The following is a 144,179-nucleotide window of genomic DNA, read 5'->3' on the forward strand; positions in this document are numbered from 1 at the left end:
AGCATGGTGACATGCTCCTGGAATCCCAACACCAGGGGAGCCAGTGAAGGAGGATTTTGAATTGCAGTCACCTTGGGCTACATAGTGAAAGCCTGCCTCTCTAAAAGAACCAAAAACGAAGTTGAAGAAATCTGTAGTGGGAGGCTTCTTGTTGGTTCCCGGCCACAACTGTATTATTTAAATCACGACTTGGCCTATTAGCTCTAGCTTCTTATTGGCTAATTCTTACATATTAATTTAACCCATTGGTCTGTGTATTGCCACGTGGCAGTGGCTTACTGGCAACGTTTCGGCATGTCTGACTCTGGCAACGGCTCCATGGCATCTCTCTGCCTCCACCCTTCTTTCTCCTAGAATACAGCCTAGCATTCCCTGCCTAGTTCTGTTCTTCCCTGCCATAGGCTCAAAGCAGTTCTTTATTCATTAACCAATAAAAGCAACACATAGACAGAAGGACCGCCCACACCAGAAATCACCATCAGCAATGAAATATCCATACTTTGTAGGAGTCAAGACCAACTCACAAGGAAGCCACTTCATCTCTAGGAGAAAACGGCAGAGACTCTGTGCTCCTGGGGGATGGGTCCTCTTCCTGAAGCATGGGTGTGTATATAGCACACATAACTTTTAATAAGTTGCATCTATTTTTACAAAATGAAATGATTATCCTTTTCTATAAAGCATAAACGTTGTACTTAGGATAGTTATGAGGGATCAGTTAAATATCTTGGACTTACCACTGACCATGGTTCAGAGTTTGGTTCACTTTTAAGGCCACTGTTGTTGACATCTAGCTTTGGTTTTCAGTTGAAGAAGCAACATGTGGAACGCCTGAGTGATTGGCCTTCCTACGAATCACTTTATTGCATGTTGTGAAGCCTCAATTTTTTTCACTTTTCTTAATTCATCATAGGCTTGTTAATGAGGAGAGAACAAGTAATGAGTCCCATTAGAAGCATTCCTTTGGGAGAAGCCTCCTTCCTTGAAGGTAGCTCATCACAGCAGTGCCGGAGCTGGAGACTCTCTTCCGAGTCTTTGTCTCTTCACCCAGATGCGTTCCCAACTATCCCAGCTACTATAGACCCAGCCAGTCACTCTGCCACTCAGACTACCTGATCCTACAGCTGGAAGTGGAGGGGGGGCCATAATCTCTCAGTCTACCACCAACTTCACAGAAAAGGAGAGCCTAACCTTACCCAGCCAACAGAATTTGTGTGACAAGCTTGGCATTTATTTCTGTTTATTCTGTTTGTCCCAGAACCCAGTTTTAGATATAGAAACAGGCGTGACATGTTTTAGTATTCAGGCACCTGTACTGGCCTGCCCTTGGGGTTCTGACAGGCAATGTCCTCAGCTGTAGCCATTAAGAGCACCTCCTGTGCACATTCACTATGTTCCCCTTTAAAAGGGCCCTGCCCACCTCCCATCTCTCTCTCTTTCTTTCTCTCCTCTCCTCTCCTCTCCTCTCCTCTCCTCTCCTCTCCTCTCCTCTCCTCTCCTCTTCTCTCCTCTCTTCTTCTGCTACTTCTGTCCCCAGAGGTCGGTTTCCCCTCTCCCATCCCCATTTTCCGTCCCCCCCCAATAAAAAGCCTTCTCACATGAGTTCTGTCGCATGGCGACTTTCTCACGCGTGCTGCTTTTTTTTTTAAATTGCAATAACATGGCTGTTGGCTAGTCTGGGAAAGGATCTAATATATAATTACCCTTCACTGGTGGGGTGTCTTAGAATGGACCCAAAAGCACGGATGTGGGAGAACAATAGGAAGTAACAGGCATAGTGGAGGCTTAAAGGGAAAGGCAAGAGTTTCATTAAGAGGGACCACTTAACGTGTAATAGTAAGAAAAAGAGAGCTAATGAGAGGAACGACAGGGTGAGGGGTGGAGGACAGAAGGGAGAGAGAAGCCCAGAGGACCCTCCAATGAAATTCCACAACGGAAAATATCCAACTTTTATGTCCTTTTAGGGGATGTGTGAGACATTTCATGTCAAGCTAGTTTGTCAAACATAGCATACATAACGAAGAACATGGAGGAACCAGGTTCCAAAATTAGTCACTTTTAGACCACAGCAAAGATGGATTCTTAACTCTCTGTCCCAGAGAGAGCTATAGGGTAGTGAGGCCTAGTTTCTTCAGGCTATCAGATCTGTTCCCTCAGAGTGACTAGCATCTTGAGGGCAGACCATGATCTAATACCCACTATATCTATGTTTACCAAATCCCCCCCCTTTCTTTTGAGACAAAATCTGTAGCCCTGACTGTCCTTGAACTTTGTCATGTAGACAAGGCCTCTGACTCTCAAGAGATCTGTCTCCCTCTACCTACCTCCTGAGTGGCGGGATTGAGGGTGTGGGCTACCATGCCCTACTGAACTTGCCCACTTTCTTAAGTTTCAGGTTCTGACACACTTCTGCCTCTTTAACTCCCTTTCACTTACTGAGAAAATGTGTAGCAAGCACCTGGTATAGTTTGACCCTAGAAGAATTCAAATTTCAAAGTGCAAAGCACAGGGCAGTGAGCCTCTCTCTCTCTCTCTCTCTCTCTCTCTCTCTCTCTCTCTCTCTCTCTGTGTGTGTGTGTGTGTGCATGTGTGCACACGCACGTGTATGCATGTGTGCATGCACATGTATGTATTGTGTATAGATACAAGTTAGTGCTGCAATTATGCCACCTAGTTTTCTGTGCCTGTTGGGTCTTGAGTGTGACTCTGCCAATTGGCCCAGGGTGTCATTGCCTGAAGACGAGCTAGTTGCAACCAGTCACACGCAGCTGTCTTCAGCTGTCACAGCATAGCGATCCTTGCAAACACTCCCTAGCAGAGGTCTGAGTCTCTCCTCACCTTCTTTCTCAACAAATAGCGTGTGAGTGAGGTAGGTGAACTCCAGAACCGTAGCAGAACCTGTGCCAGGAGGAAGTCCTGCGCACCGACTCCCGCTCCAACCTTTCCTGTCCTTCAGTTGAACTTTTGAGATGGTGAGTGATACGGCTATAGCGATATGCTGATCAATGAGACAATACAGAACCAGCCAGGAAAACCTTTTCACATTAGAAATGTGAAGTTGAACCAAAGTCAGTAAGATCATACCTATGTGTGCATTTCATATGTGTGTATGTGCATAAACACACAAGATATGTAGATATTTTATATTCTATTATACCTTTCAAATATTATGATCTTCCATTCGGGGAGTGCATGGAAAAGATACTCTATTCTAGCTTCCTTCTCTGTTACTGTGTTGAAACATGAACCAAGAGCAACTTGGAGGAAGAAAGGGTTTCTTTGGCTTATAGGTTGCAGTCCATCACCAAGGGAAGCCAAGGCAGGAACTCAAGACAGGATCACGGAGGTGGGAACTGAAGCAGAGATGTGGCCATAGAGGAACACTGCTTACTGGCTTTCTCTCAGGCTCACACTTAACTACATTTCCTATGTAGCCCAGGCCCACCTTCCTAGGGATGACACTGCCCGTCATGGTCTGGACTCTCCCGCATCATTTAACATTTAAGAAAATGCTTGACAGACGTGCTCACATGGCAATCTGATGGAAGTCAGTTCCTCTGTTGAGGTTCAGTCTTCCCAGGTCACTCTAGATTGTACTGAGTTGACAAAAATTAACCAACACATAAATATGTAACACATATACATTAAATAGGAGTGATGCACCAATACTCCCAAAGCCTTCTAACAGCAACATATGTCCCGTCCGAGTTTAATTCTTAAGTATTCTAGATAATACCCATGTATATTTAACATTTATAGCAGTACTTAAGAATACTTAATATACATAAAGAACTAAGATACACAATATACATAAATTACATATTAGACAAACTAATACACATAAAGTTCTTTATTATGTACACAAAGAATTTATATTTCATATATAATGCTTACATATGTTATAATTCCCCAATCCTGGTTAAATAATTTCAAAACCCAAACTGTGCATACTATAGTTCAACCTTTCAAATTCCACCAACACCCACACACATCAATGCAAAGGCATCACTGGCTGTCATTCTGCGATATTAGAATTGTCTGATAATCCTTAAAATGCGTCTGCACTTTCTATTTAACTATATGAAAGAGCTGCCAGTATGTACCATAGCAAGGGATGTATTTTTAGTATATGAAGATCAGATGGGATATGATATTTAAGAAAAATTTATTTACTCAGTCAAACATGAGCCTTCCCCCGCCTGCAGTTGCCCCCACCCCAATCCCTCCGGGTCTGCCTTACGGCATGGATACTGTGTGGTGTCTTTCCTTTCTCCCTACAGATGCTCACTGCCCAAAGAAAACCTATGCTGACCGAAGCTGGAGACTTGATCTTTTCTGCAACAATATAATGTCCGAGAACGGTGATATTCCGGCACCGGGTCAGTTTTGTGTAAAGAAAGAACCTCTTGTGCCTTTTGGAGGCAGACTGACAGCTGCCTGTGCGGCCTCATCGGACGTGGATAAGAGGAGCCACCAGGGGGCGCGCTCCCACGCGCCTCTCCCTAAGCGACTCAGCGAAGGCACGGTTTCCTTTCGCTTTCAGCTTCGATGACGTCACTGGAGTGGGGCTTTCCTCCCGCGCCCAAAATATTGCTCCCGAGGCACAGAAGCACAAAGAAGCACAAACCTGCTCGCCGCGGCTCCGTGAAGCCTTTGCTTTCTTCCTGTGTCTTGTCACTCTTCATAGAAACTCGAAGTCAGAATCTCAAGGGAAGCCAACCTCCTGCGCGGATGGGCTGGACGCGGAGGCGGGGAAACACTGCGGCAGCGGAATAAGTGGATTCGGTCGGGAGGAGAGCTGGTAGAGAGGAGAGGCTCGTGTATGGCGCCAGGACCAGCGGTGTGGATTTCTCCGCACGTGGGAGAGCCCCCACGCCGAGACGTGCGCACCACATAGATCGCTCTGGCAGAGGATGGCGTGCTGTCCTCTTCCCAGGTCTGTGCCACACTTCCACGCAGTTCCAGATCGAGATGAGCATTTTCTAATAAGCGGAGCCGCCTGTGACACTCAGCAGACATTTCAATTTGCTGAAACGTCTCAGCTTGTAGACGACTCACTACAGAGCGCATATAGGAAAGGCAGAAAAATAACATGCAGGAGACATTAATGCACTTTTTCCTCTAGGAGCCCCACCCTTCATTCTTAATTTTTGTTACGTTTCTTTGTTTATGTATGTAAGTGTGTGAACTCATGTATCGTGGCACACGTATGGCAGTTGGAAGGCAATATGCAGGAGTTCCTTCCTTCCACCATAGAACTTCTGAACCTAGCTGTCACTCACTGTTTGAGGGATCGGAAGTCCTTTTTTTTCAGACACTAGAAACGGGAGATTCTTATTTAGCCCAGCACGCACAAATGTCTTCTGACTCAGCATACTTGAGTTCTGAGGCAGGCCACAGCTAACAGCGCATAGCTGCACATCACCAGAGCGGCCAGGAGAGGGAGCAGGAGGGCTCTGGGGAAATGTTGCTGCTGGCCTGGTTGACTGGCAGTAGGTAGGTGTATGTCTGTGTGTGTTGGGAGGGGAGTAAACTTTGGGTTCTGTTCTGTGAAGACAGCCAATGCATAACAACTCTTAAACAGGAAGCACAAAACTTACATTTTCTGATCATTTTCTAAATTTTGCTTTCATTTGTGTTTTTTTTTCCCTATGGCTGACAATGACATCTACTCAGGATTGTATGATTAAAGTTAATATTCCCAGTAAATTTCTGTTATGTCAATTCAAATGAATAACCATCAATGAGAAGTATACTGAGCTTGAGGCCAGTGTGTGTGATCTCAAGTACACTTTCACACACCACATGTGTCTTGTGCTATGAAAAGTTTTGGATCCTTATTCTCACCTTCATTTTTACCTAGAAATTCCACAACTTAGGGGTTTCTGTATTTGTTTGGAGATTTATACTGTTGTTATTGTTGAGTGGGTTCTTTTTGTTGTTGCTGCTGCTGCTGTTGTTTTTAAATCAAGATCTCACTCAGTGTCTCCAGTTGGCCTAGAACATGCAGGAAGCCTCTCACCTCAGCCTCCCAAATGTGTAGGAATTTAACATACCATCCATGTCAAGAAAACGCCTTAGAATGGAAATTCTGTTCACTGTTTCATTCACAACAGAGCCTGCTGGCTACTGGAGAAGGGACGTCTCTGTTGGTTCTCACCTTAAACTCTTTCATTCGAGGTGATGTGGCTGCGGTTCAAGGGGGCCACAAGGCTGGGATTAATATTGCCCTCTGGCTACCATTTTCTTACTGAGGTTTACAATGCTAGTCCTCCTGTCCCAATAATCCTAGAACCAACCCACTTCCTTTTCAGATGCTTGTGGCTGTTGAGAGTCCGCAGTCATCCTGGCTCTCCAGTAAAGTCCCTTCACCAAGGCGCTTATCACATCTAGCAATTCTCTCCGCTTTACTAAAAGGGACTTGTTTCTCTGTTGGAAAAAAAGAGCACTCTCCAGAGCTTTATCTCTAACCCTATAGTGCTTGCCTGGAGGAGTATGGCCCTTCTGGTAACCTTCTCCTCATCTTTGACATCTGGCTGTCAAAGATGTCAACAGCCTTCAGATGGTGACAATGAACCTTTCTTTTATCTGAGTAGGTAAAGGGACCACCCCTTTACGATCTCCACATTCAATAGCCAGTTTTTGCTTTGCCAGGCAAAGCTTTTGTGGTTGAATTCTTTTAGTAAATGACTGAATAATCTCATCACTTTCGTTTGTGAGCTGGGCAAGTAGGTGACAGTGTCTCACATTAGAAGTTTATATAAGAAACGTGTATTGGTGTAGGATAAGGTGTAGCAGGCTTTACACACACAACGGATTTTAAAGTGTCTTGTCCTCATATAATCAGTTCTTGGGCTTAGTAAGCTTGGGATTTATTTGATTGGAAAATCACTGGATTTAGACTCTGGCTAGTTTGTGTCTGACTGAGACTGGTAAGTAAATTAAAATGCTGGAAACACAAGTTCCCAGAAGTTTCAAAACATCCCTTTTTAAGACTTAGTTTCTGTTAGAGAAACTAGGGGACTTTAGTTGTTCATCAGTTCCAGATGATTGGTTCTCTTCCCTTTGTTTGTCTATCTGTAACTCATTGTAACTATAAAAAGCACCCAGACTAAAGGCGGGTGGGGGAGACAAGCATGAATGAATGATCGAATAGATGAAAGCAAGAATGACTTTTTCCTTCATTCGTGTCTCTTTTTTGTTTTAAATTTAAATAACAGTAACGAAATAGCCTATGTGGGTTATTTTCCCACAGTGGTCCTTCGGTAAGGCGTATCTTGCTGCTCTTAATAGTTCCTGTATCATCCTGAAGTTAATGCAGGCTAAAGGGAATGAACGCGAATCAAAGGGTTGGCCATTTTTCTTTATAATTTTCAAGGCAATTTTTTTCAGCTTTCATAGAAAGAAAACCTCTAGTGGATTGTGGGCAAGGAGAAAACAAATTTAAGTCCAAATATCAAGAAAATGAAACAGGGACGTGACCTTCCCCTGAAGAAAACGGCAGAGCATTATAAACAATCATTGCTGTGGGGGTGGAGAGAGCACTGTGAAATTCACAAAGGGGGTGGGGGGGAGAATGTGAAATACAAAGGTGCCAAGGTGGCTGTTTCTGGGAGGGCCACCTAGAGCCGCCTCTGACTCAGTGACCAGCCCTCAGCCTGGAAGACCTTTAATTTGAACCAGATGTGATCGGTTTTGCTGAGGAAGAAGCCAAACCAACTGACACGCAGGAGCCTGGTCATCTGACCCAGGTCAGTAGAACACTAACCCAGTTAGGGTAATGCCTCCCCTGAGGACTCCACCCAGTGACTAACTCAGGCAGCAAAAACACCGCCTTGCCAAGAAGCCTAAAATTTGGAGAAAGGGATTTAGAAGATCCCATGATAATCTACTCCTAACCTGGAAAACAATGCTAGTGTTTTTAAAAATAAAAGTGGAGGAAATGAGTTTAAGCTAAATATGTCCATCCACTAGTCTAAATAATTTGAAGTATTAGCTCGATCATCTCAGGAGCCCCTTGAGACTCTTTGAACAGAGATAAAAGGGTCAGATATACAAAGTCAATGCTTTAGAGAGAGTTGAGATGAGATATAGGCTTATCATAAAAGAAGTGAGACCTGAAACAGCTATGGGGTTTACCACGAGAGAGAGGATGTGATGTGGGGTTGGTAGAACAGCAGCTGAGATGACAAAGGCCCGGGTCAACTCAACTTCATTGTTTGTCTCTTTTGCTTGGTTTGATTTTCGAGACTCCATCAGGTCTGGCTGTGGTGTTCAAGGGGGCCTCTGAGATGAATTGTGGGGGTCAGAAGTTTATTAGAAGAGCTTTTAATGCCACACATGTACAACAAACAATAGCTTGTCCTAGGCTCTGAGAAGAATGCAAGCCCCAGCACCAGAGACAGAAAGCACGGGAAAGGGTGTGGTCTGAGTGGAAGCTGGCCCATGTGACAGAGTCTGTGTCCTTATTGCTCTCTGAGGAGGAGGGGTTGGGGTGGGGGTGGGGGTTCACAGCAGAGCGAACAGCTAAGCTCTCTGCCTCTCCCACCATGGCAGCCGGCAAGTGGGTCATTAGCAGGATGTGTGGCTACCAGTATCACTTTGCCTACACATTCATGCCCCCCCCCCAGGGAGACATCTGGGCACTTGGAAATCTGTTAGCTAGAAATTCACAGACAGTACTGTCAGCCGGGTCCTAACAGGGCTGGGAAGAGGAGAGGAGCTGCAGGTACTGTGGCCTGAGCAGAATGTGGTCTGGATGCTACAAAGAGTCTTAGTTTATTTGGTTATTCATTTTAAAGTTACTCATTTACCCATTTCTTTTAAACCGCTTTAATTCTCTCAGAATCGAGTGCTCACTCTAGGCTGTTGTGGGGAGACGGCGTTGTCTTCTTCCACACAAGTTGCTTGTGTTAGGTTTGGGTGTGAGATTGGTAGTTCAGGAGGACACTGAGGCTGCTGGGGTCTGAAGAGTTTGTTGGAAGACACAGATGGACAGACAGGCAGGCAGCAGTATGCCAGAAGCTCCAAGAAGATTTTCGGTCTGTGCTGCTTAAGTTTTTGTCAACTTGGCACAAACTCGAGTCACCTGGAAAGAGAGACCCTCAGCTGAGGAATTGCCAGCCTCCATCAGATTGGTGAGTGGTTGAGGCTACAGAGAATTTTCTTGCTGTGGGAGGGCCCAGCTCATAGTGGGTCGTGCCTAGGTTGTATTAAAAGAGGAAGCTGAGCAAACCAATAACCATTGTTCCTCCGTGGATTCTGGCTCGGTTTTCTGTCTCCAGATTCCCTCCCTGAGCCCTGTCCTGACTTCCCTATGTGATGAAATAGCTCCTCCCACCATCATCCCCCAAGTTGCTTTGGCTAAAGTTGGATCACAGCAACACAGAACTAGGCCAAGGCCCCACACCAACGATAGCATAATGGGATCTCTGAAGGGAATCGGGGCCCAATGGGCAAAGCTAGGAGCCTCTTCTCATGTCTTTTTAGGGTTTGGAGAGAGTCATGGCAGGAGCTGAGCTCTCTGATTTCCACATGGGAGGCAACGAAGGGAGTGGGAACAGAATGCAGTGCTCTTGTCCACTCACTCCCCATGTGAGATGTGGCTTGGGCAAGTCTGCTAGCAGCATCCCAGAGATGGCTGTGAGAGGAATTCCTGAGAACCTTCAGTTATATCCTAGTGGTACGTTCTTACGGGTGGGACCCAGGGGCAGATCCCTAGTATGCTCTGCAACCAGAATATTGTCTGGAAAAAAAAACAACCAATATCAAAGGGTAAGCCCCCAGCAAGAAAAATAAATCAATAGTAAAATCAAAGTGTAACCACCTGTTAAGCGCTGGCAGCTGAAGGAGGCAAAGGGGCACTGATAATAGTGTGCACATAGACCAGTTACGTTAGACAGGAGTGGGAGGGAAATGAGAGCAACAACAGTAAACAATGAGAAACACAAAGTAATACTACTGACTAGTACGGCGTTGGCAGAATAAAGGTGAAGAAAATACATAGAGAATAGGGAACCATAGAGTGGGGGAAATGTATACATATGTGTATGTGTGTATGTGTATATCACACATTCCTTATATGTACATGTAACAAAAATCATATTTCTGCTCTGTAGCAATCCTTGCCTACAAACTGTAGGATTAAGTAAAAGACAGAATAAGTTAAAGTTAAACCCGCGCCCCTTATCTCCAGAGGACAAAGCCAGAAACTGCCTTGAGGAATGATTATCACAGTTATGTGGCCGAAAGTCCCACTCCAGATCCTGTTTGCTAAGAAAAGAATGTTTTTCATTGCTATCTCCAAATGGTTGTAAGTTTTCATTACTGCCTGCAGCTGCTTGTTCCTGCAAACATCTTTCTAACTGTGGGTTAAAAGGAAACAATTCTTTTGGTGGGCATGAGAGTACGTTGAGATGGTCCCACTATTGCCTAACCTGTCAAAGCTGTGGGAAACTGTTGGGGACGGCTGGACCTTTACAAAGCACGACTGGACCTTTACAAAGCATGACTGGGTTCCTCCCTGAGTTTCCCCCTTTCTCCAAGTGCCAGCTTGAGTCTTCCTGGTTGGAATTTCCATAACAGTGGTAGCAAAGGTGAAGATGAGGTGATCTTGATGAAGCCCTACTGCAAAAGGAGAGGGGAAGATATGTATTCTTACGAAGCAGCCTAGCTCTGAAGAGGCTAAACGTCCTGTAGCAAACCAAGCCAGCTTGCCTTCTTCTAGAGAAGAAAATAAAACAGGAAAAGTAGGGAGGGGAGGGGAGAGAAGAAAAAAAGAGAGGACAGAGAGGTGGTATGCAGACTATGTAAGCAATCTAGTATGTTGGTTGGCTGGCTACTCAAACTGAGACTGGCCCCTTGTGTGGTTGCTTTCTCTTCAGAGCTCAACATGGTGCCATCTTGGGCTTTGCTCCTGGCACCCCAGCACTAGGGCAGAGTAATACAGAGGTGGCCAGCTGTGGTAATGAAGCTATTAATACTCCCTAGTAGATGGAGTAAAGGAGAGCTAGAAGATCCTTACATGAGAGTCCAGGCATTCTTTCTCTGTCTCCTCCCTCAAAGGCAAATCATCTTGGGAGATGCTAGAATGCCTGGAAAGAAGAAGTGTTGCCATCAGGGGGCTACCATCTTGATCTGGTTCAATAGCACTTAAAGAATGAAAAGGCAGCAGTTAAAGAATTAAAAGATGGGTAGCATCAGGGGATCATGTGCAGTTTATATGTGTGCATGTGAAGGTTGATATCAGACATCTTCCTTAATCACATCCCCCATCCCCACCCCTTTTTTTTTCAACTTAAGGGCCTTGCCAGCTTGGCTAGACAGCCTGGTTAGAAAATCACCAGGAGCTGAAGGGACCAGGTGCTGGGATGACCATCAGCGACCTCTAGTGCCCAACCTTCATAATATCCAATGTCAGACATGGGTATTCCCGGTTGTGTGGCAAACACTTCCCCAGCTGACCCACCTCTGGAGCACGAGGTTTTTAATTCATCCACTCAACTCTATACTTCTACTTGGAGGATTCAACACACTTGTTTTGAAGGTTGTTATTCACAAGTGAGGATTAACACCTACATGGGCCAAGGGTCTTAGTAACAGATGAGATGAGGAAGAATTTCTAACCTGAAGAGATAAGGGAGATCATTACCTGAAGAAATACTCAAATTGTGTATTCCAGAAGACCAAGAGGAAAGACAGAAAGGGAAGCCAATGAAAGGATATTTTCTTCATGATTGAAACAATAGGGACATCTAAGTTCATGTGTGATTTCTCAAACCCCTGAATAAGTTTGAACAAAGGGAATTGAAAATAAACGGTCAAGAGAAGAGGCATTGAGGCATTTGAGGGAAACCCAGTAGGCAGATGGCAGACTTCTCAACAACATAATCTTCGTTTCTTCAACAAATACTTTGCTCACCCTGGGTATTACTGCCTAGCTTTGTCTCCCACGTTTGTGTATCCTCCTATGTTTTACGGTGGTGCATTTGAATAGTTTTTTACAGTTAGTTCCCAGGAATTTTATTGGGTATGTATTTTTAATTTTTGGAAGTACAGTTTATTTTCTCCAAAGCAACTTAGAAAGGAAATCTAGTTGGCTCTTTAACTCAGTCTCAGCATCATCATCACCTAGGCCATCTGCTGGGAGACCACTGGCCTCCTTTACTTCTCTCTTTATCATTTAACATAGCTGAAAGAAGATGAATACATTTTTGTTTCTTTCCCTTAACACTGAGACATCCAAACAGCAAGAACAGTTTGCTGCCCCAATTTATTTTATGAAGTCAACCCCACAAACGGTTATATACTTAATTCACAAAAGAAACAGTAGTAAATCTCAACATTCTTTGCTATTTTGGTTCACAGAATAAGTTTTGATTTTGCTTTCACTAAAACATAATATATGAAGTTTTAACTACCTGAATTAAATAAACAAAATTCTAGGTATATAGCATAAAAAGTAAGTTCTTATACATATTGATAAATGTGACAATACGTTTGCTATTACATGGAAATGTTTAAATCTTAAAACACGACACATGAAAAAAGTTGTGGAAATAAATTAATTTTTGATAGATGAATAAACAGATAATCAGTAAATAATTTCTGAGGAATTGCTGTCCCTGGATATGAATCTATGTCTCATATGTGTGTGTTTAACATTATTAAAGTATTTCCTAAATTCATAAAAATCAAATATGACCAAAGTATAAATAGTAGTTACTAAAAATAATACAGGTGGATGTCCAAGTCTGAGGTGTCAGGGTGCCCCCAAAAAGACCCCAGGTCAATCTTTGCAATACTCTTCTGTCAGAGAAGGAAACCAGCAGAGTGATTTCCACCCTGACAATCTCCTAGGCACGGTAACTGTATTTCTTCTGCTTCAGGTAAAGATGGATTCCCCTGACGTCCCTCAAGGGCGTTTGTAGGTCAGACCTTCCCCTTCCCATCACTTCCACCAAACACACTGCAGGTTCTCCAGTTGCCCAAAGAGTTCAGCATGGAGTTTATCAAGGGGGGCTACAGTCCAGGAATCAAAGGAGCTGCCTGTGAGGAAGAGTTGGAGCCTCAGCTGGAGGAAAGACATGGCCTGGACTCTCTGGAACTGGATGCCACCCACCACCCTCCTCTGGAACTGGAAGTCACTTCTATCTCTCCTGCAAGAGGAAGAGGAGGCTTCTCATTTGGCCCAGGAGCACAGGTGTCTTCCTGCTGAGCTTGGGAGAGCTCTGAGGCAGCTCACAGCCCAGACCCAGCAGGGCATAGCTGCACATCACCAGGGAGGCCAGGAGGGGGAGCAGGAGGGCTCTGGGGAAATGAGGGGGCTCCTGGCCTGGCTGAGCTGAGTCTGGCTGAACCTTGGACTCTGGTTCCTGTGAAGACAGCCTGTTTATGCATGGATTTATGGAGCAGACACATTCTCACTTCTGAACTTTTCTCTACAGTTTACTTCCTTATTTCTACCGGCATGTTCTCCGTGTGATCTGAGATCACAAGCCTAAAATCATCATTTTGCAATGAAGATGAAGGTTCCCAGTAAACCAGCTATTCCACTCCAGATGGAAATTATCATTCCGATGATAATTTAGTCTGCACCTCCTCTCCCTATCCTCCCTTTACATGCAGAGTGATGCCCCTTCGGCTCTCTGGGCTTCTGCAGGTGTTCAGTGACTTGCTGAGCCATTCATGGCAAAGAGCTTTCAGCATCAGGAACGGAGTTGTATGTAATTGGTCTCTGAAGGTCACGATTAATTCAGACATTGCCCTCTCTGGCTACATTTTTCATACTGAGATCTAATATTCTCCCAGATGTAACCACCCTGCGTGTAGGTTCTTTCTAGTTGTGTCTGAGTGTGACGATTCTAATCCTAAGGTGATGCTGGTTCCCCCTCACCACGTGGCTCACAGAGTCTCTCCCATCTACTAACACCTTCCGATGTACAGTGAAAAAGGTCCTCAGCATCCCTCCTCCCACCTCCCACCCAGGGAGCAAAAACACTGTCCCATGGCTTCAAAACTCTTGGGCTAGAGGTAGAGGTACTGTTCTCTTAGGTTTCCAGTATACTGAATCATAGAGGGTTTTAGCTGTGTGAAAGACCTTTGTCTTCAACAGTGATCCACGAATCTCAGATGATAACAGCAAATTAACTTGTTTGGTTTTTACTATATAGATAAGAAAATTTTCCAAAATGTCATAATTGTATTTTCATTGGAAAAAAATACCTCTGGACTGTCTAATTATTATTTTTATCACAATAATTTTACTTAAAAATTGAACACTTGTTATGCTTGAAAATTCTGTGATGTCAGTACAGAATGTATTGATGATGGTGAACTTCATTTACAGCTGACTCTTCATCAACTAGTACTCTAGGTGTTTTTAATCTAGCAGCTTGAAATTATTGGCATCCCATCTGCCTCCACTCACACACACACACACCACTATCTATGTCTCTATACACACATGCGCAGTTAAAACAAACAGGCTTGTCTATCAGGAAGATGTAGTCTTTCATACTTCCATTGTGCCATCTTTTTAATTTTAATTTTTCTACCCTGTAAAAATGCTGTGGTAGCTTAATGATGGAAGTTATCTTTTGCTACATCCTGCTTCGTGATGAAGCAGGAATGAAAATAAAGACTAAGAAATAGAATATTTTCCTTTATGATTCTCATTTGCTTTTTATTTCTTTTTTTCTATTTCTCTAGAAAGCAGTATCCCATAGTACTGTGGGACAATGGTCCTTTATCCTGACACTTGTATTTTAGTAAAACACTGATTGGCCAGTAGTCAAACAGGAAGTATAAACAGGGTGACCAGGTAGGATGTCGAGGCAGGGCAATGAGAACAGGAGAATTCTGGGAAGAGGAAAGAGTCAGTCTGCAGTCATCACAGAGGAAGCCAGACACAGAGGAAGCAAGATGAGAATGCCTCACTAATGAAGGGTACCAAGCCACGTGGCTAACACAGACAATAATTATGGGCTAATAAAAGTTATGAGTTAATAAGAAGCTTGAGCTAATAGAACAACCAGTTTATAATTAATGCAGGCCTCTGTGTGTTTCTTTGGGACTGAACAGCTGTGGGACCAGGTGGGACAGAAACCTCCGTCAACACACATAGGGGTTGTGTGGCCTAAAATGTACATGTTGAAACTTTAGTTTCCATAAAGCTAAAGGAAGAGATCTTTGCATCCCAAAGAGGAAAGACTAAATGACTAAAATCCAATGGAGCAAACTTGGGTACCAAGGAACACAGTGAGGTGAAAATTGGACACTATTGTGGAAGTGCACAGAGGCAGGTGAATGGATGTGAAATAATCCATGCATGAAAATTACAGATTAAACACAGTTAAATGGTCATGCTTATCAAGCCAATTAAGAGTATAATTATGAAACATAATATTCTTTGAGAATATTCACTCAATCCTTTCTGTCAAACTATTTCAATGATACCTATTAGGACTACTGATTGGAGAGAAAAACCAATATGTAGGTTAGAACAACACCATGAGGTTGAATCTTAGTGTTGAGATAAGGCTTGTCTGGAAGAGTCCTTAAATGAAACAAAGAATAGCAACACACATGAGAAGTCTGAACCTAGAGAGACCCATGGTGTGAAGTCAGCAGAGCAGAGATGCGGATAACAGCAGAGCCAAGTGCTGTTTTCAATGCTGGGTCATTGCTGTTTGAGGTTTTCTAGGGCACCAGGAGATAAGGTGTAAGTGGTTTAAACTTGCCTGCTTTCTGTTTGGAAGGAACGAGACAAAATACTTTTTAAAAGGTCATTAGGGAACAGATTATCTTCATATTTTAAAATGATTCTAGAATTCAGTTCTATCTTCCACCAATATATGTGAAATCAAGTATCAACACATCTGACTTCTGGAAGCCTACTTAATTTAAACTTAATTTTTGAATTTTCCTGTGAGTTCACCAGATCTAAAGAATTTCAGGAGGACTCCAGAGTCAGGTGCATGCTGACTATTCTCCTTCAGGGCTTGTTGAGTTCATAGCAAACCTTCTGAAGGGCAACTTGCTCACTCTTCTTGTTGCTGGGGATGACCACTCATTTTCTGTTCTTCCAAAAACCTGTAATTCTTGTTGTGTGCAGACAGAAACACATGAAGGATCTTGTTTCCTTTTTCTCGTTTCACCCAGTCAAAGTGTCATCAATGCCTAAAACCTTTGTAAGACTAAGATGGATATCTCAGTCAATGTTCTATTGCTGTGAAGAGACACCATGACCACAGCAACTCCTATAGAAAGTATTTAATTAGGGCTGGCTTGCAGTTTCAGAGGTTTAGGTCATTATCATGGCGGGAAGCATGGTGACACATAGGCACGCATGGTGCTGGAGAGGAGCTAAGAATTAAATATCTGGATGCAAAGGTGTAGAAAGAGAGAGACACTGGGCCTGGCTTTTACCTTTGAAACTTCAAAGTCAGCTCCCAGTGACACACTGCTTCCAACAAGGCCACACCTCCTAATCCTTTCATATGGTACCAATTGAGATGCATTTAAGTTTATGGACCTATGGTGTCCATTCGTATTCAAACCACCACAGTGGAAGACACTCTGCATGTTCTATGGAGGCAGTGAGGTTCATCGAGGAGACTCTGGCTTTAGGTCTGCTCTCAGCCACAGTACTGGGTGGTTGCACTTGTTGATCTTTGCTTACAAATGGCATCAGCACAATTGTTTTACCCAACATTTTTGTCTCTGTGTTGTTTCTCCACTTTTATAGGCAGTCTCTTGGTTTTACAGACATTTAGCAAATCTGTAACAAGACTGTCATATGTAAAGTGCTGCCCTCTCATCTTTCTGACAAATAAAAATGGTACAGGGAGACTGTGTCACACGGAGCTATTCTCATGGTCTCAGATGACATGATCAAAGCTATGTAACAAGCGGAGCCACACGTTGTTGTCACTGGGATGTGATGGATGCCTGAGGAGCTGGGATGGTGCCTTGGGTCTCTCAGTGAGGAGTCTGTTTGCTTCATAGGGAATTACAGAGAGTGGAACTCACGATGACTCTTTGGTGGGTTCCACGGGAACGAAGCTTCCTTTCTCTAAAGAGAAGACAGGCTGGACCTGATTAGCAGCCCACAAGGGTTGGGCAGAAAGATTGCAACTTCATATCTGGCTCAGGCAACTTTGCAAGACCCTGCCCTTACATATTAAAAAATGACAAATAGCGTGGGGATATAGCTCGACGGGAGAGCATTTGGCTAGCATGTGTGAGATCCTCATTGGAGTCCTTAGTACTGGAAGCAAATAATGAAGGAAAGAAGAGTGGAGGTTTGGACTGGGAGGTTTGGCTCAGTGGAAGAGTAATTCCTCGCTTTGCATGAGGTCCTGGCCTCCATCCTCAGTATTAGTGCAGAGGATAAGAAAGAATAGGGTGCTACTTACTTGGTAGAGTCTTCCCCTACATACATGAACCCATGGGTCCAGTCACTGACAGCAAGTAAAACTGAGTGTAGTGGCAAAAGCCTATAAAAGCAATGCTCTGAAGGGCAAGGTTTGAGAAGCAGAAGTTCAAGGCCATCCTCCGCTACATAAAGATTTTGAGTTCAGCATGGTCAGCATAGGACCATGATTAAAACAAGTGAATGAATGAGTGAATCAATGTACAGAAAGACATTTTTCATTCATATTCTTAGAGAGTCTAGCATCACCAGTTTCGTAATTAACTGTCATGCTCACCATAACTATTTTTATGCCACTTACGTGAATGACTGATGAATCTAATTTGTTTATAAAGGTTTCGTGTTCTTTTTTGCACTGAGTCTGATACTTGGCAGAGATGCCACATTTACATATGCTGATTCAGAACATAATTCACCAGCAGCAGGAAGAAGTGAGAATTGATCAAGCCAACTGATCTTTCCAACTAAGTAAGTTCAGTAAATGAACATCCCAAGTCTTTTCTGCCAATAACAGTTGTTACAACTGTGACTTTGCAGTCTGTGCACAGTGTTTATTCTGCTGGGGAAGTCCCCGAGCCACTTCTTGCTAGAACTGTGAGCCTAGATGTAAGCACACGGTTTTTAGAGCATTTGTATTTTAAAGAAGCTGAACTGTGGATAGAACCTAAGAGTTTCCCTGGGCTGCCTAGGCTTCATGAATAAACTTCTCTACACTGTGATGACCTGCTGTGTTTTAGAAAGAAAACATGTGTTGCAAAGGGTGCTAGAATAAGTTAAATTGCTCCTTTCAAATAGTCCATAGGCTGCTGTGGTCTGAGTTACCCCTACTGGGGACACTGGCTTGATGTGGGATTTTCCTCTGTATGCTGTGAATACCATTGTTAATAAAGAAGCCGCTTTGGGCCTGTTGCAGTGCAGAATAGGGCAAGGCAGGAATTCCGAGCAGATAGAAGAGGAGAGAGTAGGTGAAGTCCTTGAGAAGCCATGTAGCCACCACAGCAGACAGATGCCAGAAATATGAATAAGCTAATAGGCCAAAAAGTGTTGTAAATAATACAGTTTCTGTGTGATTATCATGGGTCTGGGTAGCCAGGGAACTCCATAATCTTATGACTACATAATGAGTCAATAACTTTGCCTTATGAAACACAATATGATACAGCTACAGAGATTCCCAGGGAACAATGACAGTAAGAAAACATTCATAGAACTTTTGAATGCAATGTATTTGAACTGAAAAAATTGAAAATAAAGGCAGAAGCTAGAAATAGTACAGGTCATAAAGAAAAGATGTTATATAACTGCAAAAGTGGTAGTTTTACTACAAATTTGTTATCAATGGTTGAGGATCGTGGGAGGCAGAGACTGATAGGGAATGTTACAGATGGAACAGGGGAGAAAGATAATGTGTGCTATCTAGTGCATGTTATTTACCTACAGATGACCAACATGGACTGCCCATTTTTAAAACTCCAAGAAAGAGTTTTCAATGTTTCCCTATTAAGAAATATCATTTGAGGAGAGTCATATATCTAAACCGAATAAAACTTCACAGCGTGTGCACATGTGTGAATGTCACACAGCACTGCATACAGATGGACAAGTTTCCTCCTTTAAGGCATCAACTAAAATGAAATTCAGTTAAAAACACATCCATCTATGTCACCATGAGCCTCGACTAGCCTATTTACAAGTGGTGGAAAGAGAGAAAGCCAAAGACAAAGTCCTTCCCGTGTAAACCACAGCACTGATCCAGTAGCAGGGCTGGAGCAATCCACAGGTTGTTCTCTGACCACAGGCAGACACCAGGCTGATCCCAAGGGAAGTGAAAGTCCCCGTCCTCCTCAGCAGTCACATCAGCTCCTTAGTTACAATGTGCAGCAGAACACCGTGGTGCCTGTGAGTTCTATAAAGTCTACAGATGTCCGAAGGCTGTCCTAATAATCTCTAATACTGCCTTACCCGTGTCTGTGTTTTCTCTAAGGACCCAGTGAGATTGGCACTGATACAAGCTCATTCCTTCAAAGTGATAGGATGCTCCGGGGTTATAAGGTCAAGGGAAGAGAGCTTCTAGAAGAAAGGAATGCAAACAACCTCTGCTTAGTACCCTGCAATGCAAATGCACAGCAAACAGGAGGCTCCCCTTGCAATGTCACACCCAGATGGGCAGGTCCTCCCTCCCCACCTGAGACCTGCAGAGCCCAGAGGAATTAATATGTCAAATTCTCCTCTTGCTCTCTGAGCACACTGGAAACAAAGGACACTTTTGTCTACACAAAGCTAGGATGACTTGAATTACTGAACATTTTCTCTTTCCAAACTGTGAAGACAAAAGAAAGGGGATCACCCCTATCCTGGTATAAGTTTCTTCCAGGACTTTTTTTTTCACCTGAGACATGGCAAAGTCTAAGCAAACAGAATAAAGCCTGTCTTCAGATTTGCCTAACTTCCTCTCTGCTGAACAGGAGGCACATAGAAATCATTATAACACTGCTTTCTATAGTGGCATTTTATTTGTATTTTAATAAATAAAACTTGCCTGAAGATCAGAAAAGTAAAACAGCCACACTGGCCAGATTTACAGACCAGGGAGGAATGACACATACCTTTAGTCCCAGTAGTCACACTAGCTTGCCATAGAAACCAGGTGGTGGTGGTGCATGCCTTTAATTCCAGGACTGGAGGAAGATTCTAAAACAGGAGGAGACAGCTCCCAGACTCAATCTCATTCTGAGGTTTCCTTGAGGCAGGATCACCATTTTTACAAAGATTAACTAAGTACAAGTAGGAATAACAGATCTAGAAGCTAGATGCGTACTTATTGAATCTCTGGCTTCTGAAAATGCCAGATTAGAATGCAAAAAGATACTGGGGCCTTTAAAGGTTATATCAGTGGCAATGGATGAATAGATCCTGAGTACAATGAACATTGAGACATTTGACTATAATACTAAGGCTTGGGAAAAAGAAGCAATTTCCAAAGGTGTGAGGAGACATTAAAATGCCAAAGGTTTTAATGGTAGAATAGGACATCTGTAAAGAATTTGTAAACAATGAATTTCTAGGAATAATGTCTCCTCTGGCAATGGCAAGAATACGCAGTCTCAGCCTTCTGGAATATGTAGGAGGTGGAAAAGGCCATTACTGGACCAATGAATGTAGATTGACAAAAGACAGACAAGGCAACCCAATGTCATTGGTAAACACCAATGGCGGGGGCGGGGGGAGCTCTTGCAGGCCTGCATGTCAAACGTGGTCCAGTCATTCCCAGTAACTGTAGAGAACATGTCTCACCAGGAAAATTAAAAAATCAGTACCTATTGTAAGAAACCATACTGTTCTGAATGAAGGAATAGAAATGGAGCATGACGCAAAAACTCCAGTAGGAAATAGGAAATGTATATTTTGGTGGACTTCTATAAATAATCAAAGATCAAAGTTAGGAGTATGTATAAATAACATTGTAATTAAGAGATTACTAGAAGCAAGTATGAACGTGAGTATCATTACTCCAGAATCTTGGCATCCAAATTGGCCTCTTCAAGAGGCAGATGTTCAATTCCTAGGAACTGGAACCTTATCACAAGTGAAACAAAGCATGAGATGGGTTGAATGCATAAGGCCAGAAGGACAGAAGGGAAGGCTGAGGCCATAGGTAGCTAATATTGCAGTGAATTTATGGGATTATGACCTGTTACAGCAATGGAATACCCAAATTAGCTTTCCTGCATTCCCCCAAACTCATGTTTCTGGGAAGGATGTTATTAGGTATTATAAACAAATGTCACCAGTCTTTCAGGCTGTACAAGAACACAAAGCAACTAGCAAACCTTCAGGGGTACTAATGTCCCTGCCCTTAAAATGGTCAACTGAGAAACCAATATGGGTTAAACATATTGGTCTTTAACAGAATACAAACTGCAGGCTTTAGAACAAAAGCTCCTGGTACAGGAGCAAGCAGATGCTTACCATACTGAAGAATCACCCAGTCTTTGGAATTCTCCAGTATTTGTTGTTAAAAAGAAATCTGGCAAATGGAGAATGGTGACAGATCTAAACGCTGTCAATAAGGTAATTCAACCTATGGGCCATCTACAATCTGGAATTCCTGTGTCTCCTCTGTTACCAAAAGGATGGCCTCTTATAGTTATTGATTTAAAGGATTGTTTCTTCACTACACCTTTATAAGAAAAGGACAGAGAAAAAATTGCCTTCACAGTATCTACTTACAATAATTTTCAGCCTAGTAGGAGATATCACTGGACCGTCCTCCCACAGGCAATGCTCAATAGCCCCAACCTGTTCCAATACTTTGTCAGTCAGTCATTGGAAATAATATGTTAGCAATTTCCTAAGCCTATAATCTACCATTACATGGAAAATTTTGTTATCTGATTCAAATGCAGATACTTTAGAAAGAATTTTTGAAGAGGTAAACAAAGTTTTGCCTAAATGGGGATTACAAATACTCCTGAAAAAATACAGAGAGAAGATTTGGTCAATTATATAGGTTATAAAATAAGTTTACAGAAAATTAGAACACCAAAGGCACAAATTAGGAGAAACTGATTGCAGACTCTTAATGACTTTCAAAGATCATTAGGAGACATTTCCAGTCAATGACTAGTTGTTGGGATAACACCTATAATAATTCATCTAAACACAATCTTAGATGGTGACAAATACTTAAGTAGTCCCAGGAAATTAACAGCTGAAGCTGAGAAAGAATTAACTGTGAATAAAAAGAAATTACAGGAGACACATGTGGATTGGGTGAATCCAAATCTTGATTGCATTCTTATCATATTGCCTTGCAGAATTTCACCTACAGGAATTTTAAAGCAGAGTGAACATATTATCCTAGAATGGATCATTTTACCACATAAAGCAAGTAAAAAAAAATTAAAAACTTACGTGGAAAAGGTCTCTGAATAAATTACAAAAGGAAAATTGAGACTTCATCAACTAGCAGGTATAGATCCAACAGAAATTACAGTGCCTTTTACTACTGATGAAATTAAAAAATTATGTGAAGACAATGAACCATGACAAAGAGCTTGTGCTATTTTTTAGGAGATATTAATAGTAATTATCCCAAAAGTGATAAAATTAATCTTATAAAGAAAAATTCTTGGGTCCTTCCCCAAATTGTATATGATACACCAATAACTAGAGTTCATACATTTTATACTGATGAAAATAAATCAGGAAAGGCAGGTTACAAATCAGAAGACAAAGTGAAACAAAGCCCTTATAATTCTGTCCAAAAGACAGAGCTTTATGCTATATTCATGGCACTAAGGGATTTTAAGAACCTCTCAATTTAGTTACTGATTCTCAATAAGCAGAAAGAGTTGTCTTGCATATTGAAAGCACAAAATTTGAAGATGGACACTAAAAGAAATCCCACACTAGCTCAGAATTGAGTATAAGAAATTGGAAGAGAGAGTGGAGGCACGATTTACTTAGGCATTTATAGTGTAAGAGACTACACTCAAGTGGGCAGGTAACTTAAAGGCTACTGGCTGAAGGATTCCCTACAGCACCTCCCTTTTGTTTAAATAAGAGAGTTCTAAGCCTAATACAAAATTATATACAATAAGAATAAATTTCAAGTATTAAAAATTTAATTACAACCAGCATGAACAACATCTACCAAGAAACATGTGATAAATGTTTCAATAATTATCCTATCCTAGGGATTCTAGTCTTGTATTATAAATTACTTGGCTAAGTCCTGAGAGGAAATTAACTATGACTATCTAGTCTTCAAACTCATTGAAGATCAGAGAAGGGAAATAATATTACTAGAATAAGCAGAGAGTGCAGTCAAGCATCTTCTAAACTGTGCAAAAACTGACAGAGATGACTGGCTACCTGCACAATCACCCAAAGTCTCATTTGCAACATTGGAGTAAACAACTTTGGCGAAGGCCTAGAGTAACTAACAGACCATTTTCCAGGGCAGAAAAAATTTCGGAACTGTCTTATCCTGTCTTGGCAGGATTTAACAGTCTTTTTTCTTGTATCCTGCTTGTACTGTCCAGATATGCATTTTGTCAGTGGTTGAGGCATGGGTAGTTCCTTGCCCAAAGGCCAGTTTGATCAAGAAGAAAACAAGCTCCAAATAGAGTGTCTTTGGTGCTCAACTTTCTCTCAGAAATAGATCGGGGCTTCCAGGAGCAATTGTGACTCAGGTCAACAGAACCCTAACTTATTTAAATGCCATATTCTACAGCTCTTTGAAGTGGTGAAGATTACCTGTCTATGCAGAATACAATTTCTATGTATACAAAGAATCTGATTAGTCTAACTATAAGTATGACAAACAAGGATCACTATTGACCTATAATTCTTAATACCTATATAACTTAAAGACTAAGACTTCATATTAGAATATCAAACAATCTTTAAACAACTGTGCAGCAATTGAGGACAATGACCTCAAAATGTAAACAATGTATAAGTATATTGATCAGAGGTAGAAATGTATAATTCAATATGATAAATATATCCTAAAATTGTATCAATATGCAAAATGTCTTAAACAGAGGTAGAAACATACATGCATACAATATAACACAATGACTTTGCCTAGGTATACAAATATTGTAGACAAAAGTAGGAACATATTCAATATAATTTAAGTTTGTACCAATATACAAGAATCTATACCAGTGTAAATTGCCTATAAATAATAGCTCACAAGTATTCACTGTATTACTCACTATTATTTTTAGGGTGAGCAAACTCACACTAATCTACCTATTATTCCATTCAATTTTCCTCTTTTTTTTCAAAGAGATTCCTGAACCTAAACAATTTCTACCTCAATCCCCAATCCGATACCAGTTATAATCAACCACTAATTGATGTCCCTGACCCTGAAGACAAACTTTGTAGGGAGAGGGGACATCATCTTTGAGAATTACTTCCAGCAGTCATGGGGGCAATGTTCTTTCTATGGAGTCCTATGAGAGTAACATCATGGTTAAGTTTCAAGATTACTTTCTGGTATAATTACAAATAGTCTCTGAGTATTCAGTAGGGTTTTTCTGAAGTTCCTACTTGAAGTTCCGGCTAGAACGTTGTAAAAAGTGCACCATTTCAACTAACCATGTAGGAACCATCTTGAGCAGTTGGTTCCCCCAAAAAGTGTTAAAGTAGCACTACTAACATCAAGATGTCATAGCACAAGATGTCATAGCAATCAGGTGGAGTTGTTGTTGTGGGGTCCCATCTTCTTCCTGGAAACTTCAAAGTTTACTGCAGGAAAATTCACTGTTCATTGTGGAAAACCTAAACATTATTTATACAGACATATATTCACCAAAAGATATGATAGAGATAAACATAGGTATTAAGAAAAGTAATCATTTTCTAAATTCTTTCTTCTTTCTGTCCCATACCAGATGGCTCCTGACATGAGACAGAAGCTCTGATTTTTTCCTTTAACAACATACTTGGACTTAGAAAAGGACAGAGCCATTGTCCAACTCCAAAGCCATTTTTGATTTTTAAGTGAGTCATTGCTATTATTCTAGTTTATGTTCAGAGATTCTTACCCTCAGATAGCCTGTCCTCATAAATCATAATCCTCTTTGCTTGGTGATCCTATCTGGATAATTATCTTTTCCTCTTTAAGCATCTAGATGTCCAAAGTCCCTTGACTTTTTGAAAATGAGTAGTGTTTTTCTGCAAAGACAAAAGGAGAATTCTGCAACAATCCTTTTGAGGTTTCCATACCACCTGTATGGTTGTCACCTCTGTGGATGAGCTGTCGTTCCTATTTCTAAAGAAATTTCTCTTTTTCAAATGAAACCTTTTTTAATTTTGATGGTATTCATAACTTTTCTTCTCCTGTGCAAACAAGGGCGAAATCCTTTTCCCAACATAGCACATATCCTGATTTCCATTCTGACATCAACATATCCTTGAAATGCACCAGCTGACATAATTCAGAAGACTTTTCTACTATACAATGTCTCTCTGATGCTGTTGTTTCTTTCTCATTAGTATTAAGAACATTCAAGGTTAATAAAGCAACATGTAATCTATTTCTGGGGATATTAGTAATCCCTTTCTGTCATTTTTAACATATCCTTTCTAGCTTGATTCAATCTTTCTATAACTGCTTGTAAGATTGTCTGGTATACCTGTAATATGCTTTATATTATAATAAGGAAAAACTGTTTCATTTTTTTAGAGAAATATGCTGTACTGTTATCTATCTTTAGTTGTGCAGGTATACCCATGATGTCCATAACTTCTAATAAATGTATGATTACTGATTCAGCCTTTCTGAGATTGGTGCAGGAGAATTGTCTGTGTTCTGTCAATCATGTTTTAAATATATGCTGATTGACCAAGCAGGAAATATAGACGGGAAAACAAGACAGGAAGTAGAAATGATGCAATGAGAACAGGAGAGTTCTGGGAAGGAGGAAGTTGATTCCTCCCACTCCTGCCCAGACCAAAAAAGCAGCAGAATGTGACTACCCCACTGAAAAAGGTACTGAGCCACATGGCTAACATAGATCAGAATAATAGGTTAATATAAGCTACAAGAGCTAATAAGTAGCCTGATCTAATGGGTCAATCAGCTTTATAACTTATAGAGATTTTTGTGTGATTTTATTTGGGTCTTGCCAGCTGTGCGGTACCAGGCAGGACAGAAAACCCCAACAACCCGGGCCCCCTCATGTTACATGAGATCAAAGCAGATATCCATTGAAAACCTGAATAAGTATCAATGATTTGGTGTACATATTTTAATTTTTAAAAATTGGCAGAGTGGAAGACATCCATCTGCCAGGTTTCATTCCTTTGAGTACCCTTTGGGTTAATCTCTGCAGCTAGTGGTGTTTGATTATAGAAAGAACAAGTAGGACATCTCTTTATAGTCCATTAGCTTGTTGCCATGTAATAGAAAATTATTTCTTTTAATCTTTGCAATTGACATGTTTCTTATGAGATTCTAAGGCATTCATGTGTTACTTAGAAGGCATCGGCAGCAGACCCAAGTAAGTAGTATGTAGAGGAGGGCCCGGGGAATATGGCACAAACTGTCGCCATGCACTGTCCTGTCTCTGGGGATTACAGCCCTGGTCGTGAGGAGAGGGGTTCAGTGAAGATGGCAAGGATTCATGGTGGGCAAGTGTGGTGTCCAAGTCACTCTGGCTCCCAACAGGGACTTGAATGGTCAGGCATTCTGTCAATTCCTCGACTATTGTGTCATCTTGTCTGGGTTCTCTTCCATTTCCTCCACCACACACACATACGCACACCACCACCACCACCACCACCACCACCACCACCTCTCTCTCTCTCTCTCTCTCTCTCTCATTGGTCCTCTCTACACGGTGAACCTTCCTGGGTCTCTCCACCACACTGTTTCTTAAACAAGAGGCTGTGAACATGAATAGGGGACATGTTGTGCAACTTTCAATGTTCAAAGTACACCCAGGTGGTTGTTTCTCATACTCTGAGGGGGTCCACAAAATAAACAGAATGGAAAGCACAAGAAGCATGACTGACTACCCAGCAAAGTAGCAGGGCCACAGTGAGGGTGACCAGAGAGGGTCTTACTGCTCACACACTTGACTCTTCCTCCCATCACCCAGTGGCTTGCTTTGGGCTGATAAGTGCAAGCAACTGCCCTTTGTGAATAGGTGCAGGCTGTCTGAGCAGAGGAGAGTTGATGATGGTCTTCTGTGGTCTTGGGAAAGTCCAGTCACCTTGTCACAGTACACCATCCCAGGTGAATCACTGGACGCTTGATCATCTGCAACAGATGGCTACCCATCTTGCCCACAGCAGTGACCTAGTTGATGTCATGTATGCGAAGGCACAGAGACAAGGAAGATCCGGGACTGGCAGGAGGGCCCTGCCAGCATTCATCCAGGGCCTTGGCCATCTATTACTAGGGCCCTTTCCATGTGCAAGGATGACGTAGCCTTCTGACTCCAGACTGAGAGTCTTGAGTTCCTAATTAACGGAAGAAAGCTAGAACCCACTGCCCTGCCTTGTAATGGCTTCAATTCCTGCCCCCTTGGAAAAAACTGTCCACACAAGGGTCCATCTTACAACACCAGTGGCCCTTGCCTAACTCCTAGAAGGAATTGAAACCTGTACAGAGCATTTGGAATTATCATTTTATTAGTAATCAGATAGGATACAGCACACAAACCCTTCCATTCTCCCAGTCTTAGAGCGTGATGTAGGAGACCCTTTTCAAAACGAGGATGATGGCCCCCACTCCTTTGACTCAGACTTCTTTCATCTCATGTTGCATTTGGACTCTCTCTCTCTGTCTCCCTCGCTCTCTGTCTCTCTGTCTCTGTCTCTGTCTCTGTCTCTGTTTCTGTCTCTCTCTCTCTCTCTCTCGGTGTGTGTGTGTGTGTGTGTGTGTGTGTGTGTGTGTGTGTGTGTGTGTGCGCGCGCGCGCGCACGCTATGACCTGAGGACCTGAACATGCTGTCACCTCAGTGGAGATTCCTGCATGGAGCTTCTTCTCTTCCTGGAGATTCTCTCTGCAGGCACTGGGAATGTGGAAAGAGCCACTTGCATTTCTGCTATGATGATCTCCCAAGAGCAATTGCTGTATCCCTTTCCCTCCAGATAGCGGGAGATTCGTAAGAAGTAGGAGCGGAGGGCCATGGCAAACGTAGGCAGACAGGGAGGTGTTTGCTCTGCTGTCCCCTCCAGAGCCTCCAGGCCACTCAACAGACTAGTGAGAAGCTGCCCGAGTGTTCTCTCTTGGTCTGTGGCCTAAAGAGATGGAGAAGCTGCCTGAGCATCTCAGTGTAGCAACAGGTGGCTTCTTCTCTCTGCTTTCCCTGGGTGATATGGCCTTTCTTCCAGGGACATCTGAAATCGGTTCTGTCTCGCAGGCAGGAGAGAACAGGCATGATTTTCATCTCTTTTAATAACTGTAGAGTGTCAGTGCGCTGGGAATCGATTCTCCAAGACGCACTCCAGTCAAGTGTACAAGCTGTGCTGCAGCCCAGCTTTATGCTCATCAAGAGCAGAAGCACAGGCACCATGCTGGAATGTAACAATTCCAGAGACCTCCCAAGAGGAGGCATGTGTAAAGCAAGGCTTTAGACTCATTGAGCTAGGAGATTTGCTGCTGCTTTAATAGTGAGTGAACTTCCAAAAGAAACTAATAAGTTTTTAAAATGCTAGAACTTTCCAAGAATAAACTAGTAATTCCTCCACAAACAAGTAATTCCAAAAGAGCTAGTAATTCCCCTCAAAATCTAGTAATTCCCCCAAAAGCAAGTACTAATGCAGTAGAGACAAATCCCAGGGTGCTCCTGGGGAATGGAGGGGAAGGAAGGGAGGGCAAGTGGGGCATCCAGAGGGAAATGGGAGGAGGGGAGGAAGTGAAAATTTGAAATGGTATTATTTCTAAAGCAATAAAAAAATAAGTAAAAAAAAGTAGTGCTCTTCTCGGCATGCTCAGGGAGCTGGTTGGCTATACTCGGGCCTGGGCTCACTCTGAGTCCTTTCGCTGAGAGTGCACGCCACCCAGGAAGGAGCAAGATTCCCAGCCTGGTTCTCTCTGTGCTCTGCTGATTCGGACAGCGGCCACCTGGAACCTAGGTCTAGACAGACTTGATTGGACAGAGGACCCATGGCAGGGAGAATGTGGGGGCTCCAAATGCCAGAGAGCCATACTTTGGTATGGTTTCCTCTATCCGACTCTGATGGTGTGTGGGAGGCACTGTAGCCTTCTAGCTCCCCTTGGGCGGGCAGGAATGGGAAAGGGGAAGTAGAAGCTGGAAAGACCAGAGCTGCTGGCCCCAGAGAGCAAGTGGGTCACAGAGGACAGATGTAGAGGCTTGGCCCCTGTGCTCAGGAACTCTGCTGAGTCACACCAAGTGGGACTTCAACCAGAAAGATGGCAGTCCTGTCTTTCTTGGCTTCAACTCCACACTCATGGCAATGGCATTTCCTGTCGGAAATCCCCTTGCTCTGGTTCTGTCTCGCAGGCACGAGAGAACCGGCACGATTTTCATCTCTCGTAGCGACTGTAGAGTGTCGATTCTTCAAGGTGCACCCCAGTCAAGTGAGCAAGCTGTGCTGCAGCACAGCATTGTCCACATCAAGAGCAGAAGCCCAGGCACCATGCCGAAACGTAACTATTGAGGAGCTGGCCGGGAGAGGGCGCGCGCGTGAAGCAAGGCTTCAGACCCTTTGAGCCAGGTGATTTTGCCACCTGAATAGCGCACTTCTCAGCAGGCTCAGGGAGCTGGTTGACTGCACTGAGTCCTTTCGCTGAGAGTGGGCGCCACCCAGGAAGGAGCCAGATTGCCGGCCTGATTCCGCCTGTGCTCTGCCGATTTGGACGACCGCCGCCTGGAACCTAGGTCTAGACAGACTTGATTGGACAGAGAACCCATGGCAGGGAGAATGTCGGGGCTCCAAACGCCAGAGAACCATACTTTGGTATGGTTTCCTCTGGTCCGAATCTCATGGTTGTGTGTGGGGGGCGCTGTAGCTTTCTAGCTCGCCTTGGGCGGGCAGGAATGGGAAAGGGAAAGTAGAAGCTGGAAAGACCAGAGCTGCTGGCCCCAGAGAGCAAGTGGGGCACAGAGAGGACAGACCTAGAGGCTCGACCCCTGCTCATGGGAACTCTGCTGAACTGCACCAAGTGGGACTTCAGCCAGGAGGATGACGATCCTGTCTTTCTTTGCTTCAACCCCACACCCATGGCAATGGCATTTCCTGTCAGAAATCCCCTTGCTCTGCTTCAGAGTGCTTCACTGTGGTGCCCCCTTCTCTGGGACTTGTTGGATCCTCTGAGCCTCTGGAACTAAAGGCAAGTTTCTCCGACTCCAAGGATTATTATGCTTCCAATGACTATTTCTTTCACCGCGAATCTATGCTTTTCACGGTTTTGGTTTATTTTTTTTTCTCGCTCTATGCTACATGTATTTCTACTATCATTGTATTTTGAAACCTTTAGTCGGCTGTCTAATGTCTTTAGCTGTTTGGTTTCCAAATCGGAGCGTTTAGCTCCTCATACTGGTGTTTCTATGCTCTTTCACTTTCTGGAGCCTGCTGAGATGGATGGATGTTTTCTGTGAAGCCCTCAAGAAAAACCGGAACTCAGTTCTTTCCCACCAGCCTGTCAGGAGTACCCAGGTCCTCTTTTATCCTCCCTTACCCTCCCTGCTGTATTTCTGGAGGGCTCTTTCCCTCCCCTGACGCTTCAGTGCGAAGGACACTGGACACTGGCTGCATCAACACACAGGTTGACGGGACCCAGGGTTGATGATGGAAGCCAGAGTAGAACATCTCCACTCACTCCCATTCCAAGAAAAATCGCTGGTCACCTCAGGGTCACAATTCCAATGAGTCCCTTCTCTGAAGAGAGGGACTGCCCAAGAGGTCTCCACCTGTGCCAGTCATCGGCTTCCTCCTGGAGACTCCCAGAGTCATTCCTACCTTTGTGTAGCAGACAGCACACAGCAGACAAAGCTTCGCTGCTTCCCGGGGAGTCTCCTCCCATTTTTCCAGGTGGTAGCTTCCAGCAGGTGTCCACTACTGGACAGGTCAGATCAGGATGGCCTGCACTTTGGCAGCAGCTGAGCCACTAGGAGGCTCAAGGTTCAGGCTGTAAGGAGAGGGGTTCAGTGACAACCGCAAGGATCCCTGGTGGTGGGCAAATATAGTGTCCTGGTCACTCTGGCACCCAAAAATGACTTGAATGGTTGGGCATTCTGTCACATCCTGGTCTCCCGTGTCATGTTTTCTGGATACGATTGCATTCCTTCCAACACACACACACACACACACACACACACACACACACACACACACCACACCACCACCACCACCACCTCTCTCTCTCTCTCTCTCTCTCTCTCTCTCTCTCTCTCTCTCTCATTGGTCCTCTCAACACTGTGAACCGTCCTGGGTCTCTCCACCACACTGCTTCTTAAAAGTCAACAAGAGGCTGTGAACATGAATAGGTGACATGTTGTGTAACTTTCAGTGTTCAAAGTAGGCCCAGGTTGGTGTTTCTCGTATTCTGAGGGTGCACACAAGATCAACGGAATGGAACGCTCAAGAGCCATGGCTGATCAGCCTTGAAAGTAGCAGGGCCACAGTGAGGGTGACCAGAGAGGGTCTTTCTGGTCACACACTTGACTCCTCCTGCCTCACGTCACCCAGTGGCTTGTTTGGGGCTGGTTGGAGGAAGGTACTGTCCTGTGAGAACAGGTGCAGGTTGCCTGGACAGAGCAGAGTCGATGTTGGTCTCCTGTCATTATGGGAGAGTCCGGTCACCTGCTCCTGGTGCACCATCCCTGGCGAATCGCTGAACACTCGATCCTCTGCAGCAGATGGCCAACCATCTTGCCAAGAGCGGGGACACAGTGGATGTTATGTGTGCGAATGAAGAGAGACAAGAGAGTCCCAGGACTTGCAGCAAGGCCCTGGCAGCATTCATTCAGGGCCTCGGCCATCCCTTCCTAGGGCCCATTCAATGAGCAAGGATGAGGTAGCCTTCTGACTCCAGACTGAGAGTCCTGAGTTCCTAGTAAACAGAAGGAAGCTAGAACCCTCTGACCTGCCATGTAATGGCTTCAATTCCTGCCATGAGGGAAAATATTTCCTACACAAGGGTCCATCTTACGACACCTGTGGCCCCTGTCTAACTTCTCTCAGGAATTGAAAGCCAAAGAGACAATTTGGAATCATCAATTTATTAGTAATCAGATAGGATGTGGCACACAAACCCTTCCATTCTCCCAGTCTTAGAGTGTGATGTATGAGACCCTTTTTAAAACGTGGATGATGGTGCCCGCTCCTTCCATTCATCGATTCAGACTTCTTTCATCTCATGTTGCATTTGGACTCTGTGTGTGTGTGTGTGTGTGTGTGTGTGTGTGTGTGTGTGTGTGTGTACTGTGCTCTGACCTGAGGACCTGAACATGCTGTCACCTCAGTGGAGATTCCTGCATGGAGCTTCTTCTCTTCCTGGAGATTCTCTCTGCAGGCACCGGGAATGTGGAAATGGCCACTTGCATTTCTGCTATGACGATCTTCTTGGAGCAATTGTTGTATCTCTTTCCCTCCAGAAAGCTGGAGATTCGTAAGAAGTAGGAGCGGATGGCCATGACAAAAGTAGGCAGACAGGGAGGTGTTTGCTCTGCTGTCCCCTCCAGAGCCTCCAGGCCACTCAACAGACTAGTGAGAAGCGGCCCAAGTGTCGTCTCTGGCCAGGCATTTCTTGTATCCTGTGGCCTGAAGAGATGGAGAAGCTGCCTGAGCATCTCAGTGTAGCAACAGGTGGCTTCTTCTCTCTGCTTTCCCTGGGTGATATGGCCTTTCTTCCAGGGACATCTGAAATCGGTTCTGTCTTGCAGGCAGGAGAGAACAGGCATGATTTTGATTTTCATCTCTTTTAATAACTGTAGAGTGTCAGTGCGCTGGGAATCGATTCTCCAAGACGCACTCCAGTCAAGTGTACAAGCTGTGCTGCAGCCCAGTGTTATGCTCATCAAGAGCAGAGGCACAGTCACCATGCTGGAATGTAACGATTCCGGAGATGGACAAAGAGGGCGGGCGCGTTAAAGCAAGGCTTTTGACTCATTTGAGCTAGGAGATTTGCGGCTGCTTTAATAGTGCACTTCTCAGCCGGCTCAAGAAGTTTGTTCACTGAGTCCTTAAAATGAGAGTGGGAGCCAGATTGCTTGCCTGGCCCGCCTGTGCTCTGCTCTGCGGATTCGGCCAAACGCTGCTTGGAACCTAGGTCTAGAGGGACTTGATTGGACCGAGGACACATGGTGGGGCGAATGTGGGGGCTCCAAATGCCAGAGAGCCTTAGTTTGATATGGTTTCCTCTGGTCCGATTCTCAAGAGTGGTGTGTCCTGGGTGCAGTAACTTCTAGCTCGCTTTGGGCGGGAATGGGAAACTGGTAAGTAGGGGCTGGGTAGACCAGAGCTGGCTGTCCCCGGAGAGGAGAGGAAGAGGGTCCCAGAGAGGGGAGGTGTGGAAGCTCGACAAGCTCCCCTGGGAGTTGTACTGAACCGAGCCATGTTGGACTCTATCAGGTGGATGGCGATCCTGCTGGACCTCCCTGCCTTTCCTTGCTTGAACCCCACACTCATGGGAATGGCATTTCCTGTCTGAAATCCCCTTGCTCTGCTTCAGAGTGCTTCATGGAGGTAGCTACTCCCGTCTGTGGGTCTGTGAGACCCTCTGCTCTTCTGAACTAAACGCTAGGTTCTCCCTTTTGTATTATTTTGCTATCCTCTTTTTTTCAGCTTTTTTTTTTTTTGAGTAATTTTCACTATGTATCTATGGTTGTTCGGGTTTTATTGTTTTTTGTTTGTTTGTTTTGCTTCTTCTTTAGCTGTTTGTGTTTGTACTGTCATTATATTTTTAGACCTTTAGTCGGATCTCTAATATCTTTAGTTGCAACGTCTCAAAAGTTTCGCGTTGGGTTCCTCGTCTTTGTGTTAAGTTCTAGTTGTTTCTCAGCTGTTCAAGTTGGTGGCACCTGCTGTCTCTGATGGAAGTTGGCTTTCTAGCTGTCCAGAAATACTCATTTCTTGTCTGTTACTTATTTCGGTTTCCCTTTTTATTTTCATCCTTGTCTTATTAATTCCTTCATGGTTATATCTATTTTGGGAAGTTTTTTTTTTCTTCCTATTTTTTCAAGTAAAAGTTTGGATCTTCATTTTCCACATGAGGTATCTGTGCCTATTATGTTTTTAATCTACATATAATTTGAATTGTCTCCTTGTTTCATCTCAATTTCTCTGACTATTGGCTCTCTTGTTTTTCCTTCAGGAATGTCCAATTTTCTCTGTTGAAAGCCTTGCTCTTCGGATTAATCTGCAAGATTCTTGCTGTGCTTTCCTTCTCTGTGCTGTTTTCTTGTGGTTCCCAAGAATGAGTTGGCTACTTATTGCCTTAGGTAGTAGAATCTCTAAGATTTTAGGAGCGCAGTCCACATTGTCATTTCTATTCCTAAATTTATTTTCAATTTCTCCATCTCACTGCACGGTTTCTTCTCACACCACCGCTCATGGTGTGCTCTGAGCTCACATGTGCTGACTTAGGCAATACGCATACAGCCCCCAGTTCCATCGCATTTTGTCTCTCTCTATAAGCCTGGGTGTGTGTTGCTTTTCTCTTTAAGACTTATCCTCATTGAATGGCTTCAAGGATTCCCCAAATTATCCTCGATCTTTGTCTCTATTGCCTGAACACTTTCCAAAATTGTTATGTGTGAGTGTTGCTTATAAAGCAAGGAGACTTGAACCTGTGTCCTCTCTACTCGGGCATAAAGTGGATTGTCAGCCTACATGCGTTAGCGCAAATAAAATGCACTACTTCCTGTCATCATTGCCGTGTGTGAATTTTTATCTCTACCCATGTCCTTAATTATAGAACTATATGTCCTATTGCCAAACATACTTCTGTAATTTCATGATTAATTTCAAGCACCTTATGATATTTAGTAATTTTTCTTCTTCTGTATCTCTTATGACTAATATTTTGGGAGTTTTGTATCCTTAATAAGAATTCAAAAAGAAGGCAAAAGAGCACAGTGCTACACACAGCATGGACGTGAACCTCACTGGGTGTTCGTATCTGGGACAGTGAATGTTCTTGGTACTAGTTACCATTTTTACAAATTCAGTCACTTTGGTTCAGTGTTCCTACAACAAACTTATGGCATACACATTTTTTGACATCACACCTTTTGTCTACACTATTTCTAACAGGTTTATTTCCAGTTTTAGAGGAAAAATAGCTCTCTGCATATGGTCAAGTCCATCACCAAGTCCCTCGCTCTTCTTCCAGTCTCTCGCGGTTTTCCTGAGAAAATGTCTCAGCTGAAGAGCACATTCGAAGGACCAGCCATTTGTTTACATTTTCAGAAAATTTCAAAGATTGTTCCAAAGTCCAGAACAACTCATTTTCTCTTCATCAAAGTAGTTTTAGAAAACCAGTTTATTCCAGACACTTTCCTCAAAACAAAATAAGCAAAACCCCAAAGAACCTTACCACGTGGGTGAACCCAGACCCAGATGCACACAGACACCAAGCTACTGTCCTGCCTGGGAACCAGCTTCTGCTTCATCAAGTCAGTTCCACGGAATTTAAAACAAACCAAAAGCACTTACACTGCGGAATACAAAAAGGTAAAATTGTAAGCAAAAATGACTAAACTCACAGAACTGGAGTGTGTCAGAGGATTAGGGTGCAGTGGAGGGTGTGCTGAGAGATGGCACAGCTCGTACAAGTACGGTCGAGCTTGCTGTAAATGGTTCTGAAATGGCTCAAGAACCCTTCTCTGGAACAGCTCATGCAGTAAAACAAACAAACAAACAAATAATATTTAAGAGAATAGAAGGCTCAGATTGGTTTTCAATCTGCACTTATAGTTGAAGACCCCAATACTTGGAAATTAGGTCCCACATGTTTTACACCACATGTTTTATGTATGTGTCAATACATGCAGGACACTGCGTATTCAATGCAGTGACGTGCACACTCCACTTTTACAAGCTGATCACAGATTGCCTGCTCCAAAGTCCTCTCCACTCTGGCGCGACAGAGACAATTTCGGCTTATGACAAACGAAGCAGCACAGAGAGCTGCTCACCCATAGACGGTCCTGATCATAGACAAAACTTCATTCAAATTGAGGAGAAAAGTCCAGCACCGCTGTGCAGAGGTGTGACATTGCATTGCCCTTGATTCTCAGTAAAATTGTTTACAAACCCCTGGCCATGAAAAGCGTAGTTCCCACACTGGTGAGACACACATGTGAGCACCTGCCTGAGAGTGATCTGGAGTTGTGGCTGCCCTGGGATCTATGGGAAACATGACCTTCCTTCAGCTCACTGCTGCCCCCTCCCCTTTACACAACCCTGTGTTTTGATTTTTGGTAAGTACTCTTATTACTTTCTCCTTTGAGCACTGACACAAAACTGCAGATTGGTAATTCATTTTGATTCAAAGCTTTCAAATACGGCGACTTGCTTTGATTGATTAATGAAATATCACACTTGGGAAACTGTCCCTCCCCACTCAACTCTTCCATAAACCCTGGGATGGAATGTTCCAGTGCAGACAGATGTGAGGGGCAGTGAGCCAGGTAAGATGTTTGTGGAAGTGGTCCTTGCCTCCTTCTGCTAGTCGAGACCAAGAGAATACTTCTTCAGGAGTCATTTATCATCAGCAGCACAGTCTAAACGGAACGTGGAGGAAAAAGATCATTTTCATCACACCCAGGACCAGTGTCTTTGTACCCTGCTTCTGCTCTGAACCATGCTCTGAAGCGCAGTCACTGTGAGACTTTTTCAGAACACCCATAGCTAACGGTCATCCTATGTTCTCCACTGTGATGGCTCCTGAGAAAAACATACACGGGAGTCAAGGACAAATATAGAGGAAATCTGGAGATGTGTACTGGTAGACACCATTATACACAAGAAGCTGAGGGATCAGCATAGCTAGGAAGGTGATGGTGATCCCAAGTCCAAGGCCATTTTGGGAGCAATCAATCATCCACACAGGCCCAAAGATGTGGCCGTTAAAGTCAAGAACAGCTGCATATTATTGGTACTGGCGAGATTGATGCCAACGAACACCACAACCCAGCGCATGATGCTGGCTCACCCTTCTCGTAGGGGTTCTCACAGGTGACTGACGCTACAGGGGTACAGTGGACCAACCACAATGGCTGCCATGCCACAGTGCAGGGACATCCGCCAGGCAGAGGAGATGTTGGCAATCACCCTGACATTCTGCGGAATGTGAAGCAGTTTGAGCATCATTGCCAGGACCGTGCAGAACGAGAAAAGCATAAGGCTTCTCTGCACCAGGTCTTGGTGCCAGTTGCCGGGCCACGCACTACATTCCGCTGGGGCTCTGGGAATCCAGGGAAGGGAACCCTGTGTACATCAGGCTGCCTCAATTAAGCCTCACAGGAGGCTCTACGGCCTTGCAGTGCCTGGGTTTGGGCAGCTCCAGACGTGGTTGCGCAGCCTGGGCTTCTGTGGCCAGGCACACACACCTTGGAGGTGCACAGCACAACATCACATGTAATGTACCCAGACAGCCCATGAAGAGCCCCTATCATTTCCTGTGAGTGAACATACATTTTTCTTGTATCACTGTTGTATAAATACAATGAAAATAATAGCTTTGTGGTTTTCTCCCTATAAACCCGGGCAATATAATATGACATGAACTACGCTAGCCTTATCCATTTATATTTATTGACAGTTATGTAGTCTGCTACTTTAACACTCACTTTACATAGATGATGTGGTTTATGGTGGTTTGAAGGAGTATGGTCCCTGTCTTAGTTAGGGTTTCTATTGCTGTAAAGAGAGACCATGAACACATCGTTTCTTATTAAGAAAAACTTCTCAATGGTGCTGATTTACACTCAGAGGTATAGTCCATTATCATCATAGTGGAAAATAAGACAGCATGCAGACAGACATGATATTGGAGAAGGAGCTGAGAATTCTACACCTTGATCCACAGGCAGGAGAAGGCCATACTAGGCCACATATGAGTATATAATACCTCAAAGCCAATATTCACAGTGGCACACTTCCTACAACAAGTCCACACGTACTCCAACAAAGCCATACCTCCTAATAGTGCTACTCCCTATAGGTCAAGAATTCAAACATATGAGTCTGTGGGGGCCATTCCTACTCAAACCACCACACAATCTAAATCAAAATTTAAATTATGTTTCTCCCAGAATATCACTTTAAAACACCCGGAACCATGAAGATACCAAAGAATAAAAGCAGTGCTGTATTGGTAGTGTCACCATACCTGATATCAAATTACAGCTATAGTCTAAGAGAGTGTTACTGCGGGATTACTACCCCTTACCACAGGCGCCTCCTACAGCCGATGGCTATAAATGCAGAGACCCACAACCGGTCACGGAGCAGGAAATAAAGGGCTGACTTCCTGGCCCCGAGGATCATTGCAGAAGAGGGAGCAGAAGGATTGCAAGATCCAGAGGCCGTGCATGACTACAGCAAAGAGTGTTCTTGGACCAACACAGTAGCTGCACAGATGAACTGAGAGTGACTATGACTGAATGAACAAGACCAAGTCAGACAACGTCCCAGCTTGGAAAACACAGGAAACTTCACTTCTAGCTGAGGAACTATGGCAACTGGTGGCTGCCGAGAGAGAGCTTCATTGTCCTCAGGGTTGGTGTCCCTAAGAGAGGCTACCTAAGCTCCAGGAGATTGCTGTGTATCCATGCTCAACTAGAAGCTCCAAGAGAAGAAAGATGAAAAGGAGGAGGAAAAGGAAGTGGAGGAGGAAGAGGAAAAAGAAGAGGAGGAGGGGAAAACTCGAGAAATTGAGAGGGAACAGTGGTGTTTGGAAGGATTAATTTTAGAGGCATTTCACTTCCCTGGTGGAATTTATTCCAAGGGATGTTTCTTGAGACCATTATGAATGGAGATGCTCTCCTGATTCCTTACTGGTATGTTTCCTGTCATATTCAAGTAGGTTGATTATTTTTCTGTAATCTATTTTTATCACTGTACATGATCTCACTCATATTTAGAATCCGAAACTTGTCAAATTCATGGAAGTTGAGAGCAGATGAAAGGTCCCAGAGGTCAGGGAGGTCAGGGGGAGGATTACTCTGCTGAACATTGCATCAAAGAGGACCAAGTCACAATGAGACAGGGCAAGATTTTCTGACTGTCTACTGGACAGCATGCTGATTACACATCCAGAGAACACTATACACTGTAGAGAATTACAGGGACAGATGTAGGGCTTATCTAAACACTATGTAGGGCACACAAGTATCCACTGCAATTTTTCAGCTGTGTACATTTGTGTAATTTTTATGGCACAGATTATCATCTTGAAAAGACTTGAAAAAATGAAAAAATATAAAATTAACAAATCAAAAGTATTATATTCAGCAAAATTTAATAGAATACAAAATAATTGATTTACATATGCTTTACAATACGAAAAAAAGTGAAAAACTACAAGATTTAACCTAAATAATTTAAATTATATAAATAGTGAAGTACATACATACATACATACAGACATACTTACATACATATGCCTTAATGGATACGGGAATGAATGCCTTTACAGATGGACAAAATTTGCTCAGTTTTGCTGAAATATCTAGGCAGGTTGATAGAATTCATGCCAAAAAAATGAAAGGTTTTATAGGATAATTTACGCAGTGTGGTATAGTGTCCTAGCTCAGGAGACTGCTCTCCAACTTGGCTCACTCCTCCTCACTCAGTCTTGACAGCAACTTGGCTGAGGAAGACAGGGCTCTCCAGACTTCTGCTCTCACCACCTCCCAGGCACAGGGGCTGTGTTTCTTCTCTTTCAGGTAGACAGTGATCCTGTGGAAGTATTTCCTCACAGCCAGCATGGAGTCTTCCTGGCTCAGGGGAGGTTCCTGTACCCCCACCTGCTGCATCAGACAGGCCTGCAGGTCATTCAGTTGCTGATAGAGGTCATCACAGAATGTGTCTAGGAGGGTTGTCTCCCAAGCAGCAGATGAGTTCTTTGAGCTGAAGAGGATGAGGACCTGCTGGGTCAGCTCCTGCAGAACAGGGATGGCTTGAGTCTTCTGGATCTGCTGGGCATCCACCTTCTCCAGAGGGAAAGCAAAGTCCTTTCTGTCCTTCAGGCAGGAGACAGGGGAGAGTCTCCTCATTTGTGCCAGGAGTGTCAAGGTTCTCTTGTTCCTGAGGTTATGTGTCTGAGTCAGGTCACATCCCAGAAAGCAGGCTGACCAGTAGCTCATCAACACCAGGATCATCAGGAAGTCACAGGGTCTGGCCATTGTGGATGTTGCAGATGCTGCTGGTCCTTTAGGCTATTAGTCCTGGACCTTCCCGTTTAGGGTCTCTGAAGACCATGGTGTGTGCATGTGTCTTAAATAGGGAATAACACTACTTTCCATTTTCTGAAGCCCTCCCCTTACTTTCCAGTTCTCTTTTCAATTTGTTTAACTCATTCTCTGGCTTCTTTCTGGGATTTTTTTCTAAGCCATTTTGGTTTTCATCTTTGCTTCCTCTTTCACCGCTGCCTTCAGAAAGCTGTTGTTTTTACAGCTTTTCTCTTTCTCAATGGCATTGTCATTAACTATCACTCCATAGATACACACTCTAGGTTTGACATCTATTGTAATGACATAGTAATTAAGTATCACTTCTTAGATACACACTCTAGGTCTGCAATGGCATTGTAATTAAGTATCTCTCCATGTGTATACACTCTAGGTTTGCAATGTACACTTCTATTGGGATGGCATTGTCATTAACTATTACTCCACAGATGATTTTTCCTTGTTTGTAACTTAGACATTTTCTGTAATGACAAAATTTTCTCCAAAATTTTATTTATTTATACATTATTGAAATTCATTTTACCATACTTCTTGTTTTATTTATATTAGTAACATAAATATTCAAATCAAAATGTAAGGTATGATGTGAATTGTTCCTTAATGAATGTAATAATTATATTACATTATATAGTATTGATGCAATTTTAGACATTAAATTTTTCCAATGTTTAAGGACTAAAAAATCAAGTTACTTCCTTTAAATTGCCTTCATTAATTCTAATAGCAATTCATATAAAATATTAATTAAATCATCCATATAGCTTAGTTATTCATCCAATAATAATTGTCATGTCATCATGTGGTCTCAATGTATAAAGGATTGCTTTCAAACTTGATGAACTGAGTTTGATTCCTGGAACCCATGGTTGAAATAGAGAAACCAACTCCTATAAGGTGGTCTCTTCACACCACACTCATACTTGGTGAACTTGTGCCTACACACACACATGCACACACACACACACACACACACACACACACACACACACACACACTGACTCAGTACTTGTTTGCACACAGCACCCACACACCATCATATACGTACATACTCACACAAAATAAACACACGCATTGATGAACATTTATAAACACATAGACACACACTCTCACATACACATGCATACAAATGTACAAACACACACATATACACGCATATATCACATCTACTCACTTGCACACGCATGCACACAGATATACACTCACACAGAAATGTAAACACACACACACATGAACAGAAGAGAAGCATAAATACACCCTCTCACAAATTATATACATATATATTCATACAGACGCACAAACACCCACACATATACACACTCACAGACAAACACATGCATACACATATATACATATTTCTACAATATACACACACATACACACACTCTCACACTTAAGACAGATTTTCAACCATACACAGAGAAACACACACTCAAGCACACAGGCACAAACCAATATACACAGTCCCACATATACAAATACATACACACATCATCATTCAAACATAAACACTCACCACATACTCACACAGACAGTCACACTCATGCAGAAATTTCCACACATGCCTACCCATTTGCAGAAACACACACATATTTGCAATCACACTCAATTCCACATGTACACATGACACACACAAACTAACACACAGAAACATTCATGCATATTCTTATACATACATTCACATAATGCTCTCTCACATACACACAAACACACACATACATAAGGAGCACCTGCACACACAATCAGATACACATGTATGGTCACACACAAAAAAACACATGCATAGACACACACTCACATGCACAAAAGTAATAAACTATGAAAATTTCAAAGATCAGTTTTCGCCTATTTTGCCTCACAACTTTGAACATTAACTCCATGGACTTCTGGTTCCATTGTGTAATGTGGGAACCATGAGATTCACCAAGTTACTTAATGGTGACCGAAGAGCTGACAGGCACAAAGTGTGTCCTTAGGATGGATTTCTCTAAACTTCCTCCAGCAAAGCCTCACTCCCTAACAGTTCATTCACCTGAAACAATCCATGGATTTTCATTGATACAGTTTGTTCCTTGAGGAAGTGATGAAGGCTCATCTTCCCTGTGAACACTGCTACCATGAGTACCAACCTCCAACACAGAAAACCTTGAGACACATTTTATGTCCAAACCACAACATACAGGTAAAGTGTCTGAACTTTGCATTTCAAAGACTTAGGATCTCAAATGCTATGCCATAAGTACTATTAAAATCGTATCAATCTTATAATCATTTTAATTAGCCTGGGATGTTTATCATCATGCACAGGACACTGTAGTATGTTTTATCTCAGTAAACAAAGTAAAAAAGTTTGTATCAAGTCATGTTAGAAGCAGTTCTAGCTTCTCATCTCCTACAGTATTTAGGAATCTGAGCAGTCATTTCCATATGCTTGCAAATTTAAAGTCTTTGTCCTCATTCTGTAAATAATAGATTAATTAATTTAAATAATGGCAACAAATAATTGTTATATTGCTTTAGATTATATAAAAAGACCTTCTGTGTAGGAGAACATTAGAGTCCCAATTATCCTTGCCTTCAAACTGTATCTAATATTGGAATATCTAATATGGAATATTTGCTTTTCTGATTTTGATAATTTTAGTTTCTTCTACTTTTGGGGTACATGGTGCTGATGGACTTTGAAAACATGTCCCCTCAACTCTTGTCTAGTGACCCTGAGATGGTTTTCCTGGCTTCTTCGACCCTTCTTAGTACATTTTCATCCCTTCAGTCTCCATGGCCTTCCGATACTTCTGTCTTGGAATCCTTATCCAGGAAGTCTGTCTTCCTGTCATTTCTGTGGCTGCACATGGGTGACACAACTACTTTATAAATTTCATATATTTGGGAAGGCAAAAGACATGCAGGAATCCTGTAAGCATGTTCACAGGGCTGGTCTACTGACTGCAGAATTCTTTAGCTTGAGACTCTGTCTGAAAACCCAATACTCCTCAGCTGCCACAATATAACAAAAAAAAATGCACACCCCTGTACAAGCACAGGCATGTGTGCGCATGCACAACATTTTAAAATTAATTTAAATTAATTTTAAAATTAATTTAATATGTGTTTATTTCCCTTGAAGGGACAACAGTTTGTTCTCAGTTTTCTTGTTTACTTTAAGTGGAAAGTGATGTTCCGGGTCCCCCTTGGGCTTCTATAACTGGGCAGGGATTGGGCAGGGCCTTCATAGCACAATCTCTTCAGAATGGAGAGCCAGATGAGGCTTTCTTCTTTATTTCCATAGATACAGGCCTGCATAGACTCATGCAGGCAAAGGGGGTTCTCTGACATTTCTCCCTCTCAAGAACAATTTCTGAAGCACACGTGGTTGTTCTTCCTTTGTCCCTCAAAGTCAGAAGCAGTATAGATACCCCCTTATTGCCCACCCTTTTGTAGTGAGGACTAGTGTTGTTCACCAGTGCCAATCACCCAGACCCTCCATGATGGTTCCTCCTTGGTGTGCATGTGTGTGCGGAGTCTGATCTCAGGATGGTGTTGCTTCTTCAATACCTTGGGACTTACTCGGTAGCTCTCGGACTCGTTAGTCTCTCTGCTGCACAGCGACACCGCATCCCCAGCCCTCCCTCTGGTGCCTCACGCCATGAGAGAAGGCTCACTAGATGACTTCAGAACTCATACTGGAGGTCATGTTTACACGCTGGGCTAAGTTTCCTAAATCCTAGAAAGTTACTGATTTTGTCTCTAGTTGTTTATGTGAAGGCTGTTTGTCTTCATTTAAGTGCACAGAACTTGAGAGTAAACCAACAGGTCAGAGAAGACAGAGGCACATAAGTCTGGAAGAGTTAGTAAAAGAGCACCAAGTCACAATTTGACAGGATCAGGACATTCTGGGAGTGTTTGATGTTGGGTCATAGGTGCCACAGCAGGAAGAAGCTCACTAAGATGCTAAGGCTTCATTTTTCTGAAGGAGCAGTGGGGTTCAACCTACCTGGAAAAGACTGACATCTAGCTAACTCACTCTAGTTTCTTTATTCAAACACAGACAAAGTTAACAGCAGCTGAGAATGGTTCTAATGACCAAAGTTAATGTGCTCCTGCTGCCTGTGAGAGCAGGCAACCCACAAAAACCTCTGTCCCTTTTGACTATGGCTAGTCGTTATCCAAATTAAGAACTCCAGGCCTGCCTGGAGTGTCTTAGGACCAAGGTCAGTGTAGCTGCAAGCTCTCACGTAGCACCAAGTGCCGGTTCTCCAGAGAGACAACGTTTCTTCAAGTCTTAAACAGTGTCAAAACAATTTCACAGCCTTTACTGATTATCACAAACATAGCAATGGCTTACTGAAATATTTCACTCCAAGTCAGACAAAAAGACGGTACTATATGTTTCACTTGAAGCTGGCCATGAAGGCTTGACTTTACATGTCACTGTATTCTGGATTACTGCTACACAGCATACTGGTCAAATTCGCAGAAAAATACTCTATCATGGAGAAATGTAAATTTAAAAATTTAGTTTTTACCATCAGTGAATGAGAAGTGTGACATGTGTATATCTACTCATCTAAACAATAGGCAATGCCACATATCAATAATGGTTTGCACCCTGGTTATGCATGCATTTTTTATACTGCAGAGTATCAGTTTAGAACATTACAAGATTTTTAAATGCTATAAAGAAGAAAAAGGAAAAGCAGGTTCCTTCAGGAAAATTTATTGAACATAGAAAAATAAACTGGTTACATATGTATTTGTTACCTTAAAATAATTATATAACTTTATCAACTTATAATAGAAAATAAGTTAAATCATATTATATTTCAATGAATCAACCAACTAATAAATAAATAAATGAATCTTAAAATATAAACAAAAAATGTCTTTACAGATAGACAGAGTATTGCTCATTCATGCTGAAGCATCCAGGCAGGTTGAGTGAGTTCCTGCCAAAATGACAGATTTTTGAGGTCGCAGAATCTGAGAACGAGATGCAATGTCCTAGTTCAGGAGAGTCCTCTCCAACTTGGCTCAGGACTTACTCCTTCTCCTCACTCAATCTTGCCAGCAACTTGGCTGAGGAAGACAGGGCTCTCCAGACTTCTGCTCTCACCACCTCCCAGGCACAGGGGCTGTGTTTCTTCTCTCTCAGGTAGACAGTGATCCTGTGGAAGTATTTCCTCACAGCCAACATGGAGTCTTCCTGGGTGAGGGGAGGTTCCTGCAGCCCCACCTGCTGCATCAGACAGGCCTGCAGGTCATTCAGTTGCTGATAGAGGTCATCACAGAATGTGTCTAGGAGGGTTGTCTCCCAAGCAGCAGATGAGTCCTTTGAGCTGAAGAGGATGAGGACCTGCTGGGTCAGCTCCTGCAGGACAGGGAGGACTTGAGTCTTCTGGATCTGCTGGACATCCACCTTCTCCAGAGGGAATGCAAAGTCCTTTCTGTCCTTCAGGCAGGAGAGAGGGGAGAGTCTCCTCATTTGTGCCAGGAGTGTCAAGGCTCCCTTGTTCCCGAGGTTATGAGTCTGAGGCAGGTCACATCCCAGAGAGCAGGTTGACCAGTAGCTCATCAGCACAAGAGCCATCAGGAAAACACAGGGTCTGACCATTGTGGATGATGCAGATGCTGCTGGTCCTCTGTTCTGTTGGTTCTGAACCTTCCCCTCTAGGTTCTCTGAAGATCATCTTGTGTGGATGTGTCTTAAATAAGGGAAAACACTAGTACCATTTTCTAAATCCCCACCCCTCTTTCTAATTATTTTTTTTATTTGTGTGCTTAAGTCATTTTCTTTTTGTGCCTAGGAATTTTTTCTCAACCATGTTGATTTCCTTCTTACTTCCCCTTTCACTCCTTCCCTAAGAAGGAACCTGTTTTACTGGTTCTGCTTTTCTAAGTAGAATTGTCATTAACTATTACATTAGGGATATGCATTATCTGTTGAAATTTAAACATCTTTTGTGAAGACAAAAACTCCTCTTAAAAATTCCTCAAAGAGTATGGAATTTAATTGTATAATTATTTTGTTTCATTTATATGATTTACTTAAAATTTTAAATCATAGTGTAAAGTATGACCCAAAATTTTCTAACCTAACAAATATTGAAGTAGAGGTATATATATTTTAAAGTTTCTCAATACCTAAACAGTTAAAACTGAATTCTTCAAATTGCTTGCTTTATTTGTAATATAAATTTACATAAAAGGTTAATTTAAACATCACCATTAATTTGTGATTTAATCAATGACTGTGTAAAAAGACTTGCTATTCAACCTTGATGAATTAAGTCTGATTTTATTTCTGTAAGTTGCCCTCAGACCATATATACACAAAGTGACCATCTTTTACACGCACAAGACAGCCTCAGACACATATTCATAAATACACACGTATACTCACATACTTACACATACTTTCTCATTCATGCCTGATCATTAACACCCGAATACATACAGAGACACAGACACACAACCTCACATACACGTGCACACACATATACAACCAAACCCATCCACATAGTCACACACTTACTCACATACATACACAGAGAAACATACCAACAGAAACACAGAGACGCAAAAAGATACACTCTCATGTACAAGTGTACAGACACACAAATAAATATAAACACTCACATATCCAAACACACAGTCATAGACACACACATGAACATATACGTATGCACACTCACACAATACACACATATAAAAATACACTCCCAGTCACACGCACTCTCACAGACATGCAAACCTACACACACTCCAAAACACACACACATCCACAGAAAAGACACACATTTTGACATTAACAAAGATATATATATACTAAAACACAAGTGCACAAACATTTATGCATTTCCATAATACACACAAATATATATACACGCAAACTCACACATGAATGCACACAGTCACTCATTACACAATACACATATACACACATGAACTAATTTCCACACATATGCACAAATCCTGACTAATACACATACATATATGCATACATACATTCACATTTCACACATACACACAAGCTCACAAACAAACAATCCCACAGAGACAAACACACTACACATACAGACATGTACACATGCAGGCCCTTGCACACACACAGAAATACAGGCATTATATCACACACACACAATGCACTTACAAACTTGCACACATATAACATCACATACACACAGACGTAAAGATCCATATTGACACACATTCATACACACACAGCAATAATAAGAAATTAAAAATCTTAAAGATAAATTTGCACTCAATTTGTCTCACAACTTTAGACCGTTAACTCCATGAACTCTGGATCCATTGCATAGTGTGTGAAGACCATGAGATTCACAAAGTTACTCACTTAATGGTGGCCAAGAAGCAGACAGGGACAAAGTGTGTCTTTAGGATGAGCCCCATAACCTTCCTCCAGCAAAGCCCCACTTCCTAATAGTTCACTCACCTGACACAATCCATGGATTTTCATTCAGTTTGTTCCTTGAGGAAGTGATGAAGGCTCATGTTTCCTGTGAACACTGCCCCCATGAGTACCAACCTCCAACACAGGACACCTTAAGACACATTTTAGGTTCAATCCATAACATACAGGTAAAGTGTCTGAATTTTGTATTTCAAAGGCTTTGGTTCTCAAGAGCTTTGTCAAAAGTACTATTAAAATCATACCATTTTTCTATGATCATTTAAATCAGCGTGTGATGTTTATCCTCATGTACAGGACACTGCAGTATGGTTCAGGCCCTGTAAACACTGCTTGTACCAAATAATAATAGAAGCAGTTCTAGCTTCTCAGCATCTCCTAAGGCAGCTAGGGATCTGCATGGCTATTTCTGTGTGCTTGCTGACCTTAAAGTCTTTGTTCTCATTCTGTAAATAATAAATTTTATTTAAATAATGGCAACAAATAAATGTTATATTGTTTGACATTATTTACAAAGTCATTCTGTATAGGAGAACATTAGAATTATTATTCCCCTTACCTGTAAACTGTATCTAACTGGAAATTTTTGTTTTCTGCTGTCAATAATTTCAGTTTCTTTGACTTTTGGAGTATACTCTATTGTCAGACACTTTGGAAACATGTCCCTTCATCTCCTGTCTACTGACCTTGGTGATGGTTTCTTGGCTGTGCAGACACTTCGTAGTGCCACTTAATCCCCTCAGTCTCCATGGCCTTCTGATGCCTCTGTCTTGATATCTTTATCCAGGAAGTCTATATTTCTGTCATTCCTTAGATCCATGAAGGTGTCCTGGCCAATGTTTGAGTTTTGAATATTAGGAAGGTGCAAGAATTCTATGACTCTGTTAAGCGTGTGTCACAGGGCTGCTCTAGTGACAGCAGAGTCCATTAATTTCTGTCTCTGTCTGAAAGCTCATTTCTCCCCCATTACCAGAACACAGCTTTGAGGATGTGATCCTCCTGGTAGAACTTGCTGCTCTTTGCCCTTGTCCAAAGCGTCTGCCTGGGGCTAAAGCAAAGGGTGTTGGATTAATTTTGTTGGCAGAAAAAAATCTCAATAAAGAAAAAGAGCAAGCTAAACAAGGAAAAATGTATAATTTGAGGAGAAAAGGAGCACCAAGAAGTGGACGGGGCTAAGTCTATATTCAAGAATATAAACATATTAGGAGATGGATAAAAAGGAGTGATGATCTCAAAACAAGATTCCATCCAGCTAAGATTCTAATTTGTGATAAGGAATTCAAGAAAATCTTCGATCTGGGAGTGGTGGGGCACACCTTTATTCTTAGCACTCCAGAGGCAGGTGCAGAAGGATCTCTGAGTTTGAGGCCAGCTAAGTCTACAGATCAAATATCAAGACAACCAAGCTTAGGAGGTAAAGGAAATCATGGAAAACAGAAAGCTGGTGAATATGTAATTGATGAGGGGACCAAGTTCCAGCCCCAGTAAGTAGCAGAACTCTGTAGCTTTGGCCACATGGTTCTGGCTTTAGAGTGAAGAAAGTAGTTATGGAACATTCCTACTAGAATAAAGAAAGCCACTGAGAAAAGTGTCAGGGGTGTCTCTGAATTAAGGGCCAGGGAGGCCATTGTTAGAAGCTGTGATGATGAAGCCTGGATTGCCTTGGAGACCTCAAGATGTTGCAGATGCTAGAGTCATGGGACACCCATGAAGGAAAGTTGCTAACAGAATGTGGAACCAGCTCAAGAGCCAGAAGTGTATTGAGGTCAGCAAAGATGACAGGAATTGGAGATCTGAAGAGCATTTTGACATTAGCCATGGAGATTCAGAGTTTGGAGCTTGCCCAGTTGGTTTTCAGTCTTGCTTTTGTCCAGTATTTCCTCCCTTTGCTGGGGTTTGGAATGGTAATGTATTTACTGTGCCATTTTATGCTGGAAGTATATCTTTTCAATTTTGACTTTACAGGGGGATTGCAGTTAAGAGATTGCATCAATCTCAGAAGAGACTTCAAACTTAAGTCTTTTAAATAAGTGTGAAGCAGTTACAGACTACAGGGAGGGGACTTTTGAAGTTGGGCTGAATTCATTTTTGCATTACAATATGGCTACAAGTCTGTGGGGCCCAGGGAGTGGATGTGGTAGCTTGAAAGAAGTGGCCCCTATGGGAAGCAGAACTATTGTGTTTGACTTTGTTAGGCTAGTTGTGGCACTGTTGGATGAAGTGTGTCACTGTGGGGTGTGCTTTGAGGTCTCCATCGCTCAAGATACACTCGATGTGACATAGAATTGCTTCTGCTGCCTGTGAACCAAGATATAAAATTCTCAGCTCCTTCTCCAGCACCATGTATGCGTGTGTGCCACTTGCCATGATGATAATGAACTAAATCTCTGAACTGTAAGCCAGCCCTAATTAAATGTTTTCCTTTATAAGAGTTATGTGATCATGGAGTCTCTTCACAGCAATAGAAAGTGTAAGTCACATGCTCTCCTCACATCCTGTCTCAGTCCCTCTTGTCCTGTCTCTGGTTCTCCAATTCTGTTGGACAAAAGCATATTATTGCATATAATATGTAGAAAACAATATGGCTATACATATTTTCTGGGCAAGTTGATAGTACAGAACTGCTTCATAGAACTCTTATTCTGTTACATATACATAAATATGATGAAAATTACCTTAAAATAAACACCAAGGTAAGAATGTAGAGAGTCGTACCGGAAAGATGTTACACAATCACACAGGTCTGGGATATCTCATTCAGGATAGTGTTTTCTATTTCCATCCATTTGCATGCAAAATTCAAGATGTCATAGTTTTTACCGCTGAGTAGTACTCTAATGTGTAGATGTGCCACACTTTCTTTATCCATTCTTCCATTGAGGGGCACCTAGGTTGTTTCCAGGTTCTGGATATTACAAATAATGCTGCTATGAACATAGTTGAACAAATGCTTTTGTAGTGTGATAGGGCATCTCTTGGGTATATTCCCAAGAGTGGAATTGCTGGGTCCTGAGGGAGGTTGACTTCCAATTTCCTGAGAAACTGCCACACTGATTTCCAAAGTGGTTGTACAAGAGACTTGGCTCTAGAGGGGATCCCAGGTGTCCATGGGGATGTCCCCTGCTAGGTCCTTGGACAGCAGAGGAGAGGGTGCCTGAACTGGCCTTATCCCATAGTCACACTGATGAATATCTCGAATATCACCATAGAACCTTCATCCGGTGATGGATGGAGATAGAGACAGAGACCCACATCAGAGCACTGGACTGAGCTCCCAAAGTCCAGTTGAAGAGCAGGAGGGAGAAGATGAGCAAGGAAGTCAGGACCACAAGGGGTTGGTCCACCCACTGAGACAGTGTGCCAGACCTAATGGGAGCTCACCAAATCCAGCTGGACTGGGACTGAACGAGCATGTGATCAAACTGGACTCTCTGAATGTGGCTGACAATGGGGGCTGACTGAGAAGCCATTGATAATTGCACTGGGACGTGTTTCTACTGCATGTACTGGCTTTTTGGGACCCTAGTCTATTTGGATGCACACCTTCCCAGGCCTGGATGGAGTGGGGAGGGCCTTGGACTTCCCACAGGGCAGGGTACCCTGTCCTCTCTTAATACTAGAGGGGGAGGGAGAAGGGGGAAGGAGGAGGGAGGGTGGGGGAGTGGGAGGGGAATGGGAGGAGAGGAGGAAGTGGAAATTTTTGATGGAAAAAAATAATAAAAAAACAACCTTATTTTACATACCAATCCCAGTTCCTTTTCCCTCCTCTCCTCCCTCTCCTGCCACCTTCCCCTGCAACCCCCCCTCGACTCCTCAGAGAGAGTGAGGTCCATCATGGGGAGTCAACAAAGTCTGCCACATCACATGAGACAGGGCCAAGCCTCCCCTCCTGGATCTAGGCTGAGCAAGGTAATAGCCCGACCATAGGTAATGGGCTCCAAAAGCCAGGTAACACAATAGCGATAAATACTGGCTACACATTACTCTCAAGATTGAGTTGATCAGATGTCTGCACCTGAGCTGTTGGTCTATGGTCCTGGGTCTATGGTCCTGCTGGGGTCTGTGTTGATGTCCATAGCTCCGTTACCACAGAGGTCCATAGGAACCATGTGTGTTGAAATCTGAGGGCCATGCTGAGCCCCACCCTGCCCTTTCCGGCCTTGGAATAGCTGACCCTACCTCTCACTGGACACTGCAGCAGGAGAGTTGGCACAAGCCCTCTCCCAGTCCCACACTTGGGAGAGATGGCTCTTATCCCTTACCATGGGCATGGGAGAGCTATCCCCAATTGCATTGGTGGAGGGAACTAAATCTGCCCCTCACCTGAGAGAGGCAGTCCCAGCAGCCCAAACTGAGGAGCTTAGCTAACACCAAGTTCCACATCCTGGCCGTTAGGTTGGCCCATCCTAACATCTACCCCATTTATAGCCTGCATGTGAGAGGGCTGGTCTTGCAGAACAATAGCCACAGGGTCTCCATGACTGAGTTGGGGCAACAGCAGGATATCTGAGGGATAGCACATGGTCTAGTGATGAAGATGTACCAGAGGTCAGAGACCTTGAACCAGACCAATGACTCCTTGCAATAAACATTTGAGGGTGGGATTTATTGTTCAAAAGTGTATATTCTGTGACACACTGACTCCCCCAGTGCCATTGGGTCAAATGAAGAGGTGCTGGAATGGTGGGAAAGATAGTAGATGAAGGTGGCTCATTTCATTTTGTTTTTAATTAAATTTTTCTGGGGGTTTCATTGAGGAATAGGCTGAAGGGTGAGTGGCAGACATGGGGATGCTGAGTGACATGTGTGGTTGGGGTGCATGATGTAAAAATTCCCAAGGTATGATATTAATATATATATATTAATATATATTCCCAAGGTATTATATATATAATATAATATATATATAATTCCCAAGGTGTATATATATATATATAATGATTTCATGGAATTCAAGGGTTTCCATGGCAGTTTTTCCTACAGATGGGTGTTGTCTTCCTCCCTGTACATGTCCTACAAAACTCAAAGGGGCTCATGGGTCGAGATTCTCTGGGCTGTTGATCTGTGCCCTTCCTAAACATAGATCTTGCTCCAGTATGAATGAGAACTAGTTTATTCGGGACCGATTAAGAGTGATTGTAACACAGCCTGTGTAACACGGATTCAGGTTTCCCATGTGGTGTGGTCTATTGTAGAAGTTACTTGAACATCAAGACAGTCATAAATCAGAGCATTTACCAAGCCCATTGTTGCTGGTCTCATAGGCAGAGCAGCAGCAGGAGAGCAGGGCAGCTCTTCTGAAGCTCAGACACTGCATTCCAGCATTCCTAGCCTGGGCATGGTTTGCTCAGTTTCACGAGGCATTCCAAATGCTTTACCCACTGCTCCAAATGATGTGAAGTCACAACACAGCTTGGTTGTAAACAGTTACTCAGGGCACTACACACAGACCCCTCCTTCTCCAGAGAATTTCCTCTACAGAAGGCTGGAGGGGGAGAAAAAGCCTCAAGCCGGGTGGTGGTGGCACACGCCATTAATCCCAGCACTCAGGAGACAGAGGCAGGCGGATCTCTGTGAGTTCGAAACTAGCCTGGTCTACAAGACCTAGTTTCAGGGCAGGCTCTAAAACTACAGTGGAACCCTGTCTCAAAAAACAAAACAAACAAACAAACAAACCCAAGCCTCTTTGTAACTGTTTGTGCATGTTGAGTTGTTCATTGTACAGAAGACATGGGCTGTGTGAACCTGGGAGGATGCTCTCTCCCTCAGGTAAGGAGCGAAGAGAATTGAGTCTTCCAAACTGAAGTCAGTTCTTCTGGCAAATCCCATTTTGACTGTGGAGAAAAATCCTCTAGGAAATATTTCTTCAGAGAAGACTCCAGAGTTGTTTTCTTTCTTTTCTGAAAGTGATGGCTAGTAGGGACTCTCTTCCTCTCTAAATGTTTGCCAACATTACAGATTGTTTCCTTTCTGATTCTCTCTCTCTCTCTCTCTCTCTCTCTCTCTCTCTCTCTCTCTCTCTCTCTCCATACACATTAGGTCATTAGAAGAACATTCTCTCAGTTCCAAATTCTTTCATATGAGAGTTTCTCACAATCCTTGAGTTGCTTCGTTTTTGGTTTCACTTGTGGTTATGTGTTTCCAGGAAAAATTAACCGCCAGAAATCCAGATGTAATAGAAATCAGTTGTGCAGTGAGCAGAGCTGGTTAATGAGGACAGAATGAGGAGCACACACTGGGGTTTTCCACATCAGGGAGGAGGAAACCAGGGCTATGAGGCTGAAAAATGGGGTCTGGAAAGCAGGGAGTGCAGCAGAAAGAAAGCTGTGTGCACATGTATGTGCAATATTATATATAGTATGTGCTGCTGTTAAGCAGTGTGTTGTTTACAATACACATGCTTAGACTTCCTCTTTCAATTTTGGTCTTGGTCAATGATCTCTATATGAAGTAATTATAAGACATTGATTCCTTAATGAGTATTGATTTTAGCGATTAATCTTCAGTTCCAATGTGTCTTATTGTAAAGATGTTCAGGCTGTAATTACCTGGCGCGGGTGAGAAGGAAACATGGAACACACAATGAACCTGCTTAGGAGTTTATTTGGGTGTGTGTGTACAGGCCTGAGAGAGAGAGAGAGAGAGAGAGAGAGAGAGAGAGAGAGAAACAGTGACAGAGAGAGGACTGAAGATGGCATGTCCAGCTTTTAAAGGTTGCCTAGCGCATGTGCACAGGGAGATGGCGTGGTTACATCATATGCAGATGATGGAGCTCACACATGCATGCAAGGGCTCATGCAGCTGCGTCATATGTAGATGATGCAACTATGCCTCACATGGGATCAAATGGGGCCCTTTAAGCTCTCCAGGCCATTGGGCACCTCTGCCTGAGGTCTTGTCCTTGCATGCATGGCCCTAGTACTCAAATGTGTCAGCCATGCTGTGGCTGAATCATAACACAGTCTATTGTGACAGACAGGAAAGACTTTCAGTGCTTCACTGTCTATACTTTTCCATTAGCTCTTCCTATCTTTTCTTGAGGTGTTGGTTTGATGGTAGAAGTCCCCAAATCTGATTTCTTTCTCTTTTCTACTCTCCTAGAAAGAAAACCCTGATGTTGGTTTGTGGCAATGAAGCAGAAAATATGATGTCGTTGGAAATGAAAGCTGAAGAATGGAGCTGGTGAATCATCCAAGTGAGATAGCAGGAGTAATATCAGCTACTAAAATTCAGTGGAAAAATCTATGTTGATTAAATACAACGATGTTATGAAAGTGACTATATTTCCAATGAATCTTCATGTTCAATTCAATCTGTCTTAGTTAGGATTTTGTAGCTCGAATTCTAATTGGTCTAGTAATATCAGCTACTAAAATTCAGTGGAAAAATCTATGTTGATTAAATACAACGATGTTATGAAAGTGACTATATTTCCAATGAATCTTCATGTTCAATTCAATCTGTCTTAGTTAGGATTTTGTAGCTCGAATTCTAATTGGTCTTATTAATAAAAACCCCCAAGTCGTAGACATAGGGGTAAATATTGAAAGATCAGAGAAGCAGAGCAGTCGGCCACTAGTACTTTCTTCTACTGAATCCTCAGACCAAATGAGCGATCCTGTCTCTAAGAATCCTCAGACTGAATGTTGTCTCTATGAACCTCAGACTTAATGCCCTGAGCCCCTGTATCCTCCCTTATATTCCTTTCTCCACCCAGCCATATTCCTTTCTGTCTACACCTCCCTGGTGCTGGGATTAAAGGTGTGAGTCACCACCACTTAGCTCTGTTTCTTTTTTAGACTGATTCCAGCTTGTGTAGCCCAGGGTGGTCTTAAACTTACAGAAATCCATCTGCCTCTGTTTCCCGAGGGCTGGGATTAAAGATGTGTGCCATCACTGCCTGGCCTCTATGGCTAACTAGTGTGGGTAGCTCCCTACTCTGATCTTCAGGCAAGCTTTATTTGTTAAGGCATAAACACATGGCTTCTATTGCTGTGAAGAGACATCATGACCACAGAGATTTTTTTATTATTTATTCATTTTTTCTATTCTTTTATTAAAAATGTCCACCTCTTCCCCTTCTCCCATGTCTCCCCCGCCCCACTCCGCCTCTTCTTCCCTCTCCAATTCAAAGAGCCGTCAGGGTTCCCTGCCTTGTGGGAAATCCAAGGTCCTCCTCTCTCCATCCAGGTCTAGGAAGGTGAGCATCCAAACAGACTAGGCTCCAACAAAGCCAGCACATGCAGTAGGATCAAAACCCAGTGCCATTGTTCTTGGCTTCCCAGTCAACCCTCATTGTCAGCCACGTTCAGAGAGTTTGGTTTGACCACATGCTCCATCAGTCCCAGTCCAGCTGGCCTTGGTGAGCTCCCATTAGATCAGTCCCACCGTTTCAGTGGGTGGGCGCACCCCTCGCGTCCTCACTTCCTTGCTCATGTTCTCTCTTCTTCTGCTCCTCATATGGCCCTTGGGACCTCAGTCCAGTGCTCCAATGTGGGTCTCTGTCTCTATCACCATCCATCGCCAGATGAAGTTTCTATGGTGATATGCAAGATATTCATCAGTTACCACAGAAATTCTTATGAAGAAAAATTTTAAATGGGATTGACTTACAGTTTCAGAGGTATAGTCCATTATCATCATGGTGGGAAACATGGCAGGATTCAGGCAGATGTGTTACTGGAGAAAGAGCTGAAGATACTACACCTTGACCCACAGGCAGCAGAAGACTGCCACACTAGGCAATCAAGTTTTATTATGGGGCTAAACCCGTTCAATCTCTCAGAGTCCAGAAAGATTCGCTATGGCAGGGGAAAGCTGTCTAATTGGATCTGAGGGTAAATGGAATAAGTCAACTCATGGATGTTACTGTTTCATGTTCTTTATTCCGTTGCACAAAGAAGCAGCAAGGAGGAGGAGGAGCATAAGGGGTGATCTTCGCAAGGTTTCTAGTTTTACAGACATAGTTGAAAAATTCCATGGGCAAAGACAATTACAATGTGCATATCAAAATTACAAAAAGGAGCAGGTAGAACCGGACAGAGCAGTGCTCTGGAACAGGTGACATCACCCAGGATAGCGCCAGCTTCCAAGGGGAAATACCTGGCATTTCAACCCTTTAGATACAGTTACTCAAAGGCCCTGAAACTGGACTTCACGCACACCCAGACCAGTCTGTCTGGTAAGGGCAGGGCATGCTACCTTCCTGCTCAGTGCCTGTCTTCTATAGAAATTTCTATGGGTCTGTTAGCAAGTAATTTTGTGGGATTGACTCTATGTAAATTTGACTGTTAGAACAAAGAGTGGATGTTATTGCTCTAAGGCCTCATGGTGTGCAGGAATGGAAAAGTCATTCCTTTGCAGGAGAAGTTATACTGCTGAGGTGTTTTGGGAACTAATCCTATTTTGAAGGGAGAATCATGGCCTCACAAGGATTTTACAGATACGACAGCAACATTTCCAAAAGGCAAGTGTTCCCGCAGCTCTGCGAAATGGTGTGCCCTGTAGGTTGTACACTTGTGGGTCTGCCTTTATGAAGCTGTGAATTTTCTGTATAGTCTTGTGGGCTCCAACACTAGGCCTCGCTTGAGCATATAAGACTTGAAAGCCAACATCCGCAGTGACACACTTTCAACAAGGCCACACCAATCCAACAAAACTGCATTCAAACACGAGTCTATGGGTCCCATTCCTATTCAAACCACCACACATTCCAAATCAAAATTTAAATTATGTTTCTCCTAGAATATCACTTTTAAAACACCCGGAACCATGAAGATACCAAAGAATAAAGGCAGTGCTGTACTGGTAGTGTCACCACACCTGATATCAAATTACAGCTACATGTCTAAGAGAGTGTTACTGCGGGATTACTACCCCTTACCACAGGCGCCTCCTACAGCAGATGGCAATGAACACAGAGACCCACAACTGGTCACAGAGCAGAAAATAAAGGGCTGACTTCCTGGCCCCGAGGCTCATTGCAGAAGAGGGAGCAGAAGGATTGCAAGATCCAGAGGCCGTGCATGACTACAGCAAAGCAGTGTTCCTGGACCAGCATGGTAGCTGCACAGATGAACTGAGAGTGACTGTGACTGAATGAACAAGACCAAGCCAGACAACATCCCAGCTTGGAAAACACAGGAAATTCCACTTCTAGCTGAGGAACTATGGCAACTGGTGGCTGCCGAGAGAGAGAATCATTGTCCTCAGGTTGGCGTCCCTAAAAGAGGCTACCTAAGTACCAGGAGATTGCTGTGTATCCATCCATGCTGAAATAGAAGCTTCAGGAGAAGAAAGATGAAAAGAACGAAGAGGAGGAGAAGGAGCAGGGGGAGGGGAAAACCTTGAGAGGGAGCAGTGGTGTTTGGAAGATTAAATTTTAGAGGCATTTCAGTTCCCTGGTGGAACTTATTCCAAGGGATGTTTCTTGAGGCACTTATGAATAGGGTTGATTTCCTGTTTCCTTACTGGTATATTTGCTGTGGTATTCAGGCAGGTTGATCATTTTTCTGTGGTCTATTTTATATCACTGTACATGATCTCACTCATATTTAGAACTCAAAACTGCCAACCTCACAGAAGTTGAGAGCAGATGAAAGGTATCAGAGGTCAGGGAGGTCAGAGGGAGGATTACTCTGGAGAATATTAGGTCAAAGACGACCAAGTCACGACGAGACAGGAGTAAGATTCTCTGGATTTCTACTGCACAGCCTGCTGGCTGTACATCCAGACAATACTATATACTGGAGAGAATTAGAGGGACAGATGTAGGGTTTGTCTAAACACTATGCAGTGCACACAGGTATCCAGTGCAATTTCTTGACACTTTGCCAATTTGTACAATTTTTATGGTGTAGAGAATCAACATAAAAAGACTGGGAAAATTTGAAAAGATGATAATTGACAAATCAAAAGTGTTTTGTACAGCAAAATTTAATACAAAACAAAATAATTTGATTGCATATACTGCTTTCCTACATTAAAGAATATACAAAACTGCAGTATTTAACTTAAATAACTTAAATTACATAAATAGTAAATGCACACATAATACACAGAAACACCCAAATGGATGCAAAAACAAATGCTTTTACATGTAGATAAAATTTGCTCTGTTTTGCTGAAATATCTAGGCAGGTTGATTGAATTCACGTTAAAATAAAGGATAGTTTTTAAAGGAGAATTTATACAGTGAGCTACAGGGTCCTAGTTCAGGATAGTCCTCCCCACTTTGGCTCAGGACTCACTCCTTCTCACTCAGTCTGGACAGCAACTTGGCTGAGGAAGACAGGGCTCTCCAGACTTCTGCTCTCACCACCTCCCAGGCACAGGGGCTGTGTTTCTTCTCTCTCAGGTAGGCAGTGATCCTGTGGAAGTATTTCCTCACAGCCACCAGGGAGTCTTCCTGGCTCATGGGGAGGTTTCTGCACCCCCACCTGCTGCATCAGACAGGCCTGCAGGTCCTTGAGCTGCTGGTGGAGGCCAGTGCAGAATGTGTCTAGGAGGGTTGTCTCCCAAGCAGCAGATGAGTTCTTTGAGCTGAAGAAGATGAGGACCTGCTGGGTCAGCTCCTGCAGGACAGGGATGGCTTGAGCCTTCTGGATCTGCTGGGCATCCACCTTCTCCAGAGGGAATACAAAGTCCTTTCTGTCCTTCAGGCAGGAGAGAGGGGGAGAGTCTCCTCATTTGTGCCAGGAGTGTCAAGGCTTTTTTTATTCTTGAAGTTACGAGGCTGATGCAGATTGAGTGAAGAGATGGAGTAAGCCTGAGTTCAAATTTCGAGGACTCTCCTGGACTAGGACTCTGCACCTCACTGCCATTTCAAAAATCTTATTTACTTTAGCACAATCTCAATAAACCTGCCTAGGTGCTTCTATAGGAATGGGCAATCCTGGGTCTACAAGTAAAGGCATCCTAGTGACCAAGTAGACCAGTACCTCATTCCCATCAGTATCATGAGGACAGCACAGGATCTGGCCATTGTGGATCTCTCAGATGTGTGTTGGTCAAAGTTTCCCCTGGCTTCTCTGAAGGCCATCTTGTGTGTCCCTGTCTTTAGTGGGGGGAAACACTGGTTTTCATTTTCTGAATGTTCTTCCCTTACTTCCCAATACTCTTTTCACTTTCCTCACATTCTTTCTGTTTGTGTCTGGGCATTTTTTTTTCTCAGCAAATTGGGTTCTCATTCTTGTGTCAACTTTTCCTGTTGCACTCAACAAAACCATCTTAGAAGTTCTCCTCTACTGACTCCCCATGGGAAAGGGTACTTTCTCTAAGGAGTGGATAAGGGATGGGATGGAGGACAGGAGGGGGCGGGTAGAGGGAGCAGGTGGAGGGCAGGGAATGGGAAATAATTTTGCCATGTAAAATGAGAAAAGATAGTTTTTATAAAAAAATTAAAAATTGCACAATGCAATAAAGGGAAAAAGAAGTCCTCTAAATCAATTTTCATTATATTATATAGATATACATCAAACATATAATATTTACTCATCTAATGTAAAGAATAAAAAGAATTTCAGCCAATACAAGTTCTTAAAAAGTGTTGTATGGCTCAGTCATCAACAGTCTTATATCACACATGAGAGTACCTGACTGGTTTCACAGCACCCATGTAAATTCAGGCACAGTGGCACATACCTGGAATCCTGAAAGTTGGGAGGTGACACAGACAGATCACTTGAGACCCTAGGTCACCCAATCTAACTGCAATGGGGATCCCTAGCTAAGGGAGAGAACCTCACACAGAAACCAAGGGAGGCAGTGACTGAGGTAGCCAATGGGCATTGCTATTTGGCTTTAACATATATGAACATGGACATTCAAATGTAAATACACAAACGTGTGTATCCTACACCAAATACATACCAACAAAAAGAAAGTACAATTCGAGCCAAGTGTAGCTACTCATATTTTTTTCTTAACATTTGGGATGCAGAGGTACACTGATTTCTTTGTTGAAAGTTGTCTTTGTCTACATATTTTCTTTATGTACCTAGAGACACATAGAGATACTTTGTAAAATAAAAGTAAAAAGGAAACAAAATGATGCTCAAATAAGTCAAGAGAGTTAAAATCTTATGCATTTACAGAAATGTAAAGATAGATACATTTTTCTAAATATACATATCTTATAGATATTGTATATTTAAAGTAATGGAAATATATAAACCAGTAAGTGAAGTATAAGGCCTGTCCTCTCTGAACACTGTTGTTGAACTCTGTAGATGAACACTTTTGACATTCGCAAGCATCACGTGGTTAAACTACACGCTCTCTATCCCTAAAGAACTGTGCCTAAAGTGGGAGTCAGAGTCTTTTCAAAGAGACCAAAGATTCATGGAAAAAATTGAGGTGACAGAGCAGTCAGAAAGAGTGTTGCAAATACTTTCATTTTCTCAACTTTTCTCCATAGTTTTTTTTTCCTTCCTTAAGAGTTGTGTGTGTTTTTTTGTGGCCTGAAAACAGAAGACACAGATACTAAGTTTGAAATTCAATGTTAATTTCCCCAGTAAACCTCGGGTATGCTAAATATAGGTAGAAAATGTTGTTCCATTGAGAAAGACCTGTGGCAGAATGCCAAAGTGCATACATTTATGAAAATATACACCAACTCACTGGATTTTTAGCTTTAGTCTTCACCACACAGTTTCCTTTCCTTCCTTAAAATGGGAAATGGTGCTCTTTCAGATCTATGAACTTCTTTAACTCTTAGAGACTAGGCAGAGCCTTCATAGTAAAGAGGCTCTTCAGGATAAAGAAGAAGACATTTTTCTGTTTATTCTCAAGGGTGACTCATTACAACTGACAGAGTTTCACTGATATTTCTCTCCCTCTAAGGAGCCAGTTTCTGAAGTCTGAAGGCCACGGGATTGCTATTCATTGGTCCTCAAAGTCAGGATTAGTGTAGACATCTGTCTTTCAATCCACCATTTGTGCACTGATATCTACAGTACACTGATGTCTACCTCTAACAATGACCCTTGCATCGAATACTGGTTCCTCCTTGGTCTTTGTGTGGAGTTTGATGCCAATGTGATGCTATTTTCCAAGTACCATGTGACTCACTCAGTGGCCTTTTAATCTGCCCACACTCTCTGCTACTCAGTGACACAATACCCTCCATCCTCCTCTCATCCCCAAGTCCCTGAGAGTCCCTGAGAGATGGCTTCATCTATCATAGTGGATCTGATTTGCTTGATTTTTCAGCATCATAACTCCTTGAGAATAACTGCTCTTATATTTAGTTTATTCATGTGAAGGGTTATTGTTTTCAGTCATGACTCATATTTCCAGGATTAGAATGTAAAGTATTCCTGATGTTAATAACAAAAATATGTGCTGCTTATATTGAAGAGGAAATTGTTCCAGATCATTTTAATTTCATTTGTAATAGATAAGTACTGTCAAAAGTCTTCTATGATGAACACTTAATCATTGAACCCTTGTTATGTTTGAAATTATCTGATTGAAGTACAAGTCATACTGATGACTGAGCATTTGATTACAGTTATGTGGAAACCAAACCTAACGTTGCTTATCCACTTTCAATACAATAAGTGATTGAGGGCTCTCACATCCCCATCTCAACTCAACTGTGCCTGGTAGAGAAATTCAGACTATTGTTCCAGAGAGGGAGAACTTTATGTCCTTAAATTGCTTTTAATTTTAATTAAATTAATTTTAATTAATTTTAACCTTTTAATTTTATTGTATTTTTGAGGCATTCATTTAACAGTCAAATTCTACTACCTGCTTTTCCTTGCATACCTATCCTAATAATGTTAGACAATAAAACAACACAATCGTATAACATCAGATCTCTCTAATTTTTATGACATTTAATTTTAATTAGCTATTTATTTACTTGCTAACCTACTTACTTACTCATTTTCTTTTGTCTCTTCTACTTTCCTAGAGAGCTAAACCCAGTTTTGTTTCTCAGCATGGAAATATAAATGTGACATCAGCTGTCATGAAAGCAGGGGAGGAAGTGACTTTTGCTGTCCAGATGGGAAGCCCTAGCAAGAATGTGAGTCACCTTCAGTATAGTACTGAGGTCAGTCCTAACAGTATGAAATAAAAAACTTTATAAATGTAAATAGCTGTATATCAAAAGTGACCTGAAATTTAATGAAGTTACAATAAAAATTTAGCAACATACTACCAAGAAACTGAAATAGAAACCATTAAGCATACATAAAAGCATGAAGACAATTGGGAGGTGTAACACTGCACGGTTTCATATACTACTGAGTACAGTAATCAGAACAGCAGGACACCACCACAGAGCAGACATGCAGAACAGTGCACTGAAACAGCTGGCAGAGAAATAAATACAGCTACACCGCACCTGAATTACACTGAACTACAGATAACACACAATGTAGGGAGGCAACTGTGTCCAGGAGAGTGAAATCAGGTCTTTATCTGCCACTCTGTACAACAATAAAATCAAAATGATAAAGACTTGAACATGATACAGAGACAATAAAGTTGATGAGGGAAATCAAAACACTCCCTTCTAGCTATAAGCAAGAGTTTTATGAAACTGACTCAAACAGCCCAGAAAACAGCAAGAAGTAAGACATGGAAAATGGACAAAACCTTGTGCAAAGCCTCTGTGTAGCCTAACTGAATAACTGGCCCACAGGGAGGAAGGAAAGGCATCCCCACTACTCACCTTGTCAGGCATTAGATATGAGAAAGGATAAAGATCTTCAAACGTGACAAAACAATAAACAATCCCATTAATTTCTGGGCACATGAAGGAAGAGAGAGTTCTCAAAACAGTAAATACCAAGTACCAGTGAATGTTTTAGGAAACATTCAGCGTCATTAGCTGTCAGGGAAAATTCTAATCAAAAATTACATTCATATTTCTTCTAACCTAGAACAAAATGGCTAACATAAATTAAATTCTGGTGAGAATAAAGGTGAACAGGGGCCTTTATGTCTGTTGGTATGGATGTTATTATTGGTGACATAATGGGAATCATTATGGATGTTCCACAAAATATTTCATAATAGAGTTACTACATGATCCAGATGTATTACAACTGTGTTTACACCAGAAAGAGAAAAGTGACTGACTATAGAGTCTTCTGCACATCCATGTTCATTATGGAACCTTTCACAACAGACAGAATATTTAATTAGCCTAGATGTATATCAAAAGGTGAATGGATAATTAAATATAAATATATATATACACATACATATATATATATATATATGGATACTATCAATTAATTATGAAGATAAAAAGGAGAATGATTTGGGATTCCCCTATGTATGCTGTGAATATGTTTTATCACCATTGGTTAATAATGAAGCTGCTTTGGTCAATAGCTTAGCAGAGTAAAGCCAGGTGGAAAATCCAAACAGAGCTATATAGAGAGAGTAGGTGGAGTCACAGAGATGCCATGTAGCTGCTGGAGGAGACAGACATGGAATCTTATCAGTAAGTCACAGCCTTATTCGCGTACATAGATTAATAGAAATGGGTTAATTTAAGATGCAAGAGCTAGTTAGGAATATGCCTGAGCTATTGGTCAAACAGCGTTGTAATTGGTATAGTTTTGTATGGCTATTTGGGTCTGGGGGCTGGAAAACAAAATAACAGTTTCTCTTTATATATAGCACCCACAGCCTGGCATAGATTCACATAAGACCTACAAATCTTAAAAAAAAAAAAAAGAGGACCTATAGACCCACAAAAATGGGAGCCCAGCACAGCTTCATGGTAGAAGAGAGAAATGGGGATGAAAATACAATAGGGAAGTCTAGGAAGATTTCAGGGCAGGGAGAAAGTGGTGGATATGATGTACATACACTACATTGATATATGAAATTAAAATAATAGATAAAAATTGTGAAAAATATGGCAAGTCATAATTTAATGGGAGGACAGATTTTCTGTTTTACTATTGTACAACAGACTGACTACACAGGAAACTGCTGCATTACATATGTAAAAAACACTAGAGGAAAAGATTCTAGGATTTCGTCCATAAAGGAATGGTGACTACGAGATGTTTGGACCTACTTATATTTAAACAGCACGCAGTTTAATCATTGTTTAAATCAGGGTGCCTAACACTGTGATGAAGCACCATGGTGAAAGCAGCTTGTGCAGGAAAGGGTTCACTTGTCTTCCAGTTTTCACATCACAGCTCCTCACCAAAGGAGAAATGGGCAAGGACTGGGAGGCAGAGCTGATGCAGACATCATGGAGGAATTATGCTTTCTGGTGCACCCTTCTGACCTCCACTGGGACCAGGCATACATGTGACAAACAGACATACATGGGTAAAAACATTCATAAAATAAAAATTAATGAAGATATAATTTTTTTAAATATCCAAACTCTCTTTTGAAACCAAACTGTGGGCTCCTCTAAAATCAAAAAATAAATTAAACAGTTACTTCAAGAAAGAAGGAGAACATAGATCACTTCTCCAGATCCCTCTGCAGCACACACAGCTTGACTCCTAGATTCACGTCAACTCCGGTTCATATCTTCTCTCTCCTTGTGGACTTCCCAAAAGACTGGCATCTCCAAAATTCTGAGGTGTTGTGCTGAAATTGGTTTGCACTTTTTCAGCAGTCGCCTTTCTGGACACTTCTCAGGGACTCTAACCCTGCCGCAGAGTGCCGACCCCTGGATGCTCTCTATGACTCCTTCATGCCTTCAGAACCTGCACCAGCTGGATGATTCCTGCATTACCAGGTTCCAATGCCAGAATGAGGTACAACCTTGACAGTCTCAGGCACAAAGGCCAACTCTGAAGAAACCTGTCCCAGATGATTTTAACTCAATGGTACTGGTTTTTTTCTTAATCTCCCCTGATGTCTAAGCTCTTTCTCTACAACATCAAAAGTCCCAGTGAACAGAGATTTCCCTTTAGTAGTTCTGATACCTTGTTAATCACAACTGGTTCATCAGGCCCTGCTAAAGAGAACCAGGTTCTTACCTGAAAATAGCAAATGGCTCTGATAGTGTCATTAACAGGTTCTCTAACTAGTCTCTGAAATTTTTTAGGCTAGCCCTATTGTGAACATTGCGATCAACATTCTGATTTTCCAAGCTTCCATGGAACAGATCACCAAGCTATAAACACTTAATGGCTTTTTTAACCCAATGTTCTCCTTTCCCAAACACAATCAAGTCTGTCCCAGAAATACCCCTACAAACCTGGTGCAAATGTTTGTCTTAGTTAGGGCTAATGTTCTGATGAAACACCATGGGTTGGAAAGATGACTCAGAGGTTAAAAGCAATGGTTGCTCTTTCAGAGGTCTGGGTTCAATTCCCAGCAACCACATGGTAGCTGACAACCATCTGTAAAGAGATCTGGTGCCCTCTTCAGGCAGAACACTGTATGCACAGTAAATAAATAAACATTGAAAAAAAAAGAAAAGGAAAGGAAGGAAAGAATAAAAGGAAGGATGAGGAAAGAAGGAAGGAAGGAAGGAAGGAAGGAAGGAAGGAAGGAAGGAAGGAAGGAAGGAAGGAAGGAAGGAAGGAAGGAAAGGGAAGGGAAAGGAAAGGAAAGAAAAGAAAATGAAAGAAAAGGAAAGATAAAAGTAACTTGGGTGGGAAAGGTGTTTTTGACTTACACTTCCACATCACTATTCATCATCAAAGGAGGTCAGAACAAAACCGCAAATGGGGCAGGAACTGAGGACATGGACTGATGCAGAAGCCTTGGAAAGGTGCTGATTACTGGCTGGCTCTTCATGGATTGCTCAGTCTGCTTTAACATAGAGCTATGATCACCAGCTCAGGGATGCTATGTCTCAAATGTGCCAGAAACTCCCCAGAAAGGGTACCTCCCACAGTGGGCCACAAACTCCCTCTCAAGTATTAATTAAGAAAATATCTTACATATAAAAAATGTCCTCCAGCCTTGTTTGAAGAACCATCACATGAAGACAGTTATTTTTGAGATTCCCTACATTCAGATGGCTTTAGCTTGTATCTAGTGGACATGAAACTAACCAGCATACAACACACCCTATAAATTGAGTATAGTTTTTATGCTGTACTGTGTCAGCTTTAATTAAATTTACAGTTTTGAAGATATATAAAGAAAGGACAGACAGAAAATTAATATAATATTTAATGACATAAACCAATTTTATCACAATATAAAAATTTTGCTATATTAAGAAATATGTAAAATTGTGCATGTTTTTATAACTTAAATTTCATAGTTAAATAAAAAATATATACACATAAATACAAATAGCTGGGTAAATATAGATGCTGATATCTCTACAATATACACAATCTTCCTCATAGCTGATATAACCTTCCTGATATTCAGGAAGGTTGATTGAAGGATGTCAAAAATAAGTGATATCACTGAGAGAGTATAATAGGTGAGGTGCAGGGTCCTAGTCCAGGAGAGTCCACTCCATTTTTGTTCAGGACTTACTCCTTCTCCTCACTCAATCTTGACAGCAACTTGGCTGAGGAAGACAGGGCTCTCCAGACTTCTGCTCTCACCACCTCCCAGGCACAGGGGCTGTGTTTCTTCTCTCTCAGGTAGGCAGTGATCCTATGGAAGTATTTCCTCACAGCGTCCAGGGGGTCTTCCTGGGTGAGGGGAGGTTCATGCACCCCCACCTGCTGCATCAGACAGGCCTGCAGGTCCTTGAGCTGTTGGTGGAGGCCAGTGCAGAATGTGTCTAGGAGGGTTGTCTCCCAAACAGCAGATGAGTCCTTTGAGCTGAAGAGGATGAGGACCTGCTGGGTCAGCTCCTGCAGGACAGGGAGGACTTGAGTCTTCTGGATCTGCTGGGCATCCACCTTGTCCAGAGGGAAAGCAAAGTCCTTTCTGTCCTTCAGGCAGGAGAGAGGGGAGAGTCTCCTCATTTGTGCCAGGAATGTCAAGGCTCCCTTGTTCCCGAGGTTATGAGTCTGAGGCAGGTCACATCCCAGAGAGCAGGTTGACCAGTAGCTCATCAGCACCAGGGCCATCAGGAAAGTACTGGGTCTGGCCATTGTGGATGTTGCAGATGCTGTTGGTCCTCTGGGCTGTTGGTCTTGAACCTTCTCCTCTAGGTTCTCTGAAGATCATCTTGTGTGCATGTGTCTTAAATAGGGAATAACACTACTTTCCATTTTCTGAAGCCTTCCCCTTACTTTCCAATTCTCTTTTCACTTTCTCCCATTCATTCTCTACTCTGTGTGGGTACTTTCCCTCTACCATTTTGGTTTTCATCTTTGTGTCAACTCTTCTTCCTCCTGTCAGCAAAGCCATTTTAGAAGCTCTGTTCTAAATGAAATTTCTTTAACTTTTACCAAACCCATAACCTCTAATGCATAAAATGTCCTCATCTAATGTAAAGAATGAAAAACATTCATGTGTCCATAGAAGCTATTGAATGACTCCCAGGAGCATATGCTTGAGTACCTGATTGGTTTCCTAGCACTGATGAAAAAAAGGGCACAGAAGCACATGCCTGACATCCTGAAACTCAGGAGGAGACACAGACAGTCCCTAGAGCTCCAAGGCCATCCAACTTGTGATATCTAGTTCTATCTTAAGTGAGAACCTGTCCCAGAGAACAAGGCAGAGAGTAAGTGAGTTAGGAACTGGACATTGATATCTGGCATCAATCTGCATGAACACATGCAGGCAAATGCAAACACACAAACATATGTCTGTGACATATGATGACCATAGAGACCATGAGGATGTCCGTGATCTGTGTTCCTGCTGACTGTAAAAGGAAAGGAAACTTCTTTTGCTATGGTATTGATGTCTGCAAACTCACAGTTGAGAAGGAAGGACATAGAAGGCTCTTCTGTGATGACCCCACCTTCATCCCCCACTCTCAAAATAGTAGCCTAGACAGAAAGCCATCAGAGAGAACTCTTAAAGATTGCTATGAGAATGCTGAAATATGGATCTCCAAAACTGATGGCTTCTGGCAGATGTGCAGGTGGGAAAAGACTCAGTTTTCTTTAAGGGGCTGCCCACCAGGAGTTTGACCACACTCCACTGAGTTTATAAACAACACACATTGGACTGCTTTTAAAATCTTCTTTTCTGGGTCTGGGGGAAATTTCAAGGATAGAGGAGTAGACCTGGGAGGACTCTGAAATGAGTGTGCTCGATGTTAACAAGGTGAAATTCCCAAAATATCAATAGAACTATTATGCAAAAATATACAAAAATCAAACAGATATTGCACATTAAAAAGCACTGGAAATGGGGCTGGAGAGATGGCTCAGAGGTTAAGAGCATTGCCTGCTCTTCCAAACGTCCTGAGTTCAATTCCCAGCAACCACATGGTGGATCACAACCATCTGTAATGAGGTCTGGTGCCCTCTTCTGACCTGCAAGCATACACACCGACAGAATATTGTATACATAATAAATAAATAAATAAATAAATAAATAAATAAATAAATAAATAAATATTTTTTAAAAAAGTACTGGAAATATATAAAATCATAAGTAAGATTTAAGTCCTTCCCTCCCTGAAGACAGCTGTTTTTGCAGATGAACAGTTTTGTAAACGAAAACGGCTCATTTGTTTCCTGATTGTCCAGACCCGAATAATCACACAGAAACTATATTAAATGCAACACTGTTTGGCCAATAGCTTAGGTGTATGCCTAACTAACTCATACATTTTAAATTAACCCATTTCTATTATTTTATATTTTACCATGAATCTCATGGTATGTTACCTCTTGCTTCTTGGGCAGCTACATGGAGTCTCTCTAACTCCGCCTACTCTCTTTATATATCTCTGTTTGGATTTCCTGCCTGGCTTTACGCTTCTAAGCCATTGGCTAAAACAGCTTTATTCATCAACCAATAAAAGCAACACATATACAGAAGGACCTCCCACACCACACTTTTAACATTCACAAGCATCGTATTTCTAAATGACACACTCTCTCTTCCTAAACAAATATGGTTAAGTAGGAGTCAAAGTCTTTTCCAAGTGACCAAAGATCCATGGAAGCCTTTGAGATGACAAAGCAGTCAGGGTCGGAGTCCAGCCTCTACGAAAATCGCAAGTTCCAGAGTAGTAACATGAGGATTTGAATTATTAAGCAAAAGGAACAGAGATATGAGAGGAATAAAAGGCAAAAACACAGAACAGCATTGGAAGGACATTCAATGAATGCTTTTCCACTTTTATTTTCCACAGGCTTATATACTTCACTCCAAAGGGGGAGGGGAGGGAACAGACTTCATTAACAGGAATAGACCAACTATCCTGCAGGCAGCCAATCCCAGGAACCTCCTACCAATCTCCTTTGATGGAGCAGGAACAGCAAGGTAGAAAGGAACCACCTCTATACTCAAAACACTAATTAACCACACCCTAGGTCAGGAGCACTTGTTTGTAGCCACACCTGTTGTCAACAACTTTGAAAAAGCCCCATCTTTAGTCAAGGTGGAACATGCTCAAGTGTGGGCTCTCACAAGTCAGAAAGAATATTCCAGATGCTTTCCTTTTCAAAACAGTTCTCCATTGCTTTTCTTCCTCTTTTTGTAGGGGACAGTACATTTGTGTGTTCTCTCTGTGACCTGAAACCACAAAGCTTTGGCTACTAAATATGAAATAAAATATTAATTTTCCCACTAAAACTCAGACATACCAATAATAAACAGAAAATGTCATTTCTAATGAAAACCATCTGTGATAGAAAGAGTGCACACATACATGTATGCATAACAGAGCAAACAGGTTCATTTCAGATCTGAGTATTGCTCTTTGGGGAACAAAGTTTTAGCTTTAGTCTCCGCCCCACAGTTCCCATTGCTTCCTTTAAACAGGAAATGATGCTCTCTCTGCTCTAAGATCTTCCCTTACTGTGCAGAGACTGGACAGAGCCTTCACAGCCCAGAGGCTCTTCAGGATAGAGAAGCAGATGACGTAATGAGTAGTCATAGGTGACTCATTACAGTTGACAGAGCTTCGCTAATATTTCTCTTTTCAGAGCAAATTCCTGAAGGTCTTGAGATTGGGATTCATATTCCCTTAAACTAAGAACTAATGTTGACTGGGCAACACATCTTTAATCCCAGCACTCAAAAGGCAGAGGCAGGAGGATCTCTGTGAGTTTGAGGCCTGCCTGGTCTACAACAGCTAGTTCCAGGACAAGCTCCAAAGCTACAGTGAAACCCTGTTTCAAAAAACAAAAAACAAAACAAGAAAAAAAGAACTAATGTTAGCATTTCCTGTGTCTACTCTTTATGCACTAATGTCTACCGTGCCCTTCAGTCTGCAACAATGACCCTTAACCTGAAATATTGAGTGCTTCTTGGACTCTCTCTCTCTCTCTCTCTCTCTCTCTCTCTCTCTAGCTCTGTGTGTGTGTGTGTGTGTGTGTGTGTGTGTGTGTGTGTGTGTGTGTGAAGAGAGTGAGAGAGAGTCCGATGTCAATGTAATGCCATTTTCCAAGTATCATCATGGAACTCACTCAGTGACTTAGGTCTGCTCACACTCTCTTCTGCGCAGGGACACAATACCCTCTGTCCTCCTCTTGTAACCTACTCTCTGAGAGTGTGCTCACCACATCCTGATGGCTTCAGTTCTCACAGTGCATATGCTTTCTGCTTGGTTTCCAGAATCGTAAATCCCAGAGGATTACTGTTCTTATCTCTAGTGTGTTCAAGTGAAGGGCTTTTGTTTTCTGACTCACATTGCCAGGATCAGAGTGTCAAGAATCTCCAGACAGTGACATCAAAAAATGTTTTATCCTTATAGTTAAACCATTTTCTAGTTTTTCTTACTTTCATTTATAGTAGATAAGTATTAGTTGTTTTGACACACAGTATTTTTTATGATTCACACTTAATCATCAAATATATTTCTTTGAAATAATTGGATGGGTGTAGAAGATGCACTGATGACTGAGCATTTGATCACAATTAAGTAGGAATCAAGCCTAATGCTATTTATGTGGTAAGATTATATAGTAAGGATCGCATCCTCATCTCCATTCGACTCAAAACTGCATAGTAGGGTCAGTCAGACAATTCTTCCAGAGAGTAAAAACTTTATATCCTTCAACTGTATATACACTTTTACTTATTTTTACTGTATTTTTTATGTGTTCTTAATTTATTGGTGGGATTCTGTCCTTCTGTCTTTTCTTTATGTGATGATGTCAGAGATTAAAACGACACAAGTAGGTACATCTGTTCCAAAATTCATGACAGTTAACTATTTGTTTAGTTATTTATCAATTTATTTATTTACTTTGGTCTTTTCTACTTTCCTAGAAAGCAAAAGCCAGTCTTGGATCTTAGCATGGAAATAAAAATGTGATGTCAATTGTCATGAAAGCAAAAGAGAGGAAGTGACTGTTGCTGCCCAGACGGGAAACAAACGCAGTAACATTAGTAACATTCAATATAGCCCTCAGGGAAATCCTAAAGTCGTGAAATAAGAATTGATAATATGAAAATGACCGTGTGTTCAAAGGTGACAAAAGATTTAATGAAGTTTCAACAAAAGTTTAACAACATTCCACTCAGAAACAGAAACATCTGTCCTCAAATACACACGGAAGCACAAAGTGCAGTGGTGGGGGTGTTCTAACACCTGATTGCATGTACTACAGTGTGACAGCAATCAGAACAGCAGGACACTGTTACAAAAGGAGATATGAGGGTCAGTGCAATGGAATAGTTGGACCAGAAATAAATACACACCTACGTCCACCTGAATCACCAACAGCACACATTCGGGGTGAGGGTCTCTTCTGTAACCGTGGCAGGGAAAATGAAACTAGATCTCTATCTGCCACTCTGTACCACAATCAAACCAAAATGATGAAAGACCTGCATGTAAGGGCAAAAACTTTGAAGTCAGTCAGACAGACACGGAGAAAACTCTTCATTGTAGCTACAGGCAGGGGCTTTATGAAAAAGACTCGAAAGGCCAGGAAATAACAAGAAGTGAGAAATAGGAAATTGACCAAAATTATTATAAAATTTCAAATCTTCTGCATAGTAAAGGAACTAAGTGAAAATATGGCCTACAGGGAAGAAGAAAAAGGATTTCCACTATTCATCTGGCCAGGCATCAGATACTAAAAAGGATAAAGAATGTTAAATTGCCAAGACAATATATAATCCACTAATTCATGGGCAAGTGAATAAAGAAATAGTTCTTGAAAGAGCTGGTACAAAATGACAATGCATGTTAGAAAGATGTCCAGCATCATTAGCTGTCAGGAAAACTTTTAATCAAAACTACATTCACGTTTCACTTCATTTCAAGCAGAATGATCCAATAAATGATGATGAGAGCACAGGTGTGTAGGATGTTTTATTTGGTGTTAGGGATGTTAATTAATGCTAAATGTCACTATGAATTTTCTTCATAAAAGCTCATAATGGAGCTGTTTGATCTAGCTGTAGCACTACTGTATATATATCAGAAAGAACAAAGTGAACTACAAGAGAAACATCTGTAAATTCATATTATGTGACCATTCAGCATAGACAAAATATTTAATTAGTCTAAACGTATATTAAAAGATGAAAGGATATTTAAAACACACACACATATAAAATTTGTGTTTGTGTGTGTCAATTCTATTAGCTATATGGCTATAAGAAAAATAAAAAAAGAAGATACTACAAGATATAACACGAAGTAGAAGATTATTCAGATATAAAGCAGCCAACATTACATGATTTATATGAATCTGAATAGATTTCAAGAACATCAAAAAGAGAAGTATGTTGAAATGTTTGGGAAAAGAGGAGAGGTTTGTGACTACATAGACTACATTACAACACACAAGGATGCAACTGTCACACTAAACTCTATGCCATTTCAAAGACATCACACGCTTTGATCACAGGACCTGGGAGAATGGGTTTCATACTAACCTAGAAGTTAACTTCTGCTAGCTTCCTATCACAGTGGGAAGGTGCTTTTCGTATTGCAAGGGGAGAAATCCAGGAAATACTTTATTCAGCTTTGCACCCAGTGAGATAAGATAGTGACAGGCCTGGAAAGCCATGCTCATTAGTGCAAAGGCGGCACGAATGAATGTGGATTATCAATAGCAGTCTGATGGGACCTCTGCCTGGCTTCAAAGGGGGAAACTCATGCCCAGTATGGTCGCCTGGCCAAAAACCCATGGCTAGGGAGCTCAGAAACTCTACTATTATTATGCCAAAGGGTCACAGTATCAGAGAGGCTTTTAAGGACTTACATTTATACCCTTAGGCTAGTGAAATACTTAACCCTCTTCAAAGAAACTTGCTTATGCAGGAGACAGTGGTTAATAGGGAATTTATGCTCAAACAAATGACAGGGCATAATCAACAGTGAGTGCTTGCCCCTAGATGGAAGGGTAATCTCACACCTCCTTCCCCAACCTAGACTCCTGGCACACTGCAGAAGAAGGGGCAGAAGGATTGTAAAGACAAAGGTTGGGGAAGATTGCTGAATCCATCTTCTGAATATGACAGCACTGTCGCACTCACGAGCTAAGGCAGCTGTGGCTGTGGGAAAAGAAGTGTAGACAAGATCAAGGCAGCCACCACTCCAGCGTGGAGAGGGGAGGGGCTGAGATTCCCATCCCTATCTGAGGAGCCACTGGCAACTGATGACTGCTGAGGGAGAGTCAAGTTTCTCCAGCGGTGTTTCCTAAGGTAGATGAGTATTCTCCAGTGGACGTCACCCTGTACCTATGTAAACATGTGAAGTACTAACTGAACTAGTTGGGCTATAATAAAAGACAGAGTGAAGCAAGACATGTTGTTAGCATGAGAATGTGGAGGGGAGGTCTAGGAAGAGTCAGGCAAGGAACAGAGTGTGTATATGATCTAAATATATAGTATTCATGTATGAAATTATTAAAAAGGAAACAAATTATTAAAAAATGTACCATGACAATTAGATATGAAGATATGTTCTCCTTTACTATTGTACAACATATTGACTAAAAGGAACAGCTGTATACTGTATATTATAAAATACTAGAGGATAAGATATTAGGATTTTAAAACCTAAAGAAATGATGCTACTACATGGTATATAATTATATCTAGGGACCATGCAATTTGCACCTGTACCCTCTAAATGATTTTTGCATTGTAATGTTAGTTTAAAGAAATAAAAGTGAGAATATATAAAGGATGGAAATATATAAAACTTATAAGAAACAAATTTACAAAGCACAGAAAAATTTTATTACATGTAGAGAAAATGTTTTATTGTATTAAATAAAATGTAAAATGCTATTATAACTTAAATTTTATAGTTAAATAAATATTTATATAAATAAATACAAATAACTGGAGGAATCTAGAAGGTAATGTCCCAACAATATACACAGTCTTGCTCATAACTGACAAAATGTCCAGGAAGGTTGATTTAAGGTTATCAAAATGAGTGATATCACTGAGAGCGCAGAATTGGTGAGGTGAGGTGCAGGGTCCTAGTCCAGGAGAGTCCTCTCCACTTTGGCTCAGGACTTACTCCTTCTCCTCACTCAATCTGGACAGAAACTTGGCTGAGGAAGACAGGGCTCTCCAGACTTCTGCTCTCACCACCTCCCAGGCACAGGGGCTGTGTTTCTTCTCTCTCAGGTAGACAGTGATCCTGTGGAAGTATTTCCTCACAGCCACCATGGAGTCTTCCTGTCTCAGGGGAGGTTCCTGCACCCACACCTGCTGCATCAGACAGGCCTGCAGGTCATTGAGTTGCTGATAGAGGTCATCACAGAATGTGTCTAGGAGGGTTGTCTCCCAAGCAGCAGATGAGTTCTTTGAGCTGAAGAGGATGAGGACCTGCTGGGTCAGTTCATACATGATATAGATGGCTTGAGCCCTCTGGATCTGCTGGGCATCCACCTTCTCCAGAGGGAATGCAAAGTCCTTTCTGTCCTTCAGGCAGGAGAGAGGGGAGAGTCTCCTCATTTGTGTCAGGAGTGTCAAGGCTCCCTTGTTCCTGAGGTTATGAGTCTGAGGCAGGTCACATCCCAGAGAGCAGGTTGACCAGTAGCTCATCAGCACCAGGGTCATCAGGAAAGCACAGGGTCTGGCCATTGTGGATATGTGAATGCTGCTGGTCCTCAGAGCTGAATGGTCTTGAACCTCCCACTCTAGGTTCTCTGTAGATCATCATTTGTGCATGTGTCTTAAATAGGGAAGAGTACTACTTTCCATTTTCTGAATGTCCTCTCCTTACTTACCAATTCTCTTTTCACTTTCATTCATTCTCTGCCTGTGTCTGGGCATCATTTCTCAACCATTTGGGTTTTCATTATTGTGTCAACTTTTCCTGCTTCCCTCAACAAAGCCATTTTAGAACTTCTCTCCTGAGTGAATTTTCATTAACTCTTATGGTATGGATATACATCAAATGTATGAAATTTGCTCATCTAATATAAAGAATGAACATTCTCTCAAATTTCATTCAAAAAGTGTACTTAATAGTTTAGAATTTATTTTCACCATTAATTTTCAGACTAATTTTTTATTTCCTCCATGCATTACATAAATTATAAGGTAGTTCTTGATACAAATTAATTTTTATAAATAATTAATTCCAATACTGACAATGATATAATCCAATTTGTTCAATGTTTCTGTAAATTAATGATTTATTTTCTTCACATTCACTTTTCATTTTCTTAACTCATTAATTCATATACAGATAATGTTTGTCTTTTCTGGGTACTAGCAATTCATAAAAGATTATGCATACTTTTCTTCTTTATGGTTGAATAATATTAATGTTTAAAATTTTTAAGTAGAATTTAATCATGATTTATGTATTATCTACATTTAATTCCTTCAATGTAATTGACAGAGCTGGAGATGTAGTTCAGGTTAAGTTCTTCCCTAGCACAATGAAACCCTGTATCTTATTTTCTGCTCATCATATTGGATATAGAGGTACACACAGGTCATCCACTCAGGAGATAGAAGCAAGATGATTAGAATTGGGGGAAACCCTCAACTACAGAGTGAGTTTTTACCTTCCTAGACTACATTTGACTTTGCCTAGAGACATGGTTAAGTAGTTAAGAGCACAGACTGCTCTTACAGATGAATTCCCAGCACCCATATTATTGAGCTCAAAACTGCCTTTAACCTCCTGTCAAAGGGTCAGCTTTCATGTGTCACCCATATGCAGATAGACATGCATATACATTATGCAAACAAAAATAAAAACTTAAAAATATTACCTCATCTTCAGACACTCATGGCTCAAACATCAGCAAAACCATCCAGTTGACCATGGAAAGTCCATAGGTCAGCAAATGCCACCTCTTATAACGGATGTAAGGCTCTCATGAGAAATCAACAAAGTCTGGCACATTAAGTTGGGGCAGGACCAAGTCCCTCACCCCTGCATTTATGCTGAGCATGGCATTGCACCATAGGGAATGGGTTCCAATAAGCAAGCTCATTCACCAAGGATAGATCCTGGTCCTACTGCCAGGGGCCTTACTGATAGTTCAAGATTCAACACTGTCTCCCACATACGGAGGGCCTACTTCAGTCTCATGGATGCTCCATAGCTGTCAGTTCAGAGTTTCTGAGTTTGCACGAGCTTGTTTCAGCTTTCTCTGTAGATATCTCCCTCATGATCTTGACCTCCTTTGCTCATATATTCCCTCCTCCCTCTCTTCGATTGGATTCCTAGACCTCGGCCTGGGGCTTGTTTGTGGGATCTCTGTATCTGGTTCCATCAGTTGCTAAATGAAGGCTCTATGATGATAGTTGTGGTATTCACCAAACTGATTACAGTGGAAGGCCAGTACAGGCTCCCTCTCCAATATTTCTAGAAGTCTTATCTGGGGTTGTTCGTGTGGATTCTTGGGGATTTCTCTAGCAGCAGGTTTCTCCCTAACCTTATAGTCGCTCTCTTTATCAAGATCTCCCTTTCATTGCTCTCCCTCTTCATACCTCTCCCACCTCAACTATCCTGCTCCCTCATGTTTTCATCTCCCATGCCCTCCCCTTTACCGTTCTCCCTTGCACCCAGTTTACCAAGAAGATTTCATCTAATTGCCCTTCCCAGGGTGATCCATGTATCTCGCTTATTGTCTTCATTGTTACCTAGCTTCTCAGGAGCTGTGGATTGTGGTCTGGTTATCCTGTGCTTTACATCTAATATCCACTTATGAGTGAATGTATACCATGTTTGTCTTTCTGGGTTGGGTTACCTCACTCAAAATGTTTTTTTTCTAGTTCCATCTATTTGCCTGCAAATTTCATGATATTATTTGTTTGTTTGTTTGTTTGTTTGTTTTAGCTGTTTACTCCATTGGGTAAATGTATCACATTTTCTTTATTAATTCTTTAGTTGAGGGACATCTAGGTTGTTTCCAGGTTCTGCTTATTATGAATAATGCTGCTATGAACATTGTTGAGCAAGTGTCCTGGTGGCATATCGAGTGTCCTTTGGGTATATGCCCAGGAGTGGTATTGCTGGGTCTTGAGATAGAATAATTCCCAATTTTCTGTGAAAGCACCATACTGATTTCCAAAGTGGCTGTACAAGTTTGTACTCCTATCAGCAGTAGAGGAGAGATTTTCCTCAACTCCACACCTCCAACATAAGCTGTCCTTACTACTTTTGATCTTAGCTATTCTGGCAGGTGTTAGATGGTATCTCAGAGTTGTTTTGATTTGATTTGCATTTCCCTGATGATCAAAGATGTTGAGTAATTCCTTAAATCCTTTTTGGCCATTTGAGATTCTTCTGCTGTGGACTAGCAAGATGGCTCAACCATTAAACGCTAACCTCGCAACCAAAAATATAAGAGATTCTTCTGTTGAGAGTTCTCTGTATAGGTGTATACCCCATTTTTTATTGGATTACTTGATCTTTCCATGTCTAGTTCTTTGGGTTCTTTGTATATTTTGGAGATCAGTCCTCTGTTTGATGTGGGGTTGTTGAAGATCTTTTACCATTCTGTAGGTTGCAATTCTGTCTTGTTGACTGTGTCCTTTGTTTTACAAAACCATCTAAGTTTTAAAAGGTCCCATTTATTAATTGTCACTCTCAGTATCTGTGCTACTTGAATTATATTTACGAATATAAAAATTCGTAAATTGGCCAAATGGTCTTTTGGTCAATGTGTTCTAGGCTTATTCCCTCTTTCTCTTCTATGATGTTCAGTGTAGTGGTTTTTGTGTTGAAGTCTTTGATCCATTTGGACTTAAGTTTTGTGCATGGTGGTAGATATTTATCTATTTGTATTCTTCTACATGTTGACATCCAGTTATGCCAGCAACATTTTTGTAAGATGTTTTCTCTTACCCATTATAATTTTAGTTTCTTTGTAAAAAATCAGGTGTTTATAAGTGTGTTGATTGATAGCCGGGTCTTCAGTTTGATTTAATTGGTTCTCCTGTCTGCTTTTATGCCAATACCAAGCTGTTTTCGTTATTGTGCCTCTATAGTAGAGTTTGGAGTTGGGGACGGTAATGCCTCCAGAAGTTCCTTTTTTGTACAGAATTGTTTGGCTATCCTGGGTTTTTATTTTTCCATATGAAGGCAAGTATTGTTCTTTTGAGGTCTGTGAAGAATATTGTTGGGATTTTGATGGGTATTGCATTGAATATGTAGATTGCTTTTGATAAGCCTGCCATTTTTACTATGTTAGTCCTAAATCCTACCTATCCAAGAGCATGAGAGATCTTCTTTTCATTTTCTGATGTCTTCTTGGATTTCTTTCTTCAAAGATTTAAAATTCCTGTATACAGGTCGTTTACTAGTTTGGTCAGAGTTACCCCAAGATATTTTATGGTGCAGGAGAATTATCTGTATTTTGTCAATCATATTTTAATAAAACGCTGATTGGCCAGGCAGGCAGTATAGGTGGGAAAGCCAGACAGGAAGTAGGGGTGGAGCAAAGAGACTGGGAGTATTCTGGAAGCAGAAGCTCTCTCAGCGACTCCTGAGCAGACCATCGAAGAGGCAACATGTAAGCTGACAGCTGAAAAAGGTACCAAGCCACATGGCTAAGATAGATAAGGATAATGGGGTAACATAAGTTATAAGAACCAATAAGTAGCCTGACAAAATGGGCCAATCAGTTTATAATCTTATGGAGTCCTGTGTGTGATTTTCCTTGGGAGTTGCCGGCTGTGTGGTACTGGGCAGGAACGGAAACCCCAACAAGCCGGCCCCCTCATACTACAATTTTACGTTATTTGTGACTGTTATAAAGGGTTATGTTTCTCTGATTCTTTTTTCAGCCCATTTATCATTTGTATATAGGAGTTTTACTGATTTTTTTAATTAATCTTATATCCTGCTATATTAGTAAAGGTGTTTATCAGCTGTAGGAATTTCCTGGTAGAATTTGGGGGGCGGGGGTAACTTACGTATACAAACATCATCAAATAGTGAAAGTTTAACTTCTTTTCCAATCTCCTTTTGTTGTCATATTGCCATAGGTAGAACTACAAGTACTATATTGAGTAGATATGGAGAGAGTGGACATCTTTGTCTTATTCCTGGTTTCATTGGGATCATTTCAAGTTTCTCTCCATTTAGATTGATGTTGGCTATTGATTTGTTGTATTTTGCCTTTATTATGTTTAGGTGTGTTCCTTGTTGCATACTGGGCAGTTCATTCCCAGCTGCCCAGACCTGAAATAATCACACAGAAACTGTATTAATTAAAACACTGCTCAGCCTGTTAGTTCGGGCTTCTTATTAACTAAATCTTACAGCTTAAATTAACCCATTCATATTATTTTATATTTTATATTTTACCACGAGACTCATGGTTTACCAGTAAGGTCTCCTTTGGCAGCTACATGGCATTTCCTTGAACTCTGCCTTCTTTTTCCCAGCTTTCAGTTTAGTTTTCCCTACCTAGCTCTATTCTTCCCTGCCACAGGCCAAAGCAGTTTTTTTAAATTAACTAAGGATAATAAAACATATTCACAGCATACAAAGGGGAATCCCACATCACTTTGTGTCCCTGTTCTCTCTAAGACATTTATTGTAAAGGGGTGTTGTATTTTGTTCAAGTATTTTTCAGCATCTAATGAAATGACCATGTGGTTTTTTTTTCAGTTTGTTTATATGGTGGATTCCATGAACATATTTCCCTATGTTGAACATTCCTGCATCTCTGGGATGAACCCTACTTGGTCATGGTGGATTTTTCTGATATGTTCTTGGATTCAGTTTAGGACTATTTTATTGAGTACTTTTGCATCAATATTCATGAGATATTGGTTTGTCATTTGTTTCTTAGTTGAGTGGTTTGGGCAGTAGAGTAATTGTAGCCTCGTAAAAAGGAGTTTGGCAATGTTCCTTCTGTTTCTATTGTGTGGAACATTTGAGGAATATTGGTATTAGTTCTTCTTTGAAATTCTGGTTGAATTCTGTGCCTTTGGCTTTCTTTTTTATTTGGAGGCTTTTGATGATTGTTTCTATTTCCTTAGTGGTTATGGGTCTATTTAATCTGCTTATCTAGTCTTTATTTAATTTTGGTATGTGATACTTATCCAGAAAATTGGCAATTTCCTTAAAGTTTTCCAATTTTGTAGAATACAGATTTTTGAAGTATGGTCTGATGATATTCTAGATTTCCTCCACCATGTCTGTTGTTATGTCCCCCTTTTCATTTCTTATTTTGTTATTTTGGATATTCTCTTTCCCTTTTGGTTAGTGTGAATAAAGATTTGTCTATTTTGTTGATTTTCTTAAAGAACCAACTCTTTGTTTCATTGATTCTTTGTATTGTTTTCCTTGTTTCTATTTTGTTGATTTCAGCTCTCAATTTGATTATTTCCTGCCATCTAGTCCTCCTGGATGATTTTGCTTCTTTTTATTCTAGAGTTTTCAGATATTCTGCTAATTCACTAGTGTAAGATTTTTCCACCTTCTTTCTGTAGACATTTATCGCTATGAACTTTCCTCTTAGCATTGCTTTCATTGTGTCCCATAAGTTTGGGTCTAACAATATCTTATGTGGTCATTTTCATTGAATTTTAGGAAGTCTTTAATTTCTTTCTTAATTCTTCCTTGACCCAGTGGTGATTCAGTTGAGCATTGCTCAGTTTTCATGAGTTTATGGATTTTCTACAATTAGTGTTGTTGTTGAATTCTAACTTTAAACCAGGATTATCTGGATAAGACACACAAAGTTATTCCAATTTTTGCATCTGTTGAGATTTGTTTTGCTACTGAGCATTAGGTTGATTTAAGAGAAGGATCCATGAGGTGTTGAGAAGACATATTCTCTTGTGTTTGAGTAGAATATTCTATAGATGTCTGCTAAGTCCATTGAGTCATAACATCTGTTAGTTCCTTTATTTCTCTGTTAAGTTTCTGTCTGGCAGACCTGTCCAATGGTGAGAGTGACGTGATGAAGTCTCTGAGTATTAGTGTGTTGAACTTGATGTGCAATTTAAACTTTAGTAATGTTTATTTTACAAATGTGGCTGCCCTATGTTCAGAATTGAGACTTCATCTTGGTGCATTTTTTCTCTGATGGATATGACTAATCTTCTTCATCTCTTTAGACTAATTTTTGTTTGACTACTACATAGATAGTAGGAGAGCTATGCCAGTTTGTTTCTTAGGTCCATTTGATTGGAAAATCTCTTCCTAACCCTTTACTCTGAGGTAATGACTGTCTTTGTAGTTGAGGTGTATTTTTTTTAAATTTTGTCTTTGCTTTTTATTATCATTGTTTTGTATACAGTGTTCTGTCTGCATGGATGTCTGCAAGCCAGAGAGGGCACCAGATCTCCTTACTGATGGTTGTGAGCCACCATGTGGTTGTTAGGAATTGAACTCAAGACATCTGGAAGAGCAGCCAGTGCTCTTAACTGCTGAGTCATCTCTCCAGGCCCATTTCTTGTTCTTTTTTTAAAAGATTTTACTGCATTCATTTATATATGCTGGATGGGGGTGGCAGGTAACATATCACACATGGAAGACAGAGGACAACTAGCAAAAGTCAGTTCTTTCCTTCCACTGCACGGGTCCATCAGGTCCCACTCAGGGTGACAGGCTTAACAGAAAACACCTTTTGCCTTTATCCATTGAGCACTGGGACAATTCTAGGGAATTTAAGAGAAAAGGACAGCTGTTTGACTTGTGGGTCATGACCCCTAAAGAAAACGGCAAAAGAAAAGTAGTCAAAGTGCAGAAGATAAAGAAAATTAAGTCACTGGACACCACACACAAGCAGCCAGAGAGGAGGACTGACTAGGACTGACTTTCCCTGTCTGTCATGATTTAAACAAAAAGTTGCCCTGCACTTGGAAGTGGTCATCCATGTCTTTCCAGAAGCAGCACAAACAGGGGGCAGCTGCCCCTACTGAGCCTGCTGGATGCCTAGCCAGAAGAACAGAACAGCATTGATTGCTGAAACCCTGAAACCCATAGCGGATGACAAGCTGCTCTTCCCTTACAAGGGCCTCAGCACGTTGAGCTAGTCAGTGCAGTATTTCACAGCTGAAGATGCCCAGGAAGCTCTCTCGATTGCAGCTCTAGTCAAAACTGTTTTGACCTCAACAACTGGGGCAGCTTTGGAGTTCCAACCAAGAATCTGGCCTGGGCTTCAACCATCTGTTCGAGTGGTTCTCAACCTTCATATATGAAAACACAAAATTGTATCATTACTACTTCAAAACCATAATTTTGCTACTGTTATGAATCATAATGTAAATATCTGATATGCAGAAAATATGAGGTGTATTTCTTGTATGCAGCAGAAGGATGGATTCTGTTTTTGTATCCAATCTGTTAGCCTGTGTCTTTTTATAGGTGAGTTGAGTCCATTGAAATTAAGGAATATTAATGATCAGTGATTGCTAGTTCCTGTTATTTTTGTTGTTGATCATACTGGTGGTATTATGTAAATTTCTCTTCTTTGGGATTTGCTGATGTGGGATTATCTATTGTTTGTGTTTTTGTGGGTGTAGTTAACTTCCTTGGGTTGGAGTTTTCTTCTAGTACTTTCTGTGAGGCTAGATTTGTAGGTATTTTGTACATCTGTTTTTGATGTGTAATATCTTATTTTCTCCACCTATGTTTACTAAAAGCTTTGCTCGATATAGCAGTCTGGATTGGCCATCTGTGGTCTCTTGGCCACAACCTTCTGGTTTTCATTGTTACCATTGAGAAGTCAGGTGTAATTCTGATAGGTCTGCCTTTATATGTTACTTGGCCTTTTTCTTTTGCAGTTCTTAATATTCTTTCTTTATTCTGCATGTTTAGTGTTTTGATTACTATGTGGTGTGGGGACTGTTTTTTTTTTTTTGTTATTGTTGGGTTTTTTTTTGGTCCAGTCTATTTGGTGTTATGTAAGCTTCTTGTATTTTCATAGGCATGTTCTTCTTTAGGTTGGGAAAGTTTTCTTCAATGTTTTTTATTGAATATATTTCCTGTGCCTTTGAGCTTGAGTTCTTCTCCTCCTTCAATTCCTGATATTCTTAGGTTTACTCTTTTCATGCTGTCTCAGAATTCCTGGATGTTTTGTGTTAAGAATTTGTTGGATGGAGCATTTTCTTTGAAAAGATAAATCTATTTCGTCTATAGTATCTTAATGCCTAAAATTCTCCCTTCCATCTCTTGTATTCTGTTGTTTATGCTTACTTCTGTAGTTCCTGATTGTTTACCTAGATTTTCCATGTCCAAATTTCCCTCAGTTTGTGTTTTCTTTATCACCATTATTTCAATTTTCTAGTCTTGAACCATTTCTTTAACCTGTTTGATTGCTTTTCTTGGTTTTATCTAAGGGATTCGTTGATTTCTTCTAATTACTTTGTTTGTCTTTTCCTCTACTTCTTTAATGTAATTTTTCATTTCCTCTTTGAATATCTCAATCTTCTTCATAAAGTTATTCTTAAGGTCATGTTCTTCTTCATCTGCATTGGGATGTTCAGGTCTTGCTGTTGTAGAATCCCTAATTTCTGGTAGTGCTGTGTTGCTCTTTATGTTGCTAAGTGTGTTCCTACTCTGTTGTCTACACATACCCTTCTCCAATAAGAACAGATGGAGCCTGTGTTTGGGGGAATGTCTCTTTTCCTTTAACTGGTGTAGTTGGGGGCTGTGGCTCCATTGAATGCTTCTTCCAGTGTAAGCAGGGCAGAGCCTTCAGTGATCATTCCTCCAGGTGCCTATGGATCCAAAGCTCAGATGATCAATCCTCCAAGTGCAGGTGGGGCTGAGGTTGAAGCTCCAGTGGTCAAATAATTTCTGGAGGTCACTTCTATCACCACAGCCTGCCACACTTCTGAGGCTCTTCCTGGCAGCCTGACCCACCTTCATGCTGTTGAGACTTTTCCCAGTGACTGGCCTGCTGCACACAACTTTTAAGTGGATTATCTGGCTAATTGATATATAATTTTTTGAGTTCTTTATATATTCTGGAAATCAGCCCTCTGTAGGATGTGGAGTTGGTGAAGCTCTTGTCTCATTCTATAGACTGCCGTTTTGTCCTATTGATGGTGTCCTTTGCCTTACAGAAACTTATCAATTTCATGAGGTCCCATTTATTAATTTTTGATCTCAGTGCCTGTGCTATTGACATTCTATTCAGGAAGTTATCTCTGTGCTAATGTGTTCAAAATTATTTTCCACTTTCTCTTCTACCAGGTTCTGTATATCTCTTCTTTGATCCATTTGGACTTGAGTTTTGTGCAGGGTGATCAGGATCAGTTTGTATTCTTCTACATGTTGACATCCACTTATACCATCACCATTTGTTGAAGATGCTTTCTTTTTTCATTGTATAATTTTGGCTTTTTTGTCAGATATCATGTGGATTTCCATCTGGGTGATTTGATTCTATTGATCCATCTGCCTGCTTTTATGCCAATGTCATATGGTTTTTCTAGCTACAGCTCTGTAGTAGTGTTTGAAATCAGAATGGTTATATCTCCAGAAGTTCTTTTATTTTACAGTATTATTTTAGTTATCCTGGATTTTTTTGTTTTTCATAGAAGGTGAATATTGCTCTTCTGAGATCTTTTAAGAATTATGTTGAAATTTTGATGGGGATTGCATTGAACCTGTAGATTGCTTTTGGTAAGATGGCCATTTTTATTATGTTAATCCTACTGAATCATGAGCTTGGGAGATCTTTTCATCTTCTGATATCTTTTTCAGTTTCTTTCTTCAAAGACTTGAGGCTCTTGTCATATAGGCCTTTCACTTTCTTGGTTAAAGTTACATCAAGAGATTTTATAATATTTGAGGTTCATGTAAAGGGTGTTGATTCTTTGATTTCTTTCTCATCTCATTTGTCTTTTGTATAAAGGAGGGCTACTGGATTTTTTTTTTTTTTTTTTTTTTTTTTTGCTTTTTAGACTTTCTTGTATTCAGCCGCGTGACTAAAGACATTTATCAGCTGTAGGACTTCCTTAGTAGAGCTTTTGAGGTTCCTTATGTATATTCTATAATATCATCTGCAAAAATACTTTGACTTCTTTTCCAATTTGTAGCCCCTTGATTTCCTTTAGTTGTCTTATTGTTCTAGCTATAACTTCAAGTACTATACTGAATAGGTATGAAGAGGTTAGACAGCCTTGTCTTATTCCTGATTTTAGTGAAATTGTTCTGAGTTTCTCTTCGTTTAGTTTGATGTTGGTGATCAGCTTGTTTCATGTTTTTTTTTTTTTAATTATGTTTAGGTCCCCTGTATCCCTCATCTCTCCAAGACTTTTACATTAACGTGTGTTGGATTTTGTCAAAGGCTTTTCCAGCATTTAATAAGATGACCATGTGGTTTTTTTTCTTTCAGTTCCTTGCCAGATCCAGACTGTGAATATGGCCGGGCGGTGGTGGCGCACGCCTTTAATCCCAGCACTCGGGAGGCAGAGGCAGGCGGATCTAGGTGAGTTCGAGGCCAGCCTGGTCTACAAGAGCTAGTTCCAGGACAGGCTCCAAAACCACAGAGAAACCCTGTCTCGAAAAACAAAAAACAAAAAACAAAAACCAGACTGTGAATATGCATGCTTAATACTATTGTTATCACCTATGGTATTGCTAATTTGTCTGTATGCCTATATAGACTGAAGACTTTGTAGAGATCACCTCTCCTTACCCTTATCCTTTACCTGTTTTACCCCTTTTATGCTTTATGCCCTTATGCCCCTTTTACCCTGCCCTTAGCCTTATGCTTCTCCTATACCCTTATGTCTGATGCTTTGCCCTAATACCTTGTGCTCCCATGCTTCTTCTTCTTCTTATCCATTCTTTCATCTTCCCCCAAGAAATAAAGAAACATGCAGAAGAAACTTGCCTAAATCAGTCAGTTTGTTGTACCCCTCAGATCACATTCACAAGCCACCTTTCGCTTGTTGGAGGAGTCCTGTTCTGAGCCTTGAGGGAGTATTGAGGCTGGTACTCAGTAGTTCTCGATATCAAGGGAGAGGCAACAACAGCCATCTTGACAGAACTTGTGGCTAATAAAGGGCACTGCATGAGAGCACATGCACTCTCAGGTGCTCCTCTAGTGGGTGAGTGATCTTAGTGATTTCTCTGTTGGATACCCTGTGTGACAAGAGACAGAGCAAGTAATGGCATCAAGGAACTTCTAGCACCTTGCTAGAAGAAACCCAGTGTCAAAAAGACTCTGTCCTCTGCACATGGGAAGCGGTTCTCACTCCACCTCGTGAGCACTCACGTGCTACACATTCTCTACAAGTTAACCCTTCCCAGTCACTAAGTCCCTAGAGACAGGAGGAAGTGAAACGGCTTAGAAAGTCTTGGTTGGCCCCCAGAAAAATCCCACACTTGGTCCACGTCCTTGCCTTACTCTCTGGGGTCTTTCAGACTGATAGATGCACAGCTGGTTCTAGATCGGTCGTTTCCACTCGTCTTCTGTCTCCACAGTACCAGAGACTCTCTCTTCACTTCCCTTTCCTCCCAAGCACTAAAAGGTCATTGCGTACACTGCACACGTTACACAATCACAAAACTGGCCCCATCTGACTTAAAGATGATTGCTTGGTGTTCTCATCAGAATATACCTCCACAGGCACCCGTGGGATCCTAAAACTTCGTTCACCTCAGCTGTGTACTTACAGTTCACCCTTTGTAGCGCTTCGTACTCTATCCTTTTATTCAAATACCCATGAGGCTTTGGGTTCCTATTTGCCACAATTAGAAGACTGTGGATGATGACCAGGCTAGAGGCATGACCAAACACACCCAAGTCAGGCAGCTGAAGTTCAGAGTTCAATGCTGGGAGGGGCAAGTAGAAGCAATCCAAGAGCCATGAGAATCTAGCACACTGGGTGATGGGACCATGGCACAGGGAACTTTGGCCAGCTACCTTCTCTGCTCCCTGGCATAGCCTATTTGAATTTCCTCCTGGGAGGTCACATTGATTATGTTGAGAAACCAGGCCTTATATAGTAAAATATGTCAAGACAGTTTTAAGGAAAAGAGATTTGGGGAAAAATATATTTGAAGGACACAACATTTTCACACATAAAAAGAGAATAGAAAAGGGCTGGAGAGATGGCTCAGAGGTTAAGAGATGCTCTTCCAGAGGTACCGAGTTCAATTCCCAGCAACCACATGATGGCTCACAACCATCTATAATGAGATTTCATGCCCTACATGCCAGAACACTGTATAACAAATAAATAAATAAATAAATAAATAAATAAATCTTTTAAAAACAGTAGAAAAGAAAATCAGGCAATTTGAACTTTCATTTTATTTTATTGCAGATTATTATTGCAAAACTCTTGGAGCCCTCTCCTGTGATTCAATGGTTACCCCACCACATCATATACAGGAAAATAACACCAGTCTGCATGTTTATTGTATCGGTTTGCATTTCTTTTGTTTTCATCTGATTCCCAAAATTTGAAATGATTTAGAATGTTACTTCAGAGGGGGGAAAACATCTGTGGAGTTTTGTTCTTTGACCAAGCCTGGAAGACGTAATTCTCTTTAGGCGTGACTATCTCCTTTCTTCCAGTTACCTCTCAGATGACAGCAGACTGACTCACCTCTTTCTTCTGTAGACTGTCTCATCAATAATACACAAGGAATGTCTAAGAAGACAAACCCCTGCTGGGCGGTGGCTGTGCAGTCTTTAATCCTAGCACTCAGAAGGCAGAGGCAGGTGGATCTCTGTGAAATAGAGGCCTGCTTGGTTTATAGAGAGTTCCAGAACAGCCAGGGCTACAAGAGAGCAACCCTGTCTAAAAGAGCAGAGAAGGAGAGGAACCCTTGTGCCCATGGCCTATTTGTTTCCTTGGCTCTCTAGCCCATTAACTAATACTACAGGAGCTTTGTCTGTATTTGTGGCCACAATCAGCACTGTGGGTGATGACAACAGAGATCCTAAGCTCTGGCCATTGTGTTTGAAAAGATGGGGTTTGAGGAAGACTGTTACAGTATTTCCAACAGCCCCTTATGATTGTGGGCAACTTTTCCGAGGGTCTGCTCACTATCATTGCAGTGCCAGGATCGTGCAAGAACAGATCAAGGCCAGTTGTGTGCGGCTAGGATTTCTGTCTTACGTATTCTTGGTATTGTAAAGTCACCATGCTCTACCAGGTGACTCACTGTACCTTTCCCTGTTCCAACTTGGGGGCACAGATTCAAACTCCCCAGATAGAGCCTGTGGTCTGTGTGGAATACGGTAGACAAAAATATTAGTTGTACCTGGTCCCTGATGAAGCCTTACCTGGATGTCCAAATTGTTTCAAATATGAGCGTAAATGTAACTATTATTCATTGAATTGCCTTTTGACCTCCCTTGTCATCTTCTGGAATATACACAATTCAACCTTTTTTTCAGTAATTTTGTCTTACATGTCTTCAAGGTCAAAAATCCCTTCCTCTGTTGTTTTATCTAGGCTGTGCGTCTACATGGAGTTCTTTAACTCCAACACTCCGGTTTCTGTCTTCTCATCTCTGTCTCCTCACCATCCCACTCTCTCAAACTATGTATTGGTTTCATATGTCATTTTGGGGGCATGTTTGTGTTTTCTCCTATATTTCATTGTGTCATCTTGGAATATTTCTTTAAAACTGTCTTCCAGGAATTTTATCATGTGGTTTTTATTTTCAGAAGTGCACTTTATTTTCTTCAAGGAGCTTGCAAAGGAAATCGAGTTTCACCTCTAAGTTTACTCCAGGCATTATTCATACCTAGACCTCTGCCTTGAGACCGTCGGCTTTCTTTACTTCTCTTTCTAGCATTAAGAGAACTGAATGAGATGAATACCCCTTCCTGTAACTGATGGTTTTAAACGTCAGGATCTGTGTGCTTCCTCACATCTAATCCTTGAAGTAAGTATCAGAAGCGGCCACACTCCTAACCTGCACACGCAACAGCAATAGATCTGACCATTACCATTTTTTTGGGGGGGGGTGGTTTATAAAATGTGGGTGATTTTGATTTCAATAATCCATAAGTTATTAATTACATGAATTAAATTAAATAAAATGTCTAGTAAATAACATGAAAATTATTTTTTTTACTTTTATTGATTCTTTGTGGATTTCACATCATGCATTCTGATTTCACTTACCTTCTTTTCCTTAGTATCTATTCTCTGCCCTTGCGACCTCCCTCCAAAACCAAAGTAAAAAGAAAAGCCAAAAAACAAACAAACAAAAAACAAAAAAGAAGAATCTTGCCATGGAAGCTGTGGCGTGGTTCATCGAGATGCACAGCTTACCCTGTAGTCTGTTCATCTTCCATTGCCTGGTCAGTGGTCTGCATAGAGGCCTCTGGTTTCTGCTACACCGCTGACTATGGGCTCACTGGGCTCCTCTTAGATATCTTGTTGTCTTGTTTCATGAAGATTCTGCTGGTTTGGATCTGTAGGTTTGTCCTCTTTCTCTGCTCCAAGAGCTCATAGATTTGGTAAATGTTGGGGTGGTTAGCCCAACCCAGCCCTGGCTCTGGGCCTGCGTGGCATCTGCGTTAGTCAGCTCACTGATTTCTGTTGTCACTACCTAGATGAGCTCTGCCTCGGCTAGCTCACCCAGAGCAGACTGCAGTATGGAGTGGGACCAGTTCTGCTCTTGGGGCCCTAGATCCAGACCCCCAACTCATATCCGCCAGGGTCAGCTCTACTATTTTTCCCAGGCAAGGTACAGGGCCCTCTCTCCCGACTGCTGTAAGGGGTATGGTGGGGGGTTGGAGGAAGAGACAGTCAGTTCTCCTGCTCTCCTGCCCTCAGGACTGGCTCACTACTAGCAGCCCAGACAACAGGGTCTGCTCTAGTGTGTGCCCAGGCTGGGTACAGGGACAGCTTTCCTGTGTGGTGCATCGGGTGTAGGGCAGGGTTAGTTCTCTCACTCTTGTGATCCCAGGGTCAGCTCTCTCACCTGCCATAGGCAGCAAGGGGTGGAGAGGGAGGTCATCTTTCCTTTACCCATGCCACCACATGACCCCTCCAAGGTATGGTTGAGGGGAAGATTTTTATTGCAGATATGAGGAGAGTACAGCCAGAAGCATCTGGTAGAGTCCAGAGCAGGACGAGAAAGCAGTAAACTGGACATGGCCGGCAGAATGAACCAGGCCATGGCAGTAGGGGGCAGACTGGGTGGGGGATGGGTACCAATAGAGAGAGGACCAGGAGGACCAAGAGTCAAGAGAGCAGATGGTCCAAAAGGCAGGGCCAGCTCTGTTGCTTCTGTTGCTCTCAAGCTCTGCTTCAAGGGCTGGCTCACCTGCATCCCTGATAACAGGATCACCTCTACTGTGCTCCCCGGACAGTTACTACAGATTTTAATAAAATGTGAACATAAATTTGTTTTTACATGAAATTGTATAGATCTCAGAAATACATGAAAATTAATAAAAATAGATGATTGGCAAAAAAAAATACCAGGTCAGTCATCTCTATGAGACTGATCTCCCTGGGTATGAATATATTATATTTCTCATATATGTATGTTTAACATTATTAAAGTGTTTCCTAAATTCATATAAATCCAATGTGATCAAAGTATAAATGGGAGTCACTTGGAATAATCCAGCTAGATGTTCAAGTTTGAGGTGTTAAACTACCCAAGAAGAATGATTGCTAGAGGACCCAGGTTCGTCTTTGCAACACTCTTCTTCCAGAGAAGGAAATCAGCAGAGTGATTTCCACCCTGACAATCTCCTAGGCACGGTAACTGTATTTCTTCTGCTTCAGGTAAAGATGGATTCCCCTGACGTCCCTCAAGGGCGTTTGTAGGTCAGACCTTCCCCTTCCCATCACTTCCACCAAACACACTGCAGGTCCTTCAGTTGCCCAAGGAGTTCAGCATGGAGTTTGTCCAGGGGGAGCAGCAGTCCAGGAATCAAAGGAGCTGCCTGTGAGGAAGATTTGGAGCCTCAGCTGGAGGAAAGACTCTCTGGAACTGGATGCCACCCACCATTCTCCTCTGGAACTGGAAGTCACTTCTATCTCTCCTGCAAGAGGAAGAGGAGGCTTCTCATTTGGCCCAGGAGCACAGATGTCTTCCTGCTGAGCCTGGGAGAGCTCTGAGGCAGCTCACAGCCCAGACCCAGCAGGGCATAGCTGCACATCACCAGGGAGGCCAGGAGGGGGAGCAGGAGGGCTTTGGGGCAATGAGGGGGCTCCTGGCCTGGCTGAGCTGAGTCTGGCTGAACCTTGGACTCTGGTTCCTGTGAAGACAGCCTGTTTATGCATGGATTTATGGAGCAGACACATTCTCACTTCTGAACGTTTCTCTACAGTTTACTTCCTTATTTCTACCGGCATGTTCTCCGTGTGATCTGAGATCACAAGCCTAAAATCATCATTTTGCAATGAAGATGAACGTTCCCAGTAAACCAGCTATTTCACTCCAGATGGAAATTATCATTCCAACGATGATTTGGTCTATATTCAGAAGTGTACATATGTATGTAATCATGTATTTATACACATAAGCACAACTATGGGCTTTTTGTATATTTAAATATTGGTTTGGTGTAGGTAAAGGCTTTTAGCCACCGTCTGCACCTCCACTTCCCATCCTCTCTTTACATGCAGAGTGATGACCCAGAAGCTCTCTGGGCTTCTGCAGGTGTTCATTGACATGCTGAACCGTTCGGTAAAGAAGCATTTAACATCAGGAGCACAGGGGGGTTGTGTTTTAATTTGAAGGTGACTCATTACTTCTCTGAAGTTTTTCTCCTCCAGGGGAAAATTCTTGCAGACTGTGGAATTGTGGGTCATTGGTCTCTCAAGGTCACGATTATTTCAGACATTGCCCTGTCTGGCTACATTTTTCATACTGAGGTCTAATGTTCTCCCAGCTGTAACCACCCTGAGTGCGGGTTCTTTCTAGTTGTGTCTGAGTGTGCCGATTCTAATCCTAAGGTGATGCTGCTTTCCCTCACCATGTGGCTCACACAGTCTGTCATCTACTACCACTTTCTAATATACAGTGACAAAGGTCCTCAGTGTCCCTCCTCCCACCCAGATAGCCCAAACACTGTCCTATGGCTTCAAAACTCTTGCACTAGAGGTACTGTTCTCTTAGGTTTCCAGTATACTGAATCACAGAGGGTTTCAGCTGTATGAAAGGCCTGTCTTCAATAGTAACCCACGCCCTTGGACCTTTGGGTATTGATTAAAGTGTCAGTCAAGAATCCTCAGAAGGTGGTTTTGTTTTGGAAAAAAACGGACAAAAATTTCCAATTTGTCATAACTCTATTTTATTAAACAAATATTTCTTATTTGTCATTCTTCTTCTTAAATACTGACTTCTTACTATGCTTGACAGTGATGAACTGATGACACTTACCTTCACTGGCAGCCAATTGTTCAGGAATTAGTATCTTAACACATGTCCAGGCAGGCAGTCTGATGAACTGTCCACACTCCATACCCCCCAAAACGTCTGATGTATTACACACACTCCATACCCCCAAAACGTCTGATATATCACCCATACTCCATACCCCCAAAATGTCTGATGCATTACCCACACCCCATAGCCCCAAAATATCTGATGTATTACCCACACTCCATACCCCAAAATGTCAGATGTATTACCCACACTCCATATCCCCCCAAATGCAAAATGTCTGATGTATTACCCATACTCCATACCCCCAAAATGTCTGATGTATTACCCACGCCCCCAAATGTCTGATGTATGACCCACACTCCATACCCCCAAAATGTCTGAAGTATTACCCATACGCCATACCTCCAAAATGTCTGAAGTATTACCCATACTCCATACTTCTCCCCCCCACCAAAAGCCCCACCATCACCACCACTGTCTCTTACTCTATCCCTGTGCAGCTTAACCATCCTGACAGTCTGTCTGTGCTTCATCTGGGAAAACAATGTGCTCTCAACTTTTATAATGTTTTTTCCGAAATGTGATGGTGTTTAATGGTGGGCATTTGTTTACTACCCTTTAGTTACATTCTATTTCATGGTGATGTAATAAAAATACAGGGAACTAAAAGAAAGACTAAAGAGCAGTGCCAATTTTTTTCTCTCTGACTCTCCTTCACTTTTCATTTATTATTTCTCCTTTTCCAAAAAGCTAAGCTCCAAAGTGGTTCTGTAGCTTCAAAGAGTATGTTGAGACCTCAGTAGTCATAAAGCTAAAGGAAGTAACCTCTGCATAAAGAGGGAAAACTCGGTGGAGCAAAGCTGGGAAACTCGGGACAAGGTGAAAGCTGCTGCTGAAGTCCACAAGGACAGGTGAGGGGCAGGGATTAAAAGGAGAGTGACTGCCACGCCAATCAACCACGCCGACTTACCTTTGTAAGACCAAATACTTGTATTTCCTCTCATTTAGTGGGGATTTGAATAGCTTTGAGGGAAAGGAGGAGTCAGACCAGCTAAGGCACAGAAGCCTGGAACCAGACCCACCCACTGTAACACTAATCTCCTCAGGTAGGATTATATGTTAATAGTCCTTGAAGGCAGTGAAAATGCTACTTCCAGAAATCTAGAGGATAAAAGGAAAATAGATGATCCCTATATTCTTGTCATTACTTTTGGCAACAATTATAGTGACATTAAAATTAAAAAATGCTAATTATGGAGCTTACATTGCTATAGGTCTTTGAGAATATTTACTCATATACTTACCTGATGGCGTAAGTCACAAAACAATCCCACACCAGTTCAGAATTATGAATAATAAAAGGGTTATTTATTTTCAGGGAAAATTTACAGATCACTGTTCTAGACAACAGTCCTCTGCGAACAGGAACAGAGTCTAGCAGCCGGAAGTGGGAGCCGGAAGCAAGAGAGTGGGTGCACATTTACTACTGCTTTTACAGGATGAGAGACCATGCCCAAGTGGGCTGGTATCTTAAAGGCTGAAGGAGCAGAATGTGTTTCCACCACACTTACCTAGCCAGCGAGATGCCATAACCAGGAGAATATCTGCACGGCCCTCTCTGGAAAACTGTTGGAATGATATTTTGGAGACAAAATTAATCTTCAAAGTTAGAACACGGATTTAAGGTCAAGTTGGGATATGATTCCTCTGCAATAATCTGCCAGAGAAATGGAGACTGAGGTGCACAAGAGAGTTCAGAGTCCAGGGAAAGCCGTGGCGTGGAGTCGGAGGAGGGTGGATAACAGCGGCTTACATGGGTTTTCTTTCTGCTTGTAGGGAAAAAGACGAAGTGCTTTTTCTGTTTGCTCTAATTTATGTGTATATGTGTGTCCACATACGTGTGCCAAGGCTGGATGCGTTTGTTTAATCTTTGTTTGCAACTGGCATCAAAATCGATGTTTCCCCCACATTTCTGCCTCTGTATTCTTTCTCCAGTTTTATAGGCAGTCGTCCTGATTTTACAGACATTTAACAATGGATGAGAACTAATCTAGCAACTTGATTTATCTAGGTAAAAATCCATAAATTAACCTTCATGAAAGACTTTGCTGCTAATAGCAACTGTGATTTTCCAATCTGTGCATTATGTTTGATCCGCTGGGAAGGCCATGAGCCTCTTTGTGGCTAAATGGATGCACAGGCTTCTGTGACCCTAGGTGTGTGCATACACGACATTCACAGCATTTGTATTCTAAAGAAACTGAATTGTGGGTAGTAGCTGAGAGTTCCCCTGGGCTGCCTGGACTCCAGGCATATTATTCCTTACTGTGATGACCTGTTGTGGCTTAGGAAGAAAGCCTGTCTGCGAAGGGTGCCAGAATGACCGAATAGTTCACAGGCTGCTGTGGTTGGAGTCCCCTTACTGGGGAGACAGGCTGTTGGTGCCTGCTCCCTGGAACAGCACTGTGCTCTCAGTCACCTCTCTTTAAATCTGAAAATATTTAAGTAGTTGACTCCACATAGCCCAGTGATATTGCTCCATCCCTTAGAATGTTCTAGAAATGTTTTAAGCTACTCTGTTTTCCTTGCACATTCTATATATAGTGGGACACATTTGTTTTCTGAGTGAATGAACTTCCTGTGCCCTCTCCATCTTCTGGTGGAGTCAGGATGCAAAAGCACCTAAGCGGGGGAAAGATGGCTTACTGCATCCTCAACTGTTTCACTGGGGTTAACCTGTGTGTTCAAGGTTCTTTATGCAAATGTGTTCTGTATCTTTTTGGACATCAGTGGGCCTAGAACACTGCACCAGGAATCAGGAGACTGAAAACTTCAAGTCACGGCTACAGTCATCGTCTTAGTCCTGAGGCTCTGAATGGTAGCGACCTCTATCCGACCCTGCATGCTTTTCTTTCCCCAAGGACTCTGTCAGTGTTCATCGGGTCATTGCAGGCTACATTCTGTGCCTGTTGCTGTCTGGACTTCATGGCAGAACTACAGGAAAAGGAGTAAAGTCTGGTGTAGGCCCATATTTCTATATGGTATGGCAGCCAGAATCTCGAGTCAGAGGCCACACTTGAGGTGGTCACGTACCCTTCCAGACAGGCTGTCGCTACCCTAGAAAAAGGTCAGAATGTTGTTTTGCTCCTTTCTTTGTAATTTGGAGGATGCCTGGAAAGAGGTGCTAATTCAGCCTACATGACTGAGCTAGCATACTGAGCAAGAAGTGACAGCAGGCATAGGTAGATGTGGACCCGGCTAAAAGCCATTCACCCGGTTACCTAGGAAACAGAACGCTAATGTATTTCCCCCTCAGTTTATGTTTTGATATATAAGGCTGTTTGGAGAATAAACAGGAGGAATTTCTCAGGATGTGAACTCAGGATTTCATGAGGGATCATGGAGAATCTCCCTCGCGCCAAAGCCATGTGAGTTGTGTCTTTATTCCCACGCCTCCATGCCGGTCCAGAGAGATAGTTTATGTTGGGGTCCTGTCCAGAGAAATAATTTAGGATCCAGGCTGCTACTGAACCCTGACAGTCTGTCTCTACTGAGGAATGCTGGGATCAGGCAAATCAGCACTCTTTCAACTCATCCCACACAACGTCCAGGCCAACTTCTCAGTTCCTGAATTTTTAGAACATGTATCAAGTCAATAGTCTTCCTTAAGAAACAAAACATAGTTATGGAGAAGCCCAGGGCAATGTGGCAGTATGGAAATATTACTCTGAAGAGTAATTATTTATATTTTAAACTGAGTTGACAATATAAGCAACAACAAAAATAGAAGTGGTCAGGGGGAAAAAAGTCACATATCACAAAGTCAGCCAAGCTTACACCAACAACCTCAGAAAGAAAAATGGCTAAGCACTAAGGGAATGCGGAAGGAAGAGACTGCTGGACAGTTAGAACTGAACAGGAAGGAAAGGACCATGTGTGCTGCTGCATATTATTTACAAAGAGACAGCCATGAGACCATGCCAGTTCTAAAGCTGTGAGAAGGGGTTGCAGCGTTTTCTCTGCAAAACAGAAAAAGGTGTTTGAGGGGAGTCATCTAAACTGCATAAACTTCACAGCGTGCACACCTGTGTAGTGCATAAACCTCACAGCGTGTGCACACGTGTGAATGTCACACAGTACTGAATAAACCTCACAGCGCGTGCACACGTGCGGATGTCATACAGTAGTGCATAAACTTCACAGTATACACACCTGTGTGAATGTCACACCATAGTGCATAAACCTCACAGCGTGTGCATGCATGTGAATGTCACACTGTACTACATAAAGATGGACAAGTTTCCTCCTTTAAGGCATCAACTAAAACAAAATTCAGTTAAAAATACATCCATCTATGTCACCATGAGCCCCAACTAGCCCATTTACAAGTGGAGGAGAGGAGAGAAGGCCAGGGACAAAGTCCTTCCCGTGTAAACCACAGCACTGATCCAGTAGCAGGGCTGGAGCAATCCACAAGTTGTTCTCTGACCACAGGCAGACACCAGGCTGGTCCCAAGGGAAGTGAAAGTACCCATCCTCCTCAGCAGTCACATTAGCTCCTTAGTTACAATGTGCAGCAGATCACTGTGGTGCCTGTGAGTCTACAGATGTCCGAAGGCTGTCCTAATAATCTCTAGTGCTGCCTTACCCTTGTCTGTGTTTTCTCTAAGGACCCAGTGAGATTGGCACTGATAGAAGCTCATTCCTTCAAAGTGGTAGGATGCTCCCGGGTTATAAGGTCAAGGGAAGAGAGCTTCTAGAAGAAAGGAATGCAAACAACCTCTGCTTAGCATCTTGCAATGCAGAGCAAACAGGAGGCTCCCCTTGCAATGTCACATCCAGATGGGCAGGTCCTCCCTCCCCACCTGAGACCTGCAGAGCCCCAGAGGAATTAATATGCCAAAGTTTCCACCTGCCTTGTACTAGAGACAATGGACACATTCTGAATGTTTTGTTCCCACGATGCTATCCACTGTCAAAAAAGAACTTGCTTGACTGAGTAGGGAGTGTTTCTAGAAGATCCAAAAGTTAAGTACATGCGTTCATTCTGCTACAGCAATAAACTCACTGCATGAAAGAGATTGCTTATAGCTCTGAGACGGGGGGATTTCTACAGAAACAGAATATGAGCAGGTCTTTAGGCTTGACTGGCCTCTCTCCTGGCAGGTAGTAGATCACTTTTCTGGTATTACTTTCTGAGCAAAAGAAGAAAATGGCCCAGATACAGCTTTAGTTACAGCATTTTTTTTTTTTTTTGAGACAGTGTTCTCTGTATTAACAGAAACTCTCTGTAGACCAGGCTGGCCTCAAACTCACAAAACTCCACCTGCCTCTGCCTCCCGAGTGCTGGGATTAAAGGCGAGCACCACAGCCAGCTGCTAGTTCCATCATCTTAACAGGTAATAGTCAGTAATTTTAAAATGTATCTATATTAGGGCTGGAGAGGTGGCTCAGCAGTTATGAGCACTGGCTGCTCCTCCAGAGGACCAGGCTTTAATTTTTCCAGCACCCATATGGAGGCTCACAACCACCTGCCACCTCAGTCTCAAGGGATCTGACACCTTCTTCTGGCACCCTCAGGCACTATGAGCACACGATGCACAGATAGACATGCATGCAAAACACCCATACACATAAAATACGAATAAATCTTTTTAAAAGTATCTGAAGGTAAAGGAAAAGTAATTCCTCCTTTAGGAACTTCTACAAAATCATAACTTCCACTCATCTTTTTGCTTTTAATTTGTGGCTTTGGCTTTGTTCTCTCTGGGGGAAACTAGGGGCAGATACCACAAGGATGGGGAAACGGCTATTGGACTAAGTGTGAGTTAATGAGTGTGAGTGAGCAGAGCAATTGGGCACTTCTGGAGGGAGAGAAAGATGCCCACTGTGATTTCTCAATGAAAAGTTTTGTTCTAAAAACAGTGGGAAGCGTGCTGGGTGTCTGAACCAGCAAGGGAACACTGCTCAGAACAGCAACTGTCTTCCAGTATGCCTACCAGCTGTCACTTCCTACCTGAGCATCAAGTTAGAGCTACTCCCATGTGAGGAGCCACTGTTTTCCAGTCTTCTCCAGAACTCATCCTAGATGGTTCTTCTAGATTTTAGAAAAATGATTTTAAAGATTGCTATTGAGATAGGTAAAAGATTTCAGTATCAAGATATATACTTTTATAAAAGTGTTTTTAAGGTACAATATACAACTGTTAGGATTACCAAAATAACTTGTCTCTGCTTCTGAAAACCTCCGTTCAGTGCTGGGATTTCTACTTGATCAGAATCTGCCCCTACCCCCCTCCCCAACATGGGCTGCTGCCCTTGGTACAGTTATTCTCCAGGTACAACTCTTCCCTGAGTTTTCCTTGACCCACAAGCTGTGGAGGCCCAAAACTGTGAGCCTATTTCCATCCTGTCTGAAGGTCAAAGAGTTAGAGGACGCTCAATTTTGCTAGCAATAATCAAGAGTTACACATCCTGAATCAGGATGTGGTTACTTGGTTCTTTTGACAGTAAGAGAGCTCATACAGGAAGATCCACTCCCCCTGACAGATGGCCAGGATATGCAAGTGTATTTCTGCTCCTTCTTTTCTAATTACAGGCTACCTGGGGAGTGGCTGCTTTTAGGATACTTGGTCAAGGGTGGCTTCACTGCCTACACAGCAGAAAGCTAATGACTTGATGTCTCAAAGTGTCGAAGCAAATAACTGTTCACGTTGGCCTTTGTATTGTACCATGTTAAAGAAGTCTTTTGTTGCCTTCTTTCCCCTTTTATACTGGGGTATAAAAGTGTATGGAAAATTAAACACCAACAACTTCAATATTCACTGGAACACCCTCCCAGTACTATCCTGTTTTCTCTTTCATTGTTTTACCGTATCTTCATACACTTTACTTATTTTTCTCATCCCCACGCCCCCACCCTGGCAAGAGATTATTTTTTTCAAAGTTGGTCCCTGACTGGAAGCACTACATCCTGCATCCTTAAAGTGTGGCATTAAATAATATGGGGCAGACGTTATGAGGGCTCTCTAGCAGATGCATCACAAAACACAGACATTTAACTTCTGCTTTCGATGTATAGCTCTTTAGGGAAACCACTGAGCTGAAACCAGATAGAACAGAAAGGAGCTAAATGTGAACAGGCAGAAAGGTGAAGAGATGGCAAAGGTCACCCAGGACTGAGTGACATGCTGGTGCTGTGGAAATGAATCCTGGATGCAAAGGGTGGCGGCTGCCCAATTGCTAACTAAACATCACAGGTCTTATGCACTTTCTTCCAGATGTTTCCCCATCTAGTCGCCATACCATATAAACATAGAAAAGAGACTTCCTTAAAAGGAAGAGCTCTCCTGAGCTATGGTGCTTTCTGTCTCTCTAGACTCCATAACACAATATTGTCTTCTTATATTGTTTGCTTTGAAGTCAGTTACTGAGTAGTGGACACAGACCCAATAAATCTTAGAGAAAGAAACAGTATTTCCACAGACAGTAAAGAAATATTGAGGGATAGCTGACCTGGACCAGCAGGTTGCTCTTTAGTGATAGATAGGGTCCTGGGAGAGGACCATGAGATCAAATGGTATAGAGGATAGACGATGGAGAAGAAAGTTTGGAACTGGGAGGTCTTGCACAAGCTGTATCTTATGCTAAGCAAACTTATTAAGAAGTACAGCACCTTATCTACTACTTCCAGGGCAGCAATGGTGCAGTCAACAGAAACTGCCATACAATGGGACTAAGTCAGCAGGAGGCTAGTGGAATAGCGTTGCACAAGGGTATCTCAAGAGCACTGCAGATCAAGCACACAGCAGTCATAGCCACTTACAGTAGGAAGAGTTGACTTCTCAGGATCCGAATTCACAGTTCTCCTAAGGCCCTGGTCCCAGCCTATTACTGACTCTGCTAAGGTATGTTACTTCTCCGGAAGTGTTGGACTTCAAAGAGTCTTAGCTGATCAGCCCACCTCATAACAGAGACCTGCCATATTTAAAATACTACACTAAGGAAGATAGTATCTAAGTGCTTTACAATGTGTGTTTTTGTTTGCTGTTCAGAACAACTTTGTAAACACGTTGATCTCATTTTAATACAGAGGAAACTGAGGCTTGGAGAGATTGAGATGGTTCAACTTCTCTCTCTCACACACACATACACACACATTTTAATATAAAGCTATTTCTTCCTGTGTTATAAGTTTTGCATTTTCAGTTCCTTTTATAATTTCCACACCCCTTTGCCCTAGAATTACATCCATTTCTCTTGTTCTCTGAATTCCATGGTTCATTTTGCAATTTCAGCTGGTTGAGAACTTTTTTGTGTGTGTAATACTGAAAATCCACTGATTCAGTGAATTTGTTTGGGATCCCCGTGATCCTGTAATATTCTTACAGGGCAAAGCAAAGAGGGTAGTGAAGATGAATTCCTTTATGTGCCCACACCAGGAAATGGGTGTTCGGAAGCTGCAGTAGAAGCATGTGGCAGTGATGCCCACTAGCTTATTGTGCAAGTGCAGGCCAACGGCCTGTGTGTGCTGTTTCTTTAAAATGATGAGAGCCAACTCTCCAGCCTTTCTGGAAGCGGTGAGTCTGGCATTTAGGACTTGTCTTTTGGGGTTAGTTCCTAGTTGGTAGAACACATACATTAAAAATGAGCAGCAAGCAGTTGATGAATTTGCATGTCTTCCTACGTTGGCAGGCGGCCATGCATTTGCAGAAAACTACTAAAATGTTTTTAAACTTTAGTGTACACAAACTGTCTCAACTTTTCTCTCCCTCTGTGTGTATGTGTGCGCGCGTGCGCGCACGTGCGCACACATCTGTAGTATATGGGCATGTTGGAGGGTGTTATTACCTGTTTGCACACGCGGAGGCCAGAGGTTGCCACTGGATGTCTTCCTCTGTCAGCTTCACCTATTTCTTTAGACAGAGCCTCTTAGCTGAAACAGAGCTCCTCCATCTCCTCTAGACAAGCAAGCCCATGGCCCTCTGGTAGTGGTTTAAGTAATGCCTCCGTAAGCTCTGGCATTTGAATAAATGATCCCCAGTTGCTGGTGCTGTTTGGGGAGGCTTAGGTGTGGCCTTGTTGGAGGCATTATGCCCCAGAGGCAAGATTTAAGAGTTTAAATCTCTCTCTTCCATGCTCGCTCTCTCTCTCTCTTCCATGCTTGCTCTCTCTCTCTCTCTTCCATGCTTGTAGTTCAAAGTGTGAGCTGTCCACTTGCTGTCTCAGGCACCAAACTTCCTTGCTGTCAGGCGACCCCACTGTAACAGACTCACCTCTCTGGAATCATGAGCCAAACAAACCCTTCCAGCCTTATGTTGCTACGGTCACGGTGTTTTATCAGAGCAATAGAAAGAAACCAATAACGAGGGTGGTACCAGGAGTATTGGTCACATTTCTATAGCTGTGATAAAACACGCTTTCCCAGAAAATTTACAGAAGGAAGAGTCTATTTAAGTTGATGGTTCCAGAGGGTTAGAGTCCGAGATGGTAGAGCAAAGCGAGGGTGGCAGAAGCAGGAGACCTGCACAATTCCATGCCACATCAGAGGAACCTGTCCTTATTTTCTATCAAAGACATGATTATATTTGCAGGTTCCCTCAAGATAAATCAAGAGTAACAAATCCCAGAGGCTCAGGCTACCTCTGTTTTCTGATCTTAACTGTTTTAGGACCTAATCAGTAGCTGGAATTTCTGGTAAGGTTTGGTGCAGGAAATGAAAGAGGCCCTGACAGAAGCCAGCCTGGCTGCTAGACATGTGCGCAAGGAGCCAGTCTCCACTGAACAACACATACAGCTGTGCCCGTGTGGATCAGAGGTGTGCGCAAGGAGCCAATCTCTACTGAACAATACATAGTCATGCTTGTGGGTATCAGAAAGCCCATGGTGGAAGAGAGACTTGAGCCCCCTTTTGGAAGAGCTGGTTCTCATTTACTAACATATTACTTAGACTGTAAAGATTCACTCTAGAACATTTTTCTGCTTCAGTTATAAAAGAGACTTTAAAAAGTAGAAACTACACTTTTGTGCAGAAAAACTTGGATTTTATATGTAATAATTCAAGCTTATCTTTTAAAACAACTGTCATGCTGTCAAAAGTTATTCTTTATAAATATGGTCAGCTTCCAGTTTGTATTGCTTGGTAAAGCGGGGAAGTTTAAACACTGACTCATACTCAGAGAAACCTTAAATCTTTAATCTGTTCTTAAATCAAGAAGGAATGTTAATCCCATTTAGTCATATATTTTTAGTATCTTTGCTACCAGCAATTTACTTATCCTTGTGAATGTAGTAGTGTATTTAACAAAGACTTTACTTTCTTTTGTAAAAAGGGAAACACTTTTAGCGGAAAAGCAATGAGAAGAAAGCTTTCCAAGACTCTGAAGGAGCAACAACATTAGTTGAAGAAACTGATTTACTACTCCCTTTGAAGAGAAATCGTATCTGATGGCTGTTGATTTGGCTTCAGCAGTTGCATAAATTGGAAACTAAAATATAAATTCTTCAACCCTGAAGCTTCAGCAGGCATCCAATGTGCTGTCTGCGCACCCACTTTTCACGTCTCTACTGAGTGTGTACCTCTGGTTTCTGAGCTGCCAGTCCTGTGCGGGTGTGGAGTGTGAACATTCAACAATAACAACAGCAATAACAACTGTCAAATGGACAGTTGTCAAATAACAACAGGACTGTCGATCACAGAGGGTTGCATGGGTGAGAGGAAGCCTCTAGAAGTCACTGTTCAGCTGGCATCTCAAGACTCTTTGGAACAACAGGAATGTGACACTGTACTACTATGGGGTCATACAGGAACAGAGTAAATGAAAAGGCTAAAATACATAGACATGGGAGGAGAGAGAACAGAAATTAGAGCGATAAGTAGAAATCTTATTAAAGGCCCTGTAAGCAATTAAGGTGTTGCAGTCCACAAATATGGTCACTGGAACTATAGAAATGTTTTAAACACCATACTGCTGTAACAAGTAAAATTAGATTTTCCTTTTTTATCTCTAAAACCTGCTTTCAAGTTAGGTTCCGCACACTGTGTAGAAAGAAGGGTGGTACTCCATTAGAAAATACCTTGTGTCACAGGAGGTAATTAATCCATCTAGAAGATATCCATGAAGTACAACCAAAAGCTAAGACCAAGAACTAAACAGAAGTGAGGTGTTTAAGAAGCAGTGCTCGTTAGGCCTGGCGTGATAGTACACACCTTTAATCCTCCATTGGGGAGGCAGACAACTCTGGGAGTTCAAGGACAGACTGGTTTACAGAGCAAATTCCAGGCAGGCCAGAGCAGCCTAAGAGATCCTGTAGAGAGAGTGAGAGTGAGGGGGAGAGGGAAGGAGAAGAAGGGGAGAGGGAAGAAGGAATGACATCTATAGAGTTGGGAAGATGCCTTGGAAACAAACTCTAGATTATACATGTAGTTACAGAACAAATACATAATAGTTTGAAAACATACATAGATTTCATGCCAAAAGTGCAAGAGAATGTCATATCAGTAACAAAATACATTTCATCCCAACACTCAGGAGACAGAGGCAGAAGGATCTCTGTGAGCGTGAAGCCAGTCAAACTAAGTTCTAGGACAGCCAGGGCAGTTACACAGATAAATCCTGTCCTGGAGGGGGAAAAAAGGCACAGGAGGAAGAATAGGAGAAGTACGGAAAGAAGGAAGATGGAGATATTTATATTGCAGTACAATGCCAAAAACATATATAGCAAAGTAATTAAAAGCAAAAAGAGCCAAGCTGGTGGCCACATGCTTGAAATCCTAGTATTTGGGAGGTGGGATAAAGATTCAGAGTCTAGGATTATCCCTAGCTACATAGAGTTCGAGGCCAGCCTGGGCTATATGAGACCCTGCTTTAAAAAAGCAAATAACAGTATCAACAACAACAACAAAAAATAACCCAACTCTACTACCACAATAAAAATAAACTAAAATTGCACGTCAATACATGTTTACAGGACAAGTATCAACTACTGAGAATATTAATAGTTTAATTTTTAATATATATTTAGAAGAAAAACACCTCCGTTTCAAGCAGAATGGAAGCTACTTGAACAGGAGAGAAGCAGCAAATGTCAGCGTGGCAGGTCAGAAGCATCACTGGCAAGGCTGCAAGACAGGAAAACAGTTCTTGCAACATAAGAACAAGACATTAAAACTATTTCCCAGAGGTCCATACACAGGAGATGGGCTGTTCTGGTCACAATTTGAAGAGCTGTTCCTCTTTGCTTTCTACTGCCATGATAAACCATAAACCATGACCAAAAGCAACCTGGGGAGGAAAGGCTTTATCTCTGCTTACAGTTTAAAGTCCCTCGTGAAGGGAACTCAGGACAGCAACTGAAGGCAGGAATTGAAGCAGAACACAGAGGAACACGAGGAACGATGCTTACTAGCTTGTTACCATGGCTTGCTCAGCTTTTTTTATACAACCCAGGACACCTGCCCACAGCGAGCTGGACCCTCATACATCAATCAATCAAGAAAAACTCCAAAGCCTTGCCTATCAGCCAATCATATTTACTAGTTTTCTCAGACTGCCATTCCCAGTTTCAATATGACAAAAAAAATCCAAAACTAGAAACTAAGCAGCAGTCTCCAAAGTGACATTCATGAAGAGAAACTCTTTACAGGAAACAAGACAACTAAGGCAAGACAGGAACAGCTGTGGCAGTAACTTTAACCACAGGACTAGGCAGTCAGAAGCAGGCGGTTCTCTTAGTTCAAGGCCAGCCATCTGATCTACAAGGTGATTTCCAGGCCTGCCAAGGGCTAGTGAAACCCTGTCTCAAAACACAACAAACAAAACACCCAGGAACAAATTAATAAAATATGAAATACTCCTCTAATAATGTAGTTACTGGAAGTTATGTGGACCCAGAGCAGGCTGCAGTCACTTGGGAAGGGGGAACTTCAACTGAGAAAGTGCTTCCACCAATTGACCTGTGGGCAAGTTTGTGGGACGTTCTCTTGACTGATGATAGACGGGCCCAGGTCCAGGTTCTGGGTGTTCTATGAAGGCAGGCTAAGCAAGCCATAGGAGCTTCACGGCTTCTGCTTCAGTAGTGTCTCCAGGCTCCTGCCCTAACTGCCCTTAGTGATTAAGATCCCCCACCCTTACCAAGTTGCTTTCAGTCAAGGTGTTCATCACAGCAAAGGAGACCCTAAGACACGCTTAAGCACAGTCCTGCTACAAATGCAGCCAGCACTCTTGCAGATATTTTACAGGAACTTAGAAAAATTCAACACTGTTCAGATTAATTTAGAATGTGTACCTGGTAATACATGGAATAAAGTTCTATGAACAATAATTAAAACTTAACTCTGATTTATTTTACAGTGGTAAAGTTTGGGGGTAAATGGTCCAATATATAAAGTGTAAAAACTATGCCACTTTCATAAAGTTAAATACTGTATGGATACAACATTTTCAAGCAACCTGTTTGAGTTATTGATTAAGTAAATTAAAATTATTAAATTAAAATCCAAAACAGACTGTTGGGGCTGGGAAGATGGCTCACTTGTTACACAAGCACAAGAACCCATTTGGATCCCAGGACCTAGGTAAAAATCAAGGGTTGATTCCAGTGCTGAAGAAATGAAGACAAGAGATGCCTAGTGCTTTCTGGCTGGCCAGTCTAGCTAAGCCAATGAGCTCAACGTTCAGTGAGAGACCCTGACTCAAAACAAAATAAGGTGGAGAAGCAATTCTAGAAGACACCTGCTTCTGCCTCTAGCCTCCACATGCATGTACACATAGGAATCTACACACGTACATGAAATCACATATACACAAGCACACAATAAACTTCACATATACACATGAACCTATATATACACACATATATTCATGTGAACCCACATACACACATGTACACAAAACATAAAATGCCACTGGCCACAACTACCACCTACTCAATGTGCAAACCAGTTTTAAAACATCTACTTACAATCCTAACACACAGAATTTTTTTTAGACTTAAGAGCATTTTGCCTACATGTACATGTGTGTACCATGTGCATGTCTGGTGCCCACAGAAGTCAGAAACCACCATATTCGCTGGAACTGGAGTCAACTATGGATAGTTATGAACCACCATGCGAGAGCTGGGAATTGAACCCCAGTCCTCTGTAAGAGCAACCAGGGATCTTAAGTACTGAGTCATCTCTCCAGCCTTAAGATGCAAACTCAACAAGCTTCATAGGTAAGAGGAAACACGACTCTTTCAGATGTAAATGCATCCCCAAACTCTTCCTTGAGCTAAGGATATTTTGTAAAATGTAGAAATGTTCTGTAGCAACAAATTTTTTCTTCATGAGAACAAAGTACTTCCAGTTATAATCCAGAAGTTTTAATATGACCAATGAACAAACTACACTTTCTAGAAAGCAAGAAAAATTCAAGTGTGACTTTATCTGCATGAAAACACAATTTATTTATTTATTTTTGACAGGGTCTCACTATGCAGCCTAGACTGGTCTTAAATATACAATCCTGCTTCTCTACTTCCAACCAATCTGCCATTCATAACGAGATGCAATTAAGAGATAAACCCCATGTATATCATTTAATATCTATACATGAAATAGCAAGCAAATCACAGTGATAATAGTTTGTCTTCAAAACTTGGATTGGCAGCATTAAAACTATTTGCCATTGTCTTTGTACGTTTAAGTATCATGAACCCATATTCACAGAAGTTATGGCTGACATGTAAAATCAAGGCTAATTTTTATTTTATGCTTTATTTTCCTGCTCATTTTGTAGGGCAAATCTTATTTTTATATCAGAAAAGCTTGTAAATACTGAAAAAAATGTTAAAAAATGTTTTGTAATATTTGCTTATATACCTTTATGTTTGTTCAGTCTTTTAAAAATAAGATTTATGAAAGTACATTTATAATGAAAAATAATGAAAATATCAGTCATTTCAAACTCACTTAAAATTTTCATATTCAGAGGAATTCTGGGTTTAATTAGTGATAGTAACATTGAATCAGTCAGCTACTTGCATGAACCTATGTATAGCCGATCAACTATAGAACAATGGGAAGAAAAAAGGAGAGGTGTATTAAGACTGGGGTGATACAGATGGAGCAGTCGGCTTACCTGGCTAAGGAGCACTGCTAATTCTAGAACGAGAATGTCAAATGTACTGAGTAGAAGGCAGTTGCTTTTTTAGCAAGAGAAGGAAAAGCATAGAAAACAGGCTGTGCTGTATCATCTCAGCATGTCAGAGTCAGCATGAAAAATAATGTATCAATTCCACGTTTAAAAATGAACCATAGGAAAGCTATCCACAAAGGTCAAAATATAGAAGGGACAGATTTGGTTTCAAAAATAACTGAACAGCTTCTATTTGTAAAACTAAGAGTTTGGGAGGGGGTAGAGGCAATACAAGAAAATACCAGTTAAATATTTTTATTAAAGAAATTCTGTAACTTGATATGGAAAACAAAGCAATTCTAATAGGTATCACATGGAAAAGAACATGGACATTTGACCAAAGAGAAAAATGAAGCTATTCAAAATACATAAGCATTCATTCTTCTTGTTTATTCAATACACATATTACACAGTTAGTAGCAATTTTTACCTTAACTTCTAAAATTCTTCAATATGTCTAATCTAAGTAATAAAAAAATGGAGTCATTACAAAAACACAAAGAAAATTTCTGTCAATGTAGAAATCATAAAAAGCATTAAGATAAATCAACCCTTGTATGGGCAATAAGTAAAGTTCAGATTCCAGAAGTCAAACCCCTCTCCTCGGTCTGCATTCCATTAAGAGACAGACTGTCAATGGCATCGCTCCTGATTACACTGTCACTCTCCCAGGGCTGGCCATACTCACATCTATGTATGCGCATTTTTTTCCTTCAGTTGAACTACTTTTCCAGAAAAGCACATATTCAGTATCACTTATTACCAAGGACCACTATAATTCCATTTGTCCCTTTAAGATTTTCCCCTGTAGTTCTCAGCCAGAAAGTATTCCCACAGTACTGAAGGTCTACTTTAGCCCTGCCGTAAAGAAACCAGCTGGCTAGTTAGGGGTCCTGAGTCAAGGCAGAAGGGGCTGTTTCTGATCTGTTTGCTCAGCCCTCAGCCTGGAGGCAGCTCACATAGCTCAGGATGCTTATCAGCTGCAGCAGCACCAGGAGTCACTCGGAATCAGACAATAAGCATGTCAGTGACGAAGCTGGCCAAACTTAAAATCTTATAGCTTTGTTCAGAATGATTAACTTTCACTGCCGAATTTCACGGAAAAACTGAGAAAAAAAATAATTCTCCAAAACTTGGCTTCTGCTAATCTCTATACATGTAACTGCAGAGCACACAGGAAAACTAATTAAATTTCATTTAAAGGAAAAATCTCATTAAATGACAAATTTGGCTGTCAATTTGCTGTAGCCCTTAACTACCTAAATTTTGCTTAGGACTTTAGACACTAACTCTCTGGTATTAAATTTCCATTGAAATAAAATTAGTTGCTTTCTAGAAGAAAACATTAGTTCATTTTCACTACAGTTGAAGTTTCTATCAATCCTAAAAGTTTATACGTATGTACACATAAATTTATGTGAGCATGTCTGTCTGTGTACACACTTTAAATTTTTTCTCCAGTGAGATTAGCAAATTCTGACTGTTTCTTCTAGCTAATATTTTTACTACTACTTCTACCTAAGAAACTTAATATATTCTAAGGGTGCTCACACAGCCTATTTAACAGTCAAAAACTATCCAAGTGGGAGGTAGCTGAACCTTGGCAATCTTGTATTATTTTAGTTTATAACAGGGGACCTCCATTTGATGTTTCAGTCAAATCAAACTTTCAACTTTGTAGCATAACAGACAATTACACATCCACTATGATCACCTACAACTGGACATGTAACACCACGAAAGACAACTTTTATGGATCTTTTCCGCTTGTTAAACAGCTAAATATATTTAACACATTTTTCAGAATACAGTTGTTAGTCATTTAATAAACAAACAAACAAACAAAAATCCCTAAGTTACCTTTTTGTCTATTAACCGTAGTAATAGAGACAACTGGAGGGGAACTGGGAGATCCTCTAGACACACTGAAAACGTATTCCCTTGGATCTAAGAATGATCTGAAGGTGCTGACAGAGGGGATTCTCTAGAAGGCGACCCAGGGTTTTCTTCCGGTGGGAAAACTGTGAGAGTACAAGCCCGAATGCCACCAAGTGACTCTGGGAGATCAAAAACTTTATGCCACTCATCTTTTTCTGGGTCGTATTTCTGGACAATTTCTACCATGCAACGGTTATTCCAAGAATATCCACCAACGACATAGATTTTGTTTTCAAAGACAGCAACTCCAACATCACTCTGACCTCTTAGCATAGCAGCAATGGGAGTCCACTGGTCCAGAGTTGGCGAATAGTATTCACAGCTCAGCACATCATCGTAATCGCTCGTGCCTCTGAAGTGGTTGCCACCAATCACATACAGCTTGTCTCCAACGGTACACATGCAATGCAGTCCTCGGACGGTAGTCATGGGAGCCTTCTGTGTCCACTTGTCTGTATCCGGGTCAAAGCACATGAGCTCATTTTGGAAAGTGTCATGGGTAATTCCTCCTGAAATATACATTAAGCCCCCATACACTGTTCCAGCATGGCCATAGTGGGGTTCACTCATCTTCGCAACATAGCTCCATTCATTCATTCTGGGGTTGTAACATTCTACTGTGGCCAGCTCGCCAGCTGCACTGCGCCCGCCAACCGCATATAAATGTCCTTTGAGGGCACTCAGGTGAAAGAACGTGCGCTTCTCATTTAATGATGCCACCTGCATCCACTTATTGTAGCGAGGGTCAAATCTGAAAACTGTATCAACAGCAGTTTTTCCTTTTGTATCATAATTACTCTGACCACCGACTACATAAAGGAAATTTCCAATGACAGCAATGCCATGCTGGTATCGAGGGGCATCCATGGGGGCTAACGATTTCCACTCCTGTGCCCTCTCATCGTACATCCGCAACTCTTTACTGACAACGAGCTGCTGCCTCAAAACTCCCCCTAGCGTAACCAAGTGCGTAGAATCAGACCGAATGGCAGTTCTGTCTGACTGCATCACTGGTTGCATGTACGGCATCATTTGGTAATTGCTTGCTTCCAGAAGTAAGTTCACACACGTATTGTCTGTTCTCATGAAATCTACTGTCTGCACATAGTTGATGAGGTCCTGTGGTGTCATCAGTGGAAAGCGAATATTCTTCATTAATTTGGCGGCATAGTCCATCCGAGGGTCTTCCAGCCTCAACCAGCGGCAGGCTGCCTTGAAGAGGTCAAGCTCGGAACAGTGCTTGAGACTATTGCTGGAAAGCACAAAGGCGAGCCGCTCAAAGGGGAGTTTGAGAAACTCCCCAGTACTCAACAACGCAGGGAAGTTCTTCAGGATGAAATTATTTACATATTTATCCACTTCTATAAGATTGTAGGTGTTGGCAATCCGTCCAACCTCGACACAGTTTTCTAAAGAGACGCCTGATATAAGAAATACTTTACAGAAGTCCAAAACGGGTAAGATTTGTAGAAAGCTGGCCGCTTCAAGGGTGTCCTGAAGATTGTCCATATTAAGAGACAGTTTTGCAGTGTAAATAAAATCAATGATTTTCTTCAGGCCAACCTTGTTCACCCCGTGAAGCTTAATGCACATTAAATCTTGCTCTTTCATTCCCCCTGTGAACATGGCCTTGAAATAATCACTGGCAGACGCCATCATGGCTCGGTGGACCGGGAAGATCTCCTCTCCATCGCCAGGCACCAGAGTCACGTCACAAAGCAGCCCCTCTATCCTGAGCTGATCAAAGCCTTGCAACACCACCGAGCTGTGCGTGTTGCTGGTGAAGAACCGCGTCGTTCCCGCCTTGCAGGGTTGCAGGTGGGCAGAGACGCCCATCTCGCCGCTCCCGAGAGACACCTTCATGTGAAAGCCCCGCGCGAGCCGCGAGCGGCAGGCCGCAGACGTGGCAAAGAGGCCGCTCCGGGTAGACTCGGGAGGGGGGGGCCGCCGATGCAAGGGCCAGCGGTCGCCGCAGCAGCACCGCTCCGCGCCCACGGACGCCCGCCCCGCCGCAGGACCACGCAGCGCCGCTCAAATCTGACGGCGGTGCGGCTGAGTCATAACCCGAGGCAGTTACGGGACCGTTTCACCCCGGTCGGCCCGCGCGGGCGGCCTCCGCAGCTGCGCTCCGGGCGGGGGAGGGGCCGTCACGGCCTGCGCACCGCCGCTGCCGATGCCCGCTGGGCTCCGCTGCGCCCTCGGATGTCCCCCGCAGCGTCGTCACGGCCACCGGCTCGGCTTGGAGCAGGGCTTGGAACCGCAGCTTGGGCCTGGAACGGCGGCCGAGACCGGACACCTAGCCCTCCCGTCCTTCCGGAAAGACCGAATCCCAGGATCCCCCGGGTTAGGAGCGGCTGTGCAGCTACTGCGCCTGCGCGGCTGGCCTGGCTCGGGGGCGGGTGGATGGGGGAAGGGCGCGGGAGGACTGGGGGCGGGGTTACGCTCCGCCAGCACGGCCGTGGAGGGGGGCTCCCCCTGCAGGCGAGTTTGTGGGAGTGCGCATGCGTGCTTTTACGCTTGCGGAGGGAGGGTTCCCGAATGCTTTTCAAGAATGCGTTCTTTTTAGGGTTTCCGCTTACCGTCTTCTGCCAGAACAGCCTCGAAACGTAGCCTTTGTTAAAACTGAGAAGAACATGGCAGAAGAAATCACTGTATTATCGAATTTTCTCACTTTAAAAACAGTTTTACAGTTTACATCACACTCAATAAACACTTCAATTAAAATATTGGTTGTAAGTTTTTCTAATCATTTTAATTGTTACTAAAATTTAGTCCTAATGATACATTTTGAATGTTCGGCAGGAGCTATAATGCCGTCATAAATACTTAATTCATGGTTGTGTTGTCCAAGCAATATTTTTAAGTGGTTACACAATCTTCCAATAATTAAAAATGTTATAGTTTACTTTGCCCACTGTTTTCTCCTAAATGTACAAATCTTGTCCTCCATTGTCCTTTGGAATATGTAACAAGCTTAAGAGAATTTGGACACAGAATTTATTCTGTTTTGGATGATGATAACATTTGACAGAATATGCTAGTCAGTGTTTACAAAATATTGTTACCAACAATGCTTGGGTTTGCATTTGCCTTCTGTTGAATTTCCCTTTTGTGGGTATTTTTATTAATGTGCAGTTCTTTAACTAATGGAAATCTCTATTTTATATTTGAAGATAAGTATATAATTTGTCATGACTCTCTATTCTCTGAATTTGACCTTATTGCTATCTTTCAAATCTTTCTAGATTTTACTTGTATGCAAGAATTTACTTGTATGTAAGTAAGAACATACTTAGCCTTCTCTTCTGTTTTTTAGTTCTTCTCTGAATAGCATATATACTGTTATAACTTTCTGGTTGTTCTTTCTTTTTTCTTTTTGGTTTTTTTTTTTTTTGAGTTCAAGGTTTTCCAAAATTGGTATATAGAGAGCATGCTTACAACATGTTGTTCACCACGAAATGTGTGCACCATAAGTTACTTAACTACGAGTGATTTATCTTTCTTTCTTTCTTTCTCCCTGTTGCTTCTGCCGAATTGCAGCAATTCCAGGAGGCTAGTAGACCAACACTGTTTTCCCAAGGTGCTCTGGCAGCAATCCAGCTTTGTTGAAATGAAACCAGTCTTGAGAAATTCTTGTGGCCAAGGGACATTCTGGGAGGATATTTGGTACAGGAGTGGAAGAGAGCATTCCCCAACTTGTTGTGAAATGTGGGCTCGGCTGTAAAGAGGGACTTCCGAGGGATTACTTTCTACCTGGAGAAGAAAGAAGAAAATCACTGTGCCTGAGTAGGTATCAGAGCAAGAATCACATCAGTCTTTTTGTCATTAAACTTTCAAGATTAATAGATGAGAAACCAGAGATGAACATTAATGGTTATTAGGGACAGATGTTTTTCATATTCCAGCTTTTAGTTATTGCAAAAGACTATTGTTTTCTGCTTTCAACATGAAATGAATCCATTGTGTCACAACATTTGGTGGTCACGTTAAATAGCTATGTGTTAAAGCATCTACTTAGGGACATCAGCCCACTAGGCAGCACTATTTACTCATATGCTTTTTTATTTTATATTATAATATTATATAATCATTATATATCATGTATATATTATATATGATTATATATTTTATTATATCAATTCTAATTGGTTTATTATAATTTTAATTTATTAAATCTTAGTATTTTGAAGATATATCATGTTCACCTTCACATTTCACTAGTAACAAAAAGTTTTTAACTTCACAGTTTAAGTGATTTTTTATCACTTAAAGTTTTACTTTTAGACCTTTCATGTTTACTCTTAAGTCAATGTCAAGGCTGGTTTCTTATTCACAAATGAAGAATGAAGGTCCAGTTTACTCAAGTTATAAGTAATACTCAATCATGTGATAGCTTTCAGAACACTATAGCATGGTGTATACAGTAGGGGTTTGCTTTTTATTCTTGGGAATTCCCCGTTTTTAGTAAAATTATTAATAGCTTTAAAACCATCTTCCTGTGTGATGCCCACTGGTCTCTTTTGTGCTGGCTAGAGATGTCCATCACCACTCTGGGCTCAGATAATCAATTTTAATTATATTATATGCTAACTTTGAAGGCAAAAGGAAAGTGTCTTCATCGTAAGAAACTGGAAGGTTCAGAGGTTCTAACTTGACACTGCATATCGTTCTGCGATTTACAGAGTGTAGGGGTTAGAGGTTCTAACTGGGGAACTAGACTAGAGCTGGTCAGCAGAGGCCAAGGATGAAGGAAGTCTCCAAGTAAAATGAAAATGATGGAAACGTTCAAAGCTAAATCGTGGGAACTTTGCCTCACAGTGAAGGGAAGCACAAGGGGGAACTCAAAGGGCACTGGGATGGTATGGAGGGACAAGGCGGAAATGCCCAGGCGAAATGGTGACAAGAGAGTGTATTACAGAAGAACCACATTTAAAAGGCATTGCTTTGGGGTCAGAGAGGTAGTCCAGTGTGATGATCCAATGCTGGAAGAGACAACCAACTCCTCCAAGTTGTCCCGCAACCTCCATGTGTGTGACCCTCAACATATAGGAAGTAAATAGTAAAGGACTGAAGTGTTTATACTTACTTTTAACTTTTAATAATTTTTTAAAAGAGTTTATCTTACTTTCTGAGAAAGTGGAGGTTGGTTTTCAGAATTAATTCCACCAAATTCAGAATGGAAGATTTGTTGGGGGAAGCTGTTTCTTCGTTCACAGCAAAATGATCACACAGAAACTATATTATTTGCAATACTGTTTGGCCAATAGCTTAAGCATATTTTTAGCTACCTCTTATATCCGAAACTAACCATCTCTATTAATCTGTGTATCGCCACATGGCTGTGACTTACCGGGTAAAGTTTTGTCCAGCGACTGTCTTCGGAGGGGCTACCTGGCCTCTCACTGACTCTGCCTACTTTCTATATTTCTGTTTGGAGTTCCTGTCTGGCTTTATTCTGTTAAGTCATTGACTGAAAACAGATTCGTTATGAACCAATGGCAATAAAACATATTCACAGCATACAGAAGGGATGTTCACTTAGGGTAAACAAGAGGGAAAAGAGATACCCCCTGAGGGTACATAATAGAAAACACATTAAGGGTAAATTGAACAGAAAGCTCTTTGGGGGATATTACAACATATATAATTTTTAGCTTTCTACCTTGAGTCAAGATTTCACTATGTAGCCTTGGAAACTCATGTGTGGATCAGGCTGCCTCAAGATGTATCTGCATCTGCTTCTTGGGTGCTGAAATTAAAAGTATATGTCCCCAACGTAGAAATTTTAACTTTTTCTGGTTTTTCTTTTTTATTAAGAATTTTTTAAATACAATCTTTTCTCATTTTACATAGCTATCCCCACTTCCACTCCCCTTCTTCCTCTTCACCCTTCAATCCACCGCCCCCCCCCAGTATTTAACTTTTTATAACACTTTTTAGGATTTATTGCAAGGAATGGCTCTAGGTGTACAAGACACACGAAATCAGTATTTTATTTCTTTTTATATAATAAGCTAAAACATCTAAATAACTTCTTGAATGCCAAACATTGTTTAACAATTCGAAAATATTAGTTGATGAAATGCTTTGTTTTTGCATTGCTCACTATTTTTGATCCCCTTTATTTGGTTTTCATTTTAACTATAATTTTGTATGATTATAAATTATGCCTACACTTACTTATGTTCATCTTTCAAACTTTCCCTTAGTGCCAGAATATTGGGCCTGTAGAAACAGTCTCTCCCATCTCATATCTGCTGGCTTAAGACCTTCTCATATATTTTAATTTTCTTTTCCTTATTATCCATGCTCCCCTTAATAAAGGCACGAAGGCAGCAGCAGCTGAGAGCTCATATCCTAATTCTCAAGTTGGAAGCAGAAAGAGTCAACCTGAAATGGCCTGAGTCTCAGAAACCCCTCCACTATGACACACCTCCTCCACTAAGGCCACACCTTCTAATCCTGCCCAAACAGTCCACTGACTGGGGGCAAAGAATTCAAATATATGAGCCTATGGGGGCCAGTCTCATTAAAAACTGCATTGGCTATTTAATCTCTCCACTGTTAGTATGTGTCCTGGTTAGCTTTGTCAATTTGACATGGCTTATAGTCGTATGTCAGAGAGCTTCAGCTGAGGAATTGCTTCAGTGAGATTGGCCTGTGGGAATATCTGCAAAGGATTGTTCTGATTATTAGCTGATCTAGGGGCACTCATTTTTGGCAGTCCCAACCCTAGGCAAGGTGGTCCTGGATTGTGTAAGGGCTAGCAAAACTTGAGCAATCCAGAGAGTGAACCAGCAAGTGGCATTCCTCTCCGGTTCCTGCCTCCAGGTCTCTGACTTGGGGGTCAAAACATGTTCCTTTCTTGGAGTCTGATTAATGATGTATCTACACTAAACTGGAAGGTAGAAAGAATCTGAAATTCTGATGGCTGAATTATTAGCAGTTTTCAGTGAGCTTCATGTTTAATGGTGCATCAAATATCTTCTTACAGTAGATTCTCAACATCATCAACTCACAGGATAAGTAAGAGGTCTCTTGTTATTACTAGAAATGTATTTATTTCATTGTATCTATGGGTTAGGAGTGCACCATCATTCTCTACCTATGACACAGTAATAAAAGGGAAGCTGTACTCAAACTTTGTCTAGACTCTAGAGGTTTACTAATCACCTCTTGAGGAAACCAAGAGAGTTATTGCGTCTTTCATGGCCCTAATTGCTTGGCAAAGTCCTTAACTCACAGTGATAAATACCTGAAGCTTGCATCTCACTTCCTTCAGAACACGGATTGGATGGAAGTCGCTGCAAAGAGAGGACTTATGATTCATCTCAGGACAAACACTAGTGGGTGGGATAACCACTGTTCCCTCACTAAAACACACCACAGACCTTGTATCTAATGGCTCGTCCTACATCAAAACAGTCTTTTTGTGAAGTTCCAAAAGTTTCAAAAGAGCAAATGTTACTGTGGACAACCACATTCCTGAAGTAAACCACAGATGCTCCTGATTAGGAGATGATCCTCCGCAACCCCTGAAGAACATACAAAAGAAAATCAGGCAAGCTTCAGGCAGAGCAGGTCAAAAATTATGGACAATGGATCTCAAGTCTCATTTTCCGCAGCCAGGCGATTGAGTTGAGTTTGCCAGTGTGGACCTTAATGAGCCCTGGTGAGATGGCATGATATTCTCCATTGCTGGGCATTTTGTGCCTGTTGCAGAGGTCAGTTCCAATGCTCTGTAAAATCTCTGTTCTTTTTCATGGATGATGCCCAGATTGAATAACAATGCTATATAATTTGCTATTCCATAAAAATGAAACTTTTCCATCTTTCCTTTCTTTACATAGATATAATCACACCCATATTTTCCAAGTTGGTTCTTAAGTTGCAAAAACAAAATGAGCAGAATTGTAATGGATGGCCCGTGTTCCCACCAAAGGTCACAAGGGTGCCACCTGAGACCATGCTGGAGTCCAAGGGACTTGCAGCTGCCAGGGCCATACTGACCTGTAGTGCTACGTGTGGCCTTGGAGTAGTCTGGGCCTGGGCTGCTGCTGAGGGCCGTGTCTGGATCCATGGCCCACCACAACCAGGGACCACACTGATGTCTGTGGATCAGGTTATCACCAAAGTCAGTACAGATGCCTGGGTCTGGGCCAACACCTGAGGCCATGTTGGTGCTGGAGGGTCATGCTGCCATTGGGGCCTTGCAAATCAAGCTGACCTGCACTGCCACCTGGGGCCATGTTGATATTCAGGCCCAAGCTATGGCCAGGGGCCATGTCTGGGTCTGGGGCTCAACTGCAGGCAGGGTTTGTTCTGAGATCTATGGCTCCTGTTGCCATCAGGGGCTGCTCAACTGGTTTAGGGTCTCTACAGCCACCTGGGACCATGTTGCTGCTGGGCCCATTACAATCTGAGAGGTATATGCTGCCACCCAGGTCCATGGTGACATTCAGGCCCAAGCTGCTGTTAGTGGTCATGTCTGGGTCTGTGATCCTGTCACAGCTGGGTCTGTGTTGATGTCCGTTGCTCATGTTACCACAAGAGCCCATTCAAACCATGTGTTGAACCATGAGTGGAAGTACAAGGGCCTCATTGAGCTGGTCCTACCCCTCATTCACCTGAAGAAAGCTGCCCCTACTTCATTGGAGAGCTGACCCCATTCTTCAGTGGTCCTGGGATTATGGACCCCAGTGACCCCAGCATAGGAAAACCGACCCCACACGCATTAAGAGAGTTTGCTCCCCACACTTGGGAAAGATGGCCCCACCCTTCACCACAGTTGTGGGAGCGTTGGTCCCCCAGCTGGGACTGACCAATTCAGCAGTCACCCAGGTACACATCCAGGGCCTTGAGCTGGCATACCCCAACATCTACCCCATCTCTGACATGCTGGAGTGCGTGAAGGGACTGGTCCAGCAGGGCCATGGCCGCATGGTCTACAGACTTGGGGCAACAGTGGCCTTGAACCTGAACAACAGCACATTATACAATGAAGTTTTGCAAGGAAAACTGGACAAAAGGGTGAACTGAATGATACACAGAACCTCCCAGTGCCACTAAGATAAAGAGATGATGGAGAGGCAAAGACAGAGAAGTGAAGGGTTTTTTGCTTGTTTTGTTTGCTTTTTGATGTTATGTTTGTCTGTTTTTAATTGAAATTGATATTCTTATTTTTATTTATTGTTGTTTTTGTTATTTTGTGCTTATTTTAATCTTTATCTTATTTTTATTATTTCTTTGTTAGTTTTCCTTTGAGGGGGGGCACTAGAAGGGTCAGGGTGGTTATGGAGAGACTGGTAAATGAGTGGGACTGCGGTGCATGATGTGAAATTCCCAAAGACTCAACAAAAAAATACCTTGAAAGAAAATTGAAATACTTTCTGACCACTCTAGTTTTGAAATGCTAAAGCTGTATTTTTTCTTTCCTAATGCTTAAGTATATATTTGGGGATTTATTTATTTTACGCATGTGAGTCTTGTGCCTACCTGTCTAGCTGTGCACCACATGGGTGAAGTGATCACAGAGAGCAGAAGAGGAAAGTAGACCTTCTGGGGCTGGAGTTACAGATGGCTGTGAGCAGCCAAGTGGATTGTGGGAGGGAAACCCTGAGCCTCTGAAGAAGCAATTGCCGCTCTCAACAGCTGGGCTACCTCTCCAACCCAACATCTGCATATTTCTTTATTGACAAATGATTACTATGATTGCAAAATGTTTTAGAGCAGATTAGTTTCTAGTGTAGATGTGTATTTTCTAGCACCATGATATTTTGAGTGCTGGACATATGTGTGCTACAAATAAAAGCAAATATATTGGCAGTTTATGCTCAATTTATTTTTCTGGGAAAAACCCAAGATGGTCACTAGGAAGCTGCTTGGTGCGTACCTGCAGCTCCATAATCAAGAGTCCTCGGATTTCAATGTATACAGAGATATTCTCTGAGACTTACATGTCAGTTTAGTACCAGGGTGTCCCTGCTTTCTTTTCCTTGTCCTCCGTAAGGTAAAACCATCCCTTACCTACACAGGTGTTCTGCCCAAGCCCTTGGGATCAAGTGGCCATGGACTGAGTCCTCTGAAACTATGAGCTCAAATAAAATTTGCTCTTTAACATCGTTTACATCAGCTTTTTGGTCACAGTGATGCAAGTCTTCAATATGTGAAGCATTCTCAAGTTTCCTTGTTAGACCCTGAACTCACAGAGAACCTCTGTTAACTCTGAGCCTTGCCTACCCATCTCCATTATCTTCTTACATCTGTGTAGGTCATTACTAACTCAGCCACTACCAACACTGGTGCAGCCAGGATCCTGGGCTCCCTTGAGTAGTTTTGGAAGGTTCAAGTGGCATCTCAGTATTCAGTACAGAGACAAGACCAATCTAGGATACTAAAAGTTTAGTATCAACCACTAGAGCAGAACCAGTGGGTACAACTCCCTTGAGGGCCACATATCAAATATTTACTTATGATTCATAACAATAGAAAAATTACAGTTATGACATAGCAACAAAATTGTCTTATGGCTGAGGGTCACCATCACATGAGAAACTGCATTAAAGGACCACAGTATTAGGAAAATTGAGAACTGATGCTCTAGAGGAAAGGGATTGTGTACCCACCAGACCCAACTGGATTCAGCATTGGATCTTAGTAATTTATCTATGGCATTTATAAAATGGAGAAAATAATGATCCTTAATCTATTTTATGCACAAATCTCACTCTAGCTCTCTGCTCCTGCTGTGGCCCTGGCAAGCCCACTCCTGTTTTTGAGACTTCTCCTTCCCCCAGGTTTCTAAATGAGAAAACATAATCATAAAAACATGTGGAACCATCTGGAAAATGCCATATGGGAATCGGTCATTATTTCCAACCCCTCTGGTTCCACTGACTTGCATTTTAAAACTAAATGGGGGGAGTGCTGGAGAGATGGCTCTGAGGTTAAGAGTACTGGCTGATCTTCCAGAGCTCCTGAGTTCAATTCCCAGCAACCACATGGTGGCTCACAACCATCTGTAATGAGATCTGGCACCGTCTCCCTGAAAGTGTATATATAATAAATATATAAATTACAAAAAACTCCTCAAGGGACCTACATCCCTTGCCAGGCCCCAGCAGGTGACCAGGATTCTCAGGTTGCCCTGGGAATTGTGGGGGTTTACCTTTCCATGGAACCAGGAGGTCCTCTTCAATGATCGCTTGAGGACAACTCTTGAAATCATGTTTTAGCAGGTTAGAAACGCTGATGGATTCTCAGTAGGAAACTCTTGAGGGAGTTTGGTTTTCATAACAATGCTGTTATGAAATAGCAATAACATAACAATGCTATCCCTTCACACATCTATTCACATTTTCTGAATGAGTGTGGCATTTGGTCTTTGTCACCTGCCGGGAAAGATGCTGTGTCCTGAGAGCTTGAATCACAGGACTAGAGCTATTTAACTCCTTGAGAACTGGCTTTAGCTTGGAGAACGATGTGTGGCTAGGGTGGGGAAAAGTGACTGTGACATTTCTGCCACACCGTCATCCTGCCTTCCATGATTCATATTTGTGAAGACACCCCATCTTCAAGCACAACAATTTTCACAATGCTATCTCTAGAGCACAAATAAATTCCTACAAAGCAAACATTGGGTGTCTTTAGAGAGGGAAATTCTAACCAAGACCTTGACCTGGTCTCTGAGCCCTTCAGACTTGTTCTCTTCACTCCGATTACTCTGAGCAGGATTTAGTTCTGGCATGGGCCAGGCCAGGTTATACAGCATCCATGGAGCCAAAGCTTCCTCTCTGATCATCTCAGAATAGTAGGAGAAAATAAACCACACATCCCCAAAATGGAACTTGAAGCGTTAGACTCTAATGGTTAGAGTATTAAGGCCCTAAGTTCAAAGGGTGAGGAAAAGTCAGTCCATACACTCCTAGTGAGCCAAGGTATTATTCACTTGCCCCAAGACCTCATTCTATGCCTGATGAAAGCTGGGAAGGTGGGAGCTTCAATGGGGAGGAAAAAACACCTCTCCTATGTCCATGTGGCATGCATGCTTCAGGCCCTTAGGGACATAGAACTCCTGACCACAGAATGCCAGGTTTTGTTAGTAGAGTTAGTGGTGATGGTGGGACAAGTACATTATTGACCTCTCCGCTGCTGGAGAAAGTTTCCCTACTGTGCTTTCCTACCCCATCTGAGAGAGAGAGAGAGAGAGAGAGAGAGAGAGAGAGAGAGAGAGAAGCTCTAAGAGGTACCAAGCATCAATGACTATTGAAAACTATTGGGCACAGGATGTGGTAAGTTGGTAAACTGAGGTGGCTTGTCTGTTTTCTCTCCTCCCACAAAGGAGGAAGAGTGATGTGAGTGAGTCTGAAAAGCTAACGGGAGGGTGGAGGGGAGAGAGGAGAGTATACAATTTATGGCTATGAGGAGGAAACCAAGTCTGTCCAAATTCACACCCAGGCTAGTCACAGGGAAATACTTGCATTCAAAGATAATGAATGACGTGGGGCTCAGTCTGGGTCACAAAGGCCCATCTGCCCCCACCTCTAGGAGCCCATCTCGGAAGATGTTCTGCAACAGTACTTTTTCCCTTTAGATATTTGCTTTACATGTAAGAAAATTAGCTATTAAACAGTGGATATCGAACTGGGCGATAGACTTTGCTGGTCCAGATGCCAAGATCATGATGCCAGGGTCAACCTGAAGTTCTGTTGCATTTGTGTCGAAGGTACTTTGAGAAAAGTGTAGAATGGTGGTTTGCATAAAAACCTGGAAGTCATTATTAACTTTCTGTATTGGCTTTCCATCACTATAACAAAGTATATGGTGCAGGCTACTTAGGAAATAAAAAACGAGTTCATTTGAGCTCTAGCTCAAGTCCAAGGTCAGCTGAACTAACTTGGGCCTTAGGAGAATCCATGCTGACAGGAATGTGCATTGGAGCTGGAGCCCATATTCCTTCAAGGGACAGTGAGAGCAGAAGGACAGACAAGAAGGTGGAGGAAAGAAAGAAGAAGAAGAAGAAGGGGTGTGAGAAGGACTGGGGAAAGCAGAGCAAGGGAGGGACAAAGAGAGAGAGTGAGGGGGATATGAATTTTCATCCACACCCCATGGAATGAACAGCATGCTCCCTACCCGTGCAGACCTAAGAGCCTACCACTGAGCTCTCCCCTTCAAAGGCCACAACACTACACAGCCAGGGAACCAGGTCCTTGGAGCACATTTTGTAGGCCAGCTATAGCAGCCACTCAATGGAAGCTGGTTCTGACTCGTTTTTGAGTACCATCCTTCCACTCTGTCACAATAGTCCCCTCTGGCCACGTGGAGAAACCCCAAAGGTTCTCTCCTCACTCTCTCCGCATTAACCTGCCTTCTCCTCTGAGCAGCTGCTTTCTTTCTCATGTTGGTTTCTGGCTTTAATTTGTCCCTTAAACTGAAAGCAAAAATTGAGTGAAAGTTGAAGGGTTTTTTTTTTTTTTCCAGAAGTTTCCATTTATAAAAGATGATCCTCACACCCACCCCCATAGCCCCTCCCCTACCTGGTCGATATTTTTAGAAACAAGGGAATGCCCTCATTATGAAATGACGCAACAGTCGCTGTGGCAAAAAAGAAAGTGAAATCTTTAGTCAGGTTCACACTAGGGTCCTTAGGAGGGGTGAGAGCCACCTGGTGGACAAGAGACACAGAAGCCTGGAGCTCTGCTACTCTGCAGAATTCCATCTCCTGGCAGATTTTTCTCCACAGTTAATCGAGCTCTTCCTTGAAAAGAACTGACCCTCTTATTGAACGGAACTGTGTCTTTGGGCTTTCCCATCTTGGAGAAAGAACATTCAGCTTCAAGTGCAGCATACTTTCAGTGACTGACAGCCTTGTGAGAGAGTGGTAGCCTGTGCTCCTGGGCTACAGCTTGCTCAACCCCACTGCATGTGCACTGAACTATAGACTAGGAACAGGACGGCCTGGCAATTCAAGCGTGGACCTGCAGGGAGGTTAGGAAGCACCATTGATAACACATGCATTCTTATGTGTAAGCTGCCAATTTTAGAAATTAATTACTTCTGTCAGAATGTGTTGCTTGACTTCATAATTGGGAGAAAAATCTCACTTCATCTTAAATAGTGACTTTGCATCCCCTCTTGTAGTGATGAGGCAAGCAGGCCTGCTTTTCATCCTGCCCAGCTCCCGCACGGCTAGCTTTACACCCGAAATAACAACACACAAATTGTATTCATTTAAACACTGCCTGGCCCATTAGCTCTAGCCTCTTACTGGCTAACTCTCACATCTTGATTAACCCATTTCTATTAATGTGTGTAGCACCACGAGCTGGTGTCTTACTGGAAAGATTCTAACTTACGTCCATCTTGGGCCAGAGCTTCCTCATCTGCCTGCCTCTGCTTTCTTTCTCCCACAATTCTGTTCTGTCTTTCCCACCTACCTATGTTCTGACCTATCAGGCCAAGCAGTTTTCTTTATTAATTAACCAATGAAAGCAGCAGATAGATAGAAGACCCTCCTACATCACCCTCCACTTCTGCTTTTATAGAAGAAGAAAATAGAAGAAGAAAATCTATAGACAGACAGATTTAAGAGATGCCAGAGAAGATGATTATAGTTGGTTGTTTTTAAAATCTTTACTCTTTTACTGTTTTTCTGTTTTGGCTCTGTGCTCTTTGGGGGCCTGCCACCCAGCTCCCAAATAAATCACACACAATGGCTTACTATTACTTACGAATACCTAACTTTAGCTTGTCTTATTTCTAGCCAGCTGCTCTTAAATTATCCCCTCTGTCTTTTGCCTCTGTGACTTTTCCCTTTTCTTACTTCTGTATGCCTTACTTTCACTCTCGTTCTGTGACTGGCTGAGGAGCTGGGTGACTGTCTGGTAGCATCCTCCTTTTCTGTTCTCTTGTTCCTTAATCTTCTCCTCCCAGATTTCTCCTTTTAATTGTCTCTGACTGTAATCCCTACCTATCCTTTTTTTCTTCCTCACTCCTGGCTGTCCAGCTCTTTATTAGACCAAGCAGGTGTTTCAGACAGGCACAGCAACACAGCTTCACAGAGTTAAACAAACGCAGCATAAAAGAATGCAACCCACCTTTGCATCATCAAACAAATGTTCCTTGGCACAAATAAATGTAACACATCTTAAATTAATATTCCACAACAGATGATGACTGCCAGCTGGTGGGTATCATATATAAACAGAGTAGAGGTATAAAGGAAGTAGCTGCAATATTCTAATTGAAGAATTAATCAAGAAACTTACGTCTATGAGGCTAGTTTGAGTAAGGAATGGCTTCAGTTTAGGAGGTATCACTCAGATCAGCCTTGGGTTACAGACGACACTTTCAGATTGCTTCTCTACATGTAGGAGTTAGAAAACTAATGTTTCCATTTTCTTCCATCCCAGAGACCAGTTTAGGGAAAAAGGAAACAAACATCTTGGGTCTCAACTGCTTCTCTCTGTAATAACCTAAACGCCTCCAGGTCTCTGGTTGCTGTTTCTTTTTCAATGCAACTTGCTTTTTAGTTTAGATTTGTTGCTGTTGTTGTTGTTTAAATTATAATTTGGGGCATTAAAGTTCTGGGATTTGGCTCTGTTCTCATGCATTTTCTTGAAAATACCTATGACCATATTCTCACACACCTGCCAGAGCTAACAACTTGCTAGAGACGTGAAGTGTTGGCGAACCAAATGTGAGGACCAGAAGACAACTGAGGAAGTGATCCCCTGCGTGCCAGGCCAATTCCCACAAGTCCTACAGTACAGCTGAGCCTCTGCATCCCTAGGGGTGTCAGTGGTCTGCTAACAAAGGGAGTGCAGAAGCACAGGCCAGGCACCCAGATGCTTGTGAGTGGGGCTGTAAGGTTACAATGCTGCAAGCAACCGACCAGGGTCACTGAGAAATTGATAGTTGTATTTTTTTTCACTCATTCGTGTGATAGTATTCCATTGTTGTGAGGAGACACCATGAACAACGCAACTCTTATTAAAAGAAGGCATCTAATTTGACGCTCACTATTCCAGAAGATAGTAGCGTCTGTGACCATTACGGTGGGAAGAAGACAGGCATGGCGCTGGAGCCGTAACTGGAAAGCCTATGTCCTGATCTTCAGATAGCAGGTGACCCCAAGAGGCTGGTCCTGGCTGGGCAACTGAAGCTTCAAAGCCCACCCCCAATGGCACACCTGCTCCAACAAGTCCACACGCTCAACTCTTACCAAACAGATGCACAAAGTGGAACGAAGCCCTTAAGCATATAAGCCTGTGGGAACTGAAGAGTCTCTGTGCTGTGAGGCTCTGCCCAGTCTCTACACAGTAAAGGAAACTCAGAGAGCCGAGAGAGTATAATTTCACATTGAAAGGAAGCAAGGGAAACTGCGGGGTGAAGATTAACGCCAAGAATTTTTTCCCAAAAGAGCAGTGTTTGGATGTGAAACAAGTCTGGTGACTCTGTGTATACTCACACATATGTATGCACTTTGATGTTCTAATACAGATCCTTCTCATTGGATTATATTTTCTATTTATATTTGGTGTGGTAGTTTGAATGCAATTGCCCCCATAATCTCAAAGGGAGTGACACTATTAGGGGTGTGGCTTTGTTGGAGGAAGTGTGTCACTGTGGGGTGAGCTTTGAGGTTTCCAATACTCAGGATACCACCCAGTGTCCCAGGCGATCTCTTGTTGCCTGCAAGATGTAGGACTCTCAGATACTCCCCCATCACCACATATGCCTGCATGCCGCCATGCTCCCTGTCATGATAATTATGGACTGAACCTCTTAAACTGTAAGCAAACCACCCCAATTAATTATTTTCTTTGTAAAAGCTATAGTGGTCATGGTGACTCTTCACAGCAATAGACATCCGAACTAAGACATTTCATATATCTGAGGTTTACTGGGAAAATTGACACTTTATTTCAAACTTAGCACCTGAGTCGTATGTTTTCAGGCCACAGAGAAGACACACAAATGAGCCACTCCCCACAAAAATAAATAAAATAAAAAGAAGAGGAAACAAAAAAGAAAAAGGAAGAAAAACTACGGACAAAATTTTCAAAAATGAAAGCATTTGCAATATTCTTTCTGACTGTTCTGTCATCTCAAAGGTTTCCATGAATCTTTGGTCTCTTTGAAAAGACTCTGGCTCCTCCTTAACCACATTTGCTTTAGGAATAGAGAGTGGGTAGCTGAGCCATGTGATGCTTGTGAAAGTTAAAAGTGCTTATCTAAAAAAACAGCTGTCTGCAGAGAGGGCAGGACTTAAATGTTATTCATGTTTTTATTTATTTCCAGTACTTTTTAATGTACAATATCTGTTAGATTATATATATATATATATATTTACATAATATTTTTATTGATTATTTGGGAGTTTCACAACATTAACCCCAAGCACACTCACTTCCCATTCCTTCCAGGTCTACTCTTCTGTCCTTGGGATCTCCCCCACCACCGAAGAAAAAGAAGTAAAAAGCCAAAACCACAAATCTTTGTGCTGCTCACGTACTTACTGGAGCATGGCAAATCTCCTAGTGGGCAAGCCTTTATAAAGAAAGCTGAGTCGTTCCCACCTGCACCTCTGCCAGAAGCCATTGATTTTGAAGATTTTCACGTCAGTATCCTTAAAACAATTTTTAAGAGTTCTCCTCAATGACTTTCTGTCTAGGCTGTTACTTTTCCTTGGAGGGGGTTGGGTATAGGGGTTGTCACCGAGGTGACACCTCAACTGTGACTCTGCAGTCATCAATACTACGGCAAAAGTAGCTTCCTCGCCCTTTATAGTCATCAGGGCATAGGTCATGGACTTAAACATGGTTCGTGGTGATCGTATAGATATACATCCACATGGTCTCCAGGGTCAGCACATGTGACAGGCCTCAGCATGGTCTCCAGTGCCAATACAGATCAGGGATATCAACTCTGGTCTGTGTTGAAGGGTCACAGACTCCATCACAGCCCATGATGGCAGCATGTTGCCGGAGACTGCTTGTTCGTTTCCCAGTCGCCCAGACCTGAAATAATCACACCGAAACTGTATTATTACAACACTACTTGGCCTTTTAGCTCAAGCTTCTTATTGGATAACTCTTACATCTTAAATTAACCCATTTATATTAATCTGTGCATTGCCATGTGGTTGTGGCCTACCAGTAAGGTTCTGTCTAGCATCCAGTGTCTGTCTCCTGCCACGGCTACATGGCTTCTCCTTAACTCTGCCTACTTTCTCCTCCTTTATCTGCTTGGAATTCCCACCTTGCTGCAATAGACCCAAAGCCGCTCCTTTATTAACCAATGGTATTCACAGCATACAGAGGGGAATCCCACATCAGCAACACATGCCAAAGGCATCAATATAGCCTTAGGTGGCAGAGCAGGTCACTCATATCAACATGAGCTTTGGTGGCAACACAGCCTGAGGACATCAACATGGGTTCAGGCTTCAAGCCAGACCATAGACATCTGCATAGCCACTGGTGGTAAGACATGTCATGGACACAGACGCCGGTGACAGTAGGATCACAGACAGTACAAGGCTCTTGGCAGCAGGCAGCATGGACCTGGCCGTCAGTATGGTCTCAGGTGACAGCACAGGCCACTCACATCAGTGTGGCTCCCAATGTCAGCATGGTCCCCAGACATCAATACGGCTTCAGGCTGCAGCACTGATCAAGGACTTCTGCATGGCCTTTGCTGGTAACTTGAGCCAAGGACGTCAACATGACTCCTGCCTGCAGGAGAACCATGGACACCCATATGAACTATAGAGATCTTTTGAGAATGTCTAATCCAGAAGATGAACATTCTTCATCTTGGATATCATCTCATTGCACACAGCACCAGGGTGATCTTGTTGCTGGGCAGCGTGCTTGGAGGAAGAGTTGTAATGGAAGCTCCAGTCTACTGCACACCACCTTCTTGTCCCTGCTTGAAAACCACATGATCCCCATACACCACAGCCTTCGATGAAACCTGTCACAAGCTGTCACAGCCACAGAGGCTCTTGCTCTGTCTCTCTCCATCACTCTCTCGCTCACCACTCCCTTCTTCGATCTTTCCCAAGCATCCATTGATTATTCCTTCCCCACTGCAGCATCAGAAACTGCAGTGTGTCACATTACAGGCATACATTTGGCCCAGACAGGCTTGCATGCAAGTATTCATTGTAACAAATCATTGATCTGGTTTGTTTTTGGATTCTGAAGAACCATAAGTACAGGACCATTGCCATTAGACATCCTTCTGTTGTCCAGAGTAAGGTTGATATTGCAGCTATGTACGGCATCCTGCAAGCAGGTTCTGTGCCAGCTCCTGGCTGCAGCACACCTCCCTACCCTCTATGTCTGCCAACCCAAGTTGTGCCACGCTCGACCTTTGTGCTTGTAGCCTGCAGACAGCACTGCTGCCTCCCCTACTTTCTGTCTCCTAGAAAGGTAAGAAGCCCAAATCTTGGCTGCAGAAGATCCATGCTGGCTCTGGTGTGCTGGTCTAGGAACAATCCTATTCAGTTATGACATATTTCCATGGGAGCCCGAGGTCATTGCACACCTCTGTGTCTCCAGGTATGGCCGCTGCGATTGTAGTCTATAAGCAGCACTGCTGCCCTGATCCCTCTGTTTCCCAGCAGGGCAAGCAAGACTGGACACAGACACAGTGGTTCCATGCCAGGGGCTGGTCAGTTGGCCTGGAAAGACCCTATTCACCTAATGTTCTGCAGGAGCTCCAAAGAGCGTCACATCTCCTTGTCATTGATGCCAGCAGCCCTATGGCTCAGTAGGAATGATTTTTGTGCCTGTAGCCTGCTGGTTGAGATGTGGCTCTGTTCTATCATCTTTCTTTCCAAATTTTTAAGGCCGCATTTTAAAATATCTTCACATAAGACTTGTCTTATTCTTTCTTAGTTGTTCTGAAGCTATTGCGGGCCATGCAGACTCCGTTCACTGTGGAGTCACCCCTCAGAGCATCCAAGGAGTCTCTGAGCCTCCATGGAGTTTGGCAACATGTACTGGCTTCCCCTGCCATCTTTGATCAATAAGATTTAGATATTAATATATAATAACTTCCCTTTACATTTCCTAAGTATACTTGAGTTCTATTTTATTATTATTATAATCAGTTTCTCTATAAAGCTCTGACTGTCCTGAAACTTATCTTCTTATATAAATAATTTGTCTTCCTATATAAATAATGCCCTTTCTCTGCCTCCCAAATGTTAATAATAAAAACTTGATCAAGCACACTGTCTCAACTTGTATTTTCTTCATTTAATTTACCATTATTCATTATTGTGTTTGTGTGTGGTTGTGGGATATACACATATTTGTGTGTTTGCATTTGCATGTGTACGTTCATGCAGATTGCAGATTGATGTCAATGTAAAATGTAAAATGTCAATGTCTAGTTCCTAACTGACTCATTTTCTACCTAGTTTTCTGGGACAGGTTCTCTCACTTAAACTAGGACTAGACATTGCAGGTAGATTGGATGGCCTTGGAACTCTAGGGACCTGGCTTTGTCCCTTCCCAAGTGTCTGGATGACAGGCATGTGCTTGCTATCATTGTTTTTTTTTTCTTTTTTCTTTTTTTTTTTTGGCGTCAGTGCTAGGAAACCAATCAGGTACTCAAGCATGTGCTCCTTGGATGTGGGCGGATGTGGGTGGCTGAGCCATTCAATAGCTTCTATGTACACTTTGTCAAGAAAATTTTTTCATCTTTACATTAGATGAGCAAATTTCATACATTTGAGGTTATGTGTGTACCGTAAAAGGAAAAGAAATTTATTTAGAAAACAGTTAAAATGGCTTTGTTGAGGGAACAAGGAAAGTTGACACAATAATGAAAACAAAAATGGTTAAAAAAATCCCAACACCAGCAGAAAATGAATGGGAGAAAGTGAAAATAAAATTGGGAAACAAGGGGAGGCCTTCAGAAAATGGAAGCTAGTGTTTCTCTATTTAAGACACATACACAAATGATGATCTACAGAGAATCTAGAGGGGAAAGTTCAGGACCACACAGCCCAGAGGACCAGCAGCATCCACATATCCACAATGGCCAGGCCCTATGCTGTCCTGATGGCCCTGGTGCTGATGAGCTACTGGTCAACCTGCTCTCTGGGATGTGACCTGCCTCAGACTCATAACCTCAGGAACAAGGGAGCCTTGACACTCCTGGCACAAATGAGGAGACTCTCCCCTCTCTCCTGCCTGAAGGACAGAAAGGACTTTGCTTTCCCTCTGGAGAAGGTGGATGCCCAGCAGATCCAGAGGGCTCAAGCCATCCCTGTCCTGCAGGAGCTGACCCAGCAGGTCCTCATCCTCTTCAGCTCAAAGGACTCATCTGCTGCTTGGGAGACAACCCTCCTAGACACATTCTGCACTGGCCTCCACCAGCAGCTCAAGGACCTGCAGGCCTGTCTGATGCAGCAGGTCGGGGTGCAGGAACCTCCCCTGAGCCAGGAAGACTCCTTGGTGGCTGTGAGGAAATACTTCCACAGGATCACTGCCTACCTGAGAGAGAAGAAACACAACCCCTGTGCCTGGGAGGTGGTGAGAGCAGAAGTCTGGAGAGCCCTGTCTTCCTCAGCCAAATTGTTGACAAGATTGAGTGAAGAGGAGTAAGTCTTGAGCCAAAGTGGAGAGGACTCTCCTGGACTTGGACACTGAACCTCACCTCACCAATTCTGCTTCCTCAATGTTCTCACATTTTGACATCCTTCAGCCACCTTTCCTGGACATTTCATCAGTTGTGAAGAAGACTGTGTAGAGTGTAGATACATTAGCTTCTAGATTTGTCCACTTATTTGTATTTATTTATATAAATATTTATTTATTTAACTATAAAATTTAAGTTATAATACATGTGGAATTTTACGTATTCATTAATTTAAAATTTTCCTTATATGAGATAAAATTATTTTTCTATGTCATTAAATGTTATATTAATTTTCAGTCTGTCCTTTATTATATACTTTCAATATTATAAATTTCATTAAAATGACTTATTCCAACATAACAACTCCATACATTTGTAGGGTACATTGTGTTCTAGTCAGTTTTATGTCTACTAGATAGAAGCTAAAGTTATCTGAATGGAGGGGACCTCAAAAAGAAATACCTCCATGCAATGGGTCTGCAGGCATGCCTGTAGGGCATTTTCTTAATTAATGCTTCAGTGATAGTTCCTGGACCATTTTGGGAGATGGCATCTTCGAACTGATGGTTTTAGCTCTACAAAAAAGCAGACTGAACAATCCATGATGAACAAGTCAGAAATCAGCGCCCTTCCATGGCCTCTGCATCAGTGCCTGCTTTCAGTTCCTGTCCCATTTGATTTTTTGTTCTGACCTCCTTTGATGATGAACAGTGACGTGTAAGTGTAAGTCAAAAACACCTTTCCCCATCCAAGTTGCTTTGGTCACGGTGTTTCATCAGAACAATAGTAACCTTACCTAAGACAGAAAGTTGTACCAGGATCGGGGTGGGGGTATTTCTGTGACAGATTTGATCAAGTACTTTGGGGAGGACTGCGGAAAGATTTCCAAACATTGGGCTACAAACGCCATTGAGTGTTCATAGCTTGGTGATCTGTTCCAAGGGATCCTGGAAAATAAGAACGTTGAGAGCAATGCAGACAGTAGTCCCAGTGTAAAAATTTCAAAGGCTAGTTTGAGAGTCTGTTAATGACTCTGTCAGACTTTTTTTCAGTTAAGGCTGTAGTTCTTACATATTAAATGTTATATTATGTAGATTTTTGAAATGTTTGAAAACCATCTATCTAAGTATATCTATTTAACCTTGACAACATACCTAGTACGACTACAAATTTGATTATTATAGATGACTAACTACTAACTTGTATTTTAATTATTCATTATATTTTTAAATAAACTGCATAAACACATACCCCACACATGAGTAGAAACATGCATATAGTATAACAAATTTGTATCAATAAATCAAATATTTAAATTTGCATCAATAAATCAAAATCCATGTCAATGTAAAATATTTTAAGATTAACACCTGTTTTTTTGATTAATGTAGATTCAAAAATCTAACCTTTTATCTCATCATTTCTATATCAAACCTCTATTTTTTCCTTTAGAAAGAAATCTTTGAATTAAACTCCTTTGTTGAGTTTTTTTTTCTGACTATGGTTAATAACAACATATAACCAAGCCCCTTTCACTTAAATGATAGCAAACATCCATAACCCATCTTTTGGGAATGTGGGCATTTTTTTTCTAGATGGATTCCTGTTTTCTGAGGGTGCTGGCATCTTTGGGATAATCTTGAAAAAGTAAGGATAGTGGATAAGTCTTGGTTTGAGTATTCTGTGAGGCTGGACCATCTCAGCAGCAGTCTTGAAGCTGGTCTGGATGCAGAATTCTGAAGAGTCTTTAAGAGAGGCATTTTGAGATGCCAGATCACCTGGGACACCTGTTCTTTTGGTGTCTTATCCCCTTGTTCTGAAAATGCATAAACTTTAGAGGTAGCATACATGTCTATATTAATAAAAGTACAGACTGTGCTGTATACAAGTTAACAGAAGTTTTTTTTTAAATTTATGTTTGAGCAAGTAAAACATACATCACATGTTTTGTACTTTCTCTAGGTTTATGTTTTCATGTCTGTAGCCAGGATTTTCAGGGGGCCTTCCCTGAATTGAACCTGATCCTTATCAACCTGGAATGAATCCATAGCCTCTCGTTTCCTGTGGAAATAAAAGCATAATCTCTCCTCCCAAACAATATAACTTTTGACTTATATTTTAAAGTTAAGATTTTTTTGATTTAATCCAGGAACTTTCATAATCAAATGTCTCTTAGTAGCTCTTTTATTAGCAAGCAAAAAATTAAAGACAACACAATAATGTACAGTCTTCAGATTTCCCATATTTATGTGGTTTATTAGAATTTTTAATTTTACTTTAATTGCTTTTAAGGACTTTATTATTTTAAACTATTTTAAATTTGTGACTATATATATAGCTTTTCTCTTTTCTCTCCCATCTATTTTTAAACATACTGTAACACATTTATAGATTTCTTTCTTTCTTTCTTTCTTTCTTTCTTTCTTTCTTTCTTCCTTTCTTCCTTCCTTTCTTCCTTCCTTTTTGCTCTTGATCTGCCTTTACTGAGCATCTGTATTGTTATTTGATCACACAAAACAAATTTTAAACTGCTATTTTAGTTACCCACATGGCTCAGTTTAACACATGCATTGGCACATGACATTGGTAGCTGATGCACCCCTCCCCTTTGATTCCCTGAGAACCTATCATTATTGTGGAGGTACTGGTGGGAGCCACATTTACTGTTCCAACTCTGGAAAGTTGTTGAGTCGATGTTGCTGCCTGTGCTTATAAACTCCATTTAAGTGTTGGGTAGCAGGACCTCTTAAAAGAGCTTCTAGCATTGAGCCATGAAGCCACCTCTTAAAGGAGTCATGCCTCTCTTTACTGTTAGCATTGAGACTAACCAAGCAAAAGCAGTTATCAAGAAGCCACATTTAATTCCATTTTTGCCTTTTTTAAAGTTTTCTCAGGTCTCATATGGCTCTACATTGCCCAACTGTGGGTGCCATATAAGGCAGACTTTTTCTGTCCCATCAGTCAGTTCACAAATAACCACATAGAAACTTATTGTTAAGTATCAATGATTGGCCCATAGCTCAGGCTTATTATTAGCCAACTCTTACATTTTAAGTTAACCCATATTTCTTATCTGTGCTCTGCCATGTGACTTGGTACCTTTTCTCAGTATGACAAGTTCATCTACTGCTTCCCTTGCATCTCTTTGTGAATCCTGAGATTTCCCCTCATCTTCTTCATACTCTCTTTTTGTTTGCAAGTCCTGCCTAACCTCTACCTGTCCAGCCAGTGGTCAATCAGATTTATTAGTAACACAGTCATAATGACATAGTCAGTGTGGAGGAATAGTCCATGAGATAGACTGACATGTCTTGTGGAGATAGATCTCTTGCAAACAATCAGAGTTGATTTAAGTTCATGACTACAATGATCCTGTCATGCCCAGAAGATATTTTGTAGGGATCTTCTGCAACTCCTGACTTTATGATATCAGTTCTTCTGCAGTGTTCCTTGAACCTTGGTTAGGGAAGGAGGTGTGATATCGACATCCCCTTTAGGGGTGAGCACTCTGTAGTCACGTATGCTCTGTACTTTGATTAGCTGTGAGTATGAGTATGAAATCCTGTCTGCTGCAGAAGGAAGTTTCTTTGAACGGGAGTGTGTTTTGGACTATGTAAAAGTAAGTATGCATAAGGGTCTCTGATGCTGTGTTCCTTATAGCAAAATGACAGCAATAGGGTCTCTGATCTCCACAGTCATGGGTTTTGACCACATTTCCAATACAAGGCATGAGATTCCTTTTTTGTAGAGGCCAGAAATCCCATTAGAATGTTGTTGATTACTCCCTCAATGTTCAGGACACTATTGTACTCATAAGCATAGTTTCCCAGGTCAGTCACTACATTAGGTCACTCTTAAAACTTGGAATTTTTTTTATTGTGAAATTGATATTAGTGTGATTGTTAGAATACACAAGGAAAGGTTGGGCCTTAACATCACTGTGTTTATATGTCAAGTAGGCAAGGACTCAGGCGTGCTGGCTAGTCTTATGCCAATGTGAGAGAAAGTGAAGCCATTTGAGAAGAGGAAACCTCAGTTAAGGAAATTCTTCCACATGCTGGAGTTATATACAAGCCTATGGGGGTGTTTTCTTAATTAGAAATTGATGTAAGGAGTGTTGCCTTCCCTGGGCTATTTTGAGAACTCTTCCTTCACATGCCGGGAAATTAATGGGATTGTGTATTGTTTGGGCACTTATAAAGATATTTATCCTTTCTAGTATCTAATGCCTGACAAGGTGAGTAGTGGGGATGCCTTTCCTTCCTCCCTGTGGGCCAGTTATTCAGTTAGGCCACTGTCCCTTTGATATGCAGAGATTTTGCACAAGTTTTTGTCCATTTTCCATGTCTTACTTCTTGCTGTTTTTGTGGGCTATTGAGTGCCTTTCTAAAAATTCTTGTCTATAGATAGAATGAAGTGGGTTTTTTTTTATTTTCCTCATCAACTTTATTGTTTTGGCACCATGTTCAAGTCTTTATCATTTTGATTGGATTGTTGTACAGAGTGGCAGATAAAGGCCTGATTTAACTCTCCTAGACAGAGTTGCCTCCCTACATTGTGTGTTACTGTAGTTCAGTGTAAGTCTGGTGCGGTGTAGCTGTGTGTATTTATTTCTCTGCCAGCTGTTCCTCTGCACTGCTCTGCATGTCTGCTCTGTGGTGGTGTCCTGCTGTTCTGATTACTGTACTCAGTAGTATATGAAACCGCGCAGTGTTACACCTCCCAATTGTCTTCATGCTTTTATGTATGTTGAATGGCTTTTATTTCAATTTCTGAGTAGAATGTTGATAAATTTTATTGAAACTTCATTAAATTTCAGGTCACTTTTGATAGACAGCCATTTACATTTATAAATTCTTTTATTTCATGCTGCTTTAGTGATACACTGAATGTCACTCACATTCTGGCTAGGGCTTCCCATCTGGACAGCAAACATCACTTCCTCCCCTGCTTTCAGGACAGCTGACGTCACATTTGTATCTCAAAGCTGAGAACCAAAACTGGGTTTAGCTCTCTAGGAAAGTAAAAGAAACAAAAGAAAATGAGTAAATAAGAAGGTTAGTAAGTAGATAAATAGCTAATTAATGTTAAATGTTATAAAATTAGAGAGATCTGACGTTATATGATTGTGTTGATTTACTGTCTCACTTTATTAGGATATGAATGCAAGGAAAGGCAGGTGGCAGAATTCTATCGCTAAATGCATGCCTCAAAAATACAGTAAAATTACAAGAGTTATTATAAGCAATTTAAGAACATAAATTTCTTCTTCTCCAGAGAATAAACTGAATTTCTCTATCATGCAGATTTGAGTTGAGATGGTAATGTGAGAATCCTCAATCACTTATTGTATTGAAACTGGATAAGCAACGTTAGGTTTGGCGTCCACATATCTGTAATCAAATGCTCAGCCATCAGTGTGACTTGTACTTCAGAGAATTTCAAACACAACAAGTATTCAATGATAAAGTGCTCATCATAGAAGAGTATTTAACAGTACTTATCTACTACAAGTGAAATTAATACAAAGTAGAACTATTTATTCTTCAAAATAGCCAGCACATAATTTTATTATTAACATCTGAGAATAGTTGATACTCTGATTCCTGAAAATATGAGTCATGACTGAAAACAAAAGACCTTCATATGAACACACTAGAGATAAAAGCAGTAATTCTCTAGGATTTATGGTGCTGAGAAATCAAGCAAACCATATCCACTATGATATCTGAAGCCATCAACATGGGGTGAGCACACTCTCAGGGACTCAGGGATGAGAGGAGGATGGAGGGTATTGTGTCACTGAGCAGGAGAGACTGTGGGAAGATTAAAAGGCCACTGAGTGAGTCACATGATACTTGAAAATGGCATCACATTGGCATCAAACTCTCCACACAGAGACCAAGGAGGAACCAGTATTCAACGTAGAGGTCATTGTTAGAGATTGAAGAACACTGAGACATCAGTGCACGAATGGTGGATGGAAAGACAGATGTCTACACTAATCCTAACTTTGTAGACTAATGAATAGTGATTCCATGGCCTTCAGAATTGGGTCCTTAGAGAGAGAGAAATATCAGTGAAACTCTGTCAACTGTAATGAGTCACTCTTGAAAATAAACAGAAAAACGTCTTCTTCTTTATCCTGAAGAGTCTCTGTACTATGAAGGCTCTGCCCAGTCTCTAGATAGTAAGGGAAGCTCTTAGAGCCGAGAGAGCACCATTTCTCATTTAAAAGAAGCAAAGGAAACAGGGGTGACTGTCTCAATGACTTGGTCTATATTTTCATAAATGCATGCACTTTGGCATTCTGCCAAAGGTCTTTCTCAATGGAACGGTTTCTACTTATATTTAGTATACCTGAGGTTTACTGGGGAAATTAACATTTAATTTCAAACTTAGTGTCTGAATCTTATGTTTTCAGGCCACAGAGAAAACACACAAATGACTCATAAGAAAGGAAAAAAAACTATTGAGAAAAGTTGAGAAAATGAAACTGTTTGCAATAGTCTTTCTGACTGCTCTGTCACCTCAAATATTTCCTTGAATCTTTGGTCTCTTTGAAAAGACTATGACTCCCATTTAGGCACAGTTCTTTAGGGATAGAGAGCCTGTAGTTTAACCACATGATGCTTGTGAATGTCAAAAGTGTTCATCTACAGAGTTCAACAACAGTCTTCAGAGAGGACAGGCCTTATACTTCATTTATTGGTTTATATATTTCCATTATATTAAATGTACAATATGTATAAGATTTGTATATTTAGAAGAATTTATTCACATTTCCATAACTTTTAATGTACATTATCTGTAAGATTTGCATATTTAGAAGAATGTATTCATATTTCCATAACTTTTAATGTACAATAGCTGTAAGATTTATATATTTAGAAGAATGTTTTCTTTACATTTCAATAAACGAATAAGACTTTAATTCTCACAATTTATTTGAGTATCACTTTGTTTTCTTTCTACTTCTATAAAAAAAAAAAAGTTTCTCTACGTGTCTCTTGTTGTCCTGAAACAAAATCTGTAAATCAGGCTTACTTTTGACATAGAAATCAGTGTTCCTCTGCCACCCAAATGTTAAGGAAAAAATTACACCTGACTTGATTTTTATTTTATTTTTAAAATCTATATTTTTGTTAGTATGTGTTTGGTGTAGTATACACACATTTCTTTTCTGCATTTGCAATGCCATGCTTATATATGTTAAAGCCAAATATCAATGCCCATTGGCTACCTCAGTCACTGCCTCCCTTAGTTTCAGTGCGAGGTTCTCTCTCTTAAGCTAGGGATCCCCATTGCAGTTAGATTGGGTGACCTCGGGTCTCAAGTGAACTGTCTGTGTCACCCCCCAATTTTCAGCATTCCAGGTATGTGCCACTGTGCCTGAATACACTTGGGTGCAGTGAAACCAATCAGGTACTCACGTGTGTGCTTTAAGAATGTTGATCACCATTTAAGTCCACATTCTCAGTTAAATTGTTTTTCTTATTTACTTTAGATGAGTAAATTTCATGCATTTGATGTATATCTACATGGTAGGATCAATACACATTAGTTTAGAGGAGAACTTCTCAGATGGTTTTATTGAGTGCAACAGGGAAAGTTGACACAAGAATAAAAACCAAAATTGTTGAGGGAAAAATAATGCCCAGACAAAAACAGAGAAAGAATGCAAGAAAAGTGGAGAGGGAATTGAGAAGTAAGGGAAAGACATTCAGAACATGGGATCCAATGTTTTCCCCCACTAAAGACACATGCACACAAGATGGTCTTCAGAGAACCCAGGGAAAACGTTGATCAACACACAGCCCAGAGGACCAGCATCATCTGAGAGATCCACAATGACTAGATCCTGTGCTGTCTTGATGATACTGATGGGAATGAGGTACTGGTCTACTCGGTCACTAAGATGCCTTTACTTGTAAACCCAGTATTGCCCATTCTTGGTGAAGCACCTCAGCAAGTTTATTGAGATTGTGTTAAAGTAAGTAAGATTTTTGCTTACATTCCCAGAAATTCTTTAGCTAGTCTCAGGAACTGCTTTTAGAAAATGTTCAATAATACAATTAAAGCCATTTTTCTGGAAATATCCATTTTGATAGCCTTTTTAAATGGTTGTTTTATATCTTGTCTCTTTCACATTCCCTGTCTCTCCACTGTAGTTAAATTCCTAATTTTTCCACAACCAATTTTATTCTTGTAGTCAATTAGCTTATCCATTGAAACCAGTGGCTCAATATTCTCTATCTTCTGCATTTTGACTACTTTTTCCCACTTTCCTTCAGGGGTCATAACCCACAGGTCGAAAACTGCTGTCCTTTTTTCTTGAATTCGCAAGAATGGCCCCAGTGCTCAGTGAATAAAGACAAAAGGTGTTTGCTGTTAAGCCTGTCACCCTGAGTGGGACCTGATGGAAGGAAAAAACTGATTTTTGCTACTTCTCCTCTGTCTTCCAAGTGTGATATGTTACCTGCCATCCCCTACAAGAGTTAATAAATGAATTAAGTAAAAATTTTTTTGGAAAGAACAAGAACAGTGCATTGGAGTGATGGCTCAGCAATTAAGAGCACTGGCTGCTCTTCTAGATGTCTTGAATTCAATTCCTAACAACCACATGGTGGCTCACAACCATCAGTGAGGAGATCTGGTGCCCTCTCTGGCCTGCAGACATTCATACAGACAGAACACTGTATACGTAACAATGATAACAAAGAGCAAAGACAAAATTAAAAAAAAAACACACTCAGCTACAAAGACAGTCATTACCTCAGAGTAAAGTGTGAGGAAAAGAGTTTTCCAATCAAATGGACCTACGAAACAAGCTGGCATAGCTCTCCTACTATCTAACAAAATAGACTTCAAACAAAAATTAGTCCAAAGAGATGAAGAAGGTCATTTCATATCCGTCAGAGGAAAAATCTACCAAAATGAAGTCTCAATTCTAAACATCTATATCCCAAATAGAAGGGCAGTCACATTTGTAGAAGAAACATTACTAAAGTTTAAATTACACACCAAGCACAACACACTAATTAATAGTGGGAGACTTCATCACTTCACTCTCACCAAATATCAACAGATGCAAAAATTGGAATAACTCTGTGTGTCTTATCAGATCATCCTGGCTTAAAGTTAGAATTCAACAACAACACTAATTGTAGAAAGCCCATAAACTCATAAAAAGAGAAAATGTTTGACTAAATCACCACTGAGTCAAGGAAAAAAATGAGAAAGAAATTAAAGACTTCCTAAAATTCAATGAAAATGACACATAATATATTATTATACCCAAACTTATGGGACACAATGAAAGTAATGCTGAAATGAAAGTTCATAGCACTAAATGTCAACAGAAAGAAGCTGAAAAAAATCTCACACTAGTGAATTAGCAGAATACCTGTAAACTCTAGAATAAAAAGAAGCAAACTCATCCAGTAAAACTAGATGGCAAGAAATAATCAAATTGAGAGCTGAAATCAACAAAATAGAAACAAGGAAATAATAGAAGGAATGAATAAAAAAGAGTTAGTTCTTCAAGAAAATCAACAAAATAGACAAATCTTTATCCAAACTAATGAAAAGGGAAAGAGAGAATATCCAAATTAACAAAATAAGAAATGTATAATGGGACCTAACAACAGATATGGGTAAGAGAAAACATCTTACAAAAATGTTGCTGGCATAACTGGAAGTCAACATGTACAAGAATACAAATAGATAAATATCTACCACCATGCACAAAACTCAAGTCCAAATGGATCAAAGACCTCAATATAAATACCACCACACTGAACATCATAGAAGAGAAAGAAGAAATAAGGCTGGAACACATTGGCAAAAAGACCATTTTAAATATAACGCAAGTAGCATAGAACTGAGAGTGACAATTACTAAGTGGGAACTCCTAAAACTTAGAAGCTTTTGTAAAACAAAGGACACAGTCAACAGATAGAACTGTAAACTACAGAATGGTAAAAGATCTTCAACAACCCCACATCAAACAGAGGACTGATCTCCAATATATATATATAAAACTCAAGAAACTAGACATTGAAAGAACAAGTAATCCAATAAAAAATGAGGTATCCACCTAGACAGAGAAGTCTAACAGAAGAATCTCTTAGATTTCTGGTTGTGAGCCTAGCGTTTAATGTCTCAGTGATCTCACCAGTCCACAACAGAAGAATCTCAAATGGCCAAAAAGCATTTAAAGAATTACTCAACATTCTTGATTGTCAGGAAAATGCAAATCAAATCAAAACAACACTGATATTCCATCTTATACCTGCCAGAATAGCTAAAAATCAAAAATAGTAAGGACAGCTTATATTGGAGAACATGTGGAGTTAGGGAAAATCTCTCCTCTACTGCTGATAGGAGTGCAAACTTGTACAGCCACTTTGGAAACCAGTATGGCGCTTTCACAGAAAATGGGAATCATTCAATCTCAAGACCCAGCAATACCACTCCTGGGCATATACCCAAAAGACACTCAATATGGCACAAGGACACTTGCTCAACAGTGTTCATAGCAGCATTATTCGTAATAGCCTGGAAACAACCTAGATGTCCCTCAACTGAAGAATGAATAAATAAAATGTGGTACATTTAGTCAATGGAGTATTACTCAGCTAAAACAAACAAACAAACAAAAAACAAAAAAACGATATCATTAAATATGCAGGCAAATGGATGGAACTAGGAAAAAAACATTTTGAGTGAGGTAACCCAACCCAGAAAGATAAACATGGTATGTATTCACTCGTAAGTGGATATTAAAAGTAAAGCACAGGATAACCAGTCCACAATCCACAGCTCCTGAGAAGTTAGGGAACAAGGAAGACAATAAGCGAGATACATGGATCACCCTGGGAAGGGCAATTAGATGAAATCTTCTTGGTAAATTGGGTGCAAGGGGGAACGCTAAAGGGGAGGGCATGGGAGATGAGAACATGAGGGAACAGAGTGGTTGAAGTGGGAGAGCAATGAAAGGGAGATCTTGATAAAGAGAGTGACTATAAGGTTAGGGAGAAACCTGCTGCTAGAGAAATCCCCAAGAATCCACACGAACGACTCCAGATAAGACTTCTAGAAATAGTGGAGAGGGAGCCTGAACTGGCCTTCCACTGTAATCAGATTGGTGAATACCACAACTATCATCATAGAGCCTTCATCCAGGAACTGATGGAACCAGATACAGAGATCCACAAGTCAGCCCCAGGCCGAGGTCTAGGAATCCAATCGAAGAGAGGGAGGAGGGAATATATGAGCAAAGGAGGTCAAGATCATGAGGTAGAAAACTACAGTCAGCTGAAACAAGCTCGTGGAAACTCAGGAACTCTGAACTGACAGCTGTGGAGCGTCCATGGGACTGAAGTAGGCCCTCCATATGTGGGATACACTGTTGAATCTTGAACTATCAGTAAGGCCCCTGGCAGTAAGACCAGGATCTATCCTTGGTGAATGAGCTTGCTTATTGGAGTCCACACCTTGCTCAGCGTTAATGCAGGGGCGAGGGGCTTAGTCCTGCCCCAACTTAATGTGCCAGACTTTGTGGACTTCCTGTGGGAGCCATTATATCTGTTATAAGAGGTGGCATTTGGTGACCTATGGGCTTTCCATGGTCAACTGGATGGTTTTGCTGATGTTTGAGCCATGAAGCGTCTGAAGATGAGGTAATATTTTTTAAGTTTTTATTTTTGTTTGCATCATGTCTTTGCATGTCTATCTGCATATGGGTGGGCACATGAAAGCTGACCCTTTGACAGGAGGTTAAAGGCAGTTTTGAGCTGACTAATATGGGTGCTGGGAATTCATCTGCAAGAGCAGTCTGTGCTCTTAACTACTTAACCATGTCTCTAGGCAAAGTCAAATGTAGTCTAGGAAG

General features: G+C 41.7%; 6 protein-coding genes, 1 long non-coding RNA gene and 3 pseudogenes across 7 annotated transcripts; 2 read left to right on the forward strand and 8 right to left on the reverse strand.

Moving 5' to 3' along the window:
* Window positions 1-27,913: 27,913 nt before the first annotated feature.
* Window positions 27,914-28,479, reverse strand: LOC148122761 (interferon alpha-6-like; annotated as a pseudogene).
* Window positions 28,480-29,338: 859 nt separating this feature from the next.
* Window positions 29,339-55,204, forward strand: LOC148122762 (uncharacterized). The gene is made up of 2 exons (XR_015737377.1): window positions 29,339-30,264; window positions 54,885-55,204. It is a non-coding gene; the product is annotated as an uncharacterized LOC148122762 (long non-coding RNA).
* Window positions 36,792-38,425, reverse strand: LOC148122763 (insulin-induced gene 1 protein pseudogene; annotated as a pseudogene).
* LOC148122764 (interferon alpha-12-like) lies at window positions 39,715-40,284 on the reverse strand. Its single transcript, XM_087903881.1, has one exon. The coding sequence runs from the start codon at window positions 40,282-40,284 to the stop codon at window positions 39,715-39,717; it is 570 nt and encodes a 189-aa protein (XP_087760007.1).
* LOC148122765 (interferon alpha-12-like) lies at window positions 45,386-45,958 on the reverse strand. Its single transcript, XM_087903882.1, has one exon. It carries the CDS (start codon window positions 45,956-45,958, stop codon window positions 45,386-45,388), a length of 573 nt encoding a protein of 190 aa, XP_087760008.1.
* Window positions 55,205-59,024: 3,820 nt separating the features above from the next.
* On the reverse strand, window positions 59,025-59,762 carry LOC125412587 (interferon alpha-12-like; annotated as a pseudogene).
* A 7,456-nt stretch (window positions 59,763-67,218) lies between these two features.
* Window positions 67,219-67,791, reverse strand: LOC125412586 (interferon alpha-12-like). Its single transcript, XM_048453443.3, has one exon. It carries the CDS (start codon window positions 67,789-67,791, stop codon window positions 67,219-67,221), a length of 573 nt encoding a protein of 190 aa, XP_048309400.3.
* A 7,468-nt stretch (window positions 67,792-75,259) lies between these two features.
* On the reverse strand, window positions 75,260-75,879 carry LOC146895081 (interferon alpha-12-like). The gene has a single exon (XM_085685910.2). It carries the CDS (start codon window positions 75,830-75,832, stop codon window positions 75,260-75,262), a length of 573 nt encoding a protein of 190 aa, XP_085542036.2. The 5' UTR covers window positions 75,833-75,879.
* Window positions 75,880-108,927: 33,048 nt separating this feature from the next.
* On the reverse strand, window positions 108,928-112,967 carry Klhl9 (kelch like family member 9). The gene has a single exon (XM_048453054.3). The coding sequence runs from the start codon at window positions 112,484-112,486 to the stop codon at window positions 110,633-110,635; it is 1,854 nt and encodes a 617-aa protein (XP_048309011.1). The 5' UTR covers window positions 112,487-112,967; the 3' UTR covers window positions 108,928-110,632.
* Window positions 112,968-131,632: 18,665 nt separating this feature from the next.
* On the forward strand, window positions 131,633-132,249 carry LOC148122766 (interferon alpha-12-like). The gene has a single exon (XM_087903883.1). It carries the CDS (start codon window positions 131,680-131,682, stop codon window positions 132,247-132,249), a length of 570 nt encoding a protein of 189 aa, XP_087760009.1. The 5' UTR covers window positions 131,633-131,679.
* Window positions 132,250-144,179: the final 11,930 nt, after the last annotated feature.

Source organism: Myodes glareolus, chromosome 3 (assembly GCF_982192425.1).
Source record: "Myodes glareolus chromosome 3, mMyoGla1.1, whole genome shotgun sequence".
NCBI classification, from domain to species: domain Eukaryota; kingdom Metazoa; phylum Chordata; class Mammalia; order Rodentia; family Cricetidae; genus Myodes; species Myodes glareolus.

Bases quoted from the DNA above. Each gene is read 5' to 3' on its own strand.
- LOC148122764 (XM_087903881.1), bottom strand. From the start codon at position 40,284: ATGGCCAGACCCTGTGACTTCCTGATGATCCTGGTGTTGATGAGCTAC.
- LOC148122765 (XM_087903882.1), bottom strand. From the start codon at position 45,958: ATGGTCAGACCCTGTGTTTTCCTGATGGCTCTTGTGCTGATGAGCTAC.
- LOC125412586 (XM_048453443.3), bottom strand. From the start codon at position 67,791: ATGGCCAGACCCAGTACTTTCCTGATGGCCCTGGTGCTGATGAGCTAC.
- LOC146895081 (XM_085685910.2), bottom strand. From the start codon at position 75,832: ATGGCCAGACCCTGTGCTTTCCTGATGACCCTGGTGCTGATGAGCTAC.
- Klhl9 (XM_048453054.3), bottom strand. From the start codon at position 112,486: ATGAAGGTGTCTCTCGGGAGCGGCGAGATGGGCGTCTCTGCCCACCTG.
- LOC148122766 (XM_087903883.1), top strand. From the start codon at position 131,680: ATGGCCAGGCCCTATGCTGTCCTGATGGCCCTGGTGCTGATGAGCTAC.